Here is a 144,179-nt window from a genome sequence, read left to right as displayed (position 1 = left end):
AACTCAGCATGCATATGAATACTGCATTATAACTTCGATGTCATGTTTGCTTAGTTTACTGTTTTATGAAATGTATTGCTGTGCTGTGCCCTACTGGAATTGAATTAAATTATGAAACTCAAGCTGGCACAGAAATAATGGACTGAGGATGTATACAACATTACATTCTTCCCACTCCTCTTAATAACAAATAAACCAAAATGTCATCTGGTTTCATTTTTTTGGAGGAAGTAGAGTGGTATATGAAAGTCAGGAGGGGTGCTTTTATACTTTTTATACTTGCATGGCAAGATGATGTAAAATTCTGAAATAACTTTTGCCTGGCTGAAGGAATACTCAGAGGAAAATCCTTCAAATGTGATGAACAAGGTCTATTTTCTTATGATTTTATTTTTAGGGAAAAAAAATACTGTGGAATTGTCAATGCAGCTGTGAGTATAATTCAGGACAGAAAATGTAGGAAATATATATTTCCCTCAAAACTAAGGCTGAGTCCTTAAGATCAGTTTAGACTCATGGCACTTTTCACAACTGCTGGGTTTTAAATTTAGGGTGTCCCAGCTATTTTAAATGAGGAATGTTTTCAGCTTATACGCTGTTCTGCCTCATCTCTCCTAGATAGCATGTTCTGCTTTTCCTTTCATCAGGCTCTGCACATGAAATGGTTCTTGAACTTCTCAACCTAGTTTTGGATTCTTTCTCCAATTTAGATAAGGGAAGAAGACCTAATCGAAAACCGATTGTTTAATGTGTGACTATATGATGTTTTACAACCATTTCTGCAGTATTTAATAGTGAGTGAAGTGTTTTACTTATCTAACTGAGCTTTTGGAACCTCACTGTTTTTAATTATCTAGAGAATACCAAAAAGCAGTATTCAGGCAGGTGCTTAGTATGGCTAAATATTTTTTTCCATTTTATCTTGGAAAAAAACTGTTATAGGTTTCTTGGAATGATTTAGACTATTCTAAATGACATGAAAGATAAGCAAGGTTGCATGTCAGATTTCAACAGCTTGTATGAGTTGTCAGAAATATTTACATTACTTGTAAATAAAACATTGCTTATTAATCATTCTGTGGTTGACTAGAATGGTTTAACTTACCAATTGAGTGTGCAGCAAATTTATTAAGAAAAAAAAAAAAAAAAGCATGATAAAGCTGTAACAGATATTTTTTTCCATGATTTTTTCCAAATTAAATACAGTATGTTTAATCAAATCTATTGTGTGTTTGTTGTTGTTTATTAGTTTTGTTTTGTTTTGTTTTTTGTTTTTTCCCCCTTCAGAAACAGAATAAAACACAACAGTGAAAGAATCACAGGGAGAAGAAATGTCCTTAGCATTTTCTAATGTTTCACAGTTTCCCATTTCTCATCATTGGGATGACCTATGGAACTTAGTCTACAACCTGAGGATTGTTCCTCGGCCATGCCAAGAAAAATTGGCCATCTTCACAGAGATTTCTGTTTCAGATGAAAATGTGCATCTCGTCCACACCCCAGTTTATGTGCTACCGTACTAGCTACATTATATCCTATCATAATTTGTAAAATGGCATTGAAGAAGACTCTCTTCAGAAACCTTTGAAGCATACAAAGCAATTATATGTCACTAGAATTTGGGGCAAGAAATAGAAGACCACTTCATTCAGTATTAATGTCACAGAGATTTTGATTCTTGTGTGTGAAATATCATATATGAATGACACAAAATATGTACAGATCAGGGTTTCACTTGGATATATAATGAAGTTGATTTGTTAACATATTAAATGATCAATCATCAAGTAAAACACGGGTTAGGAATAGTAATCTGTGTCACCAGTTATTTAGATATTTTTCCTCTTGGATTTAGATTCTATCTTTATCTAAATGTAGGGAACATAATCTTTGCCAGATACTCAGTTTTCACTCATGAAGTAATTTCAAACCACCCTCATCATTTATCTAAATGGGCGTTCATTGCAAAGTAACCACACCAGAGTTGAGGACAACCTAATTTGAAGACTGTTTATATAACAGAGGTACTATTACTGTTCTTGTATGTTTGAATTAACTCACAGTATGTTTGAATTAACTCACATTCTGACTTTCCAACTATTTTTATCTCTTTTATCATTGCAAATATCTATAAGTAGGCTTGATAATAGAATGATAAAATGAACAAAACAGATTCAGAATACTTCAAGGTTCTCTCTAGCCTGTTCAGATTTTGCATCTTTTGTTCTCAGAAGGTTCTACTGAATGTAAGATGTTATTCCTTGGTTGAACTCTTAATTTATAACTTTTTTTAATTAATAGTAAGTCTACACATGAAAAAAAATTAAAATAAGGAAAAGGAAAAAATAGAAGGGAAGGGAAGGGAAGGGAAGGGAAGGGAAGGGAAGGGAAGGGAAGGGAAGGGAAGGGAAGGGAAGGGAAGGGAAGGGAAGGGAAGGGAAGGGAAGGGAAGGGAAGGGAAGGGAAGGGAAGGGAAGGGAAGGGAAGGGAAGGGAAGGGAAGGGAAGGGAAGGGAAGAAAAAACATCAATAAGAAAGGATTTTCTGAAGTTTTCCGTCTTGCTTGGTTACAAAGAAAAACAATAGATGTTAATTTTAAATATTATTGTTAAATGTCAATCAGAAAAGCACGTCAATATTTCCTTACATGTAGAAAAAGCAGTCATTGAGAAAGGAAATGAATCATCCTGTTAGAGAAAAAAAAAAAAAAAAAAAGAGAGATATGACTGATTGTGAGAGTGAATGATTTACAATGACTGGAGCAAAAGTAAAATGTTAAACTTTCAGAGCCACCACAGAAGACTGAGTATTGTCTCATGATGGTATACTAGCTGATTTTCTGTCTTATAAATTAAGCAATTCTACAGATTGGGAGAATATTCATCTTTCCTAATTTAGGTTAATAATTAGTTGTTTAAATTCAGGTTAGTCTCCCTAAGGACCATTTATAGTGAATGAAAGAAATAAACTTCATTTAATCTTAAAGTGGTTGTATTATGGTAGGCGACATGAGTTATTTTCTGAAGTACATTATTGACCACAATGGAGACCAGAACTTGGACTTCTAAAATGAGGAATCTTAGGTTAGAGAAGATGAGTCCCAGTCTGGGTATGTTGCTACAAATTAGTTGGCATTTCAGACTGCCAGCTTTGTGTCTCCATTTTGAAGGGAGGGGAAACAGATCTTTGTAACCCAGTTAAAAATAATATTATATTATTTTATATTGCATGTTTTATTTTTTATATATAACTTCAAAATCAGAATATTTTTATTTAAGACTTAAATGCTGATAAAGTATAAAAACAAGATGGCAGATATAAGAAATACAATAAATATTTCAAAGCTATATTTGAAAATTTTTATTAGTGTTTAAATAATAGCAATTACTGTTCTCTGAATACTAGAATTAAAAACACAGTCTTTTAACTTAATGCTTGACAAACTGTGCCACTGGACAGAAACGTACAAAATACCCATGGATGCTTGATAAATAGTAAGTCCTCTTCTAGTAAGTCTATACTGAGCTAATGATTGGAGATTGTTTTAAAATTTGAAAGATGTGTTTGCATGTCCCAGTTACAATTTTTGGTAGTATTAATTAGTTTGGTGCTGGGTACTCTTGTTATCATGTAGTATTTGATTCCTCTTTAGAGGATTCTTTTTGAGAATAACTGTGACAATATTCTGTCCTTCATCTAACTGAATGAAAATTCCTGTTGATAACCAGGTATAAAGTCACAGATTATTGATTAATAATAGTAATGCATTTGGTATACCGTGTTTTACTTTTTTTTTTTTTTTTTTTAATATGATTGCAGAAAGAGCTTTGACTTCCCTGAATGGGAGTCCAAATAAGTATTTTCTGTGGTATTTCCACAGATGTGAGCAATTTTATTTCTCTGTACAAAAATCCATAGCATACAAATGAGCATGAAAATTTGAAGCATCAGCACTAATTCCTTTTATATCTGTGACATTATTTAAAGACAATAAACATTGAAGAATTTGCACAAATTTAAGGAAGCTAAGTGTATTTTTTAAAAAGAGTTGGTACAGTGACAGTTTTTCCTGTTTACTCTAGATTACAGAGGAAGCAGCTGTTGCCTCCAGAGGGTGGAATATAAGGGGTATATTTTCAAAGTACTGAATAGTATTCCAATAACAGTACTCACTTTAGAATTGTTGGCAGAAATGCTTGAATAACTCTTTAAGGATAACTTTTAATTTACAGGACAGCTTTCCAGGAGACAAGATAATGTTTTAAGAAAAAAACAAACTAACAAACAAAACACAATAATGTCTTTATATGAAACTAGTTCATCTAAAAGAAAAAGATTGAAGAGTTGGGCCTTGATACTCCTACTGCAGGCAGTTAGAAATTGTGCTATTGATTCTCTGGGTGCACAATATGCTCTGCTGTGCTTTTAGGATTGTGATGAATTGAAATTGTTTGATCTTGTGCTACTAACTGTGAGTTAAGTTTTTATAAATAAACCTAGCAGTTACCTCTTTTTACTTTAAGAGCTGAATGGTAAACTTATTCTTCCCTATTCTGTATTTTTGCTTTGTGGCTCTTTCTATCAATCATTTAAATAAAAACAACTTATATTAAAACTTACAATAGTATTCCAGGCTCAAAAGTGGGCATTTTGTTTATTTTTTTCCTCTCTGTTTATCATATTCTATTTATTTTAAAATTCAAAAGCTAACCTGGTTTAATTATATGCATCCTGAATTTGATGCTCTGCCATGCATGCATGGGACATCACCATGTTCAACAAAATGACAATGGGCACATATCATGGTCACTTCTCTCACAGCAGTGAGTGGAAGAAGGGAAAAGTGCTGGTACTTCAACAAAGTTTGACAAGAAAAGCATTTCTGTGTATGGCCCAAATAAAATTCTAGTTTCTAATTTCAAAATGTGGCAATGAGTTTTAGTAAGCTGGGAATCCACATGAAGATAGAGAGATGGAGAGAGAAAGCTGCATATACTTGTCTGTACATGTATATCTCATATATATTGTTTCCAAGAGTAACTGGAAAACAGAAAGGAAATGTGATCTTTATTATTAGAGCATCCTTCAAGAGGACTAGAACACCCATCTAGTCAGGGAGGCTGTGGTAGTCTTTCAGCACTGTGAAATCTCCATACACTGACATTTGAAACCACACAGTTCTGCTCAATGATGACAGCATGATATGGACCTACTCATCAGTATAGCTGCAGACAAATTTCACAGGCTGCTGATAACTTGCAAATTTGTAGAATAATTCTGCCTTGGTTGAATCGTCCACTCCTTTCCACAGCCAAAGCAGCACGTACCCAAGGGTTGTATTTCAGAACTATACTAAAGTTTTACAAGAAATGGTGAACAAGATAAGAATAAGAGATTTTAGAATAAAAAAGAAAAACAGCAAAACAATTCAGTCAGATTTCAGTGGCCTAACAATAAGTTTATGTAAAGCCATACCCTGAGATCAGTGGGAAAGACAATTTTAAGTGAATCTTAATATTGCAGAAACTACAAGTGGGAGGGAAAAGAACTGATATTTCATATCTTTATTGACTGGGTGGCATATTAGTTTAGTTGCAAATGCATTAGTATGAACAAACACATATCCATTTATTTTCAATCACATGTATTGATTAGTTATTTCTTTAGGTTAAGGTGCCAAATCAGTTTAGATGTTTTGGTTGAATTACATTGGTCTAAACACCCATGTAAAACTGCTAGCAAATATAGAATAAGATGGTCAAAGGTAGCTGATGGATACACTGAACAAGAATTCATTTACATTGAAGAGAAAGAAAAGAAAGAAGGAAAAGAAAGAAAAGAAAGAAAGGAAATAAAGAAAAAGCAGGATAATTTTTAATGTCTTACCTATTTATCCCTTTTCTACACCTCTCACCATCCTATCATCAGGAACTGATGTCAGAGGAGAAACATTTTACAGAAAGACTTGACAACAGGTAAATAAACACTGCATAAACAATAGAATACAATGTCATTGTGTTTCCAACATTAAATAATCTGAATACTTGGATTTTTCTTATGATTTTTGTTAATGGTAGCAGTCAGTGGTTCCACTGTATCATCCAGGGTCACCAGTCCTAGGCTGTGATAGTGTTGAGCTAGGCACCATGCAGACAAAGCAGGGAAACACAAATCTCACCTCAGAGCTCACTCTTCAGTTGTAAGGAGAGGCAGCAGATGGACTGTCATACAGGGGCCACAAGGTAACTGTTGGACAATCTGCAGCCTAAACACTGTCAAGTTTCTTGTATGTACTGTGGTAGAAGAGAGTTCTTAAAGATAATTTAAAACATGAGTACATGTGCAGGTATTTATTTCAGAAGTTTTTCCTAAAACAAGTTGATTTCAGCTGCCTGCTGCTTGTGTTGTAATCAATGCAGAATGACACAGTGTGAATCTGTTTAATTTAAACAGGCTTTATAAACACGTGGGAATTATTGGTAATAGCAAGATTACTCTTTCAGGAATAAGCACCTGAACAGATAATCATACTTTGTGGTATAAATTAGAAAGAAGGAAAAAAAAAAAAAACCTGCAGTGAAAAGCAATCCTGTCAGTCTGATTCATACAAGAAGCCAAAAGTTTAGGTCTACTCATTCAAGCACTGATTGCTCTTATAATTGAGGAGCACAAAGTTGAGGCACTGTTTTCTGATACCAGAGCTCATCTGCATGTGATTTGCCGCACTACTTGAGCTGTTCCTGTATTGTTCACTCAGGTTTCTCATTTCCTTCTCTGGTAGGTTTTCAGAGAGTGAGGCAGTCCTTGAAAAAAGTAGTGAAGTTATTCTCATAGCAAATAGTGCTGGGTAGGTAATTACAGTCAGTTAGTGCTGTTTTTAGCTAACTTTATTGTTCACTTTAACATTGCCTTTACGGATGTCTCATCATTAAGTAAATTGTGAATATTTATGCACACACATATATATATATTTCCAGAAGACTGACTGACACAGTAGGTTGCAATAAGAAGACTGTTTATAACAATAAAGGAATAAACATAATGTTGGCTTAGAAGCATCAGTGAGAATCAACTGCTTTTTTTTTTTTTTTTTTCCTATTTATTTATTTATTAAAAGTAAGATGACTTATTAACAAAAAAGCAAAAGACTTCCTACCCAAGAGGTTTAAATATGCTGACTTTTCAGTATTTTGCTGAAACTAAACCTATTGGTTTAACTTCAGGTAATTTGTATCATTGTGCTACCATTAAATCACAGGTGTTATGCCACCACTGAAACTATTTTGTTTGACTAATAAAATATTGCTTTGTTGGAGTAAGCATAGCTCATTCACGCCAATATAAACGCAATTGCCCGTACACATGCTCAACCCAGCTAATGCATATTCTGCTAAATGGGGAAACCTGTGTGCCATTGGATGGTTATTTCCCTCTCCGCAGATTCACAGCCCCAACAAGGTGCCAGGGAGGGTACGCACATCACATCGCTGCTTCATTTCTGCGCACAACACCCTGCTCCGGTGGCTCCTCCTATTCCTTGAGAGGAGAGCTGCCTATCTGATTTTGGAGCTCTGGCAAAAAGCCTGAGCTCATTGATTACAGATCACTGTTAATAAAGAGCATTTGTAATGCAGCAGTGGTGATACAATCTCCACACGCCAGTTCATGATGGCCCTTCAGTCTCTACAATTAAGTCGTCCAGCAGGCATGCCCCCTGTTGCAGCTGCTCTGTCAATCTCATTTTGTAGTACAAATGATCTTAGACCCAGTGTTTGACATGGGGTTTTAACACCAAAGAAGGCAATTCTGCAACTTCAAATGAGCCTAATTGGTTGTGCGCTCAGGCGTTCACTCAAGCTGCTTCAGTCCATCAGAAAGAGATTTCCAACTAATTGAACAGCTCAGAAGAAAAAGAACCACGGAAATCACAATGCACTGGGCCGTTTGAGAGGGTTTTCTTGATAAAAACCTGCAAAATAAGATATATATATATATATATATGTGTGTGTGTGTGTGTGTGTGTGAAATCAGCCACCTGTCAATTGAGAAAGTGTTTTCATTGGTACAGAAGCTCTTAATGAGATATGGCCTAATAATCAGTGGCTATTAATTACAAAGCCTACAGGTAAATGTACATTTCTATATATATATTGAAAATGTTTATTTTGGATTGGCAAAATATATAGTCAAAAGCTTTTCTTATGGTGCATAACAATTATGTGGTAATGGACAGACAGAGGAATGCCATTCAAGATAACCTTAATGCTAAAGTGTGCAAAGTTATTCATGTGTTCAGTGGTGGGAGTGGGCTGGGTGAGATTCTGCTCACGTAGATATTTGCCTTTCTTTTTATTTTATTTATTTGTTTTTATTTTAGCACAGTGGAATTTAAATTAGCGTGTTTGTTCCAGAAAATTAGGAAGATGGTTTCTCTTTTGAATTGTACCATTTTTACCTCTTGTTTTCGCTCTATTGATTTAAATAACTTCCCTTCCAAGGTCAATTCACAGAGACTTTTGCCCTGATGTTTACATTCTGTATGTCTAATAATTCCATATCTATTCCATGAGTGATTCAAACATATAATTTATACAATATTTGTATTCGACATCCAAGGTAGTAGTTCACATCTGAGCTGATGACAGCTCAGTATCTACTTTTAAAAAAGAAAAAGGATGATAAACCAGACAAAATAATACATATTTATTATATATATTTTAATAGGAAGAAACCGAGTATTTTTGCTGCAGTAAATATGAGTACAAAACTTCATTTCAATAGGCTTGTTCTGGGGAGGGACTGATTAACCCAGTCTAATAAAGCACTTCAAGAGCTGTTTAATTTTTAGCATGTAAGTAGTCCTCTGGTTCTCTAAGTCCCTGCTGAATGATCTGTATGCTTAGTCAGGGACAGTGATTGTCCACTGAGTTTACAAAATCTATGAAATATACATATGTGTGTGTGTGTGTGTATACACATGCATACATATATAGCTATATACCCATCAAATATAAAGTAATCATTTCAGGTTGTCATAAATTCCTGAGACTGTGAGGCTTATGCCTTTACTTTTTTGGGAATATTTTATACAAAATTAGACCATAAAATAATGGTATGTCCCAATAAAATAAGACCTCAGTTGACTGCAGGGAATGCAAAACTCCATGAAGTCTATTAGTGTCTTTTGGTCAATGACCAGGTAGTTATGGCACCATTTATATATTGTTTACCGTGTTTAAGGCCCAGCAGCAGTGAAGCCAACCCAGACTACAGAAGTCTCATAAACACATATATCCTAACATTTTATGGGCATCGATAGAAGTTAACAGCGGCACTCTTATTTGACTTAAGTGAGAACAGAATCAAACACTTCATGACCACTGTTCAGCTCAGAATTTATTCTTTGAAGAATATCTGCATATTCAGAATGTACTTTTCCCAATCACTTGAGGTGTTTTATTGCTCCACTGTTGAATCATTATTCAGAATTTTAAAATTCAGGCATATGGAAGAGGACATAAACATAACACAGTTACTTAAGTAAAATATCCTTTTATTTCAGAAATACTCCCTAAATTAAATTAAAACTTCATGATGTTTATCTCTCTGAGGAAATATTTCAGCGTAAACTATACCCTAAGAATATTTTTGTGTAAAATCTGAAGGCTCACGCTATACATATGATATCAAATGCACTTGTAATCCTATAGTAAAGACAGCAATTGCTAAGTGCTTTGTAGGTCCCCTAACAGTGGGGTAGAGTTGTAGCTACAGGGATCCCTGTTGCTGAACTCAGCAAACAAGCTGTCCATGTGATTCCAGATGTTTCTGTTTTTTGGGGGCAGAGGACCTCCCAGGATCAGAATGTCAGCATGTCTGAGGTACAGAAGCCACCCTTTGACACTGGAAACTCAGTAGTCCTAACCCTGAAGCTCTGAAAGAATTGAGTTGGATCCTCAGGGGCAAATGGGCTAAACAGATTCATGTTGTCAACTTCCTTAGCTAATTGCATCTGCCAAAAATCTCGTGTTTAATTTGTGTGCACGTGTGTGCACACACACAAATGCACACACAGAGTATGTGTGTGAACCAAGTATGTGTGTAAACCAAGAGGAAAAAAATAATAAAAAGAGCTGAAAACCATACGTAGAAAAACAGCTGTACTCATTTGTGCTATAAACCAGCTGAGTCAGCCCTTAAATCGAGCTCTAATTAATTTGAGCACACGGGTGTAACCAACAAAGAATGGCAACAGACAGAAGAATGGACCGTGTTGATGGGGATTAGTCTCTAGCAGAAAAGATGCATGAGCGAGGGAGTCTGATGACAGCTAATTGCTGCCCAGAGGACCAAAATAATGGGTAGTCTGGAAGAGACAGAAAAAGGAAAGGGCTGGTGGAAGTAGTCATCAGGTGTTTGCAGTGATGAAGTTCATTGTCCACACTGTTTACTCTGGTGTTCAGCCTTAATGTCCATTTGGAACTGGCACAGTAAGGAGCCATGTTAAAATAATAAGATCTTAGTGTGCAATATATTGATGGAGTCAGAACTCCATGCAAATGCCCCTTTCACAGTGGATATTCAGTCTGAGTGGCATGTAAGGTTCAGGCACTGAGAGCCTTGGCAACAGCTGAAAAGCCTGATGTTTTCACACCGCAGCTCCTGCAGACACTTAACGTCTGTGCTTAATACAACTTTCTCCAATAATAACTGTTTAAGTGAGTGATGTCTGAAGAGATTTTTTGCCCTTTAAGATTTGCTCACTCTGTTAACATCCTAATTTTTTATCAAGGGATGTATGGTATGGTGTTACAAAACTGCTAGAAGTGTAAACATTGTTCTGCACTGTTTTGCAACTGCCTTGCTAGAGGTGGAAGTAAATGAAATACATTTCTGTGTTTACACTTGAAATCTGAACGATTGTGAGGATGAATATTTAATACTTGATAAATATGCACCAAATTAGCCAGCCCTTATGATTTCTTGTCTGAATGTGTTAATATTTAATATGAAAAGAAACGTTGCAACCCTAAAGCTCTATTCAGTGTAAATTAGCAGCAACATGACACTGAAATTCAAGCCACAGGTGTTGCCAGCTAACCACTGAAGGCTGATGGTCTGCAAAATCCTAATTCAGTTCTCATAATTTGTTCAGAATTTTGCTTTGCATATATCCATTACAGCAGGACAGAGTCAAACTTGCTGAAAATTGTAGAACAGTGCTTTCTAGGAGAACAAGTAGCAATTCCAAAAAAAAAAAATTTTCTGTGATTAGAAAGACATCCCAGTCAGAGTCATAAGAATGCCATACATAATTTATACATATTCTATTTTCTATTGTGATTTAAATAAAGTATAAAATCATTGCTTGCAAAATGATGAATATTAAAAAAATAAATAAATAAATTTCCAAGTAGGAAATAAAAAGTATGAATTTATACGTTCTTTGATAAAGAAAAAATGTAATTGACTATTTACTTTGATTTAACATCATTAGATTTTTTTTTAATGCCATAACACTTTCCCAATCAGAAAAAGAAGTGTTTGCTCTCAAACTGATATGAAGCTTTCAAAATTGCCTTTAATGTTAATTTTTCTAGAATTACATTCCAGAGAATGCAATAAAAGTGCATATTCAGAAGGAATGTGCTTCCATCAATTTTTCTCCAATCAGTCCTGATGATGTAGGACTACAAATTAGGTAGGTCATGCATACCGGATGTGTGACATTGATCTGGAATTTGGTGAAATGAAAGAGAATCCAGAGCCACAGTAGGGAAACAGCTGGTTACTAACAAGGGTTAGTACAATTCAGGGTTAGAAGAAAGCGTAACAGGCAGTATTGTTTAAAGTTCTATAATCCACCCTGAAAACAAACAAACAAAAAACAAAACTGAAAACCTACAGATATTTTAGAAAAGTCATCAGAATTATTGGAGGTCTGAAATAAGCAAAACATACTCTTAGAGGAAGAATTGAGATTGGATAGTTATTTCATCTACCAATTTTTTTTTCAATATTTCACATTACTCCAAAACCAGCAAAGATGGAAATACCTTAACATGACTTAAAATGTGGTCCTTGAAATAGTGACAAACATAGCTATACTACAACTTTACAGGTAGATCAGACATGGCCAGGACAAATCTCTGTCCCCAGCTGCAAGTAGAAGAGGACAGTTATATCTGCAAAGCTAACGTCAACTGCATCCCCTTGCCCCCAGGTACCTGTTACCTGTTGGGTGCAGACTATAGCTTTTATTTTCTTCTGAATGTGCTGTGGCATTGCTTGGATCAACGGGGCACTGACTAAATTTTGCTAAGCCTAATAACAATTAAACAAAATGGGAAAGTCCGGTCCTGGATAAGTTTACTAGGATAGAGGTAGTCCATGTAGTCACATAAAATAAGCCTTCCTTCTCCTTCATTTTTTTTTTTTTGTTCCACTTAGTATTGATTTTCCTGTAATTAGAATCCACTTCTCCTCATGGCTGACCAAGAAAAACACCAAAATGGTTAAGTACTCTGCTTTGAAATTTATCATTAACTTGATACATGGCTTTTGGCTACTGAATTAAGTTGCTTGGCCAGATTCTCCCACCTAATCCAGATGTGAGGTATGCTAGCTCTCCCTTGGATGATCCTTTTCCTGTAGTGGGTTCCTCACTGAAGGGTGTGAACTGAGGGTGGTGGGTCCAGACCTTCTTCCTTTGTTTTTTTTTTTTTTTCCATAATAAGGCCACTTTTCCTCCCTTGAGGTGATGAGAAAAATTATTCTGTTTTCCACACTTACAGAATTTCGCATGAACAAATCTTGTACAGCTGCCCATTGTTCCTTCTTTGCTATATAGTGATAGTGTGTTTTGTGGTTTTGCAGTAGGCTGATTTTGTTTTATTCAAGTTATTGTCTGATGAAATTAATATGCTTTATTAAGCATAGAGTATTCTAACATCAAGCATAGGTGCTTCAGCTGCATACTGATTGTTTCCTTCTGCAGAAATCCTGCCAAATCTGCTCCCTTCCTAAGGAATTTCTGTCTTGGCAAGTGATCTTCATTACCAGCTGCAATAGTATGCTTGTCCCCAATCACTGGGAAGCTCTCTCTACCTGGGAGACCCCTAGTCCACAGGTTATGCAGACCAATAACAGCCTCAGATATTTTCATCTACAAAGATCCAAATTGGTTTTACATCTGTCCTTCAGCTGCTTTGACTTGAATTTGGTCCCTTGGGGTATATCGAGCTAGTGGGCTTGGGCAATGAACTTCCTCTCTCCTGCCATATTGAGACAGCATCCAACAGTTTGCACAGCTCTGACTGTAAGATGGTCTTTTTTATGTGGATATAATGGATGAGGACTCAGGGGCAAATGGTTGACCATTTCATAACACAGACTCTGTGATATGCAAAGCTTCCATGGAATAAGGACTTATGCTTGATTTCAACTCTGCTCTCTCTGTCTGTTCTAATATCCTTTCAAATTGTGTGACAGGGTTGAGAGACACGGCAAGAGGCAACTGTGTTAAGAGGTTTACAATAGTTCTCTCTTTTCCAGGAGCAGCTTTAACAAGAAAAGACCATGTTCCTGGCACAGTCCTGTAGTAGACATTAATCTTAGTCCTCTGGGATGGTAAGGGAATGAGACCCTTGAAGACTCAGTGTCTTTTCTGAGAATTACTTTTAATAGTCCAGCTAAAATGGCCAAACTGACCAAATCATGGAGCAGTGCAAACCAGAAGTGTCCTATTTAAATTGTTATTTCTTGTTTTTTGTTTCTTCTATTAGAAAGAAAGAAAGAAAGAAAGAAAGAAAGAAAGAAAGAAAGAAAGAAAGAAAGAAAGAAAGAAAGAAAGAAAGAAAAGATTTTGAATATTCTATTTCTGTTTAATTGTCTTTGTATCTTTTTCTATAGTGCTCATGCAAACATTTCTGAAATACTGGATATTCTCTTTTCCAATGCAACCTAGTGGCAAGAGCTTATTGGCATTTCTCATGAGACTTTGGAGTTAAAAGCACCAAGGCTTTCAGTGGGAATACAAGCAATTACTTCTATATGTTGGTATTTTTTTCTCTGTAGACCTGGGAAGCAATGTGATAATGAAAGGTTTATTTGTGATGGCAAGATGAACAAGTTGCAGCTGAATAGAGGGCAAGCATTTTGTGGTTTTGCTGTGTTCATCAACATGCTTTTCTTTGTCTGAAGAAACTAACACTCATGTTGGTTTTGGCTACATGGCACAGTTCTCATCTCAATATATCAGATTTTCTCATTTTATTGTCTTTTGCCAATTTAATGTATCTCTTTTGGTAATTAATGCTGGGAACTCCTCTATCAATAGCTCCTCCAGCCAGGTAGCAGTGAGAATGCAAATCTCAGGGTTTTGCTACTGAACTCTGATCACAGGATTTGGAAAGGAAATAAGAGGACTTGTAGGTTCTGTTGTGTACCTCTTTTTTGGTATATGTTTATTGTACTCTACTCAGTTCTCGAAGGAAAAAATCATGTTGTCTTTTTGCTGAAAGGGTGCACAACAGAAATCAACTTACAGGAAAATGTGATTATGCAAAAATTGACAGAAAAATACATCTCTAGAATGCCAAACATGGTTCTGTTATAAGCATAGCTTCTTTATAAAGCTTTATAAGTTTTATAAGCATGAAATATGATCACCTGTCATATAAATTGTTTGTTTTTTTTTTTTCTTTTTAATGATAAAATCTGTGAATCTCTTTAATCCCACTTGTTGCAAAGTTTCAAATTGGCTATTTATTTCATTATCCAAAATGGAAGCAAGGAGAATCTCAGGTTTCATTCATTAATTACAAATATTCATATCAGTGTGTGATATGGACAAATTCAACTGTTATGCAGGTGAGCATCAATTTCATATATCAGGTAGGTAACTGTATTTGCAAGTACTTTCTGGGACATGTAAAAGCTAGTTTAAATATTAAAAAGCTATTTTTCCTCTAAGCAAGGAAAATAAATCATACAAGAGATATTAATAATTAGTTGTTAGTATTTACAGAGCTGATATTTATAGTGCTGACACCTCGTTATAAAACCAAATAATATTTTTACATATTCAGATAACTGAATGTTAATTAATTTTTAAATTGATATTGAAAGAGTTTTGGTTTGATGCTAATTTTGATTATTATGTGTTATAATACATGACAGGACTTAGATAAAAGTGCTATGTGAATATATGGTATTGTTAGTAGGAATTTCATCAATTGGTGATATGTTTGAAGGATAAAACTGACAAATGAATATCAGTTGTTGGATAGATATGAGATCCTTGCTTTTTACCCTTTCATTGTTTTAGTTTTGTTTTTATCATATATCTTTTGCTTACATGGTTTACTAACTATGTAGTTTCTATAGCAACATCCATTGACTGTTGAAATAATGAAAGCCACAGCAGCTCTCCTGCAGTGAAATCCCTCATGCTGACAAGCATAACTCCTATTTTCTTTGTCCAGTGTTGCCCATTACTTACACAACTGATTCATTTGTCAGGATACTAGAAATGTTTGATAATTACTTCTGAATTAGACTAATGTAGACAAGACATTTAACCTTTACTCTACCTGCAAACTAACACTCTAACAAAGAGTTAAAAAAAAAAAAAAAGGAATAATTTTAATGCTGATAGGAATAAAATTAATAAATTTAGGAATAAAATTAATGCTGATAATACAATTTCTTAATGGAAGAATTTCAAATATGTATTTGCAGTATTAAAAACAAAATGCTTGAATTTTGAAAAAACAAACAATTATTAGTTTCTGCAACTTATTTTTTTTTCCAAAGCTACCTCTGAACTTCTCTATTTTATGCTTCTTGAATTATATTGCAACTTAGACAGCAACAAACAGGATGAGTACTGGACCTGAAGGAAGGATATAGGAAGAGCAGTAAGTTGTGGCACTTTAGCTTTGTATTACACTGAATCAATGGTTTATCATGAAGTTAGTGGATTAGCTGTTAGCTGTTGGAGACACCACCATCCAGGTGAAGTAAAGATCTAACCACTGATGCCACCTAAACAGCTTGCAGCATTTTCTGTGTTAACTTGTGGGGCCGTGTGAGGGCTGTGATGCTAGCCCTCATGCCATTCAAGTGACTATATTTTCCAAATTCTCCAAATGGTCACACTATATAAAGCAGAAGTGACCTGTCCTGACCTCTAACTGTCACATGCAGCTCTTCTGCTACTGACATGAAGCTTCCAGAATGAGTGATATTGGCAAAATGGAGGATTGAGGCTTCATGGATAATCAAGCCCATGAGGGCTTCTGCCCTGTTCTGGCTCACCTCAACCCCCTCTAGGACGAGCAACAGTGAAATCCTTAGAGAACAACTGCTTTTGCTTTTGAACTGCTTTCCAAAACTTTACTTCCCCCTAACTTTCTGATCTATGTGGCTGTTGGAATAATGTGTGCATTGGTACAAGACAAAGAAGAGCGATGGTTATTTCTGATATAGAATGATAAGTACTTAGCTTCTTCTCCTGGAGTGGTGTGCTATTTTGCTGTGAACTATTAATTACTGTATGCACTTTAGAGCTCAATGTAGCACTTATCTATTTTTGTAAGATTTAATACTGATGAACTGATTTCAAATGCTGGTGGAATTCTTAAGTTGAACATTAATCAAAATCAAATCATGAGTTCTGGTAAATTGTAAAGGCACTTGACATTTTTCAGTGACTTTTTTCCCTTTTAAAAAAGATTGGTTTGAAATGAATCCAGACACTACAAAAATTATTTATTGTGTCCTTTTGGACTTGCCTCACAAATGTAAAATATGCCTTTCTTTGCCTTTTTTTTTTTTTTTTTTTTAATCACTTTTTGAATTAACAAAGTACAGTAAAAGATAGAGATAGGAGTAAAACCTAAAAAAAAAAGCATTAAGAATTTAAATATTCATATATAGTTCTGGCTGAACACACTTTGTGATAGATTCCACATTGCAGAACAGCAATGCAAGAAGCAGTGCAGATGAGCAATGCTGTCAGCCTGGTCAGCATAAAGCAGTATTGCTGAAAAGGACAAGTAAAGGGAAAGTAACTGAGGGAAAATAACTGAGAGGAAATTAAATTCTACAGAAGGTTAACTGCTATTTTCTCTAAAGCTACTCTAATTGATAATGCTTAATTTTTTTGTTAATCTCGCATGTCTCTGTGGAAGCGATGCAATACAAGCAGCAAAACCCATGCAGTGATATGTGAAAAGGTAATATTTGATGTGGCTATGGTTGGCTTAATAATTATCCTTGGTTCATCTTCTTGGTTCATTCCAGCTGGAATCAGGAAGCACATTGCTTGAGTTTGTTGGTTTTTAATTTTTTAAAAACATTTTTATTTTTAATTTTCAAGAGCTTTCACTGTCCAGATCCAAACTTTACAGTTTTTCACCTCAGCAGTGGACATAACTGCTAAGGAACAGAGCCAAGAGGGAAAAACCACAGATGAGTCTCCTACGTGTCTGTTAATCCACTTCTAATTACAACAAAAAGCACACAGCATTAACAAACAAACAAACAAAACCTATCAAGCAGTGCTATAGCACCACTCTTTTAGCTTAGCAGTGCTCCTTTATCATCTACTGGAACTATGCACTGAACAGCTGTGCAGTGAACAAGCACTTAATGCATTGGAAGACAAAGCTGGGAGCTGCTTCTCTAAAAGATTTAGCTTTGAGACTTTTAAACTTTTTTTAAGAGGTGTAGCATACATCCATAGCAGATACTGTCTGGCATGGGGTAGATTCTACCTTGCATGAAACATCGCAGAGCCTGGAAGAACTCAGCACTAGCTGACAGTGCTTGTGGAGCTGAGAATAGAATTATAGAACCTTTCAGGTTGGAAAAGACCTCTAAGGTCAGCACTTGTGAGGCTGAGAATGTCTGACTTAGTCTTTTTTCTTGAGGTTAGCAACTACTGGCAGCTACTGATTTGTACACATTTTATTCAGTGGTGTCCAGCAAGGTCTCTCAGCTCCTGCAAAGTCTGGGACAATAATCTTGTGCTACCCCTTAGCATTAAGCGCTGGGCGCACACAGGATTGAATCTGCCTCATAGGATACCTGTGGGCTAAATGAACATAAATACCTCATGTGTCTGGGGATGTTTCAATGCTCATTGCTCAAGCAAATTCTGACCAGCTCTAATTTTACAAGGGAAAGCACAGTTACTTTATGCAAGTAGTGGTTTTTATCATCTCATTTTATTTTTTTTTTAGTAATGGACTTGCATCCCTAAAGTTTCATGTAGATTTCAAGCACATAAATCTGAGAAGTATGCTTGAGTGTACATGAGGTCAGCTTAATACCTATGGAGATGTAAGGTTAGAAGAGGAAAGGCAAAAAACTCCTCTCTGGTTGAGAGTAAAAAATTTTGTGCTTCTTTGGAGGACCTCTGAACTGGTGTGTCCATCCCAGAATTTCACTCCATATTGTCAAGGAGAATCAACATTTTATATTTTTCTGCTCTAATATCTCAGACTTTTCTTTTAGCTTTAATAAATTTAATGACACTTCTTTTTCTACACAGGCTTACAAAAGGTGTATGCACTACCTTGATTATTGGATATCTGAAGGTCTTTATCTGAGTTCATGGAAAGCCTTGTTTTAAAAATAATTGGTCACCAATGTCTAAAACAATTTCAGATAAGCCTTTCACAATGGAAAAACGGTGTCTTCAATAAACTGCTTAGTATTGCTTTAATGCAATTGATTTTTGTGTTAGAGCTTGGTAAGCTCTTAAGAATTTAAAACCCATCAGGGTTTTAACATACAAGTGTTCAATGCTCAGCTTTGCACCAGCTTTCATCTGAAATAAACCAACAGAAGTAAGTAGGATTGCACAGGTGCAATTCACCAAAGAATGTGATCTAACTGGTTTACTTTTCCTATCACATCAAATACACTCCTTAGAGTGAGCCATTTAATCTCAAGTTTAGTAGTGAAAACTGACTACATTTATTAGTAGCATGGATTCTTTTCAAGGTTTATGCCATAGTAGCGCAAATCAGCTAAGCTATCTTCAATTTAATAACGTAGTATTTTGACAGATGATTGTTCACTTGAGTATTTTGAAAAAATAACTAAGTTACTGTAAAGAATATGTTCAGTCAATTTCATGGCTTGGATACATTGTCCTTAGCTAATGGGTATCATCTTAATTGCATGGAGATGTTCCTCTGCTTTATGGTTCTTGCCATGGTGGTATGTTGTTTTCAGTAATCATGTCTCAAGAATAGGTTGAAGCTAATTTATATATTTAAATTCATTCATAACTAGCCATAACTAGACATAACAACGGTCATAACTAACTATGACCACTTAGTAGGAAATGAAAATTGAGAATTCATTTTGATATTTTTTTCAAATGAGCTTGTCAAATCTTTTTATTATGAAGTACAATTTTATGAACATAAATTTATAGATTTATAATTTATACCTACATTGATAGATCTTTGAGCCACAAAATACAGGTTTTCGGATAGTCAGCCTTGATTCACTTGATTCACTCTGGTGAATCTTTTACTAGAGTTTAAAACAAACAAACAAACAAAAAAAAACGTGCTGTTTAGTGTATCACTGTTACATCATTTTTACTTTAATTTTTAGATCACTGTCAAAACAACAACACTAATCAAGCATCTTTGGCAATAAAAAATAAGCTGAACATTGGCTTTAAGTTTATGTCTCTCCTTTTCATAGGTTAATGTAATATATTTAACATATTTCTGCTAAACCAGGTCTGCACTGAAACTACAACAGCTCTGATGTATCTGAAAGTGTTTATAAAGTTATAGTATGTTGTCAATAAACTGAACTTCTTCAAAATTGTTCAAAATCCTTTCTTACATGATGTTTATAGTGTTCTTCTTAGCTTCTAAGGATTTGTCTCTGCCTTGTATGTGTATTTATCTTACCATGGAAAGACCTGCCTAAGAGGACGATGAACATGGAGGTAGCCCAGATAATTCATAGAGACTGGACACATAACTTCCTGGTGGATGAACCTAAGTGATATGAAGTACATGATATAAAATGAATACACAAAGAGTATGTAGTTGCTGTTGTATTTTCTGTGTAGGGGAAAGGTTTTGTTTTCTTTCAAAACTGGGAGAACATTTTCATACCACTCAAGAGTCAAGGTGACAAGAAAAAAAATAAAAAAATGAGGAAGACAGTTCTGTTGCCAAAACCCATAGCCTGAAAGCAGAGCCTCTGCATTCCATGCCTGGTTTTACCACACTCTGTAGCCAAGTCAAGTAATTTCTCTAGCATCTCTGTTTGTTTTTTGGTTTGTTGTTGTTGTTGTTTTTCCCCTGTAAAATGTGGGTAGCAATGCTACCCTGCAGTAAACCACAGATATGTAAGAGTGTATTAAGCTTCTTGTATGACAGTTCTCATGCAAGTGCTAAATATTCTGTTATGTAATATGGATGTTCTTGCATGTGGTTGCCTTTTGATGTTAAGGAAAGACTGAAACAGTTTAAATACGGCACAGATTTACGGATGGGTGATATGGAGACAAATGAAGAGGCAGTCCATCTGTTGCCCTCAATGAAAACATTTTGTGTTTCAGGGAGTTAATATTTTAACATGGATAGTTTCCACACAGTGCAAGATTTTCTGCAATTCTGTAAGACAAATTGGATCCAAAAGTCAATGGCTTGCACTTTTCGTCCATAAAATGGATTGTTTCTAGATTATGGACAAGACAACCAGTTCAATGACATTGGTAGAAGGCAAAGACGCTCTAGAGAGATTTAAGTAGTCCATTTACCAGTATTCTCTGGCTCATACCCAGCTATGAACTGGCTTCCCTCTTGTCAGATTTTTATGACAACCAATTAAATCAATATGACTGTTGAGACATATGGCAACAATAACTCCCTGAGTTTCCCTGCCCATTTACCACTCCAGCAGGAAACCAAGAACACAAAGTATTTGCTGTTGCTTATTGCAGGGATTCACTGAAGAATATCTCCTTCTTAAATAATGGATTCTCTGTGACTGTGTCAAAGACAATCAACGCTGTGGATGCTGTCTGTGGAGCTGCTAACATGTCAGTGTGCAGAAGGAGTTTGCTGTTTTTTTGCTGTAGAGCTGTGTTCAGAAAATGTTGCTGGAATCTTAATCTGCATCTGTTCTTGCCAAGACATATTTTAAAATATTAGATATTAATCTTGCTACAGAGAGCCCTTTTAGACAAGCCTGCACTAATGTGCATATCTGGGGTTTCTGTTTCATGGGTGACTAGATATTTGAGTGGTGCAGACTGTGGCAAGAATTCACTATGCACAACTTCTTTCAGTGAGTGCATTAGATCTATGATTTGTAACCTCTATCAGCCATGAATTTATTTTGGAAAATGTGCATTTTCCTCCCTGTATTTCTGGTCCTGACAGATTTTTCTTCAGATAATGCTATGTTCATAGAGCTTAACGTGGAATTTTAGTGCAAGGCAGTTTCAGTGAAAGGTTTGACACTGGAATTTCCATTTCTGCTTGTTTAAGTAAGTAAAATGGATGTAGTACAAAGTCCCTGCTTTTTTTCTGATTAGTCATTCTTAAGTAGGGTGGATGACCAATGGGACTGTTTGGAGTCATGTGTCCCTGCCCACTCCCCATGCCCTTTTTCCAGGAGTTATTTTTTTGTTTCTGTGCTGAGAGAAGAGAGATCTATTTTTTTTTTTTTTCTATAACTATGATTTATACACAGAACAAGTGTGGAAATATTTAAGAGGAAGAAAATCCATGGGGCTGCACTGCATAAGATGACCATGAAGTTGAGACATGGAAAATGTAGTGATATTAGATCCACAGAGAGTTGTAGGGTGCTGCAGTTAAATGACTGCTGGTACCTCAGTTGGCTAGCTTTTGTATCCATAGCTAAATGTTAGAATAATAGATAGATATCCAAACCAGCTTAAGAGTCTCCTGTGCCAATGACTGACAGGACCTTTCTGATGTTCCTTCTCAAGTTGTTATTAAATCTCAATCACATATAGATATAAATCTGTGCATTCAAGTGTTATTTCAACCTCCCTTACGTATTGTAATTCCAAATATTTTTAGTTTAGAACTAACTATTTTTAGTTTAAAACTACAGTATAGTAGATGTATATTATGGGCAAGGTACATGTAGAGTTATAATCTTGAAATTAATTTTTCAGATAACTTTTTAATGCAATTTAAGTCTGACATTCTTCAAGCTGGAACTCAAAATCTTCAAGACATATATCTTTATATGTTTCTCTTGAAGTGACACAACAACTTGAAATATATTTAGGCCTTGCTACTGCAATAATATGGTTCTTACACCGGAGGTGCCTATGAGTAGAAATAAGGCAGTGCTTTATAATAATTAACGGGAAAGTTTGAGACCACATTAAAGAATAATGTGCTTTTTTTTTTTTTTTTTTTTTTTTTTTTTTCAAATTAAAAAATCATTAAACTTCAACACTGAATGAATTCTAAAGTTCTGGCTTGGTTGCTTCCACTTCTGTAGGAGTTTGCCTGATTAGGAGTGAACAAAAATTTATGGATAGAGCCAACCATTCATCCTATTAATGGATGTCAGGTGTCAGTTTCCTTCAAGGCTAACTAGAAAATATAATTAATTATAAAATATTTTTCAGCAGCAAAAAAACATAACTTCAGATCAAAAACAAAAACAGCAGATTAGGATTTAAGCACACTTAAAAGGTAAAAAAGGATAAAAAAGGATAAAACTCACAAAATCACCATAGGTGCAGGCTTTGACATAATGCTGGCACCTAAACCATTGAACTGATTTAGAAAGATTATCCCCAACACTATATAGCTTGAGACATCTACAAATTTCTAGATATCTTATTGGTGGTCACAAAATTTTGAAAGATGATGTCTTAAGTTCACATTGTGTACATATGCAAAAATGCTTTGACTTGAGCAACTGGGTGACCAAATTCTCCTTCAATTTCATCATGATTCATCTGGGAAGCAAACAAACACATGAGTACCTTAGTCCTAAGAAAAGCTAGTCTCTATGGTGTTAACGCAAAGTTCATCACAAAGAGTACAAAGCCTATTTTTTGTTACAAGAGAATAACTATAATGGAAGGTTAAAATGTGGACCTGTTTTTGTGTAATGATCTACTGGTTAGAGCAACTGTCTAGGAAGGCAGAAGCTGAGCATCAGTTCCCTTCCTAGCCTGAGAACATGAAAATTTCTTACCTCCTTTATTTCACAAATACATGCTGCTCTCACTCCAGACATTGTTTCAGAGGCATTGCCTTCTTGTATGACTGACACCAGCTACAACGAATTGCAGCAGTCATGGAGTTAGAGGAAGAACAGGGTAGGACATACAAGAGTTGGAAATGTTGGTAGTGGGATGGTCAGGATATTCAGACAGATGGGAGGATATCTTAGTTCTGACTTGTGCTCTGAGCACTGTTTCTGTAGGGAACAATTATTAAAATAAAAAATTCACTTCAAATTAGTTCCATACAGCAACTATACGTTTAGATTTTGAGAGCAGAATACTTCCACACAGGTCCAGAAGCAAAGGTGAAGGAAGGCGAAATGAATTTTGAAGATGTCTTGCTCTTAAGAAGACGGTGAAAGTGATTTATATACCTTCATGCTTTTTTCAGTAACCTTTTTAGTGTCTTAAAGTTAGGCATCTAACGTGGACATTCGGGATTTCTCTGTGAGATTTCATTTGTTTTCTGAAGGTGCCCCAGTCATTCCTTTCAGTCTGCTAACTATTAATTAGAGAGTTCTGTTAGCTGATTTAAAGTGTTTGGATGATAGTTTTAAAACAGCATGTTATTCTGTAAACTGAAAATTATCTAGAATTACAAAAAAAAAATATTTAAAAATTATCTTAAGGAACAATAATGTTTTAAAAATATTCCGGATAAGAATGAATAAATTTTATACAGTTTATCTATTTCTTTCATAATATTATTGAAAGGACAGATTTTCATAGCTATTTGAATGTCTATTTTTAGCTGTTAAAGCACAGATTTATTTTTTTTTTTGGGGGGGGGGAGGTTCTTTCTTACAGGAAGTGTTTTCAAATATGCATATCAAAAGCAGCATATGCAAAACAACATTACAGTGTTTCATATTATAATTTCCTCATAACTGTAATTTTTATTTCACTCAGATCACATGGAGAAAACGCTTTGCGTTTGGAAATACTGTTGTTCTGAACCTCCTTGACATTCCAGAGATGATATATTCTCCCAAAGTATGCCTCTCATAACCCATATAGTGTCTTTGTTTCACAAGGGAACTGAGCTGATTTTGAAAATTGTGGGTTTTTTTGTTTGTTTGCTTGTTTGTGAAATGTTTGTTAAATTAAGAATATGATTAAATTTGAAAAATGATCAATTAAAGATAATGATCACATGCAGCATTCTATGTGAAACATCAGTGGCTACTCTGACCATACCAAAGATTTTTTCTTATTTAGAAAAACACTTCTCTAAATGTTTTGGGGAAATTTCATAGCTTGTTGCTACACATGCATACCTTTGCATACATTTTCATACCTTTGACCAAGCTTAACATTGTTGTGAGGTTTTCATAGGTGGATGAGAAAAATAAATATTTCTGCTTATGCTTCTAACATAATATTTATATTATTTAATGTGTCATTCCAGTCTCATTTTAGTGTCATACCATCATGAAAATGGTAATATACTGTTTTTCTTCTTTTCTGCATTATTTTACAATGCTTCACCTTGCAGTGTGTAGCCAACTAGTCGTTGTTTTCATGGAAATAAGCTATTTTATTGCCACTCTGGAACTTTGTAATGCCTTGCATCGAAGAAATGCACTGAAGAAATAACCAAGAAGGATGCAAATTTAAGTCATTATATGCTAAAATCCTATTCTAGCTACCTCAAAAATGGCTCTCCTGTTCATCAAAAAGCTTTCAGCACTTCAGAGACAGTACTGTCAGGTACTTGCCAGGAAACCAAGAAAAACCTTTCATGGATAGGCTTCATTAGAGGTATGTATTATATGAATACATATGAAAAATGTCATTATTAGATGGATCTTTATTTCTATCAATTCAGTCTTTTTCTTGGAAACTCTTATGGGAGAAGGCCTCATTTCTAGTATTTTCATCTTCTGTAATATAGCTAGTTATATATAGCGCATGACATAGTGAGATGCACCTGAAGTGCAGACCAATTTAAGCAGCCATTCACAATGGGCCAGTAGAAGACATACCCAAGCTTATCTATGTCACTCTTCCCAGTTACAAGAAAATGGTTGTAATACATGTATTTGTTTGTCAAGGCCTGTACAGTGTTCATAAAGAGATACAGTATGAAATGTAAACTTTAGACAAATTATTTCCCCAAGAGGCATGGAAGGGTTCATGAAAGCAGAAAATAATTTCCAGATTAAGTTGCTAAACATGAGTTAAAAGGTGTAATAAAATATAATGGTCAGTTCCTATTTTTGATCCTTGATTTGAAGATCTGTACAGCAGGAAAATGTGGTTAATAAGGGCAACAAATTGTTGAGATATTCTGGTGGTAGATGAGGATAGTATTTGGAAAAATAAAAATAAAAACAACAATGTAGAAAGACATCTTTATTTTCAGATGTTGAGAAAGATGTAGGGTTAGCATGTTGAAACTAGTAGTTTCCAGACTACTAAATTCCTCCCATTTCTGCCACTATTATGTAGTGTTTTCTACAATAAAAGTACAAGGAATATTGGGTCCTTTTAGCTATCTATTCAGATAGTCAGAAGGGCCTGGTTACCTCTCCAGAAGTTAACTAAAGAATAAATATGTAGTTCTGAAAATGTAAGTAGGTATTGATTTGAGAGTATATAATACAAGGACATGATGTGGTACAGAATTTGGGAATTGTGTCCTTTTTTTGAGTGTCTATTATAAAACATTTTATAAGAAGAAAAGGCTTATATTTCAAAAAAAAAAATAATAATAAATAAATTTAAAGAACCAATTAAACAACAAGACAAGCTGAGTAATACAATTATATATTAGAGAATTTTTCAATTACGTTGTAAGGTCAATGGGATATAAGCTCACATTTTGTGCCATATCTGTCTAACTTTTAGTTTCTTGTTTCTTCCAAAATCAGAATAGTTGTATAATTGGTTATGCAGGCAGCAGATCATTAAGTGATTTAACTGAAGGTAGAGTTGGAGCAGCAGATTACTGTTTGTATTACTAAATGTGATACTTTTAGGGACTTTATCAAAAAGATTTAAGTCCTCAATTTTATGGGCTATTGGGTTGACTCATTCAAGTGGTTCTTAGACATTTGTGTTGACTCATCCAAACAGTTCTTACACACTTGTGTTGAGCTCACACAACATGTATACTGCTCTGAATCTATTGATTTAGGGGAGTTTCCCTTGGTTTAAGGTTGCAAATCAGCCAGATGGTTCTGCTTGTGTAGCCAAAGGAATCCTGATGACCGAGGAGCAATCCCTTTCCTCAAAACCAAATGGTGTAATGTGTCTCCTGATTGGGCATGGCTAGGTTTTCTGGAGCAGAGTGAATAATATACAGAGCTCATGGCCTAAACTATCTTCTCAACAAGCTGTAGTGCTCCTGTAGGCTCAGATACTGTTTTTTGGGGATGTGTCTTTTTCATCAAAAATACCTTAAACAGTGCGAGGAGTGTCATGGTCACCAGAAGAGCATTCTTTGTAGTATGAAATTGCTGGTTTGGAGAAGGTGAGCTCAGCCCAGGCTGAAGGTGGAGACTGCTTGTACTCAGTTCAGTCTTTTCAGGAATGATGTCAGGGTTAAACTATCCTAGGAAGGAAGCTTGATCTTGGAGGAACTGTCTGGATCACTCCAAAAGAAAGCCTGAGAATAAGTGCAGACTGAAACAATCGAGGGGTTGAAACACAGATCTGAACCATGGAGGTAAAATATTTGTTGGCAGAGAATGATACTGTAAGACTTGGTAATGGCAAGATTTTCATGCAAATGAAAGTCCTCTTATGTAAGCTTCTCATCAGTAAAGATTAGTATATCTGGGCAAATTGCACAGAAATAGATAGTGGAATATTGCAAAATAGAGAGCCACAAGATGCACCCATTTTCATTTGACATCAAAAAAGTCTGTCAAATAAATGTGATTGTAATGCATAATTGAGACTAATTCAAAAGAAAAAATATGAAAAGATATCACTAATATTTATAGCTGAACTTTTCTCTTTTTCCCCAGGCAAATAATCAGATTGTAGTAATGGTTTTAAATTGCATGGTTACATGTTACAAATGCCTTTAAAGATTTCAAATCTGTACCTGGTTTATATTCAGATTATGTTTCTCTGCAATCTAAATCTGGTACGGTAATAAGGAAAACAGTAAGCACAATAATCAAAACAAGATCATGGAATAAAAGTGATTAAAGTGCAAATGCAACCTAGCTATATAAAATAGTGCTAATAGTAATAGCTGAAGCAAGGATATTTAAGATCTAAGGATCTCACATTCTTTTTTTATGATCTAATAGAAGCTACTATTACAGCACTATTGTTATGCTACAAGGCCTCTGACTAAATGGAAAAATGTTTTTTCCAAATAACTTTCCTCAGAGATTTAATATGCTGTTTTGGCTGAAAAGACATCTGAAAAAACTTATAAAATTCTTGTGATAAGTAAAAGTTACCTCTCCTGAAAAATCTTTTGCTCTTTCTCCATCACTATTTTCTTTCCTGAGTAACTGTAAATCCATTATGCTCACATTCACATGCTGCATGGGAACTGCAACTGGGAACTGTTATAAGTTAAAGAGGTAGTATTTGGCACTTACACATGTAACTGAAATACTATTTCTTCTTGCATAATTCGGGTGTGCTTTTCATCAGCAAGAATCTGTGTCTGTAGTGTGAAATTCCACTAGCTGATACTGGAAAAGCCTTAATGCAATGACAGCAATATGAAAAAGCTCATGTCTAATTCATTGCAGTACCTAAGGCCTCCCCCCACCCCAATGTATAAGCACGTGATCCTCCTGTAAAATAATGCTGTGTAGGCCTTCCTCCAGAATAGGGCTCTTTGGGATGAAATATGGGACTAGTTCTTTTTTTTTTTTTTGTAGACTTCAGGTACCCCTGACCTCTTGGTCTTTTGTATGTCTCTATTTTTTTGGCTTGACAGACCACATGCCAATGTGCAGCCCAGAATTCCTCACCCACATGATTTATTGTTTACAGCTGTTCTAGCATTTCAGACATGGCAGCTGCTTTTCAGATGTCTTCAAATTAGAATGAAAGTCTTAGATAGAGGTCTTAATGCAAACCTGCATGCTTGCAGAAAGAAAGGAGAAAAGTTGATGAAAAAATCATCTGAATTCTGCTCTAAAAGCTCTCAATTGATCCTAGCCTTGAGGGCAAAGGAAAATGTTTGGTTTATTTCGTAAGCTCATTAGGTGTGGGAGAGCCTATCTGGCATTTGCTATTGACTAGTCCTGAGTGAAAAGTGATCACTGGCAGGATGCTCAATAAGAGATCAATAACAAGCGTGTGATTGGATTAGCTACTTGATCAATGCTTTGTGCTAATATATTAACAAGCAAATTACCAGGCAGCCCATAAGAGCAGAGTGCTGACTATAATTGTATTACAAACTATCGTGATCTAATGACCCTTAAAGTGCAAAAGGTTATTTATACAGTCAAAAGGCCTAAAAGTGCTTTAAGTGATGCTGCATTATTTCAGAAAGAAAACCTTGCCCTCAGCTATCATTCAATTATGTGGTTAAAATTGGTGTGTCTGGCTTTTATTCTTCCCAAATTTTCAGAGCAGTTTTAGTTATCATGGTGAGTTAAAATGGGGAAAATGAGTGACAGTATTTTGGTGGTAGTTAAAGGTGGCAACACTTCCACAATAACTGGGAAAGAATGGGAGAGAAGAGTGGGGAAGGAGATGGTTCTTCGGAGGACAGAAGTGCATTAGAAGTAGCACTGAGGTCAGAGTGGGAAGATTGCCATGTAGCTGAGGGAATTGCTTAGAGGCATTCAAGCCTGCAAGACATGGCTGTGCAATTACATTTAAAACTGGAAGTTCTGCATGAAATTTAGAAGTAATTCATAAGGTATTGTAAAAAGAGAAGTCTTATGCTTTCTGAAGAGTCTATGTTGATTTGATTTTTCTACCACAAGACCAGAGTAAGGTATCTGCTGCTTGAAAGGTATTGCCTGGGTTTTCAGCCCATACGTTGTTTCTTTTGTTTCCCTAAAGAGCAGATAAGCAAGTTTAAATGCGAGATCAATGTAGGGCTTGAGATAAGGGACCAAGTCTGTCTTCTGAATTTGGTGCTTGTAGTTGACTGGAAAATAAAAACCAATTATGTTCCCTTTTTAGTTAATTCTCCTCCTTCCATTTTATAGTGTGAATATAGTGTGACTGTTTTCATTTCTGTTCTTTTTAGGCATTACCACTTACATGAGAGGAACAACCCAGCCAACTATCCAAGTGTTGTATAAAAACAAACGGTCACCAAGTCCTTGACTTCTCACTCAGCTGGGCAGACTTTATAGCTGCAGTCTCAGACTTCCAAGGCTCTGCTGCTGCCCTCCTTGCTTACCTTCATCTTCCCCCCTTCCATCTGAGGGGATGCAGCTCCATGTTATTTGGGCGTTATCCATGGCCTGCAGCCGGGCGGGCAAGCAGCAGGGTGTCCACAGCTGAGCAAACAATCGTCGGGCTGCTCCCCACGGCGTCCTGTGCGGCGGAAGAGGAAGCACTGTCAATCATGGCACACATGTGTACAGCGGGGAGCTCTCAAGGTTGTGATGGGCACACGTCAATTGTCTTGGACTGCCAGGGTGAGCAAGGGTACTTCATCCAGTGCAGAGGTGGCCAGGTGGGTTACCAGCAACATCAGAGCAGGCATACAGATGAAAGTGAGTTTGCCCATTTTACCTTATTCTGTGCCTTTTTTTAAATTTTACATAAGGAGCTTCCCGCAGATGTCTGGTGATGAAACAGGGCTCTCTGATGGTGATGGCTTTGAACCATGTGTAATTCATTTGACTTCTCCTTTCTTTTCTTTCCCTTTATAGAATTCCAAAGTGACCATCTGAAAGTGAATGTTTTCACAGCAACCAACACCTTTACAAATGACTTCAAAGTAATCTGTTTCTTTTACAAAGCCACATGTTAGGACTTGAAAAAAATATCTGCAGTCATTTACTTAAAAGCAGGTTTGGAGGAATTAAAAATTAGATAAATCTTCTTATTTCAGTTACAGGTCTTTAAAAATGCATGGGCCCCAGAAATGACAATAAAACTAATTGACTGTGACAGAACAGTTTAGTCAATGGATCTTTGAGTTGTTAATGTCACTTAACATAATTTCTACACATACATTATACTTTATGCCTCCGTGAAGAAATTACTCGAAGGAATATTTTGCTATCCATTCCTCCAACATAGCCTATCCAAAATCTTGCTTTGCAAATTTAGACCTCAATTTGAAGCTGAGGGCAGCCCAGAAGTTAAAGGGTGCAATTTCAAAACAGTGATGAGCCACTGAACCAGCTATCTTTTGTACTTTAATTGGTTATTGCCATGTGGGTCAGAGAAAGAGACACCCTCCTATCACCTGCTGTGTGAGGGACAGGAAAAGGTCACATATAACATGCCAGCTTGGCTAGTCCCCATTCATCATAAGCTTAGGCTCTACAAGTCCTTGAGATTTTAGTTTGTTTTTTGTTTGTTTTTTTGTTTGTCTTTCATGAAAAAGTAGCTATATGCCCTTTAAATGATTATCGGTGCATATGTGTCTGTATTTTCTCACAGTCATTCTGATTACTACGCTTGATAAAGTCAATTACTTCTCAGATTTTGATTTTTCCACAAATGGTTTTGTCATGTTATTATAGACTGAGAAATCTGACTGTTGGGAATGCTGTTCACATTTGTGCAGCTTGAACATATCCTAGCAGCTTAAAGTAAATACTAACTTTTTTCCCTCTTGCAGGATTTGCTAGTCTTCACAGTCTTCATGGTCAATAGGTTCCCTTCCAATAGTAACTGTGATGAGGAAAATTGTAGCTTCTAAGATAAGGTTTGCCAAGATTGAATCAAGAGCATTTTTAATGACAATTTATAAATTGTTTAATGACGATTTATAAATCATTGCCACCTGTTGTGACCAACACTGTTATGTCACAACCTGCAATATAAAACAAAGCCATAAAGTAGAGTTTATCATTACATCTTCAGTGGAGAATAATACTTCTTTACTAAACAGCAAAATCCCATTTAATTCTTAAGCTTCCGTAACTCATCCACAAGTTTATCAAAATGAGCCGTTAAAGAAAATCCTTCATCTTAGCAAAGTTCCATAAAGCTATTAGCTCTCCTTGTGAAGCTGTAAGTCAATACTGCTCTTCATTGCACACAATGTGGCTAATGATACTTCTAGGAATAACTGCTAGAGATGTTTCTTCCTAGAAGAACTGGTTGCATGGTGTGAACTCTGTCTTCTCCAGAAAGAGCTATCTGATGAATCTTTAGTGAACAGGTATTGCCCTTACTCTGTGCCTTGCAATGGTTAGTTGGTGAGTCTGAACTGGACTTAAGAGGAGTGGGTGGTTGTACATGCAGAAGAGAGGGAGAGAGAGAGAAATAAAAAATTATAATTTCTTAACTGTAGGCTGGGCTGGGAGTACTGTATGACAGGTGAGAAAGGTTACTATTATAGTGCTAGCCCATTTCAGCAATGCCACTAAATGGATAAATTAAAAGAAAAATTGAATTGTAACCTTCTGACTTGTTTATATGTTTACTTACATAGTGACAGCCTTTGAAACACAATCTATTATGCTTCAGATAACTGGGTAGATAAAACAGAAGAGTCCCAAGCACATGCTTTTCAAACTCCTAAGCCCTCTTTAGCATCATGGACTATATGTAGAGTGATAAAAACTGTGGGTCTCAGGATCGGCATATCCTCTTCTAAGAGCAGAAACACATCCAGCATGCCCTGAGGAACTATGGAAGTAGTTCTGTCCCCTTCTGATGGGAAAGAAAAAGGTTCATATCATGTTTGTCTCAGCATTGCAGGTGATTACTTTCAGAGCCTTTCTCCTTTCTCCACCTGGCATTATGTCATGCCCAATGGTATTTTCTTACTTTCTGGTCTACAATAGAAATGGGTTTTGAGAGTAAAATTGCACTGAGCTGCAACAGATTGCTTTCTTCTGATAGAGTTTCTTTTAGGGTTGCTTCAAAACCCAGACAAACATCACTACGTTGGTTATAGTTGGTTTGAATTTCAACCCTTCCTTAAAAATGTGGAGAGTGAGAAGATAAAATTTCTTTTGAAATGAAAACTGAGACTGAGACATAAGCATATGAAGCTAGGAATTTAGACTAGGCTATGCATAAAGTACCTATGCTTTAATCAGGCCTATCCCTAAGCCTGTTTTATGACCATTTTATCCTGGTTCTTTGATGAGGCCATTTCAGTGTTTCTTTCACATTAAGTCTTGATTTACACTTTGAAAAGTTAACTGTTGGCACTGAGAATCTTTAATGCCATGACTGAACAAGTATGTTTAACTTATTTACATGTGTGAGTAGCTTGCTCTCATGGTTGGCAGTTTTGCTTACTGAAAAGGGGAGAGGAAAGCCAACATTTCCACACTGTATTCTTCCCACATGAAAGCATTACAGGATTTGCTGGAGACAAGGTTTTCTGACCATCTGGCAGCATTGTAGCTCTGATAGGCATCCTCTACCTGGAACCCTTCTTTGCTCAGCAGCATGTTTCAGACAGGCAGGTTTGTAGGAACAGCTGCAGCACAGGCATCCTGTTCTCTCTGCCCAAGGGTGTGAGGTAAGGAGCAGGCACCCCACCATTTGGCTCCTTCAGTGCAGAGGAACTTCACGGAAAAGGAAGCCTGTCTGTAAGAGAAGGGGATCAAGGAAACCAGGTTGAGTGATCTGTGTGGGCAGCACAGCCCTGAGAACCAGCATTATGACAGGGTAAGTGACCCTGCTTTATTCCTTGGCCAACATTCTGACTGATTTGGAAACTGAAGAGGAAAAGGGAGATGCTTTAGGGTGAATTCAGTGACCTAGGCAAGGATTTGAGAAAAACCGTACCAAAGCTGACATCCAGTTGCCAGTGACCAGGATCAGAATTATCTGTATGCTCTGTTAGTGTTTTTGATTGTTTGTTTGCTTGCTTACTTTTAAGCAACAAACCCAAATGACTGGAATACATTTCTGTGTTATTACGAATCCTTTATGATCCCTTGTGAATCCTCTGTGCTAAGAGAGTCTTTTATTTATATTGCCTTTCCAATATTCATTATGCCTATACCTGGTATTTCTAACCAAAACTTTTTTCTCAGGAATTTATAAGCTGTCAGTAATCCTGCTCACAGGTGTGACCTGAGTATTCCACAGTTCAGGTGAGTACTCTGGGTTCTACTGCTGTTGAGGTACAATCTCTCTCAATTCATTCTCTTTAAAAAGAAGATTTCATCAGAGCAGGATCTGGAGTTTTTTTCTGTTCAGTCTCAGTTCAGCATAGGTCCTTCTGAGATCTTTTGAAAGTCTATAAGTGAAATGGTTTCCACCCTTTTCTCATATGCTACAGCATTTTTTGGATCAGGATTTCTGACTTCTAAAATAATGATGATAATGGTAGTATTGTTATATTATCCAAATAATTAATTATCAGTATACAATATTAAAAATACCTCTATAAAAATATTTCACGTATGTTCTGAGTAGGACAAAAAGAAAAATAACTGTTTGCAAAGAAAAGGTTTTACTTTCTTTCTTACTGCCTAGAAAATTGTGTGCAACTTCCAAAAATACTTGTAAAACCAATGGTATACATAACCAAATATAGAGAAACATGCATTCTTGGTGTGGCAATGTTGACCTGGCATTTTTGTCATCTTTTTCTTCCTTGCTCATCACAGAACAATTCATTGCAATATATCTGTGCCATATACCCAATTTAAGGAGTGCACATCTGCAAAAGTACTATAGCATGGGTATTAGTGAGAGAGTCAGTGGCATTTCTTACTCTTATTAGTACTTCATTAAAAAATAAATTTAATGGAATTAGTAAACATCAAAGTGTGCAGAATATCCTTACACTATATATCAAGATGCCAAACAACTTTGCAACATAGTTAACTGCAGAAAAATCATTGCAGAGCTTTACCAACTCTATGCACTTCAAAACAGCTCACTTAAAATCCCCCATTCCTTTGATCAAATACCTGGGAAACATGCCTTAACGCATTGACAGTCTGGAATAATCGTGCCTTGGTCATTCTAATGCATTGTTAATGTTCAAAATCACATACAGATTTTTGAGATAAAATAACTTCTCTCTCTTTTTCTTTTTTTTTCTCCCATTGGCACTGCATTATGCTAAGGTAAAAGTTCCGTTGTTTTGCAAATCTGTAGGAAACATTTTAACATTCAACATTCAAAAATTATTTTTCTGATGATTTGGTACTCTCCATTGTGGTCAGCATTACATCAAGGTTTCCATGTTGAACCGGGATGTACAGCGGCATATCTCAGCCTTTTGGTCAGATGTTCACTTCTTATTCTTTACATATTGTGGGGTGTCCTACAAGACCTAGTTATGATATTGTGAATTGAGAAGGAAATAGTTATTTAATAATGGGAAGCAAAGTCCTACAGTCTTTGCATACCCCCAAACTGTTTTTAATTCATAGTAATGTTACAATGTGAGTCATCATCATCCATTGTGCTTTACTGTTGCTAGTTAATTTAATTGCACTGCACATCTAAAATGTCAGCAATTATTATTACTAGCTCAATTTCTTATGTAGAAAAACAGACATCAAATATCTGTACAATTTGTTCAAAGACTTACCTCAACTAAATGGGAAAGCAATTAAGAATATCCAGATCTATTTTTAACCACATGATAATCCTGCCAGATCTAAAAAGATGTGTTGAATTCTACTTAATCACTTCTTGGAGCATGATAAAACACTCACCAATAAACTTTGATGAAACAGACACTTTCAAAGTATTAATGATTGGCCACTACCATTACTTTTAAAGTAATTAATTACTTTATAAAGACAGAAATGTCCCTCCCATTTGCTATATGGATTTCTCCATGACATATTTCTGTCATGCCTGCATTTCTATGCTAAGGCATTTCTGTGTGAATTTGATATTCTGAACACTAATTCAATATTTGATATTCTGAACACTAACCAACACTTTCTATTTTTCTGACATTTCATTCATGTTAAGCATTTTTTTAATTGAATACTAGTAGTATATGTTGGCTTCAAACTTATGGTAAATCATTGAACTATTCTTGTTATTCCCTGTAAAAGAAGTGATTCAATAATTCATTCTGAGTATATTAGTCATCCTGCAAACTTTCCAGTGGTCCTCCATGCAGCCTGCATTTGTATAAACACAAGTTTTATAGGCAAATCATTTTTATGGGTCTTTCACCAACCTGTCACTTTTGTTCAATATCAATAGAATGTGTACACATCAAACCTCATTTAGATGTGAAAATAGCTTTCATGCCCATGATGAGAGGCCATGTTTGGAAAGTGCAGGGTTGTGGGTTTTTTTCCCTTCTCTATTCAGACTTAGCTTCTGAGAACACCAAAATAGGACTATGAAGTACCTCTAGAAGTACCTCATTATTACACATTACTCTCTTTTTACTATTCTTTTTACAATATACATTTGTATTTATTTGTTTGTTTGTCCAATGATCTAATAAATATGAATGTTGTTTTGGCAGTGTTTAAAATTGTTCTTTGCATTTTTGAAAACTTAAATGTTCTTCATATTGTTATTGCCATTGTATTACCTGCATTATTTATGCATGACTGTCAATGAGCAGACGTTAGAGGTTGTAGAAGATAAGTACATTTCTGAAGACAACGATCAGAAATGTTTCATTTCAAGATTGTATTTGTAGAACATTACCCTGAGATAAGAGAATATTCACAATACTATGAGAATGGGTTTCACTGGAATGCCTTCCCTACTGAATGAGATATACATGTACATCCAGTCTGTGCTTCACAAGGTTGGTTGTTTCTGAACAGAAAATGCTACTAATACTTAGAAAATTGTGTCATATATTAGAATTTCCTGTATTTTTTTTCTCTTTAAAAATATTTAGAAACTTAAATAAAATTTATAAGAATTCTAAAGTTGCAAAGTGGAGAAATCAAGATTTGGAAGGGCCAAACTGAAAGTAATGACTATTATAACACTATCTTCTGTACATAAATAATAATACCTACTTATAAAGTCTTTATCGCTACAAAGATATATCAGGCTCTGCTCAGTTCCACAGTTTTGTCCATCTTGCAGATTCAAAAATAAAGATTAAAATTATGAAAGAATATGTCAGCTCAGAGTTCCTCTGCATCTTTCTTTCAGTGGCTGACTGGGTACAGAGGATAAACTTGGAGAGATTTTCTGAACAGAACTCTGAAAAGTTTAGTGATGTATTCCTACTTTGTCCTTCTTCTCCTTCTAGAATAGAAGGGCATGAGACAGAAATGATGTCTACTGTGCTGTGTAAATTATATCCGTCTCATTCAGTTAAAGGCTCTGGTCCTAAACTGTAGCTATACCACTATAAAACTGAAATGATAATCTGAGTGAAGACTGGCTGATAACATATATACATGTATACAGAGGGTAGACCTACATGCTTATGTCACCTTTATCTCTGGACCTTTCTGCATTTACCTTTAAAATCCTTACAATTATTTCAGTGTAGATTTTATAGAATTTTATGTAGATAGGCAGATGTAGAGGTAAATTTCACTGAGATACTTTTAGTGCCTATTCGAAGAGATTAGGAATGAAGAGCAAATAAGCAGTTTGAGGGCACTGCATTCCATTTTGGTTTGCTTCATAGATGTTTCTGAGTCTTACAGGAATTTCCACTAAGACCACGTAACGACTTTGGAATTCATCTGCAAAGCAATTTTTAAAATATTATGCAATGAGATCCTTCAAAACAGGGAAAAAAATACAACTGATACAACCCTCCAAATTGGCTAGGATATTCCATGTCCTATTTAATGCATGTAAAAGACTCCTTTGAAAAAACAGAGTCTATGGAAAAAAAAATAGAGATGTCGCATAAGCGATGAAACTATTCCTTTAAGATTCTGTATTAGAATGGGAATCAGTAATCCTGATGCTCATTATTCATTCATGCATAATTGTTCTTCATAAAATGTTCCTCATAATTGTTTTTAGCCAGTTAATGAATAAAATTTAAGTAAAGTTGAAAAAAAAAGGATCACATTATCATTTTATTATATAGCTAGGTAGTAACACAGTTAACCAGTTTTGCTACAGATGACAGCACATAGTGGTAAATTCACATCTTGTCTAATATGCACTTTTAAATGCTAAAAGAGAATACAGCTTAACTCATGGAAACACCTATTCACTGTTTTTATTTAATTGAGTTCATCAGTCACTGGCCTTTTATATTTTTATTTACTTATTTGGTTGTTTCAGAATAATTCTACATTGCATTAACCACATTAAAATCCTTCTTCAGAATAAGATTAACATCCCAGGCTAGATTTAAACCTCAGGAAAGGTAGAAGAATCTTTAATTTATGAAACTGAACAAGTAGACTTATCTAAACATCTCTAGGGCTTTAATGGGGGATATCTATAATTCTCTGAATTGTATTCCTTTCACAGTGATATTTTGTAATTCCATTCTATTACCCTTGCTTAACATTAATGAGATAAAAAGATCACATTATGGCGATTGATGTTCTTCAAATTAAATGCACGTTTCCATGTACAAAGCTGTCTGCTAATTTAAAAAACATAGCATGTAACATAGAATCATGACCATGGTCATCACTCAGCTGGGATCAGATAGCATTTTTTATCTATTCATTGGATTTAACAAGGCATGAGATGGAAGCAGAATACAAAGTGTGGATAGATTATCCCATATCCCCCCTTTTGGCCACTTCTTGGCAATCTCAGCAAGGAAACTGAGGCTTCATGTTGCCATGGAAATAAACCTCAAGGTCAAAGGGGCATATGGAAGGTCAGGCAATGACAAAGGAACATCTGAGAGGCCATCTGGATGAGTGACCTGACATAATTAGTCATTAATCCCACTCTTGGGAACAATAGAGTTAGCTGAGAATGTGTTTGGACTTTGATCGTGGTCAGGGTGATCTCATGGGGAAAAGGGAAGAACGCTCCACTTGGTAACTAAGCAGATTACCGTGGCATGCTGTTAACCACAGAAGAGTAGTCAGAAGAGGCCAGTAGGATATGCATTTTACATATGCTGTGTTCTCCCTTTAGTTACTACGGGCCTCTCTAGAGCCATGTGGCTCTAGGATTAGCTTTTGGGTAGTGATTTTTTTTTAAACAATTTTCAATGAAAACAGAGCAAGTGTCCCAAAATACTTCGCTTAAAATTCCCAGGCAACAGATGGGAAGAGAGCTGCAGAGCCAAAGGCATCAGCCAGCTTGGTTTACAGGTGTCAATATTTACTAAGCAGAGTTTGCCAGGGTGCCTTTTGAGGAAAAAAAAATAAAAAATGGAGAGAATGGTTAATCAGTAAAATGATAAAAATCACCCCTGTTGTCTGTTTTATATGGAACAGTTAGAATTATAAGATGACCAAGTATGTGGCAAAAGCTCCCCATTAGCACCCGTCTTTCCATTGCCACTCTATTCCCCCTTGCGTGTCATGTTTTCATTATTTGGACCTTGATGAAAGAATATCCCTCACATATAGCTGAGATTCTTCTACTTGAAGAGTTGCTGATATTTGGCGATTGACTGTCTACAGATTTGTGGGGTGGAAATATGATAATAGACTGCATTAAATACATGCAACCCAGGACAAGCAAAAATTTGTTTTTCCATTGGAGAAAAAATATATGTTTTGGATTGTGCCATCAAAGGAAATAATAAATATAGCAAGACTAAGGAGAATGCAGAGTAATTACAAAGGGAAATTTCAAAGTGTTTTTGTTTTGTTTGTTTGTTTGTTTTTTTAATGAAATGCAACATGTAATGTACTCATTTTCGGAATAAGTATATTGTTAAATATTTTATCTTAAAAAAAGGGAGAGGGAGAAAAGATATCTGTTCAATCATATTGTAAAATCTCTGCTTAAATGGAATGTGTTTTCCTGTGAGAAAGGCAACACAACATTTTCCTAGGCAAAAGTTAAACCAGTGATACTTAGCTATAAATACAAGTAAGCTAACTTTTCCATTCAGGAACATCCATAGAGAAGGTCAGGTATGACATTAGCAGCTACAATCCTTTTCTGTCTCTGTGTAATGAAAACTACTTTTACAAATTAGGTTCCACATTTTATGTTGTTTTTAATAACTGACTAACCCCAGGAGGAATATGTGCTGCTTCCCTATAGTTACTACTCAGTAATTGTGCATGGAGGAAACCTAATATTTTCTCTTTCATTCTTTCATTGTTGTGACTTGGAAATTGAAGGCTACTTTTGTTTGTTTGTTTGTTTGTTTGCTTGCTTGTTCTTTAATTATCAGTAGCTGCAAACCAGGACACAATATTGGTCAATGATAATCAACAAAATCCTTTGAAACTTTAGAACTCTTTTCTCTTCATAATTACCAAATGAAAAACTGACAATAGTATTGCTTTGTACTGAGAACTATATTGTTGTGGTATTATAAAAATGAAAATCCTTTACACAACTGAAAATTAATTTTACATTTTTATTTCTATTTTCTTAGGAATAAGGTGTTATTCAGAGCACAGGAAATTGCTGATGGTACTCCAAAAATGAAGGTATATTACTTCTGAGGAAAAGTTGTTATTTCTTGAAGCACAACCATTATCATAGTTGTAATTAATGAATAGTACTCTAATGAATAAGCTTTGTATGAATAAACACAAATGAAATCTTTTCAACTGCATTATCATGTAGAGGCAACTTTGGAAAAATTTTAGCATTACTCTAGAAGGAATGATTCAGTCTACATGATCAGTGGTTGTCACACAATGGCAAAACTCTGTATAGGATAATGAAGACATTTAGAAGCAACGAATAGCCTTTTAAGTTTTTGGAAAATTTTCTTCTTTTCATTGGATAGATTCAACTTTTACCCATTTTATTATTTTAGAATAAGAGTGAAAGAGAAATTATGTAACAGGTTGACCATTGTGTATGACTTCACTGCTGTTGCTCTCAGCTGGAAGAATTCAGATTTGTTTCAGTAACTGTGGTGGTATAATGATACTCAGTTCTCAAAAAGATGGAAGTCTTTTTGGTTTTAAGGTTTAGTTTATGCTGCATGAAGATTTTTGTTGTATCATCTAACAGCAAATTTTTCAGAAATATCTGGGCTAGCTTTCTGTGCACTAGATTACAAACCCCTGGCATTAAAGCTGTGCCAGACCTATGATATCCAAGGCTAACCATTTCTGCTGAGAGACAAAACTAGTGCTGTTACATGAAACACCAAGCTAATGCATCTCTGTGAATTGCAGGAACTGAACAAATACAGATAGCCCAGCTGTTTCTTACAGAACATTGCATGACATGGAATTCATGCACCAGATGTACTCCCAGGTAACAGAGGTCAGATTATTTTATTTTATTTTAATTTAATAGGAAGTCCCAAATAAAGCTAAAAAAATAGGGATGATTTACTGTCAATAAGTTTTGTGAAAAGCTCTTCCATTCCAGTGCAATGGAAGGTTTCCCAGCCATAGTTCTTTTCATCATGTACATGCAAAACTAATGATCAGAGCTTCAGTAAATTGTATAGTCATTATTTTAGTATAAATATAAAAGAATAGTCACAGAATTGGATGGACATTTGATGAGACCAAAGACAATCCCTTAGAATTGTTGTCAGACGGAATATATGGGTCCTTATGAAACATATGGTTTTTGTGTTTTGCTCCAGTATGTATATTGGAAAGCTATTTCAAAGCCTTGTTCCTCTTAATGTTTCTTCATTTTCATGTTTTATAGATATCAGTAATAACTTCTCCTAATATTCTTTTCATCAGAGAAAACATGAGTTTTACTCCTGTCTGCTAACATGCTGGCATCCTTTCTCTTCATCCCTCAGGACAGAAATTACCTTCCTGAGACATGAGAGACAAAAACCATGCCTACAACATACTACAATGTTACTGTTATGAAATCTCACTGAATGTTTTACACCATAGCCATATTTCCCAGCTCTAATGGTGATACAGTGATTTATATCAGTCTCCTGTAACTGGGTAATATGAGCAAGCCCTTTTGGCTCTGTCCTTTCCTCCTGCCCATAATATTGATCTCATGAGTGTGGTCTTGCACTTTGAATGAGCAAAATCTCACATTTCTCTTATTCCAGATCATAAGGTTGTGCAGGTCTTCCTCTACAATGTTCTAATCATCCTGCAGACATGTTGTTGGAACACAGTACCATGAAAATGCATCTCCTCTGCCATTGGTTAAAAGATACTGTTTATTGAAAGAAGAAAGAAAGGTAAAGGAAAAAGTTTTCATTTGACGCTAAAAGGTGAGATGTTATTCTTTCTTCAACATCACATTTAAATGAAAGCATTTGGCTTCATCAACAGTATTTTAGCCCTTAAAGCTAATAGGTGATAGCACAGAACTAGTTTAGGGAAGTCATTGAATTGATGGAGATGACACTGCAAATCTGTAGATTCTATCTCCTCTATAGCAAGAGTATGATATGTTCACAGGACTCTATTCAGCCTCTATTCACGTACCATGTTGTCCATTAGTGAGTCAGAACAGAAAGGCTGAATGGGGATATGAACAGACCATTGTTAATAGCATTGTTGGATTGCTTAAGAGTTGACTTGTTCAAATTGTATTTCAAAATGACTCATCCTAGTACCAGTGGTAACAAGCTGCATTTGGTTTCATTTATCAGTACTATTAAATAAAATACATTTTCTTTGTTCCCACTGTCGCCTAATACCTAAATAATACTCAAAGGACAAACCCTTTCCCCTGCTGAGTTTGATTTAACAACTGTATATCATGCAAGGATGTGTTGTTTTCATACTTACCAGTTTTATTTCTTGTCTGTGTAGAGTTTTGAAGATAACGTCTTCTTCTCCTTGTTTTAATTAACATTTGGAAAAATTTGAAAGTGTTTAATTCTTGACCTTTGTGTCATCTACCTTACACAGGATCATATTGTTCCTCTTTTGCATCAGGGAGCAAATTCTCCCCATAATGTACTGAGTATGAATGAGACTACTGTCTATTGCCAACTTTGCATAGGTTTCTTATGTCCCCTTCAGAATTACTAAAACTTTGCATGCAAGAAATCTAGGTCCTAATGTGACAATTCATTGCACATGTCAACACCTTACTGATGTCTGCCAGGCTAGGCAAGGTGGCGTTTTAGTTTAGAACCTGAGCTTGGGTTTCTGGTATCCTTGTAGCAGTTGTGGTAAAGCACTTCATCTCATGGGGTTGGGAGGATGAGAGAAAACAACTGCTGAAAACAATAAAGCATTTTTTTCTTCATCTTTCTCTCGACATCTATGCAAGGGCTCCTTCACAGAACCACAAAATGGTTTAGATTGGAAAGAACCTCTGAAGTTTACCTGGTACAATCCCCCTACTCAAGCAGGGAAAGCAGGTTGCTTTCATTTGCTCCAGTGTTCCTCCTGTTCTCACAAGTCAATGAAGCTGACAGGCAAATTAAAACAAAACAAAACAAACAAACCAAAAAAACCTTTTCTCTCAGCTTTTAGCCTCTGACTTCAGCATTGCTCTGACTCACCAAAGGAAAAGAGGTCATTGAGCAGTACTGGCTAATTCCTTGCACAAGATCACTGGGGGATTACTATCCCAGAGCTGGGGACTGCGCTGATCAGGCTTGCTTTCAGCTTGGGCACTTAATTAATTGGTGGAGAAAGCATGTGTGATTTCACATGGCAAAGTTGCAGGACTGGAGTGTTCATTTCCAGCTCCCTCTCACAACATTCCATAATCCCTGAGCTACTCTATTTATTTTCACAATCCTTGATTGAAAAATGGCTTAGAAATATTGAGAAAGTTCTGGCGATAATTGAAATATCGATTGAATACTGCTATTGATATTTCACCATGGAAGATTCATAGCACTCTGCGGTTATTTCCATCCCTGTTATTTGTTTTCACAAAATGGAAGCCAGAGGTTATTAGCAGATTTCATATGACCTCGAAACATTCCAGATATAGACAGAGAAGCTGCAATAAGAGTTCATTGCTTCTTCTGAATTTGTCATTTTGTGTAAATGACAAAAAAAAAAAAAAAAAAAAAACACACAAAAAACACACAACACCACAACCTCTGAACTCAATTTTAGTGTGCATATCTGATGATTAAAAAACTTGTATTTTTAAAAATATTTCTGAAGCAAGTCTTTCAAGTATTAACACTTTATTTAAAAATCTAAATAATGGATAATTATGAGTGAAAATAAGAATTCAAGTACTACAAATTTTTTATGAGAAAGCCTAAGAGAAATAGGATGTCTTGAGCTCATACTGATACTCTAAAAGAGGTAAAGAGGGATTGATCTTCAGTCTTCTGTATGAGCATACAGATTACTGGGCCATCTCATCTGCATGTGTAGGGAATCTGCCTCTTCCTCTATCCTTCTTTACACTATCAAGACTATCAAAGCCTCAAAACAAAATAAGACCTCGTCCCCAAATAGTTACAAGTTTTTTGACATTTCTAGTTGTTCCTTTTTGGTTAAAACTGTTTGTAAAACATTACTTAAATTCCCAAATAAGCTTGAATTTACTAAAACTAATTTTTCAGATAAGCATTGAAAATACTAAATAGACACCAATTCATTCACGCCTAAATTCAATGTATATACACAGATATAGTAGTTGGCAAAATTTCTTTGTATTTATAAAATAGTGGATTTTTTGGTAAAATCAGAGTAGGCACACTGAGAACAAATGGGCTCTTTGATTAATGTTTTTATAATAATTATAAAATTATTAATTTTATATAAAATTAATGTTTTTAAAATTAGGAAGGTAACATCTAACAGCTGTTCAGACCAAAGGCCCATCTAGAATAAGTTTTACTGTATACATTTTTTAGTAGTACACATAATAGTACAGAAAAAAAATTTCCTCAGGTGAAAATATACTTGAAGAAAGTTTAATGTATTAAGATTCATATTAATTCAATGTTAAGATTCACATAGCAAGCCTTAATTTGCTAGTGAAGAACATAAAACTTGTATTCATATTGTCATAGTTATTGCAGAATACAGGAATAGGCACTGAAAACCCTGTAGTTGACTGGTTAAACCAATTAATTAAGCACTAATATAAAAACTTTAAATCTATTTGCAAAGTTCTGAGCATGCAGTTGTTACCATAAAAGCAAGAAGTAAGAATTCGTTATATTAAAGTTAGTTTGAAAGTACAGCTGTGCTGTAACTGAAATGTTCTATTACTGATGGACTATCCTAAAATCTTCTCTAAAATAAGTATGAGTTTTTCATCATATTATTTGGGAACATTTAAACAAGGTATTATATATATTCATGTAGTAAAACTAAACATCACTGAAATAATAATTCCAATCAAGCAAATAGGAAAGACATTTTTTTAAATATTCTTGAATTGAAACTGGAGCAAAGCATATTAAAACTGTCTGATATGTATCTGTTGAGAAGACTGATATAGAAACCAAAAAGGCTTTGATATTTCCTACTTACATTCAGAAATATGTTGCAGGTCTGAAACTGAGTATTCATTTTTTGGTCATCTTAAAGGGGAAAAAAATAATTTCTCTATAAGGCAATGTCAAATTTGTCATGTATCCTTCAGACAAAATAAATGTCTATTTTATGCTTTCAGAAGTCAACTGAGTGATTTCTGTCCACCTCTTAAGGTCACTCAGTGTCACTACTACAGTTTGTTTTTAGGAGTGGGTTTGGCAAACCTGCAGTGAATGCCTTCCATCCTTAAACACCAAAGGAGAAAAGCTAGAGCTGAAAGGTATCAAAACATGCTCAGAAATAAACCACGCAGACCAAGAATCCCTCAAATAATTTTTGAAGGACTATTGACAGTCTGCATTGTCTAAATAACCACATCAGTATCCAAATGATATTCTTTTTGTTCACTGTCTTCATCACCCAAACAGAAAATGTTTCAGGACTGGAGTATAGAGGAGGGTCTGGAGGAAACATGCATGTGCTCAAGCTCTGAAATAGGGCTCAACAATTTTTACTGTGAAGTGCAAATGTGGGGACCTATATGGTGTTTTTGAAACACACATAATGGGTTGCCCTGTCTTCACCTGTTTGATTTTGCTTTCAAAGGGACTGCATGTATCCTCACAGTCTTAGCTGGAAGCCAGGATCAAGCAGCTGAGAGGTAATAGAAAACAGCTCCATAAACTACTTCTTGCTTATTCCCAAGCATATGAGTACTTCCAACCTGCTCATTTGATTTTGGCATGCAGCAAGTTCAATTTAATTTTTAGTCTTATGTTATCAGCTTGACTCTGTCTTGAAAAGTAAATGCTCACAGAGGTATTGCTGGGAAGCAGTTTAGGAAACTGCACCTTACTGCCTCTCAGCTGTAAGTTAATGGCTTCCAGCTGAACTCACTGCATTAATGCTTCTCCACCAGCCCGTCCCCTGCAAACAACTGTTGGAGGTGGACACAAATCCTCTAAGATATCTTAGGTATCAGAGCTGGGTGCCACTGTTTCTTAACAGTAACTTTCCTGCCTGTTTCTGAGTGAATTCTTGTCTTCAGCTTTGCTCCTTCAGTGGTTTCTAGTGAAGCAGCATTAGCACTTGCATAGTCAGTGTCTGTGCTTCAGCTGGGAGCCATTAACTGACAGCTTGTGAAATAGTAAGGAACAATTTCCTAATTGCCTGTCAGCTGTAGCTGACTGAGGAACTCTTCCAGCATGTGCAACAGGAAAGCCAAGCAGGTTATTTTGGTTATTTCAAACAGCCCTCAGCAGAGATTTGGGCTACTTTGGTTTTACTTTTGTGGTAGGATCTTTTAGGAGCACTCATGAAGTTGTGTGTTGGAGGAAGACATACATCCCTAAAAACTCCCTTTTTTAGTGACTTGTTCTTCACTCAGGCACAGATATCCATGATCATACAGTTGATGTATATTAGGCACAGGTTCAGGAAGCCCTCTCACCTGCTTGAAGTTGAGATTTTATATGCACATAAACCATGAAGGCTTGCCAGAAACCCAGAGTATGCCCTGGACAGAAACAATAGTATCACCACCTGGTGTGCAACTTGTGTACTGTTTTCTTGGAAAGCTGGTGAAAAGAAGTTAGTGCCTGCCTTTTGCATGACAGCTTATTGATGGAAGGAGTCATGCAGGAGAAGAGCCACTCAGCCTCAGTGGCTTTGAAGCTACATGTCACATAAGGCTGTTTTACCTAATTTGTGAAAGAACATGATTTCCCTCAGTAGGTCTGCATTTAAGAAACGTACACAAGACCTGCACATTAAAAAAGAAAAGCAGCCTTTCTAACTGTTCTGAGACTGTGAAAGCCCAATTTTTATTTCAGAAACCTCTGTTTCAGAAATTTTTTATGCTGAATGAGTGTGGAGATTGTCTGCCAATTTGTTCAGTACAGAATCAGGTCCTTGCTTAAGAGTTCAACAGGTCTCCAAGATGGTACACAAGTAGACCAGAAGTGGTCTACTTCTGGCAAACCTATTTTAGAAAGGTAGCTGTTTGGTTTCATGCATGAAATTACAAGACAGATAGCTTATAAACCGTTAGTATCTATGGAAATGACAGCTTTTAAGCTATGCCTCCAAACCCAACTCCCTAATGCGTAGCTCTCAACAGTAGTCTTAAAACAGTCCAAAGACTGAACCTCACAAACCCAAGCAGATATGTTATACTGCCAACTATAAATTGAAACCCCAGATGGCTTTGGACTTCATACTGTGAAAAGATCTCTCTGATACATTAGCATGACATAAGTGACCAAATCAGCAAATAAAACCAGCTGTACTGGGTACTGAAAATGTGCCTCATTCAGTGAGCAAACCACCCATAGATTTCTGAAGTTCCAGAGTTATGGTGTTCTGTCATTAAAAATCTTGACTAGGGAATACAGAGCATTCCTAAATGCTTGATCTCAAGCAAAAGGGTTTATGTATTTTGACAGTGTGTTTGCTTGAGCAAGATCTAGTTCTGCTGGAAAAGGAAAATAGCAGAGGCTGCTCACATGACTGCTCTGATTGTCACAAACTAATTAAATGCTTTCAGCTGTGTCTATACTGTGCCATTGTTTACTTGGCTTGTTCACACTCAGCTGTAGGTAGTTCTTCCAAACATTGCTGTATGTATTACTTTTGTGTTGGTTATTGCCAAAACCACAATGTGGTTTTTGAGAAGGCATAATATTGACAAATATATCAAACTTAACTTTCACACCTTCCCTTGTAAATATAAGGCTAGAAAACATGCTTATGGGTACTATAAGAGAATTTTTAGGTAGAAGGTAAAGGTTGATGCTTGGGAGGAATAGTCATCCTTGAAACTCCAAATCTGTAGCTGCTTTCAATGCAGATTGTGTGACTAGCTTCTTTCAGGACTGGGGTGTAGTTTGAAAGATGAAGTGCCTGTATTGTTTAGAATGTTGTAGCTATATACATAATATTCTTGTGGCAATAAAACTCTAATTACAAAAGATATATTGTGTTTCTATGTTCAGGTGCCTGTGGTGAAATTCTTAAAAGTTTCATTTGGGAACTGAACTTTTGCTTGCTTTATTAAATGTGTAATACAATTCTACCTATTCTAGACTTCTGAAGCTGACGGCAATCCAGTGTTTAACTCATTTCCAGTTATATTATGCCTATATATAAGTCAAGTATCCTTTTAAAAATATCTAAGCTTGTTTGAAGTGGCTAGTGAATACTGTCAGCTAATTTTGATTTATCAGCTTCAAGTTACTAACTAGACATTGTAAATTAGAAATGATTGACACATCCTCACAAAGTTTGGCTTACTGGAAAATAGCTCAGTTTTGTCTGGGAAAAAAAAAAAAAAAAGCATGGAATAGTAAGAAGGTATTTGCCTTTTCTTTTTAAACTGTTTCCCAATCATGAGATAGCAGAGAAAGAAACATGGAGATTGCTCAGCACTGTCATCCGAACTGATCCACTTCTTTCCTGCTGTTTCGTTTTTCAGATCTACATTACAGAAAAAATAATGAAGTACCTTTAGTGGTTGGACTGGATGACCTCTGGAGGTCCCGTCTAACCTAAATTAGTTTACTTTTCAGAAGATAACTAGTAGATACAGAAGGTACAAAACCAGAGTAGTAATTTTTCTACACCTGTTTTCCTCGGCACACTACATAGTTATAATTTTCTTTCAAGTTATCTTAGCGTGAATGAGTCATAGTTACATCAGTGGAACTGTATTCACTTTTAGGAGAAGCTACTTCTGGGAGCAAATCTAAGGGATCTTAGCAGGGCCTGACTCTTTCCTTCTGAACAGTGTGAGGTCTTGTCACTCCTTCTTGGTTTGTAAGGGCAGAACTAGTTGGAAGGGACCATACATAGATCTAATAGTGTTTGAAAGAATGTGTGTTCTCACCACAAATTTGGGTGAATAGACTAAAGGTATACTTTACAGTACTACTGCTACAGTATACTGCTCCTGGCATGTGCACTGTGAGTAGTGTAGGAATAGGCTCATAGGAGTAGAAGAGTTCTGTACAAAATGGCTATGGTAAGGTCAAACCCTGACAAAGAACATAAAATAATGCTGCAGTGAAGACTTAGAGACCACAGATACAACGGAGTCAGCTCTGTTTTATGTATCCTATGTGCTGTTGGTAGAATGAGCACCACAACTCAAAGGTTTGCACAAGCTAATTTACCCTGCTTCCCATTTAACAGTAACCCTCGTGTTACTGCAGCCTATTGAGCTAAGATATACCCTCAGACTGTTAGTGGGATGGGGTGGGGGGGGGAAATTAAATAAAAGCTTAATGGGATGACAGTTCCCATTGTTCTCAAATTGCACCCAGATACAGTGGAAGCATTCCGTTGCTGCAGCATGTGTTCAGTGGTTACAGTCATGGGCAACAGTAGAAAATCCTATGACAAATAGATGTTGATCACTTTTGAAAATCTCATCCCCCGTTTTTACTGAACACTTCTATACGGAGCTTCCTTTATGCTCTGTAGGGCTATATTCAAAGCAGGAATGTAATAGGAATGCAGTGTGTATAACATTTATATATCATTATCGTCATCATCATTATCATGATGTGTTATCTGTCTAGCAATCTGCTTGCAATACGAATAACAATTCTTCATATTGGTCATGTTTTTCCATGAAGCAGATAATTATTGCTGGCAGAGAAAGGCAGCTTGGATTTAAGAAGGCACCAGATGTTGTTAAAACTGCTTTTAACTCCTCTTTGTTGCTTCCTGGAGCTTGCAGCATAAAGAGAAGTTGCAGTAAAGAACTGCTTCACCAAAACTGGTAGCCTAATCTCTTCAGCTGTTTCTGTTACTCTCAGCACCAGTGTCTGTGTTTACAAGCAAGCTAGTAAATCTAGTCCAGGTCCTCAGTATGGTCCACTGGCATCAGTCAAATATATTGATGACAGCTAATATCTTCCTTGTTGACAAAAACCATGACTAGAATCCATACCAAAAGACATCTTAGCTTGAGGTGAAGAAGCATATATGTTTTCTTGAAAACCAAATGTCTTTTATTTTAGCAAAATATTTTACACTGAGTTTTGGCATCAGAGGGCCAGGATTTGACACTGAATATCAGTTTCAGTATGAGTTATTGTGAATATATATATTTGAAACTGGTCGCCAGCTCCAGTTTCCTGCTTAAGAAACATTTTCCCTTGGCCCAAGACCTGCATTTTGTATGGGTTTGTCCACAAACCCATACATGTGGACCACCACGAGGTCCACAGTACATAACTGTAGTTACAACTTGAAAGCTCCTGAAGAGAAGTATTATCAAACATAGTTTTATCATAGGTCAACATAAAAAAGTTGGGGAGGGATGTTGGGAAGGAAATTGACTGGACCGAACCTTTTGTGTGAGTATATTATTTATGGCAAGAACCATTATCAGTACTATTACTTAATAATTTATGGATGTCAAGTAGTATACCTCTTCGGTTATTTTTCTAGCTTTAAAATGTTTTGTTTTCTTTTTTGTTTGTTAGCTTTCCAACTTCTTTAAAAAATGAATGACAGTATTTTTTGTCTTTTGCAAATGGTAATCTTCAGTTAGCTAAAGGATTTTTTGTTGTTTTAAAGAGAATTACAAATTGCCTAATATTACAGTAAGTTTCTTTTAAAGATAATTTGTCTCTGACACCCTTTACAGACAATAAATTACATGGGTGATTACTTCTGTGATATTTCAGTGGAAATCCCAGTCTACTGCTGTAAGACAACAAGGAATCAAGTATCTCATGTAGATTTCAAATTCTCCAAATTACGCAGGGATAAAGTACAAAAATGTCCAGAAGGTAATCATCCTGGGGAAAAATAAAATAAAATAAAAAGTAATAAGGTGAATTTTAACCTCATCAAACAACAAAAAAGTCCTTCAAAGAAATCACTGTAGACATTCATTTGCATTGATAAAATATGTAGCTATCCAACTGAAAAAAAATGTTTTTGATTATAGATACCTACTTGTGTCCCAGTTTTATTTGTGAGCCAGATCCTCAGCCAAGATATGTCATGTCGTTATCTATCAATTGAACATTTTACTATCTGTAAGAGGAGAAAAGTTTAGTGCAAAGCATAGCTGGAATGATAAAACTATTAACATTTCATTATTTTTCATAATTAAAATGTCACATAAAATGTCTCATATCTAGATCCAATGATCTCCTTTTCTGAAATGCTATGCCTAGAAGAAAAAGTTAGAGGTTAAAATTAAATACAATTATGTGCCCCAGGAATAAAATGGCTATACATTAAAAGTATAGTTAGGCTGTAAATTCATTTATGCTTTGAAAAATTACAAAGGAATATATAAAATGCAAATTAAGGGAGGAAATCTTATTTATCTTCCCTGTTTGTATGATAATTGGCTGCCTTTAATGAATTAATCTCATGCACAGACTCCTGCTAAATTAGACTATGTATAATGTACTGTCTTCAAGTAACTTCACATTCTCATTACGGCCTCCCTAATTTCTAAAGTAAAATTAATATAATTAGGGAGTGAATCAATACGTATTGATCTTGAGTTACTTTAACAGAACAAAAGAATAACAGATTAAAAGGAAGTGATTTTTTTTAGCATTGATTTTGTTAGCATGCTGAAACAACACTGATAAAGAATTAGATCTTAAAATATATATCTTTCCTAAATAATATTCTCTAGTCATTTTATATTCTCTGAGAAACAAATATTTTTGCATTTTAAAGTTCGAAAGATAAAAGCAAACAAAAACATCTTTGCACCCCTGTATTTGGGCAACTATAGCATTGTTTTCTTATGGCAAAATATATTGACTATATTTTCTTTTCATGAGATCAATTTCAGGCTGCAAATTATTTCATCAGACTTTGTTTCTTTTTCTTAGTGTAAATTAAAGGTGGATGCATGCTGGCAAACACTACCTGAATAAATCACTGGTAGTATACTTGGATATAATCAAGAATATGCAGTAAGGAATTTGAGGTTCATAATGAGAAATAATGGAAGCATTCACAGAAATCAAAGCAGCGATGCTTTTCTATATAACCACCAACTTATTTCATGTTGAAGAAAATGACATTTCCGAGCAGAAGAGAGTAAGTTCTTCCTATTGTATTCAGGAAGACATATTGCACTCTAATGGCTTTAAACTGATATTTATTAGTAAAGTGTGAAGGGAAAATAATAATGTGCTACCTCAACAGCTGATGTCTGTATCCTAAAAGTTGCACCTGGGGATGGAAACGTCTCCGGTGGTTCCAGACTGAGGCTTGCATTGCTCTGCATTCCTCTGGAGTGTCCATAGGGCACCAGGCTTCTGCTGCAGGTAGACTTTATCCAAACTCATAAGAGCATGTTGATTGAAGTCAGGCACAGTTAATTTGCTTTTCACATCTTAAAGTCTCTGCAGAGCGTAAACCCTTTTTCCTAGCTCATATTTCATTTCTGTATTTCACAGAAGCTTTATGATATGTGAACAAATTCCCTTGCTGCATGTGATAAATCTAAATTGCTTTGTTTAAAAAGGTAATTAATTTAGAGTTTTTCTTTCAATTTTCACACCATATGAACATGAATAAAAGCTTTTCATGGTGGATAAATTTATGTACAGTGATTACCTAAATGAATGGCAGAAACAGCTGTACCTTAAATCTTTACACCGAATATTCTGATTTACTTGAAGCTAAATTGCAGGTTCAGGTTGCATCAGGCATTCATTTAAATGTAATTTTAGAGAACCAATAGTAGTACATATAAGAAGTGTTATAAATATTGGAGGAAGAAGAGCTTTTATGTTTTATTTGCAAATTTACACAACTTTTTGCACTGTATAACTTTGATTACCTAAAATGTGGTTTTGATGGAGGAAATGTTATTTCACTATTTAACGATATTCCACGTTAAGTTTTTTGTCGATATAATTCTAATTCAATGTATTTTGTAACAATATGAAAGTAAGATATACACAGCTTTCTATATGATTAGCTGTTGCCTAATATTAAATTTTGCCCTCGATAAAACAAGAATACTTTTAACACAAAATCTTAGTGAAGACAAAGTAGATGTAATGTAAGGACTACCATCAGTAAACATAATGTGTTGCTTGTGTGTGTGTTTTTCTAGTAAGTCACAGACTCATTCTAAACAGGCAAAGCTACTAGTGACATCTTAATGTTTTTTATTGATAATTTTGGGGAGAAAATTCCTGTTACAGATAAAACAGCTACAGTTGTATAATATGACATTTCCAGGAAAACTGAACTTTTTATCTTCCTACATAATCATATTTAAGCTATTCTCTTCAGTTATTGATTACTCTCTTTCCACGTTAAGAGAGAGGAGTATACCTTATTGAATAATCATCTTCAAATATTCTTAATATTTGAATATTGGACCCTATTTGAATAGTTTAAGATACAATGATATTTTTTTTTTTTTTTTACCAGAAGCAAATCTGTGCATCTGTGCTGAAGCAAAAATAATCGCATTCAGTCCTACTGGATAATTATTTTCATTTCAGTTTCATAGGGAACCTCAGGAAAAATTAGTATCAAGAGAAAGACACCTCTTTCAGGAACAAACTGATCCTGGAGCTTGATGAATAACTGACACTTTTTGTTGGTGTTCAAGAAAAATAAGTTGAATCTGGGGGATATCCCCTGAACTGGGATATTCCAGGTCAAGATATTCTATCCTATTCTATTTCTGATTATTTTTTCAGGATAATTCTGGGTCTCATATGATGGTTGGTGGTTGTACAGAAAAGCACCGCTGCTTTGATTGTGTCACTGTGAATGTGTCCATTATCTCATGATAATTTTGGATTCATGTTCTCTCATACTGAAGTAAATGACACAGAGCAGTACATATCTCTGAGCTCTCTGACTAGTAAGAATCATTAAAGGGAAGTGAAGATTTTTGCATTTGAGTCCTTTTAGGAGAAATATTTTATAAATTCTTTATGGCAAATGAGAGAGACAGGGAGGGAGAGAGGTAAAGAGAGAGAGAGATCATGGGAAACCTCCTCTGGCAGAACAGTCTTCTTGACATAAGTATTCCTACACTGAGACCTGAAAAGAGGAAACAGATCTTCCTGTGAGAAGTGGAGAACTGTTCTTTATGGGCAGAGTTAACATCCAAGGTAAATGTCTAATAAGTAAAAGAGGTACAGATACTAGAGAAGCAATAGATTCATCAAAACAAACAAGCAGACTAAAAACAAACAAACAACAGCAAAATAAAAATAAAAATAAAAATAGAGTTTTCTCCAGAGCCATAAACTGAAGGAGAACTGGACTTGGTTCCTTGGATCTCACTGGTGAAGCTAAGATTGTTCAAAGCTGCTGGCTCCAGGAGTTCATCCATATTAATGCTAGGCTCAAATTAACCTTTAAAGTGCAAGACCTAGTAGTGACTAATTTCCCTTTTGTGACCAAAAGATTAACACCTAATTCAAAATAAATTTATTTTAATTTTCACTGGAAGAGACCAGCCAAATTCATGGTTAGCTAAGGAAAATAGAAAATAGGGCAGTATCAATGAAATGAAGAAAAATGTTTCTTCTGGTGGTCATTCCTGTTCCTGATTCTAAGTCCTAACAAATGTAGGTGGGTAGAGAAACAGGCAAAATAAGCAGTAGCTAGGATCATAAGAATTAATGATAATTCCCTCACAGCTTACATGCAGCTTGGAGGTGGAAGGAAGGAAGCTGCTAATCAAAAGAAAAGAAATAGAAAAAAAATGCAGATTTCAAAAAATTGGAAAATTATAAAGTGAAATTTTAAAGCCACAACAAATATTTTTTGATGAATGTTTAAAAAAAAAAAAAAGAGAGAGAGAACTGGACAAAAAAAATAAAACAATGAATTACAGAATACACACACACACACACACCAAAAAAAAAAAAAAAAAAAAAAAAAAAGAGAGAAAAGCTAGATCTCAGGAGAAATAAGATGGAAGAAAAGCCTTTTAACATACAGAAGTAAACAGGGAAGTGTAAATGGAGAAGCAGAAATGAGGTAAAAGGACCAAATAATGGGAGACAATTGGTGTCCTCCTGGTGCCACAGAAACAGAGGGGTGTGTGTTTTGAACTCACAGGCACATGTGTATCCATTCTGTGAGTGTAAGTATGGAAAATCACTGGAAAGACTTCACTGAGCAGATTTGCTGGCAGCAACATATGTGAATAGTCATACAGCAGGATAGAAATCAGCAAAGCCAGAGTACTATGAGATCTTCTGGGGGGAAACTTCTGTGGATATATTCTTTTCTCCTCTGTTAGAAGGAGGTAATCTTGGTCACAGATTTCCTGAAGAAGAAGGATTTATGAAACAGACTTGACATTTTAGGGAAAGGTTATCATCCTCATTTCCTTATGCATACCTGGATATATTTCCATTCAAGAGAACTGTTGAGAAGATGATATTGATCAGTAAGTTAATTTTAGTTTAAACATAACACTTATATTTACTTTGGTACTTCAATAGTTTTTTTAGTTTACTTATAACATCCCTCACAGGATCCAGCAAGATATTTTTTTTTAGTCATTGTTGTGAGCATTACTAGTCCTTTGAAACAAAACAAAACAAAATGTAATGGCCATCACCTCTTAGACTGGAAGAGAAAAGATACACTTTAAAAATGTTGAATGAGATAAGGGGAAAGGGAATGCTCCTGACTATGGTGAGAATTGAATTAGGGAATCTAAAATGTATCTCAGACATGAAGCGCTGTACAAAATGGATTGTGTTCAGTGGATTTAAAGAAGTTTATTACTACCTCTCATGCAGAGTATATTATTTCAAAATCAGAATCTCAAATGAGAGTTGTTCAGAACTGTACTGCTACTTCAGGTAAGAAATAATTCAGATTTTCAAAACTTCACCTGTCCTAAGAGACATCAATATTTTTGACAGGAATGCTTCCATTCCTGCCAAAAAAGCATGGACAAAAGTGTACCAGCAAAGGTAGTTAGAGACAGTCAAAGACCTTCACAGCTATAACAGTGAGGACTGTTAGGGATATTTCATGCTTAAACATTGGTGGGATTCTCACAAACAGAGTTCTCTGGTGTGTCTCAGCATGGCCTGGTGTAATAATTAGCAATTACCTTACCATTACAAAAATACCTTTGGAACAGTGCCAGCCATACTCTGTACAATTTTGCCAACATAACCTTAATACCCAATAAATATGAGTTGGAAAGGACAGGAGTTGACATAGAGAAAGTAGGGGTATACCATAAAATGAGCTTACAGTTAACTTCAGAAAGCTATGCTTTCTGAAGTTCATTTATACTGTAAATGAATTTCACTCTTACAAAAGAGATGGGCTGATAGCCAAGGTTTCATAAGAACATCTGTTTATGCATCATATGTGAAGTTCCTCACACAAGCCTGTCCAGCATTCCTCATTATTTCCCACAGGGCAATTTGGAGCCCTGGGTATTTGTTGGCTCAAATTATTCATCACCTTGATTGCACGTGACAAAGTTCCCCTTGGTTGCCATAATAGCATCTGAGTATGACACTAAGGTATTTAATGAAGGTATTAATTATTTCTTCTGCAATGCCTGAATGTTCTTATAACTATCACAGCAATATAATAATCTATCAAAAGTATTACTATATCCAAATAATAAATTCTGAGGAATGGTAATATTTCATGTGTGTTAATTGTAAAGCTAAGTTAAAGTTGAAATTACTGTTCAAAACTGCTATTATGAAGAAATTTAAAACTTAGATTAAAAATTAAAGCTTAATGGAGAATCAGAGTGTCCCTAGGGAAAATGTGCACTTGGCCAAAACTGTGACTTTTATTGCAAAAGTATCCTTCCTACCAACTCTGCTGTGTGGCTTTGGAAAGAGCTCTCTCATTACAGTTACCAAGGATCTTATATTGCATTTCCAATTGTTTTGTAGAGTGCATCCAAATTTTCAGCTAGATTGTATGACAAAAAAACTGTATAATTTAAAATTTCTTTAGTAACAAATTTCTTTAGTAAGAAGATTTACAGTCACTGTGGTTAAAATGCAAACATTCTTTTATTGGTTTGTTTTCTAGTCCACATAAACTGTTTTAGTAGGACAAGAACAGACCAGTGTGAAAGTGCTTTTTTTTTTTTTTTTTGGGGTGGGGGGTCTTTCCTTCTGTCCTTCTTTAATGGTATGGGAAATTAAAAATTGCATTTGACAAGAAAAAGCAATAAACCACTTGGAGCAGGCAGTTTTCTCTTCCCATCTTCCCCAAAATCTTCAAAGTTATAGCAAATTTTAATACAGAACATCAAGTCTACATAGCCAAAGTCAAGAAAAGTCAAGAAATCCACAAAGTTTTCAACAACTACTGATTGTATTCTATAAATACTCCATTTGTAATCCTGTTTTCTTGTTAAATGTGAAGCTTAATAGATTATTGATTATGCTGTAAAATCTATACCATAAAATATACAAGATATGCGCAGTGGTAACATTGAGGTTGCTCTTGCAGCATTAAGTTTTATGTTTCCTGACTCTGTGGATTTTCACTACAACCTTAAACATTGCATTTTTATACTGATATTTCATGTAGCTCTTACTAAAATAAATTACACCTACCTTTAGCATTTACCGACAGACATATTTTCCTCTAGAAAAGTATGACAATGGTCTTTTCATTCAAAATTTGTTGTGACAGTCATGACAAACATATGGATAGTAACAGTCTTACCAGCAGGATGCTTATGTGTTTTACTAGTTCAGAAAGGTCTGATTGATGTGAAAGACCAAGGTCTCTCTAAAGATAATTTAGCCATTTCCATACAGTTTACGCTTGTGTTAGCTGTATCCTGCAAGGGGACTCCCAGGGGGATTTTCTCTGACCTTCCTTCTAAAAGGTAACACATAAGAGATTCCTAAAGGAACCATCATCTAACAAGACTAATGATAGCTTCCATGCTTATTATCATTCAGTGAGAGTGAAAGAGACTTTAAAAATGCAGTACCACATTCCTCCCTTGATGTTTCTCATGATCTATTAAGGTATTAGATGCCAGATAAATTAATCATTAAAAACTTACAGTTAAGTCTTTACAAATAATAACCAGGTGTACTTTGATTATTTTTTTATCTCACTTTATATATTTATATATTTATGTCATTAAGCACTAACCATAAAAGACAATTTGTGTTTTAATGAATAATGGCTAGCTAAAGTTCACAAAGGCCTGTATTCTTCAGCATTTTAGTGTGCTAGAAAGTCAGGAGGATTATAGAAAACCATGCATCCTTTATTTCTGAAACAGCTCATGATTTGTCACTCAGCTATTCTTTCAAGCTATTTTGGTGAGTGTGAGCTATTATGATGACTGTTTATAGCATATAACCTAACATTTGATTTATTTTTTCCTAATTAGTAATACATTGCTTAAAAGTTCCTCCAGTTCAGAGTTACTGCAGAGAGTTTTCTTGGGAACTAATTTTTATTGAAGTTTTTCTTCCTTATCTTGTCAGCTTTTATATAATAAAAGACACAATCTCCATTTCTATTTAACCACTTGCCACCAAAATACTATTATATACATTTTCCAAAGTAATCCAGTTTATGTTTTTAATAAAGAAAAATAAAAAGCTTTCAGAAATGTGATTACTTGTTGAATTTCACTGCTGTCATAAAGCTCTATTTATTTCCTTCAGGATTTGTATTGAGTTAGTCCTATGGGGACCATGTGCCCACATCTCTCTGGTGACTACATTGCTTTTAACAGATTTTAGGCCTTCACATTTTCAAACAGAAAATGATTGACCTGCATGGCTGTAGCTTAAGTTTCCTGAAGTAGTTCAGCTCCATTTCTAGATTCCTAGGTAGGCATTCATTTGCACTGAGTGTGGAAAATTCTTGATGTTTCTCCACTGGAATATAACAAGTATAGGTGTATTCAACAAAGTAATTACAAACACGATTTTAAATGATGAAACAGTATACCAAGAAAGATATACTTCTTCTGTCTTTATCCATATTCAGACAGATTGACAGATGCTTTGCTATGGAAAGCCTGCATCAGCCAACATACCTTGCATGCCATGATGCACACTGGTCTGTGCACCAAAGCTCTCCACTCTTTCTCTCTAAATGGTGCAAAATGATACTATCCTAAATGGTAGTGGCAAAGCTCCTACTGATGTTGGTAGAGACAGTACTGAATACACATTATAGTCAGAGTATCTACATCTATGGTGTGACATGACATCTAATAGTAGTTTCTCTTTCTGAGAAGAGTGTTAATAAGGAGGCAGTCTGGCAAAACTTTAAAAGAAAACGGAGAAATCAAAGATGATTAGTGAAATGACCAATAATTAAATAATTGTAGCTTTTTTCCCCCCATTATTTGAACAAGGTTGTGACTTTCATATATTCTTTGACAAGGTTAACGTTGTGTCTGGATTTAAGCCATACTCTGTCAAAAAACTAGTAGCAATATCTTAGTATATTTTTGATATATGAAATCTGAAAATAGTTAATGATGAAAAGTTAAAGTGATGGGCAATCCTATTAGGGTAGGGTCCTGATCTATTCTCATTAAGATAACTTAATGCTTCACATTTCCCCCGATTCTTTGATATCTTTTGCTATTTGTTTCTAAGGCCTATAGCTTGCATCCTGTAATAGGGTTCCAGTACCTTTCTCAGTGTTACAGCAATGAAACAAATAGCTTACTAAAAATCCCTTTCCTAGAGAACATTCCCACCACTACAGTTAATTTGTTATACTAATAACGTAAAATATGGGAAAAATGAATGAAAACAAACAAAAAAAAAGTTCTGTTAGTTAGAAAACCTCCTCCTAATGTATGCAAGACAATGCAGAAATGTTTGACTCAAAATTTTGTGTGCTGACTAACACAGAATATACCTGAATGTTAACAATTGTTTTAGGTAAATCAGTTTTCACAGTAGCTTTCTAAGAATTTTCTAAGAATTCTAAGAATCTATGGGAGTAGCCATGTAAATATTTGAAAATATATTTGCACAAAATATTATGAGTCATTTAGCCATCTCTTTTATTGACACTTGAACAAAGAAAATGAGATGTGAAATCGCTTCATAGGAGAGCTGTCCTCAAGACTCTCACTTAGTGGAAGAGATAAGACTCCAACAATTGTTAGACATTCTTCTCCTTTCTTCTAATACATTAATTTAGACATCAAGATGAAGTGCCTTTTTTGCCACTGAAAATGTGTGTTATACAATGCAAACTGTTAATAATGACACTTACACACACATTAGTAGAATTCAAGTACTTGTATGACATAGATTCCTTAAAGTTCGGACACCTATTCTAGTATTGGTCAGTAATAGGACCAAGGTATTTTTATATTTTTATATTGTTAAATGATATAACAAAAACTAGGAATTGTACAGTCATTTTATCAAAACAGTCCTCACCTGGCAAATCTATGAGACAAGAAAGACGACACGGTGAAAGACAAAATTGCACCTAAAATTTTAAGAGTCCCCATAAAAAAAAAAATAATAATGAAATAAAGTAATAATAGCCAAAACCATGGGAAACCACAAATAATGCCATCCTCTCTTGTCTTTTGATGGATTTTTCCAAAGCCAAAACACAGCTTTGTCCCATCTCTGCATGTTTGCCTCATTAGGATTTTGGTCTATGGGCACCAATGAAGATCATCAAGGAGAGGTCAGATGTTAGGCAGGATAAATCACTCTTTGACAGTTCCTTTTCTTCTGTCCAGTGGTGGAAAGTTATAAAAACAGAAGCCTTAATTTGATCAGAATTTTTCTGACCAAGAAAGAAAAATTCTGTTCAGTGGAAAAGAATACCCATAGAGTATTGTTCTCCTAATTTCCTTCAAGCTGAATTAAGCTGGTGAGCACCAGTCTGGCTTGACCATTATTCTGGTAGATGAAATAAAACTTTTGGCTGTGTTTTCCTTCATAGGGAAGGATGGACTGTAGTTCTAAATGTATCAGAGATTATCATTTAGAGTTCACAGAATCACAGAATCACAGAATTTTCTAGGTTGGAAGAGACCTCAAGGTCATCGAGTCCAACCTCCAACCTAACGCTAACAGCCCTCCACTAAACCATATCCCTAAGCTCTACATCTAAACGTCTTTTGAAGACTTCCAAGGATGGTGACTCCACCACTTCCCTGGGCAGCCTGTTCCAGTGCCTCACAACCCTTTCAGTGAAGAAGTTCTTCCTAACATCTAGCCTAAAACTCCCCTGGCTCAACTTAAACCCATTCCCCCTCGTCCTGTCACCAGGCACGTGGGAGAACAGGCCAACCCCCACCTCGCTACAGCCTCCCTTGAGGTACCTAAAAAGAGCGATAAGGTCGCCCCTGAGCCTCCTCTTCTCCAGGCTGAACAAGCCCAGCTCCCTCAGCCGCTCCTTGTAGGACTTGTTCTCCAGGCCCCTCACCAGCTTCGTCGCCCTTCTCTGCACCCGCTCAAGCACCTCGATGTCCTTCTTGTAGCGAGGGGCCCAAAACTGAACACAGTACTCGAGGTGCGGCCTCACCAGAGCTGAGTACAGGGGGACGATCACCTCCCTAGCCCTGCTGGTCACGCTGTTCCTAATACAAGCCAGGATGCCGTTGGCCTTCTTGGCCACCTGAGCACACTGCTGGCTCATATTCAGCCAACTGTCCACCATCACTCCCAGGTCCTTCTCTGCCTGGCAGCTTTCCAACCATTCCTCTCCCAGCCTGTAGCTCTGCTTGGGGTTATTGCGCCCCAGGTGCAGGACCCGGCACTTGGCCTTGTTAAACTTCATGCAGTTGACCTCAGCCCATCGGTGCAGCCTATCCAGATCCTCCTGCAGAGCTTTCCTACCCTCAAGCAGATCGACACACGCACCTAACTTGGTGTCATCTGCGAACTTACTGAGGGTGCACTCGATGCCCTCGTCCAGATCATCGATGAAGATATTAAAGAGGACCGGCCCCAGCAGTTCTTACACATTGTCTCTTCAGGCTGGGTACAGTAGTGAGATGGCCCTAGAAACAGTCATGCAGTACAGTTAGTAGAGACGGAAATAAGCTGTGGGGTATTTCATGTATGTAAAAGCTAAGTGTTATTCTTTAACCAGAGTTTGATGAGGAGGAGAGCACTGCATATCCAACAGTTTTCATGTTATTTCTACATAATTATTCTGTGCATTGAGTAATTATTATTATTATTATTATTATTATTTGTAATCATTTTTCCCTTTCAAACATTTCTCATTTAATTCCTAAGTATCCTGTTGAAGGTTATAAATGCTATAAATGTAGAAATGAATGATCGCCTATAGACTAACAGAGCAAATAAAGTAAAGCAATAAAGACTCCAACATGGCTTACTGGTATAAGGCAAATGTTTTATTACGGGAATTAAAAAGGTGTAGTGTAGCAGAGATATGGAATCTGGAGTGTGGAAATGATAGTGGTATGCAACACTGTCATAGGAAAAGAATGTTATACAAATAAAGGAGAGCAAGGAAGTGATGGAAAAGAACATCAGAGAACCATTCTCTTGCTCTGTGGCCTGGCTGTTTCTAAGCATAATAAAAATGAGAGATACGAGGGTAATAAAATTCATGCTAGACACATCTCTAAAAAGGGAACCGACCAAAGAATAAAAAAAAAAAGAAGCACTTTCCTCACATATGTTTTAAATTTCCCAGAGTGTATTCACCTCCAGTAGCAAAGTACAAAGGTACCAGTGGCCCCTGCCTAATTTAAGATATAGGAAGCTCTGATGAAGAGCCACATATGCATGGAGCAAAAACTTTAGTATTGTTCTGAGGGATATTTTTTTCTCCCCTGTTCATTTTACAAATGCCTGCATTATCACAAAATACTGTGAAGAGTTGAGGAAGGGATTCATTCTTCATGTCTGCAGCAACAGTAATCTCAAGACTTGTGGATATCATTCTTAGCTTCATCAAAGGCTTTATATCAGGTAACTGTGCCATGATTTCTTCGTTTTCTAAAAAGTCTATCCTCATGTAGTTGCTATGAAGCATTATGCTTTGACTTCAGTCTCAACAATACTGAAAATCACTGAGTGGCAAATGTTACTACTCAGCAGAAAATAAAGCTATTTTTCCCCAAAATCTACATGTGATCTCTGATGTACCGTACCGAAGCTTGATACTCATTGACAAGAAAAATAAATGTGAATTAACTGTTTTTTGAGTGTCCTTTTTGAAGAGTTTGTATGTGTGTAAGAGGAGGTGTATGGGGAAGAGTCCCTAGTGTGGAAGGAGCAGCCCCTCAGCCTCAGGAAGTTATGCAGCATCTCTTCCACATGTCAATGATGGAAGGATGCTGAGCCTCAACCTCAAATTTCAGCCTCAAATTTCAGGTCTCAACGATGCCTTGCCCACACCTCCTGTCCCTGCTTTACTTCTCCAAGAAAACTTTACAACACAACCCAGTAATGGGAGGAATGCTAGAGATCAAAGGAGTACTAAGGAGTACTGAAAATGTATGGCAATAGCAAGAGAATTACCATGGATAATCAAAAAAAAAAAAAAAAAAAAAAAAAAAGAGAGAGAGCAAGAGAGAGAAAAAAAGGACAGACAACCTGGAATGTATTAACTAAATCATCTAAATCATCACTGGAATTAGCAAACTGAAAATATAGCAGTTTCATAAAGGTCTTGCTGCAGATAATAGTACCTACGACCCAGTTTTTCCTATGGAATAGAGTCTCAGTCCAAGGCCAAGGATCTTCCCACATTAGGGTGTAGTTTTATAATAACTTGGCAGCAAAACTGAAGAGTAACTTCCCCCGTCTGGCTGCTTGTTTCTGTGTCTGTGTTGCAGCTTGCCACCCACTCAGCTATGCAGACTTGCTTTTTAACCCTGTTTCTGTACAGCCACTAGGACAACTACAGAGGAACAGATGAGCATTAGGAAATGACAGCAGAGGAATGGGAATGAACAGTTATGGGAGAGTGGGAAGGCAGGATGGGAGGGGGGAAGCAAGTCTGCTGCTAAATCTGATAGATCTTCTACAAGCTCTTCTGGTGAGGGAAATGTACCTCTAGTCTTAGTTACAACTGCAGAAGGCTTATTCATGAAGAGTTCAGTCTTAAACTGAATTTTGTTATATTTCTCACATCTATTTCTTGAGGAGATGGGAACCCATACGAAAGGCCTCTCCAAGGCTGTGAGAATAATGATTAGAAAGCTGCAGTTAACCTTCAAAAATGAACATACAAAAATGGGAATCCTGGTAGGTTATCAGAGCACTCCCTCTTGGCCAGCATTTCCCAGAGGAAATCTAGAAAGCATCAAAGTAGATTTCCTTTGTCCTGAAACTGAAAATTTTTGTTATAGTCCTGTAGTTTAATTTTGAAAACAGCATATTTGGATTCAGAAATATTGTAGCATTCCATGGAACTTACACTACAGTTGCCTTGTGCATAAGTTTTCCTATATTCCCTGTTGAGAATCACACACTATGATATCCATAAGTCACTATGTATGCCTTAAAAATATTTGTCACAGTGAGAGAGAACAGAGAATAAAATCTGTCTACAAGAGAGGAGAGCAGCATTTGGCACCCAGCACTGAAATCACATGAGGAACTGGACAAGAGTTCAGTAAAAAGGAGTCTTTTTTTTTTTTCTTTTTCCAGAAAGAACATGCTTTTCGAGAAAAAAAAAAAATCCATCAAAAATCTATTTTCCCTTAAAAGAAAATTTTGACTGAAAACTTTTCAGCCAGCTGTAGCAGTCTCTTAGGAAGGCTGCCACTATTGCTTAGAGAAAACTGTTCTTTATATATTTTATTTGTTTAAAAGATTTTCAGTGTCCTTTCTGAGGCACTTCCAGCTATTTTCTGAATAGGTAGGGTCTTGCTGCTACAGTAATTAAAGCCAAAAGTAGTGCTCCAGTCAGAAGACTTCAGGGCATTGTTTGTTCCTGAGTACAAACTGCAAGTAGGACCTGTATTTACACAAGTTCCTTTGACTCTTCATGCTAAGAGTAGCAGAAAAAAAAAAACACAGACATGCACACTCAGATACACATCCACACACTCTATTGAAGGTATGAAGGTTTGGTTCAAGGTAACCATTTTAAGGATACATCCCAGGAAAAATAAAGGGATGTACATTTTTGTCCAGAATTGTACACCACTAACATGTTAACTTAGCAGGCATGAAGTTTAAAAGAGACCTTAAAAGTTGTTAGACATTTAAAAAATATATATTTCCATGAAGTTAGGTGTCTGAATAATTTTGAGAATGGGGATGGAGTGCTGCTATCTCTTCTGTGGCTTTCTACTGCTGTTGAACTGAGAGGTGGTGGTGGGAAGAGTTACTGACAAAATAATTTAAAATTATGTGTTCTGACACCCATCATTTGTATGGGTTCAATGAGAGACTAGATGTGTATGCACAAGTTCCTCATTTGTCCTTCCTTCCGTCCTTCCATCCTTCCGTCCTTCCTTCCTTCCTTCCTTCCTTCCTTCCTTCCTTCCTTCCTCCCTCCCTTTTCTCTCACTGTTTTTTTCCCTCAGAGCTACAAATAATTTCCAGGAAACAATCAAATCTTGTTCACACTGAAGTCAGAGGCAAAAAAAAATAAAAATTTTCTGATGCCAGCAAAATAAATCAGAAAGAAGTCATTTTGGAACTATCTGTAAGAATGCAATTAATAACAACTAATTTAGAAATCCTTTCCTCAAATAAAAAAAAAAAAAAAAAAAAAAAAAAAAAAAACAAGTGCATTTGACCATCTGGATAGCTTGAGGCAACTAACATGTAGCTCTTAAACCAGAAACATCAGACAAAAGTTAAAGGTCTCAAATGAAATGGTTTTGTAGAGACTGTTAACTCAAAAACATTTCCAGCTTTGGAAGAAATATTTCTCTATGCCCTCGGTAAAAATGCAGGAGTTTTGAAAAACAACAACAAATATTTTCAAAACCAAGTACTGATTTTTGGTGCTGAAGTTCCTGCATATCCAACATGAAACTTATTAATGTCTGCTGAGCACATAATTGTACAGAACAATATGCAACAAACAGACCTCCAAGTATGCCTATTTGGGCACATGAAAACAAGAGTAGTAAAAAATCACAAGTTTGTTAAAGAAAAAAAATGGTAAAAGAGGCTTTTAAGTCAAAGTTAACAGAATTGTCAGCAACTGTAGCTCTTAACAGTTTAATCTATCAGGAAGAAGCTCTTGAGTTCCTTTATTGAATAAAGAGCTTATTAAGAGGGACAAGTACCAAAATAAGCTCCTCCAGTTATGCAGCCCTGAGTCATTTCACCCGCAGGGTGGGAACTAGTCACATTGAAATAGATGTCTCTGTGTGTAGTGGGTTTATGTGGCAAGGTTTTGGTAGCAGGGGGCCATAGGGGTGGTTTCTCTGAGAAGGATCTAGAAGCTGCCCCATGTTTGGTAAGGCCCCATTGTTTTCCAGAGCTGAGCCAGTAAGCGATGTTGTTTTGCGCCTCTGTGAGAGCATATTTAAGACAGGGAAAAAAAACGCTGCGCCACACAGCAGCTGGGAGAGCAAGAGGAGTGAGGAATGGCCTTGCAGGCGCCAAGGTCAGTGTAGAAGGAGGGGGAGAGGTGCTCCAGGTGCCGGAGCAGAAGTCCCCTGTGGCCTGTGATGAGGACCATGGTGAAGCAGAATGTCCCCCTGCAGCCCATGGAGTACCACGGTGGAGCAGGGTTCCACGCTGCAGCCCGTGGAGGAGACCACGGTGGAGCAGGTGGCCGTGCACTGACGGAGGCTGCCGCCTGTGGAAGACCCCTGCCAGAGCAGATTCCTGGCCAGACCTGTAGCCCGTGGAGAGGAGACCACGCAGGAGCAGGTGACCTGGCAGGAGCTGCTGCCCGTGGGGGACCCAGGTTGGAGCAGTTTTCTCCTGAGGGATGGACCCCGTGGTACAGACCCATATCTGGAGCAGTTCTGGAAGAGCTGCTGCCTGTGGGAAGCCCACGTCAGATCAGTTCATCAAGGACTGTATCCCGTGGGTGGGACCCCACAGCACAGGGGACGAGAGTGACTGAGGAGTGGCAGAGAAGAAGTGCTGTAGACTGACCATAACCCCCATTCCCCTGTTCCCCTGCGCCGCTTGGGGGGAGGAGGTAGAAAAGGGTGGATGGGGAAGGAAGGTGCTTTTGGTTTCTTTCCTTTGTATCTCACTTCTCTAGCTTGTTAGTAATAAGCAATAAATCTTACTATCTTCTTATGCTGAGTCTGTTTTGCCCGTTACAATAATTACTGCGTGATTTTCTCATTCTTATCTCAACCTTTGAGCCCTTTTCACATATTTTCTCCCCATTCCTCTTTGAGGAGGGGGAGTGAGAGAGCGGCTGTGATGGAGCTCAGCTGCCCACTCGAGCGGAACCACGACACTGTGCATACAAGAAAGAAGCAGGGGAAATGCTATGGAAGTAGGAAGAGCAGTGGAGACATGCAGTTACTAAAGCACAGCCTCTGTGGCACTAAGGAAAGCTTATGGGCTAAGTGCTGGCTTGAAAGGAGCCCAAAACTGCAAACACAGAAAATGGTTCTTGCTGTCTTGAGGGAAATAGCACTGTGTTCCTTTGGAAACAAACAGGATGACATCCTGTTTGACTGCTGACTCAGTTTTTCCTCCCAGCGAGCACAACCCACAGGATCCTGAGTTTTGGATAAAGACTAGGTAGAGCTATTTAAATTAACTAATATTAATGTTCTTTGATGTTTATTGTAGATTTCCATTCCCATAGTGTCCCATTCAACTGCCTGTTTATATGAGACTTCTTCCTCAAGCTCAGTGAAACATATCACCACAATAATATTTATTTAAGTCTTTCTGTTGCTTTTTCTTACATGTCAGTATGTCCCAAATAAGATGTTATGATGCTTCTTCTTCATGGCTCAAGATGAAAAGGGATTGAATATCAATTCATACATCTTAAGATACGATGTTTTTGTTGCATTTATAACAGTAGATAGCAGTGGTGTGCCAGCATGTGTTAACAATTATCAGATGATTCATTTTAACAGCAGCTTCCCTGTAAAGGCTTCAATATTTCTGAGCACAAGGACTGTGTCATTTGGCTAATCTGCTTATTTTATTGTCCAAACCAATGCTGCCTGTTCTTTGAATTTCATGTTTGCATTCAGAATACTTTTGACTGCAGGTTTGGGAAGTACCAAATGCTTGCCCATCTGGGAAGGACAGTTTAATCCCCCAAATAGACTTGCTGACATGAAAACAATATATTTCAAATCATTGTCAGCTATGGGTTGGTCCTTTGCACATGGCACTTCAGGCATGGGGCATAGGAAATAGACTTTTATTATCCATATGCCCTATTTGTAGAAATGAAAGTAGTTAGTAAAGCCTACTACTCACATTTTGTCTATGTATTGTTATTTTACTTTTGCTTTTCACACAGTAACTTTCTACTGGCCAACAGGATCCTTAAGTAGCTGTTTGCCATCACAGCTGCTGATATTAAGCTACATACTGCAATGCTGAATCCAGCCTGTCCTGAAGGGAGTGATATATAGGCTCATATCCGACAACTGAAAGTAAATACAGGGCTGTATAACCACACAGAGCAGGAGGTTGCCTCAGGCAGCAAAATATAATGGGCTGCAAAACTTTAAGAGACTGTTTACACACTGGCAACCTTTTGTGCTGCCCCAGTACAGACCATTTCACCCAGATAAAATTACACTGAAGTACGTAGTCATATACATGTATAGCTGTAGGGAGTATGTGAGATGTCCTTCAGCTGCATGCCCTGCTTTCCTTAATGCATTTAACTGCTTCTGCAACTTCTCCTAAGAGGTAATGCTTTCCAATTGCCTTGGGTAGAGGTAATCACATATTTTTTCCAGGTGGGGGCTATGCTGGTTCTTTGCTGCAAGCAGAAAGACCACATATAGACTGTTTAGAATGGAGTAAATTACAGCTGCCCCTAACTAATACGAGAACTTGTGTTATAAATCCACATTCCCACCTCAGCTTGATCCAAGCAAGTATACTAGAACCAACACATCAGATCCAAACAAGTCTGCTAAAACCAACACATCATATGGGATCTTACTGGAGTGGTCTTATGCACCAGTATGCCCTCAGTTGTAACTAGCCCTTGTGGCCAGAAGAAGCTTTAGGACCTAGAAAATCTGACGCTATTGATATAAATGAACAGCGTTAAGTCTGAGATCAGATAATTGCTTAATGCCAGCTGTGTAGAATGAACAGGAGCTAGAACAGGAGCTGTCCTAATCTAAAAGTCTTAATAAAATTGTGTTCATTTGATTTGGAGATGGATGCCTTCATCTTCAATGTCTATAATATGCCTTGCTATCTGTACATTTTCATCAGTACTTTCAACAATGTATCTTGTAGAGTTGTTTGACTATTGCAGTCAGTGTGTCTAAAATCTAACAAATGAAGAAAATAACTTCATAAAGCTTAATTTATAGAGCAATAAATCTCTAGAATTACTAATTATAGCATCTTATCTCATAGTCTTTATTTTGGAGTAAAGAAGTACATTTAAATCTACAGTTATCTGATTAATAGTAATTTTAACCTTCCCATTCTTTCCTTTCCCTCTTTCCCATGCTCTTTCTGTAGAAGGATCCTTAATTTGCAATTAGTTCAGCCTTTCCATTCAAATTTGCTTTACCTCAAAGGGTGAACAGGTGAAAGGTAAGGTTGACTTTGAAAAGGACCACTTATCTAACACATAGTCAAGATTTTAATTTCCAGTGCACAGAAACCTTGCAGTTTTCTGAATAAAATGAAAAGGCATTTCTACAAGAACAAAATTAAAGAGAGCTTTATGAATGAGACAAAACTTTTCCATTGGTATTTGGTTAAAGTTTACGTGATTTTATCCAGCTTTGATTGTGCATTTTTATTGTGTGTGCTGATTTTCTGCAAACATTAGAGAAATTCAATTTGAACGATATAAATATACAACCAATTTCAAAAAGATATGTATAATTACAGACAGAAACAAACCTCTACATTCACATACAGCAATAGTTTGTGCTGGAAACTCTAGGGGTCTCGTTCAATCAGTGAAAAAAAATTGTTCTATTCCAAGTAACCAAGAGTACTTAAGTTTTGAACACTTGCATGCATATGTATTGACACAGAATGTGTGAGTGGAAATTTACCTATGTAAACACACTATATTAATGTAAAACATAACTGGACTTTAATATTTATTCTGCAACTGAAAAAAAAACATTCATAATTACTTTAAAGGCATGGATTCTTACAGCATCGAATTGACACTAGAAAGGTTAGGTGTGAGGAAAAGAAAAACGAAAACAAAACAATGCCTGAATCAACTTACATACAGAGGAGATGAGCACAGACATAAAATAGATGTGAAAAAGCCTCTCCTTACTTCAAGTCATCAGCTTGCTGCAGTGGTCTAGGCCTATACAACCACATCCTTCACTTTATATTTAGTGATGCTATAATTTTGATTATTTTCTGTCTTTGTCATTTCTTAAACTCTTCAAGGCAGTTCTTATAAAAATTCACGTTTTGCATGCTCCTAGATTCTTAAGATTCAGAAAATCTTTGAAATGCTTCACTGCCTGAGATCTGCAAGGCATCATGGAAGACATCAGATTAAGGAAGAGAATCAAGGAAGAAAAAAAAAAAAAAGTGAAAAGAAACAGGATTGAAAAAATCTCCACCAGCTATTAACAGAGTATAATTTTTAAATCATGTAATGTACATGTTTTATCTATTTCAGCATGATATAATATAAAAGGTGTGATTTATCTTCAAATATATGGAAGCATATAAGTAAAATTAATCAAAAAGTAAAATTTAACAACTTGTAGGTTATTAAATACATTTCGATTATTTGTGTACTACTTTTCAAAGGTTTTCAAGAATCTGGAGAGAAAGATTAAAAAAAATAATAATAAGGGATACAAGTTTTAATTAGAAAGCATTAATCAGTATGCAATTATTTGATATGTTAACTCAGTATATTTCTACATTATTCTGTTTTTCAGTTTCATGCAGATGTCCCAAACCTTTGAACAAGGGACATCAAAAGAAACTAATAAATGTTTCTTCTGATAATTCTGATAAAAATATAAACTGACTCATAACTGAAAAAACAGAGAAGAATGTGATGCTCCTTGAAAGGAATCTTGAATCAAATACTTTAACTGAACAAAATGTAGATAACAGAAGAATTAGCACCAAGTAAGAAGTTATCTTGGGAAAGATAATATGAATTTAAATGTTTCCTTTTTTTTTTTATATATAGCTTTAAGTTTTTGCAGCACAAGTAACACAATGTAATAATGGCGTACTTTGAGTAAGTAAAGACATATTATTAACAAGCACCTTTTTTGCCTGGTAATTTTAATGCATTAAGTGTATATATGTAAAATTGCAGAGCATTGTAAAAACTTATGCCACTCTCAGAAAAGTAACTGAGCACACCATCCAACTCCAACTCAGCTCAGCCTTTTATAAAGGCTCTCCCAACAGACATCATCAAATGATTCCACCTGTCTTCATTTTTGTAGTAATAGCAACAAATGCTACTGGGACAAATCAGCATTCATTGACATCATTGATCTGACATGCTGAATTATAACTTAAGTTACAGTTAAATTCCCTGCACGTGGTAAAATGGAAATCCCATTGCAGGGATTAACATCTCAGTATTACTGAGCAGAATAAAAATGATAGGCAACAGGTACATATAAACTTCCGTAATGTTTCTCAGTTCTTAAATCCAAAGAGTTTAACTGTAAAATCATATATTGGCTCCTACTTAGCCTCTTCTCTCTCAGCTAGACTATTTTATTTATTCTTCAATGTTATGCTGATAACTCCTCATGTAGTTTCTTCTTATGAGTCTTGAACAAATTGCATAAGGGCTTTTCTCCCCCTTCCTATCAGACTTTTCCCCTGGTATTTGAAGTACAATTTCACTTGCTATCTGCTCTCATATTTCATTAGAAGTTACATTTGAACTAAGAATTTTCTGTGTTGATTCACAAGATTAAAAAAAAAAAAAAAAAAGAAAGAGAGAGAAAGAAGGACACAGAGAGAGAACTTTTGCATAATCTTTTGCATTTAATAAGAAATGAAATGCATGCATGATTTCACTTAACTTTGGCCTTAACTCAGTGCAACTGCTTAATGTTGGGTATTTGCCAACCATGATAAGAGTGAGGGAGCCTCAGTCTGAGTGGCATCAGGGATGAACCTGAGCACAACTGCTCTAAATTCAATGAACTCTCTCCAAGTTAGATTTCACGGGTTGCAGGTAACCCCTAAGTAAAATGCTCAAGCCATACTGGAATGATATTTTCAGATTATTTCTTATTTTCTAAAGTTACAAAGAAAAAAATTAATGAGGAAAACTGAATAACTAATGGGAAAATTAGACTCTCCAGGGGCAACATGTATTTTATTTTGCTTTTCTTTTATTTAAAAATAGAGATTTCCCTGAACTTCTTAAAGGTAAAATTTTAGTGAGTAGATTTCTACTTCGTGTGCCTTCCTAATCCTGCCTAGTTTAGAAACTTACACAGACAAGCATATATCCATATAAACATAAACACATCTAACAATGAAAGCTCTTAAATTTTCCTGTTATATGACTCCAGTTCTCTGTTTTCAGAGAGAATTTCCCCTCAGACAGCTTTGGGATAAATAAACAGTGTTAAAGATGCTCTGATTCTACTCATTCCAATATAATAAAAATAATATCTCATTATTTTCTTTAGAGTTTGGTAACTGGATCCAGATCATAGGCTCTGTAAGTCTTAGGCTCTGTAAGTCTTTCCCTTTGGTGACCTCTTGCATTTTTATTTTTATTTTATTTTATTTTATTTTATTTTATTTTATTTTATTTTATTTTATTTTATTTTATTTTATTTTATTTTATTATTTTATTTTATTTTATTTTATTTTTTACTTATATTAGCTTATGTTTTTTTTCTCTCTTTCCATTTGTTTTACCTTTTCTTTCCCTCCTTTCATTCAATTTGCAATGGGAAAAGAGCACACATCAGCAAAGCCATCATATTACCTTTTCAAATTCTTTCCAACAAAGCCCTCCAATTATTTTTTTTTTGCCCTTTGGATATATATTACAGTTTCAAAACTAATTTCTTTCTGGATATCAATGTTTAAAATGCCTAAACTGATACCACATTAATTATTAAATTCATGTACTAAGTTATGGTGGAAAAATTTTACCCAAAATTAATTTTACAGTTAATTAGTTTACAAAAATGTATATAAAATCAATAGTGTGTCACAATATGCCTATGTAATACTCTCTTTAGAATTTTATTTTAATCACAGCAGGATGAGTATAATCCCTAAGAAATAAATAAAAATAAATAAATATTAAGAAAAGAAGTATCTTAGAGAAAATCAGCAGGCATGACAAACCTAGAGACAAAAAAAAAAAAGTGAACCATTATGAAATACAGACCATAGGGTGAATTACAACAACATGAAAAACAATTTCTCCTATTACAGACACCTATATCAAGATGTAGTGAACTTGTATTTCCATATGTTGTTTTTTCCTTACATCACATTCAGTGCCCAAGCTTTAAATGGCTAAAGGTAAAGGAAAAAAAAAAAACAGTCTAACAGTTTTTTTTTAAAGAAAATGAGTATGTTCCCACTTCTACAATTATTACAGAATACATTTAAATGATTCAAGTATAGTTCTTGTTCTTGTTTTTTGTTTGTTTGTTTTATAGGAACCAGATGATCTTAGCACTTTCAATTCCCAATAAAGCAAATGAGAGAATTTAGTCTTGTGTGTGAAATATATGGCTACCTTTTAACATATTTATAGTTTTGCACAAGTCAAAAAAGTGTTTCTGTAGTGGGGAGAGTGGGAGCAAGACATTGTAGAATCAAAAATCTGGAAAATCAGAATAAATGATATGGTCAATGTTGTACTCAAACACAACAGAAAAATACATCAATGCAACAATCTACCTTTACAAGGCAGCATAGAAAAAGGAATTTGTAAACAAAACTTAAAACTGACACAGTAAAAAATATAGTTCAAGCAAACGAATTCAGAAGTGGAGGATAGTGGTGATTCATTTGCATAAAGTTAAATCTAAATAAGAAGCATTAATGAGCCTCAAAACATCAACATTTATTAAAACAAAAAAACAAAAAAACAAAAACAAAAAAAAAAACAAGTATTTATACTGTAAATGTAGAAGAAAAGAAAAATACACATAATAATAAGAAAAGAGTGCTCATTGTTCTGTACCTTACCTTATTAACAGAACAATTTAAATTTAGAGACATCCAGTTTGAAAAAATTAAAGCTTATCTTTGTAGAGTTAAACAGTCAAGGAACACAGGAGGAAATCCTGGTAACATCCATACAGTATTTGTATACAAATGAAAAAGTATACTATTAAGGCAGAAAGAGTCAATGAAAGGCCAAATGTAAATTGAGAAGCTGAGGACTGTAATCTAAACCCCCTGGAGATGTCTTCACAACAGATTCTGCATGGAAGATGAAGGGATAGCCTCAAACTATATCAACATATTGTATTTTAATTGGCTGCCATGTGTGGCAAAATCTTTTTATATTAATCCCATAGCAGATGTTGGTGAATATTCAGTGTAAAATAGAGAAGTCCATGTTAGCATTCCTAGAGCTGTGATTATAGCCCATAGAATCATGGCTATAAATGGCCTCTTGGGATGATCTGTGTATAAAAGAAAAACTCCAGATTGAGAAAATAAATCATGATCAAATATTATATAATTTACACCGTTTGCTAACTAAGAGAGAGCGTTAGTCCATTAGTCCATGTAAATAGAAGAACAAATGAATGAAAATGATAGCCAGGGGCATTTGAGCATTCAGCTTAGTTTTGTATTTGATGTGATCAATACTATGCAAAAAATTCTTCTTGTCTTTTGTCTTTGGGTCCTTGTATCAAATAAAGATGGTATGAAGGCAGAAAACAGCACTGCACCATAATATTAGTGATTTATCAGCTACCCTAGACCAGCTACAAAGCTATGCCCCTACCTCTGCTCCAGCAAACTGAGCAGCTGCCATTCCCACAGCCAACACAAATAACTGCTGCTACAACAGGCAACAAAAACAATGCTGTGGCACCTGCTACCCTGACCAGACATGGCAATGGTAGGCTATCATTCAAGCCAGTGGCAATAGGGCCACATAAACCCAAACACGTTCCCTTGCGAGCTCAGCTGCTGTCCTATCTGAGCACAAGCACAAGCCTGCCAACCAGGTTTCCTCACTCAGTTGCAGCTCTCAGGCAGTATCAGTCTGGTATCTTCCTACTGGAAAGGAGAAAGAAAGAGCAAACAGGGTTGCTTACCCATGTGACAGAGAGCAACTCCCAGGACTTTAGCGGGACTCTGTCAAATTACACTGGCTGAGCTCCTTGTTTTCAGGTCATACCATGCTGTCATGAAATAAGCCTCTGTCAGGCTTTTCAGGTCTGTAAGGACATCACATTTACAACTGTTCAGCCTATCGTTCCTTAGCCAGTTTAATGTCTCTCCTTATTATTTCTTATGGAAAAAAGAGAGTATGACTACAGACAATTTACCCTAGATTCTGAAATATTATTGATTTCTCAGCATCAGAGGACACTCAGTGCAACTCTCTGGAGAACAATTAACTCTGTCCTGAGTCCAAATTTAGTCCTAGGAATTACAAAAGTCCTATATAATGAAGACAACTACATTCTTTCTGTTCTTACTGGTATGTGGAAATAGCACAAAAATAATTTTACATCAAATAAAACAACGTCTAACTCATCTTGATTTTCCAAAAGGCACGACAATCTCCAAAAGAAAGTTCAGAATTTAAACTTCCCACTTAAAATCTTCAGATTGATTCACCCACTTTTCCTCAAACATAACATGGCTTTAGGTCTCTGGAGGACCTACAGAGGGAATTCATTTAAAAGAAAACTGATAAGATGATAATATTTTTATTGTTGAATCTTGTGCATTGTAAATCAGAGTGATTAGCATTACTGTATTTTGAATGTGGCAAAAAGATTCAGGACTTCAGAAGAATAAAATCTAAGAATAAGCAAAATCTTGACTTTCATGAAGTTTGTCTATCAAAACCTTTAAAGAACTAAAAAGGAACTTGAAAGCACTTGAAATATAAACTTACTAAACCAATTGCTTTGTCACAGATTGCTTTGTCAACATTTTATTTATTTATTTATTTATTTTAAGAAGAAAAAACTGACAAGCTGAATACGGATTCCCGCTGAGATGGGCTTGAACTCCTGCCATCTTACCTGGCATATGAACAGAGGGGTCTGGTATTTCTGGCTCCCTGTCACAAAGCCAAGCATGAGGGTACCTGAGGATCCTGGTTACCACACTGCGAAGCCAAGTCTTTATTGTACTGGAATCTCTAACTGAGAAACTCTAACTGAGAAAAAAAATTCAAAACAAAGTATTTTGGTTGTGCAAATACCAATCTTGTTTTGATTTTCTTCTCCATGGTAAATTTCTAAGTAGAATTTATTTCTAAACTTAGGTGAAAGGGTTTTTGGTTTTTGTTTTTTTCTTTTTCCCTCAAGAATCTTCAATCAAATACAATCTTTGTCTTTTGACCAAGACTTTTAAGAGCTGGTTCCAGAACATATCATGGAAAAGGAGAATTCTAAGCTGTTGAAAAGGTTGATACACTCTAGGAGGTGGATTTTGTGGATGCCGAACTGTTCTCTTGAAAGTGCTTAAGATTTGTAGTAATCTTTATGCTACAGATTACTGTTGTCTTCATGCTAGATTTTCCAGCAGCTGAGAGCTTGATTCTAATGTTCAGGTCTGCAGAACTCAGTTGAGATATTTTGACACCTGCAAAATGTACTCACTTAAAATAGGTGAGGCAGAAGATGCCATGAAGAGAAAATACAGCAACTAAGCCCATTTATAATTCAAATAGATTTATGCAGAACCCTACCTTGCTTAGCACTCCAAGCCTCTCCACCTTCCACTCTGGAGTATTTTGTGTGCAGTGCTATTCATGTGACACTATGCTATTTTCACAGCTAAACTCACATCTTATTTTTTGTTCTCTAAGTGTAGCTTGATTTTCTTTTCATGTTTCATTTTCTGACCATATTTTTTGTAGCCCTTCTCAATTCCTCTTTTCATTCTTATAAATGCATAGTGAACATTCCATATTAAAACGTAAACATTTACAATGACATGGTATAAATACAGTCTTGTATACATACAGTCTAAATTTAGGAAATACTGTGGTAAAGGCAATGCCACAGAAGATTGTTTGTTTACCTTTCTGAGGCACCCCAGTTATTTGAGTATAATTAAGTTAGACTCTTTTTTTTTTTTTTTAATGGATTTTTGTCCATCACTGAAAAGTATTATTAGCACTAACAAAATTAACAACAAAATCCTCATATTTTTCACTGCATTTTAGAAATAAGTTTTCACCCACATTTAGAAATAACATGACACATTGCTATCATATTTTAGCTTGGTTGGATTTTTTTTCCCAGCTATAAAAAGGGAAATTGTAAGAAATATGGGTAATAAGACTATAGTAAAAATAAAAATAATTAGATGAATAAAAATTCATTACTAAAATTTATTCTTATGGAAAAATAATATTCTGACTTTTAATTTGATATGCACTTTAAAAATATTATTTGAACATCAAAATTTTCAAAGGATATTATTAATTGGAGAACTGAGGCTGGTTGAATTATCTGCTTAGCAACTTTTGGCTAGCAAATAAATTCCATACCAGCCACACTCTCTGGAAATTATTCTTTTTCTTAAGTAATTACACAAATAATTTCTTTCAATATTTACAGATTTTTTTTTCAATTTATTTCCATAGTGCTAAATTCCTTGTGAGTCATATATAACTGATCACTTCAGGCTTTTTCAAAGTATCAAGTATTCTCACATATTTCTGGTATGAGTTTTTGGTCAAATTAAATATTTGTGTGAAACTGAGCTTTATGATTTGGACCATTTCATCCTAGATGTCCATGTACCACTAGTTCATCTGGAAGGAAATAACAGTAATGCAATTTATGTCAAAAGCATAATACCAATAATAAGTTTATAATCACAACTACACTTTTCAAAGAAGTTTATCGGTTGAATCATCAGTTGACATTCTTGTTTCTATGATTTCTTTCATCTTTTAACTTGAAAACAGTGATTTCTGTTGAGTTAGAAGAAAAAAACTTACCATGCTTTTCAATTAAATACATAAAAATATTAGCTGTTTTTATATTTTCCTAATTTGGTTTTGCTTTAAAAAGACTATAAAATAACTTATTTATATTTCAAAGTTTAAAATGCAAAATATTGCTTTTTATGTCAAACATTTTCTTTACTTCCAGCAAACACTGTGTAGCAGAACCTGTTAAAAATTTCCTTACTTTTGTAGCTGATACAACCATAATCTGTTTCTGCTTAAAGAAGAAAGTTGTATTGTAGTGTTTACAGAAGACACTAAAGATATACCTGTTTTGGCTAAGGCACATTCATGTCTGAATCCATACTCTGCCTGGTGTGGATCCAAATCTGGAACAGTTTTCCAGTACACAAGAGACTGAGTTAGTCATTGGACTAATAAATGTTTTGCAGGCTATATATTAACTGCAGAAACTAATTTATTGTGTGAAAACAAGCATTGATTAGAATATCTAAGAACATAAGAATGAACATGACAGGTTAGGGCAGAAGCCTGTCTAGCTCTGTGACTGTAACCAGCAGGGAACAGTAAGCGTACAACATGGTCTTTCTCTCACTTACTCTCCTAGTTCCTCTTCCTGCAGTTTGGAGATATCTGGAGCCAGAAGTGCATCAGAATCATGCAATTTAATAACCCTTGAACGACTTTTACTTTCTGAATTTGTCTAATATCTTTTTGATGTCATTTATAACTTTTTGCATTTAATTTTTACTTAAGCAAAAGAACTTACTTTAGTTTCCTTTATACGTGATCATATGTATATCTGATCATTTCATTTGGTGTCTTCCACATCCTGAGCTATGTAAAACATCAAATAATTGTTTCCCATTCATCTTCTTTCTGTTATTCAGGATATTATATTCTTCTTTTATATATATGCCTGTTCAGCTGAGTCATGTCCAGGCTGAACTGTTCTAGTCTGTTTAAATTTTTCTTATCTTGTCATCCTTTTCATCCTTCTCTGCACTGGTTTTATTGTATCCTGTTTGACATGTTGTAACCATAATTCCAAGAAGTGTTAAAGATCTCTTTTGTTTAGTTGTCTATTCTTTCTTTTAATAATAAGCCTTAGCACCCTGCTTGCTTTCTGACCACTGAGGACTAATGAGCTGATAACTTCAGAAAACAGTATACGGAGACTCCAAGATGCTCTTCATGATTGAAAATACCTCATTTATAGTCCATTGTCTGGTCTATAGCTGAATGCTTACAGGTTTTTTGTTTTGTTTTGTTTTGTTTTCCATTAATGCATTATTTTGCATGCATTGATGTTGAATTTAATAATGGTATTTCATCACCTACTCACTTAATATTTTCCATCAGACACGGCAACACACTGATATTCTCACAGCAGTGCATCTCCTCTTTTTCAGCCCATATATGACTGAAGAGAAGATCCCTGGGAGAACTCAATGGCAAATTCCCAGTTATAAATGCTGACCATTTATTGAATGTTGTTCATCAAAAAAATAATAATATATATATAATACATATAATATATATATATATATATTATATATATATATATAATACATAGTTGGTAGTTAGTGTGCTGATCCAAGCAAAACAGGTTCAAAGCTCTGAGCAATATATATTTCTTTATAAATAATAAGCTACATCATTCAGGTGTATCTTTCTGGTGTGCCCTTATGTAACTAATAATCTGGTGGCAGGAACACTCTCTCGACAAATGAGATATCTTGGTTCAAATTTGACGTGTGAAGACAGATCAACAGTCCTTGAGTTTAGCTAATCTCCAAACTACTGGGCATTCCCTAAGGGTACTCAGTGTCATAGGTCTTATAGTTTTTGTTTGTTTGCTTGTTTTGTTTGTTTGTTTGTTTGTTTGTTTTTCTATTATTTGTTTCTTGGGTTTGGGGAAGGATTTTTTTGTGAAAGGGTGACCTGATGCCAAACTCCAAATGAGTGTTCAGGACAGAGAACCTCAATTTTCCCTAGAAATCTCAGTCAAAACCTCTATTATGTCTGGAGGAAAGTACCTGAAGGTGTTTGAAAGAACACCTTGCCAGTGCCTTTGTGTATATTTATATCATTATTTCTAGCTGGGTACAATTTCAGGCATCTCCCTTCCTAGTTTTCTGGCCCCTGTTTCTCTTGGGCATCAGATTTTCTTCAATCACTGTGGTGAAAGGGGCTTAAGACCCTAAATTACAACTCTGGAAAGGAAAGCAGAACTTGCTGTGAATGTAGACCTTTGGTCTTTTCTAGAAAGTATGTTGACAGGAACCACAACATTATTTGTCTGTAGCTCCCACCTATCCTGACCAGTTTAATTCTGTTTTGATCCCATGTTAATGACACATCTGTCATAATCTTAATTACCAACAAGGTAATAGCAAATGTAATTTTATTTTCTTTTTTAATAGTTGTAGGAAAATAATTGAAAAATATGACCTTGTATCTGATTGAAACATGTCATTGACCCCCATGGACATATGTAACCCCCTCGGGGGAACTAGGGTGAGACTGAAGATGAAGGAACAAACTGGTGGATAATTTCCAAGGTTATTGAAGACTCTCACATGAGAGTCTGTGATATTTTTGAATTACAAAAATATTTTTGAATTACAAAAAACAGTGATATTTTTGAATTACATTATGTTTGCATAGTACCTTGAAATGTAAAAGTTATATATGAAGGTTATATACATTGTTATAATAATTATTATTGGATATTCTAATGACAAATAAAATTAGACTTATATGTATATATATATATACATATATATATAAAATTACTTAACCTTAAGGAATTTGTTAAGTTAGATAGCTTACTTTTCCACTTCCATGTTCAGAAGTAAAAAATGAATTATCTGTTGAAACTAACAACGAAAACACCTTCCTTTTAACTGGGCTGACTGTGAAAGGATTTATAACAAATTGTTGTCAGAGCATTGTGACCAGCATTGAAATAAGTATGCCTGCTTGAGATTTGTGTGTGTGTCTGTAATCTTGATGCTAAGATTGAACAGCTGCTGTGTACCTGTTGGTAGTGGTTGTTTGCTGGGGTAAAGCAATCTTTCCCTTCTTGCGCTTTCCTCTGTTGGAATGAAGCCAACCAAGTTCTGTAGCATAGAAAGGAGAAGGAAAGAGAATATGTAAATCAACATCTAGTAATGGGTTATATTATGTCAGTAAGCTACCGACATCCTTTTCTATCATTGTTCTCTCTCTGTATTGCTAAAAACAAGCATGGGGTGGTCAATTTTTTTTTTCTTTCAGTGGGAACTCTACATTGTCCTGACTAAGCCTGAGGTATCAATCAATTGTTCAGTCTTTGGACAGCAGTCCAAATACTTTGGGAGGCAGTCCCTAAGTTCTGGAAAAATATTTCAGACATTTACAGGGAACAATCAAGAGTCTAATAGTTACAGAGTTACAGACCAAGGAGAGAAAAAGTTAAACAGCTTCACTGCTGGTGGCAAGGCAGTGTACAGCAGCATTACTGAAGTGGATCATCTGTCCATCTGTCCATTAATGAAGTACAACTAGCATATGTCTGTTCCCTCTGTGTAGAAGTTTTGAAAATGAGGGATAAGTTGCCATCTTTTTTCAAGCAAACAAACTATGTGTATTGGGGAAAAAGAAAAAAAAAGAAAAAATAATAAAAAACTAGTATGGAAGCACCTCCAAGTAATCTAACTGAAGCAGTTCAGAGCTCCACCACATGTTTAAAAAAGCTTTATAAAGAGAAATGAACAGCATCCACAAGCCTGAGTGACAGGAATCCACCTTGCAATTCTATCCAGTTAGAGCACACAGCTGGGAGGTCAGACACTGCCATTCAAATGCCTGTCCCTACTCAGAAAGGGGGGATATGAACTACTGTTTTCTCCACCCAGCTGAGTGACTTAACCACTATAGGCTATATGATATTCTAAGGTTGCCCTTTTGTTGGACCCTTTATACAAAATGCTAAACACAATGATTGGAATGCTTAGCATTACAATGTGAGTTCTAATCCCTTCAGGAAAAAATGGAAATGCTTACAGTGTTTGCAACTGGGACAGAGATCAATGGCACAAATTAAATCTCTCCTTTCCTCAACTTTTGGCACTCATGTTTTGATTGAATATATATTCTTCCTTTTCACTCAATTACACAATTAAATTGACTTAAATTTATGGACAAGTTTCTAATGATTTAAAATATTTTTAACATATTGACTTTTTGCAAAAATGTGTATTTTTTAGCTCTACTTATCAGCGTATTTGGCCAAGAAATCAACAGTGCAAATTAAAGTAACAACATCTTATCTAATGAAATGTAAATATGAGCAGAAACTGCAAGAGTTGAATGGGATATGACATTGTCCGTCAGTCAGTACAGATGATAATACAGCCTGATACCAAAGGGAATGCATCACTAGGAACTGTGAGGTTAAAAGATGACTAACATGAAAAAAAAAAAAAAAAAAAAAAAAAAAAGAGAGAGAGAGAAAAGTAGGTGCTTCATGCCTTTCATCTGTAGTATTTTGATTAGATCTCTGTTGGGAAAGGTAAAACAACAGGTCAAGCACTTATCTACACGTAGATCATTTCAGTTTGTTTGCTTGTTTGTTTAATTCCGAATAAACAGTTATGGGATTGTGAGTCTGGGGAATGTGGACCAGAACCCAGGACCTACTGTCTACACATTAAAAAATGTGGACCCACTCCCCATTCTGAGGAGCTAAACATTGAAGGAAATATTTAAGGCCACTATCTGGAGGTAGAACTAGAGCAAACCCTCTTCCCTGTCTGGCTATCTCTTAAAAAGGGACAGGCAGAGATGAATTTCAATAAAATGTTCACGTGCAAATGACATGTTTAGCATGCTATAGATATCTGGTATAGACTTCTGGTGTTCATACTTTAAGGAGTATTGGAAAATTTACATAGAAGAATGATGGCAATATACCCAATGGAGAAGGAAAATACAGTTTCTACTGTCTGTAAAGCAGCCTATTAGTAATATTAAAAAGAAAGTTGAATAGTAACTTGATAACAATGCAGAAATACTTTTTTTTTTTTTTTTTTTTAGGGCGGTGGGGGCAGGGAAGGGAAATATGATATGCTAAAATATTCTTTAAGCCAGGGAAAAACAGTGTTAAAAAAAAAAAAAGCAGTGAGTGAAGCTGTAGCCCAGCAGTGTTTTAGCAATTATATTCTTAATTATGGTGGATAACTATGTAACTATGAAGTTGTGACATCTCTCCTAACCTTGAATCTTGGACACATGCTATAGCCAAAACTATATCAAGCACAGGTGTGCACACTACATGTCTGGCTATGTTCAGAGCTGAACCAATAGCTTTCAGGGTAAGTATTAGGCAGTAAAGATATTTTGTCTGTGAGTTACAGTTTAAAAACACTGAAAGCTTTTACTTGCATTCACAGTAACACAGGCTTGGTAGCCATAGAAAGTTTTGGGGGAAATGACATTGAGACCCCAGGTAGGATTTGTAGCACTGCTTTCTCTGCCTTGATACATTAGTGTTCTCCATATATTGTGTTTTAGATGCTGAAGTGATATTTCAAAACCTTCTGTGAAAACTAAGTAACATCTGAACAGGTTTTTTGGGGTATTTAATTTTGGAGATGTGAGAGTCCAGATCTTGGGAGCAGAAATGGCAGACTACCATTCTTTTACTATGTCTATTATTTTACACTTTTATAGCAAACCAATATAAGTTCTTTTTGACTCCTAGTAAGAGAAATTGATTGTGTATGCTAACCCAAAAAAAAGGAAATCCTCAAAACAATTATCATTGAAACAGGTATTCAAACTTTAGTTTTCCCAAACTCCAGTGATTCTCTAAATTTCTAGTTGAACCATTACTAGCTTCTACTTATTAATATTTTGAGCAAATTCCACTGCTCTGGAGCAGTGCATCATGTTGCAAAAAATGGACCCATATCCAACATGGAGCCAGGCTGTATGTGCTCAAAGAAGCTGGGTAGCTGGTAAATCTCCTGCTGTAGGATATAGGCCTTATCACTCCGCATCATCCCTGTCAGACAATTTGTGCACCGGCATGTAGCAGCAGTTAAATGAAAAAGCCTGTAGGCAATCCTCCAGAGCTGAAGGTGAAGCGCCTGCTGCACAGGAGGCAAAATTGAGAAATAAAAAATAAAAATGTCACTACAGAACAAGTAGGACAAATCCGTAATTATTTCTTCTTTAAGAAGTGTTACAGGATAATCCTGCAGAGGGAATAAACAGGATGCAATTTCAGCAGAAGCTGGGGGAATGTTCCTTATATTCCTGAATAAGAAATGTCTTTATTTTTTGACAAAATGATAATTTCTTTAAAAAAAAAATGTTGCATTTTTAATACATGAAACATTATCTACATGAATCTGAAAGCCCCCTGTTTATGCCTGGCATGGGTTGTTTTGTCCCTTGAGGTATGGTGTGGTATGTATGTAGAGAGGCATGGAAACCATGCCCAGGAGAGAAGAACAGTGGGCACAATGGAACAAGCAGATGCACGCACTTGTGGGAAGAGTGAGACTTGCACTACATTTCTAATGCACATCACATTAGTATTTAGGAATTTTCAGCCAAACGGTCTGAGGTTTAAAAAATGCCATTTTCCATGTAGAGAAAAAAAGAGAAAAAAAAGGGTGGGGGGTGAGGGGGAGAGAGAAAAAGGATTTTATAGGTATCTAGGTATTGGAACTTGGTTTTGTTGCACATCAGAATGAAAATAAGGTGTTCTAATGTAACAATTTAATAAAAGAAAGTCTACTAGTTCAGTGACAGGTCACTTATCTAAAATGTGGGAAACGTATACTCAAGTGCCCCTTTTAGGTTGACTTAATTTCTCATATATGAGCCCCTTAGGTTCATAGTTTGAATGAAGTAATGTTTCCAGTCAGGCAAGTACTTTCCCCAACATTTTCTGTTCATTCATGACTATGCCAAGACAAGCGGACTGACTAAATTGTGCAAAAGGAATTTCCAGGCAAACAGGTGTTTTTCAGATGTTTATGTTGTAGTCATCCTTGACAGCTGAAATAGTCAACACTGAATAAAAAGTTAGAATGGCTCTGAGGCAGCATTTCGGGCTCAGAACCAGGGTGGCACAAAGCTACATCTGCTACATCTGCTTCCACTTTGGTTCTTGCCTCACCTAAGTCTGATGCTCTGCACATATTAATATTTTTGACTTGTATGGTGTGAAATGCTGTACTCTAGCTCCTGTAACAAATCGAAGCTTTGGACTGGTTGCAGACATTAGCACACTGCATAGAGTCAGCAAGGATTGCAAAATTAAAATAGGTACAATGTTCTGGTTTATGTTAACTTCATCTGTTTGTATTTGGGTCACATCTTCAGTAGCTGTCTGGTAGACTTACTCCTGAACCAGTCTTCCACAGCTTCTATCCAACCTGTACAAGCCCCTTTCATATCCCCAAAAGATGGAATAATATTGTGTGATGCTAAAATTAATAGGCTGTGCTCCACACCCTAATAGCTAATGTTAAGAATATCTCTAATTGCATTAACACTGCCTATACTCTTCATTAGTGCAGGAAAATTATTTATCCTTTTCTTATAAGCAAAGATATGACCTCACATAATAGGAAATACAAAAGCATTTAGTGTGGTTTTCAGAACACCTCTTAGTGAGTTAGGGACAAGAAAGAGAAATTTGAAAATCACACCCATAATGAATGAGTAGCAGAATAATTATCTCTAGCATAAACAACTTTAGAAATGCATAAATCAAACAGCATGCAGTACCAATATTTTACTCATGTTTGCATAACATAACATGGGACAATAAAACTGTAGAAACCTGGCACTTCTGCAGGTTAACATATCAGAATATGTATTCTGCAGAATAACATAGCATGTTATTCTGAGAGTAATAGGTGGAAGAGAAATACATCATATCTGCTCCTTAGTGCAAAGCAGATCAGGGATTTGTTTTTAAAAATGCCTGCAGTATACAGGTTCCTTTTCAAAAGCAGTTTTGGTCGTTGGCCCAATCTGAAGATTTATGTAACTAGGTCTCATTGACCTCCACAAAACAATACCCCACAGAATGGCCTGCTAGGGTCATTGCACCTTTTCAGATCACCTCCTCACCACCTCAAAGCTGTTCTCATTCTTCATTAGAACAAGAAGGAATGAAGTGTAAACACACTGTAATACTAACGTCTTCTCCAAGAAGTAAATAACCAGGTATATTCATGTCCAGGTATGTAAACACCTGTGGTCATTACCATGCATTACCAGCATTTGAGGACCCTTGCAACTTATGAAACACAGGTAAAAGCTTGGAACTTGAAGAGGCTGGTGTCTCACCACATCACTTGGTCTTTCTATAAAGAGAAAAATATAAAAAAATATAATGCAGAAACTTGTAAACCAGAAAAAATGGGGAGTGATATTTGCAGAGATGGGATTGTAGCAGGGGATTTTTACAGGTTGCATCCATTATTTATTTGTTTGTTTGTTTGTTTTTAGTTTTGTATGATTGCAAAACAGGTTGCACATCATGTTTAACATTTAATCTTCTATATATTGTAATATGTTAAGAAATTTAGAGAGAAAGAAATCATAAATACATAACCAAGTGAAGCAAGTTTTTAGCAGTTTTTCAAATTATTTCCTTTTTAATTTTCTTAACACTTTTTTTCCTATTTTTTTTTTTTAAACTAGTCTTTATTTTAGCCATATGAGAGACTGCCAAATGTGTCTCAGAAACTAAACCGTATATTAACATCTACTGATTTCTCCTTATCTACCATGTTAGTAATGTCTTCAAACATGAGATCTCTTGCCTGATTTTATGCTTCCCATCTTTAATCAAGCTGTGTCTTCCCAGCTGTTGTCCATCTTTAAGACAGTTTCTAGAGATGAGTTCAGTTAAAATACTCACAGCTTCTAAGGTAGTGAGGGAGGCTGGCTTTGAATTTTCATTTGTATCTACTTTGCAAATAATAATCCTCATCAAAGTCAGTAGGAGGGAAAATGTTAAAAAGTTACTACTTTTGTGGGAAATTTAAGGTTTTCCAACTGAACATTTACTGGCAAAATCTATCTGCTACTTTCAAGCCTTTCTGAAATTGAATCCTCTTTAAAAATGATTAATTTAAAATTTAATGAATGAATTTCAATCTTCATTTATTTAAAAGCATATGAAGAGAAGAAACATAGATGATGCTTTCCTGAAAACAACTGGACCAAACAGGTTCTCAGAATAGATTATTAACAGGAAGTATTAAAAATAAACAAATAAATAAAATTGTTTAAATTATATGTCTGTTCTTCAGTGTTTTAAACAAACCAATAAACCAATTTGCTCAATAATGATCTTTGACATTAGTGTTAAGGTAACCAAATATGCAACTTTATTCTTGTTAGTGAAAGTAAAACATCCAAGAGGATATAAATCATAACATTATTTTTAGAATATGCATCACTTCTAAATTTGTAACTTTTCAGATTAAGATCAGAATTATTTAGGTAGAACAGTGGATGATTTGAATATAAAAGGATATATCATTAAAGTAAAACAATGGAAGCTTCCAGCTGCTTTCCTCATTGTTGGTGCCTGCACACACTGCAGGTAGTTTTTCTTATTTACAAATGATGTCACATTAGTGATAATAAAAAACATTCATGAGCAAATGCTCTCTTGCAACACTCAAAGCAATTTGTTGGATTAGTTCTATACAACAGAGTGCAGGTTATTGCACACTTTCAGTCCCTGCATTCATTATGGCTAAAAGTGAATTAGCTAGGATTATATTTAAATAATATTAAGTGTAACAGACAGTTTAGATAAGTGAAGAGCTAGTGTATAAGACGGGTTTATAAAACAACATGGAGTGTTGCAAGGTTTTATGTCTGACACAATGGTGTTTCTGTCGCGCCCTGCTAACCAGACCATTTGTCTGAGGTACGAGGAGTAGCAGGAACTATGAACACAACCACACAAGTGTACGATTGAGTAACGAGATCCATATTTAGGAGGGTCTAAAAGATAATCTTAGGTACATATGCCTAGCTATTGTACAAAGTCTGTAAAACCCATTTTTCTTGTGCATGGGTAGAACAAGCACGTGTTACTTTGGTTACTTTGGTCCTATTTTTAAGCATTTCTTTAAGGATGTCCGAAGACACTGTTGCTTTCAAAGCTGACAATTTGCAGGACAAAAGGAAGACAAGGGGGTTGATTAAGGTGTACGTACTACCAGTGGGTATAAACTAGTTTAAAAGAAGGTTCACTTTAGCAACACACTGTTTTCAGGTACTTTTATGCTTTGGTCAGGTACTTCAGTGGGGTGTGAGCTTAAAACTAAGACTGTGCTGCCACCTTGAGGATTTTTTTGAAGCATGTTAGAAGCAGAAGGGAAAATTAGGTGTACGCACTAATTTCATTTTGTATGAAAGTAGTGTATGAAAGTATACAAACAAGTTTGTATACTTGCTTGTATATGCATATTAAATATACCCTATATATTAAAATTTTGATAATCATATATATTCTATAGACAATGCACTGGAAAATATATTAATGCTGTGACAAGTTTCTGCAAACATAACCTCTGAAAAATTATAAAGGAGTTGTTTTATAAGCAGATTTTAAAATAGCTTGACTTTTTATTATGCACAGATCAAGACTGGATAATTTTCTCAACAATACTAGGTCATTCATATAGGTGCCAGATTTGTATGTGAAATCCAGGCAGACATGAGTAACAAGGCAATTTGGCATGGGTACAAGATTGAGGTCATTTACTTGACCTGGGATTTAAAGGAATTAACTTTAGTTATGGATTATCTGTGATTTAGGACATTTAGTCAGATAACTTTTGTTTGTGCCTAGCTGAGATGGGAGCTAAGTCCTGCAAAAGGTTCTTTCAGGCTACAGCCCTGCATCAGAAACCAATGTCAGTCACTGCTGCAGATACACAGTTCAGTGGATTAATGGGGGTGCATCCATCCAATTGAAGGAATTAATTTGTTGTGTGTTTTTTGTTTGCTTGTTTGTTTTGTTCATTTGTTTGTTATTTGTTTTCCCCAGGACTTTGGTACTACCATTCTGATTCTCACCAAATCTAATGATTCTCTGTTCATCAGGAAACATCTGTGGGCTGATTTTAAGTGCCTAAGGTAAGAGAAAACTGGATGAATTCTAGAACACAAAGTATCATGGGTGAGATAAATACACATGCTGTTACTGACAAGAGGAATGCTGTCCTCAAAAGCTGAGTCTCCTGAGGAAGACTGAAATTCACAGTCTGGAACCTCTCCTTTTTTTAGGCATCTGCACCTGACATTTAGAGAACAGAAAGATGATTTGATCTTTTTGGATACAGAGAATGATGGGTTTGGCACTAACCTCTACATACTGTTGCCTAGTGAATGAATACAGCAGTCACTTAGGAAATAAAAAGAATTTTAGTTCTTCCTCATCCTGAGTTATATCTCCTAATATTCAGTTGTCTTGTATTTTGCTACAAGGATTTTTGCCTGACTGAGTACTAGAGAATAATTCCTCTTGTACCTCTCTTTTTTATGGCTTTATGAAATGGGAGACGTTACCTGGCAGTTTCAGCAGCAGGGATGAACAGTGGTCCTTCCTACCATATGATTAAGGTCCATTGTGTTAATGGATGACAAAGATTTGAGCTAGAATAGAGAATAAAACTGAGGTTTCTTCTTTTTTTTGGGAGGGGGGGGAAGGGGGGTGGAGGGAGGGAGGAGTGTTATTTTGTAAGAGCACAGCATCAATGCCACCTAGTTCAGTGATGTGTGAAAAAGAAGATGCCATGTTTTGCACTAATTTCTTTGTTTTGTTTGAATGGTTGAACAGCACTGATTAAGCCAGACTTAGTGAAAAAAGTTTAAGGAATGCTTTAGTTTATGTCTGTGGTTAGCTGTCTCACATATCTTTAGGCAGGGAGCTGCTCTGTCCCCCAGTGGCAGCAGTTTAGAATATGCACATAAAGGCATTTCTGAAAAAGTGGAAATTTCATTGATGAAACTTTGTTACCACAGGCTCCTGGACTTGAAGAGGCTTAGTGGATCTGGAGCATCACAACTTTCAACTTTCATGTTCAAATTCTGCCTAACTCCCACTTCAGTGCCTAAACCTCTTAATAGATTAACTATATATACTGAATTAATTAGTATTTTGTGTTATCAAGGGTAGTGAATTTCATCACACGAGAGACATTTCATTAATAAGCATTATAATTAGCTTAAATTCATTTATTTTGGCTCAAAAATTGTAATTCTTTATTGTTAGACAACAACAATGGATCTACAGGATATTATATATCATGCTAATAGGTAACCGAGCAGATAAACACTCGTCTGCCAGGTGATGAGTACTGTGAGGCATTCTGAGTGGTTTGCTGATAAGTAAAGGTATTACATACTTGCTTGCACTTCATATAGAGGACTGTATGCCTAAAGAAGAGAACAGAGCTTTAAAGAAACCTGATACCAGAAATCTACCTTTGTGACACAGGAAAAGATTTGGTGAAGGAAAAGGATAATGCTCCTTAAACTCCTGTTGAACTTCATTTCTCCATGCATCTCAAGGCATAAATATGTTCCAAGCAAATTTAAAAAGCTTTCAGTTGCAATCAGCAGATGAAGTTACATCTGCTTTGCATCCATCCAGTTTACATCACTGCAGAATTTGGCACCACTACTCTACCAAGCTCTTGCAGGGAAAACATTTCATTACTGGTATGCTTTTATTTATTTGTTTTGCTTAAGATAACACAATGATGAAACAACTGGATTTTATTCGATTACTTAAATGCATTTCTTGGTCTACTCATTAAACAATCATGTTAAAATAACAGGGAGAACCATCTGGCTTTTTGAAGTTTTTTTCAATACATTACCAAACCACATAGAATATTTTACCAGGAAATAATGTCTTCCTGGACAGTCTGGATTCTTTTCCACATGTATGGAGGGAAATTGTCTATGTTTCTATCCATTTCTCACTTCAAAATAACTGTCTATCATGTGGAGAGGAATGCAGAATTATAGGACAGAATTTTGTATGTGAGCATCTATGGGGAAAATTGTGTGTGTGTCTGTGTACAATTGCATTACACGCATATTTTAAGCTAACTCTGCTTTAGACTGTTTCCCTTGCCTCTGTATGATTTGGCCACTGGAGTTATCAAAAAGAAAAGTTGAAGGATGAGGAGAACTTCTGGGTTGAATGAGTCATAATAAGACCTCTCATGATGGGTTACAGAACTTTGTAGAGTTCCATTTTAGTAGCTCGACATGAAAAATTGGTGTATAGTTTCTGATTTTCATTCTTGAAGGTGTAGACAAAAACCTTGAACTCAATGCTTTAAATGTTCATGTTTTCATGTCATGCTTTAAGTGTTTTGAAGGGACTACCAGCTAAGACAAAGTAGAGCTTCAACTGAGAACTATCTAAACTGCAGACTTGTACTTCTCACGTATCTTTCTTCTGCCAGAGGATGTGAGTGAAGGAAGAAAAGCATCCAATAAAATCTGGAGTTTCAGTCCAAAAAGAGCTTATAAAAACACATGAGATTTACAGCAAAATGAGAGAGGTTAATAAAATCTTCTGGTTCAATACCAGATCATCATCACACCAGTTTGTTTTAGTTCAGATTTAGTTCAGATTTAGTTCAGGAATACATAGATCCACCCACCACCACCACCTACATTCTCACCAGACTTTCACTTTTTCAACAATTTGTTTCTCCTCAGTGATTCCATGTGAGCCGGCTTTAAAAACTTGTACTGCACTACAGCTTCATTGAGAGGACATAAAAAGGGTATTAGGTTTATTTCAATGTTTTCCTACCAGACTGGAGGGTTATTGCAGATAACCACTCAAATGCAAATCATCAATGCTCCGTGTTGTGAAAAAGACAAACATCATGCTAATGTGTAGAGGGTGTCATGTGCAAGCCGTACACTTTCTGCTACTACTGCTTCTTTGGCTACCTGGACTGGAATATCTCATCTACCCTAAGGGTTTACATTTTAAGAAATATGTGGACCAGTTGAAGAAAAAGTCGACAGGAACAGAAAATATCAAAGATCTGAAAAGCACTCTGTGAGGAGCTGATGGTGGTGGACCAGGAGTAGTTTATTTCAGAAAACAGAGAAGACCAAGAGGAAGTTCCAGAAAATCTTCAGATACATAAACTAGATGCATGGAACATAATAGCCAGGTGCAAACATGAAAGATCTTAACTGTTTCCTCTGCCCATGAGAACCATATGAGCACTAAAGCCCTGAGGGAGTTGCAACACCACACTTCAATGGTGTTTTTAGGAACAATTAGAACAAATATCTATCTGGATATGTAGTTGACTTTGCTTTTAAGTCATGAGGGTGGAGTAGACTAACCTCTGAGATATTTTCTTAATCTATTTTCCTATTACATTAATTGAAAAAGCAACATCAGTATTTTCCAGGCTCAGAGAATCAAACCTGTAGTAAAGTAGAATGATCACTGTACTAGTAATCAAATGCTCCTCTGAATGGACATGACTGGAAAAGGTCACTAACGCCACAGGAACCATTGCCAACAAACAAGCAAAGTATATCTAGGTCTCTTAGAGCCATCTCCTGCCAAAATTCCTATTTCCTCCTATTTTCATGGTGAAAAAATGGAAAGAAAGGTCTTTTCCACCTCTATACTTCAAGGTTATTGTTTAAAGAGGCAGTGATGGATGGTCAACTCGCCCTTGGTGGAGTTGACTTAGTGGAATTTCAGTATTCAGGTGTTCTCTTTGCGGTATTTTTGAACAAGCTTTGAAATCATCAAACACATATCATTCTGAGGTTTCCTAAATTCTGGTCATCATTTGAGCCAACTACAAAATTGTTTTGTTGCAGCAGAATATAAAAGAGTTCAGTTTAAAGATCTCACTCTCTGCAATTTTGCCTGCTGCATACTGTTGGATGATGTAATTTGGCCTAAGGGAAAATACTATTCTTTCAATAAGTGCGTATAGCATTTCATTTTCCTTCTTATTTTGCTCTGTAAAGTTGTTGGTATTTTAATAACATACTATCTTCATTCCTTCCAAAAATGTAATCTAACATCTGGGGGGGGGATAATTACTTATATAAATATTCAAAGAATGGGCAAAACTTGGAAGGTTCAAAATTAATATAGAATACAAATGTGTAGCTGTCTGGTCTTTTTATAGAACTTTTAAACTAGTAAATAATTTTAATTTATAAATTCTATGTACATATATATATACATGCATATGTTCTCCCCATATACCTGCAGCTCTCTTTATTATTGAAAGTTACTATGTGTTTCTACATGGTTTAAGATGTGCATATTATGTATACATGAATATATATGTATATTATGTTTCTCATTTCAGTTCAGTGCTGGTTATCTACTTTGAGATTAACGCAATTGTGTTTAATCTTATACGTCTATAAATAGTGTGCATGTAAGTGCTCTTTGTGCTCATAAATTTTTGGAAGGCAAAGGACAAGGTAAACACAGATTTTTTTTTCTTCTATATTTTGAGTTAATGATTTTTTTAGAAGAACATCTTTGTCCTAAATCAAAACCACACAGCCTGTCAATGGCTTTTGGTGATTTAGAAAACAACTGTGGATCATATGGCACACAAAGGAAGAATGAGTTCACTGAAACTACCACCAAACAACATTTTAGGTGCAGAAATAGAACTGGGTAGGAAGTGGTTTTCCTGTCCCGCGAAAGTTTTCGAGATCTCGTTTTTCCCGTTATGCATCAGAATGTACACAAGGTCCACTAAAGATGAGACTGAGAGAAAGATAGTAAACCTAACATCTGTCAAAACAAGTGAGATCTTCCACATTTATGTAGCTGGTAGGGCATTTTCCTGGGACAAAGAAAACCATGGTGGAGGCTACTGTACTGGCCCCATCCTAGGTCCCAACAGTGTTCAGCTCTGTGTTAAACACAGGCACTAGACTTGCAAAATCAGTTACTAGACTGTCAATTATTTTGATGCAGATATATTGTTTGTCCATCTTTATTAAAATTTTGGTGTTGATAAACTACTGTTTCCAACAAAACAATTTCTATTGCTGGGAAATCTCTGCCCTTCATTAGTTCCCACAGAAATAATTTTTACTCACAATGTCCAACCCAGGGGATGCAAAATTTCCTGTCAGTGTTCTAACAGCTGTCTATGAAATAGAGATAAAATCTTGGTCCCAAATCCTTCAAGGCATTTAGACACCTAACCATGGAGACACAAAGACCAGACCAAAGAGATAGAGAGAAAGAGATTTGGGTATCACCGCTATGAGCTTGCAAACATCTGGGGCCTGCAATAGAATCCAGATGGATGATTTCTGACTTAGTCCCTGAAGCATAGGTACACATTAAGACACTGGACCAACTTTAGCAATTGAGTTTCAGTGATATGCTGTGCCCCCAGAGAGCAGTCATGTGCTGGGGATGTTGGAGAACCAACCTGTCCTGAAGAAGCGTTTCAGAACTTTTTGCAATTTTGTGCTGTACAACAGTGATGGACTACAGTAGCTGGCCCAAACCTGCTCCCGCTGCCACATCTGCACTACTATTAATATCTCGAGACACTGAAGCTGATATGTATTTATTTCTACTCAAAGCCAGTTCAGACCTTTAACTGCAACCTAAGCATACTTGGTGCAAAGAAGCACACACACAGTTCCTTTGCTAACTCTTCAGGTTTGATAGGAGAATAGGCAGAACAGGGGAGACTCTGGTCCCAGAGCTGAAAGTGCAGACTTTAGCTTCCGGTGCGATATTCCTTGTTACAGTACAGATGTATTCAAAATCAAATGTTACGCTGGACCTGTTTTAGCTGCATTTCCTCTATCCCCTCCACATCAGAGCCCTCAACATCCATTTCTGTTGCAAAGGTGAAGGGAAGCCCATATATTAATAGCAAGTCTGCCTCTAGTTGATAAGCTAGATATCTGATGCTGGTTTTCTGGTGACATCATTGTTTCATTTCTCTAGATTTCTCCTGATATGAAATACTCAAAATATTGCTCCAGCAAAGAGTGCTTGCCTCAAGGCATAGTTCAGCACAATGCTAATGTTACAGGTAAATGGGGTGATTTCTGAAGAAGTAAAGTAAAACCTGTTTGCCCTCTCTGTTGCTCATTGATATAATTTCACTCCCAAATCACTTGATGGCAAAAGATGACTGGATACTTTAAACAACATCGTTCTCACACAGTAGAAAGAGAACAAGTGGTCTGTTGCACAGCTGTGTGCAACCCATCCACTACACACAGAGTGTAGTACAGCCTTACTCTCTTATGAGGGCAATAAGTGTGCACATAGAATGAAATTAAGAACCCTTCCAAGTTCCGGGCCAGGTGCTGGGCAGATGTACGGTGAGGGGGTGGAGGGACTGTGGGGAAGCATTGAGAAGAAATCTTCTCTTGTAGGCCACAGGGCAGCTGCAGAACCCCTTAAGGAAGGCTCGTCCCGTTCAATGGATTACTTGGGCATCCACAACAGAAAAGAATGAGAGAGTTTTCTTGGCAGATTTGGCCTTGTCATGCACCTCTCCATGCAATAGCAATTTGTTGCCCCTTCCATGAATGCAGCAGTGACACAGGACTGTACAGCTGAACATCTTCCTCCAAGTCAGGCACTGACACCTACATGCAAGACAGCTCTCAGAAGTGAGCAAAGGACTGTGTTTGTCTCCTTTTTTTTAGTACTGTATTTTGAGACAACTGAGTGAAAAAACTATGTGAAATCTGCATGCTGTTGCTAGCATTCAGTATATAGACTTTTATAAGTGAGATTTAATGTCATGTAAAAACTGATGAAGACTGCACCTAATAAAATAATCTGTTTATACACATTCACTCTATGATCCAGGTTGTCCCTTTCAGTTAACTAGCTACACTGAAATTTGCAGTGACAGATGAACTACCAAAGAGACAAGTAATTAGGCTGCAGTTACGGAATATCCGTGAAGCTCATTTGGCTTTATGGAATGCAGTAGTATTAACACAGTCTACAATTTTATGTAAATATATTCTAATGTTGCATAAAATGAAAATAAATATGGAAAAAAAAAAAAAAAAGAAAAAAAAAAAAAACAGAAAAGATTTATTCTACAGTCCCAGTCTTTGAACTAATTTCTACATTTTTTTTATACTTTAAAAGAACAACAATGACATCCAGTGGCTGTAGAACTCTCTAACATTTCTTTCTTCCATATTTGACACCACACCTAGTGTAAATAATAGATTTATTCTCATTAAAATTGTAAACTGAGATACAAATTGTAAATATTTTATTTTTTTATAAATGCTGAATATAAGTGAAAAGCCTTAGCACAAAGCTAGACCTTGAGACATTTCACAGTAGACCTTTTTTAGAATACATGCATGCATTTTCACATTTTTGGTAACAGTAAAGTATGAGGAATTTTCCCTAAACTCAGAATCCAATTCAAGTCAAAATAAAATTAACACCTGTTTTTTAAACAGCTTTATGTTCATAAGTACTCACTAGTATGAAACATTTCTTTCATTACCTTCTCTGCCCATTTGATAAGATTAGAAAACAGGAGCACCTGCTAGCTTTTCTAAGTTCTTCTTTCTGAGCAAGAAGCTCCCTCTCAGCTTGCAAGTAATATGATGAAGGAACTTTTTTCATTTCCCCCAAGAGACAGAAAAGCCTTGGTGAGTCTTCTGAATCCACATGGATCTCATGCAATCAAGAACTACTTCCCCAGCAAGATATATTCAAGTTACAAACATCCCAAACTGCTTTATACAGAAAACATTTTCCATAGTGATATGTACTATACCACAATTTGAGGTGGGGATGGTAAGAATGAATAGGGCCTCATCATTCCTTCACTAAAGAAAAGTGAAATAAAGATTCCCATAAATGAAACAAAGCAAAGAAAGCAAGAAAGAAACAGCAAGAAAGCAAGAAACAAGAAAGCAAGAAAGCAAGCAAGAAAAAGTGGTAAAGTCTGCATTATTTTTCAAGGTCCATTGAACCAGGATTGAAATGAGGGGGGAATTCCCCAGCCTGAAGTACAATCAACTAATACAATTTGATTTTCACTACTGGTATAGGTTAAAAATTTATTAATTAAAATTATTCAGGAATTCATTTGAATAAATTCTCTTTCCCCCCCTCCCCCCCCTTCTTTTTTAATTATTATTAGCAGGTAAACCAGCAGAGGACTCTAGGAAATGTACCAATCCATCATTTAGCCCTTTTTATTTCTACAGACACCTTTTCATCTCGCATCTCTGAATACCAGGATTGTCTACTTTGCAGAACCTACCTCAGTGGGAGTTTTCTAATATCTTCATCTGGGGTAACCCAGACATTATCTCAGGCCTGAGGGAGCCCTGTGCAAGGCTAGCTACCAATAACATTCCCTGTCTAATCTCTGGCTCACACATCTTATAACACCTGAAATCCCTCTCCTGGGCTCAGACAGGACTCCCAAGCTTCCATCCTGTAGCAGGTAAACCACTTGGCTTCAGGAACTGGACACAACCTAGAGACTTCCTAAGGAGCCAGAAAAACCTGGAACTGTAGCAGGGAATACATGGATTTCAGTTTATTTTAAATGACTTTCAATGACATTTTAAATGAAGATAGATTTATGTGGAGGAAAAGGGATTAATCTGTCTCTTCTGTGGCCATTTGGATTTAATGATATAGCTCTTGCTGTGGAGATTTCTTTCTCAGTCCAGCAAGGATAAGTTCATAGGCAGGCTACTGTTTTTTGTTTGTTTGTTTGTTTAGCTTTTCCCTTTTCCTTTAGCTTGAAGTGATACATGCCAATGTATTGGAAAACACTAAAAATGGTGTGAGAAAATTGACCTGTTCTTTAAAGCAGAAAAAACTTTTGAAAGAACAGTGCTGTGTTTTTGTTCTTCGAGGAGTAAGTCTGCATTTTGTGGTGTAATATTTTGTGGTGTGAAAATCTGAGAGCTGCTGTAACTACAGTACACTTTACTTCCATTCATCTATCTATATTTGGCAGAAGTACAGACATGCTATACAGTTTGAGAACTGTGCATAGACTGACATATCATCTGCACTAGAGAATGAAGGAAGATACTGAGTCTGTTCTCCTTGCTAGTGGTACCTGAAAGATTTTTTCAACTGTAGTTGAAAAACTTTTACGTGGGTTTACGTGGCAAGGTTTTGGTAGCAGGGGGCCATAGGGGTGGTTTCTCTGAGAAGGACTTAGAAGCTGCCCCATGTTTGATAAGGGCCCCATTGCTGACCAGAGCCGAGCCAATAACCAATGTTGTTTTGCACCTCTGTGAGAGCATATTTAAGACAGGGAAAAAAACGCTGCGCCACACAGCAGCTAGGAGAGTGAGAGGAGTGAGGAACAGCCTTGCAGGCACCAAGGTCAGTGAAGAAGGATGGGGAGAGGTGCTCCAGGCGCCGGAGCAGAAGTCCCCTGCGGCCTGTGGTGAGGACCATGGTGAAGCAGAATGTCCCCCTGCAGCCCATGGAGTACCACGGTGGAGCAGGGTTCCACGCTGCAGCCTGTGGAGGAGACCACGGTGGAGCAGGTGGCCCTGCACCGACGGAGGCTGCCGCCTGTGGAAGACCCCTGCCGGAGCAGATTCCTGGCCGGACCTGTAGCCCGTGGAGAGGAGACCACGCAGGAGCAGGTGACCTGGCAGGAGCTGCTGCCCGTGGGGGACCCAGGTTGGAGCAGTTTTCTCCTGAGGGATGGACCGTGTGGTATGGACCCATATCTGGAGCAGCTCTGGAAGAGTTGCTGCCTGTGGGAAGCCCACGTCGGATCAATTCATCAAGGACTGTATCCCGTGGGTGGGACCCCGCAGCACAGGGGACGAGAGTGACTGAGGAGTGGCAGAGAAGAAGTGCTGTAGACTGACCATAACCCCCATTCCCCCGTTCCTCTGCGCCGCTTGGGGGGAGGAGGTGGAAGAGGATGGATGGGGTGGGGGGAAGGTGCTTTTGGTTTCTTTCCTTTGTATCTCACTTCTCTAGCTTGTTAGTAATAAGCAATAAATCTTACTATCTCCCTATGCCCAGTTTGTTTTGCCCGTTACAATAATTACTGCGTGATCTTCTTGTCCTTATCTCAATCTTTGAGCCCTTTTCATCGTATTTGCTCCCCATTCCTCTTTGAGGAGGGGGAGTGAGAGAGCGGCTGTGGTGGAGCTCAGCTGCCCACTGGAGCGGAACCATGACATCATCCCAGCATTACTTGGAAGCATTTTCTAACTTTGATAATATATTTTGTTCTGTGAACCTCTGAATGCATTGAAAATATTCACAGTCAAAACCTCAATCCATTACAATTAATTCTAAGAAACGTAGATTATATAAGACTGTAAGAGATATATTTTTTTCCCTGAAAGGATTTTCATGACTTCCCGTGAAGCAAGGAAATGTATTTGCTATTTCCCCACCTACTGCACAGATTGGAGATGAAGTGATGTTCCCCTTGGTGTATCTCTTGGCAAAATATACTTGTAACTGATAGGAGAGAAAGTTGGCCTTTGATTTCTTCTTAACATGGTACACATGGTTAGTATTGTTTCCTTCCAACCACATTTGGGCTACTAGTCTACATAGGAAACACACACACTCCTGCCAAGAAGCATATATGGCTTCATGCATTTGAAAGTATAGTTACTGAGGAAAAATATAGGGTGAGAAAGAAAAAAGGCTTGTCAATGAGCAATGCAGTCTTCTTCCTTTTTTCTAGTGACCGTTCACTTCATGATCAATAGTGAAAAGCAAAAGCAAACATAGCATAAAGGTGTTCTAATTATCAATATACATGTATGTTATAAGGAAACCTTCATTTTGTACTTACAAAGACATTAAGTTTGTGCAAATGTAGTATAAAATATATAATATGGATATATTTATATTGAAATGTAGAGGAATTCATACTGTAATTGAAAGAGTGCAACATCTCCAACACTGCATAGATCTTGAAGGGGAAGAAAAATCTTCCCTAGTTAAATGTAGCACAAGACCTTTATTGTTCAGCATTATCCCTTATTTGTGGCAGCTGACAAGAGAAATGGACGACTAATGGCATCATTTTGTTGACTTTATTTGGGTGAAATCAGTTTACTGTTGTGAAAAATCCGCCTATGTCATCTTTAGGGCATCTGTGCCCTCTTACCTTCTCCACCACCCAGCCCAACCTGGAGGTCACCTCCTTTCTTCCCCACCCCTCTGCTCTCTGACTGGTCCCCAGGGCCTTCAGCCTGGTGTTTCTGCCCACTAGAGCACAAGTTGGTACCACCACTCCCACACCACCTCTGTGCCCACAGAGAGCACAGGTTTGTGACATAACACATGATGGAAATCGATAATTCAGTGTTTTCAATGCAGAAAAAAAGCACTCCACCACCCCACCTGGCCATGGAATTATTTTTTTTTTCCCCACAGAAGTGGGAATTGCAGGTTACTTTCCAGGCAGAGCAAAAGAATAACTATTTTGTGAAAGAAAGAAAAAAAAAAAAAAATTAGTTGACTTCACTTGCTGAAATATATGCTCTCCCGCAGAAAGAAAAGAAGGATCCATGGACAATTGCAGACACACAGCAGCTGCATTTCACTTTTTATTATTGTCATTAATACTTTAAATACCTTTGTGTTTAGGTAAGCAACAACACTGTTTTTGATAGTCTCAGTCAAGATGAAGGAACAGAAACGTGCAACCACAGAATAGAAGCCATGCCCCAATCCCAACCAGATCACAATTTAGATGCAGCAGATGGACCCAGACAGATGGCAGAGTTTGTGGGCACTGTGAGACAGGAGTGATCTCAGAGAAGCTTCCTGTCTGATATTGCTGACCTTGGGTTGGACTAATGGCCAGGTTTTCATGGTATCTGAAGACAGAGGTGGCATTGACAGCTGAAACTTGAGGCTGCTTGGAATAAAAATACTTGATAATTTAAAGGTAAAAATAATATAAATAAATAAAAGTGCATGTCAATCCTTTTATCTTAGATTTTAATGTCATGTGAAATACATGCAGCATTAGGTGAAGTTATGAAGTCCTAAGCTCACTTCCTGCATAAGAATATGTATTGCTTTTGGCTCCCACTAGAATTTACTTTTTTTAATTAACTTGCCAAACTTAAGCAGTTTTCTCTGTCAATTCCCAGTTTAGTTGTTTTTATGGCATGGAGGGTAAATGGATATATTAGCTTTCTTCAGTCTATATTCTTTATAGTATTTTCATTTTTAAAAGCAAGTTATTTTATTATAAAAGGTATGTTTTATTTTACCTAGGACCCCAACTGTTAAAAATAATCAAATATAAAACTAAAACCTTTTGAAAGCTATTACTTTCAAAAGGTTTATTACTTTATTTTTTATTATTTATCTTGAACACCAAAATCAACCAAAGGAGGAAGGAATGTCAGTGTAACATAATAAAGTTGCTCAGGGGGTTGTATTTTCAAACGTAAGATGTTTTGTACTTGCTGTGTCATAAACCAAGGAAAACTGGTGAAGTCATTTTAGTAGCACCTCAAACCATACACTGTGTAACAGTAACAGCTCCCAGCAAGCAAGTATATTTTAGGTAGGCCAAAATCGTAAAGTTTGAAAGTGTCAAGAGTACAGTAGTTACACTTGTAAAACAGACTTTTCCAGCCTAATTGACAGGGCAAAGTTGTTTCAGAGCCCATGGCTGCCATGGTCTCTGTAGTCCAATTTTTATTAAAGACTTTATTAAAGTCCAATTTTTTATTAAAGATGGTTTATCTGCTTATGGGCTATTGTTCTTGCAAGTTCCTATGTAATTCTGAATTCCATTTCTTCTTGGATGTCCAAATAGCAGTAGAATATTAAGGTACAAAGTCTAGTTTATTTCTCAGTCCAATTATCCTGACTTGATTTTATGGAGGTACAGTTCATAATGCATACAGCCTTTCTCTTTTCTGTCCTTTTTTTTTTTTTGTGCAGGACAAAATGGAACACATTTCTCTCTGTTCCTTGATGTTTTATGATTGTATTTTATTATTATTAATGTCATGTACTGAATATTCACACCTGTTGCTATTTCATACTTGTCCAGACTGGTACATTGAAACATCTCAGATGGCTCCATCCTTTCTGTCCTATCTTTTATTACACTTTCAGACTTGAGTCTCACCTTACCCCCTTTTTATATTCTTATATAGGATTTCTAGACTTCTGTACCTTTACTCACAAACATGAAATCTCAGCTGGTGTGATCTTGAGCATAGTTGCTAATATGGGTGACTGGCCCGCCTTCTTAAATCAGAGACCTGCTTACCCTTAGCAAGAGTGATATAGCCTAAGAGAAAGGGCTCTGAAGTCACCAAAAGGATAAACACAAACACATTTAACTCGCCCTAAATTCTCTGATAATGGATACAGACATCTTGCTTCCTAAAATACACCAGTAAGTTTTATTTTTGGCCAATCTGTTCTCTGTAAGCAGTCCTGTTCTCACTCTTAATACTGTTCAGTTATATAACAACACTCTGACTTTCTGGTTCAACATGTTGGCAAACAGGAGCTTTGTAGCTAGCAGCTGGATTTTCCCAGATAACAGCAAAGTCACGGTCTCTTAGTGAGACCCTTGGCTGCAGGGAGCTTTCTCAACTCAGAAGTTGCAGCCACAGCATGTAAATGAGGGTTGACCAGTTTATCCTTCACAGAGCAGTTCTGTTGCTGGCAGCTGGGATATTGCCCAGCCAGAAACCTAGGATGGCAGCAGCTCCATAATCTGTATTTGTGTCTCTGAATGCCCAAACCATGTGACATTGTCCACTTCTGGCTCAGCACATACCCTTTCTCTTACACTCTTTACCCCCTCTAGTGCTCTAGTTAAAAGTGAGGTCACCTGTGTGTAACTGTTTTTAAAAATACCTGTATGTTTCCCTATATATTGGCTGGAGAACTGGAGCCACTAATGGATGTAATGGTTTGCTTCCTCCATAGCAGATTCATTGTGTCAATTGAACAAAGTTCCTTTGTACCCTATAAATAATGGAGAAGACATTGTAGGTGGAATAGGTGCAAGCTGAGGTAGTGAAGAACTAAATGTCTTCTCTGTTTTACACAGCAGCTGTTAAGAACATATCAGAGATATTTCAGCAGTATGGGATCTGTAACACTCCATTCATGTAGCAGGTGTTGAACCTTGACCCTAAGATAAGGCTGAAGAGCTTTTCTCCACTGGAGATTCCAACACACGGCAAGTGTATCACCTGGCCATTTCCAGGTGAGCTGGTCTAAGTCTAGAAGAAATAAGTGGAAAATACTCTGATTCTGTTCTTTTTCTATTGCAAAAAATGCCATATATTTTTATTTCTTCACCATTAGCAAAATAAATAATAAGGTACCAACAGACTGTGAAACACACTTTTTTTCCTATTTTCAGATTTTATTTTAAGTTGATGCACATGCAGATGAATGTTAATACAATATTTACTACAGATGCGCAGCTACCATTTAAAAGAAAAGATGTTAAAGAAAACCATTCCAGATATGGAATGCATTACAAAGTATTGACAGATATCACAAAGTTTTAATATTTTCCATGGATGTCAACTTTCGGAGTAGAAGAATGGGTTAATAAATCCAATTTTCTGTAATAACAGGCAAAGCTTTTTCTGCCAGGAATTTTAAAGAAGAGCAGTCACTAAAAGTAAGATTATGATTTAAATCCCATTTAGAAATATAAATTTGCATGTTTTTATGAAGTCACACAGTGACTCCAAAAAAATAGCAACGGAAGTTAAATATTAATTGGAAGTCCATTAACTTGCTTGCAGGCTGTACACAGCTTTCTATTTTATAATCTGCTAGGAGCTAAACTACAAATCTTCAAAGGATGTATAACATCCTTATGAAGGAATACCATCACATGCTCAAGTGTCATTTAAGCTGCCACAGTTTAGCAAGGTTGTTAATAAAAAAAGTTCATTTGTGTATAAAAATGTTTATTTATGAATATAAACAAATCTCTTCAAAACAAGTTTCTTAGTCATCAACATTTCCTGTGAAATCCACATAGCTTATTTTTGGTGTTCACTTATTCTCAAACAAACTAAAAATTGTTTTCAGTTAACAGCAATCAGCCTGGTTAGTCTCACCTTCTTAGGCAGATTCCTAGAACAGAGACCTCAAGGTGAATATGTTAACAGCCTCCTACTAGGTAAAATACATTATTATTATTATTATTTTGATTTCTGTATGGGCTGCTCTAAGATTTATAAATTTATTTATTTGTTAATTCTGCAAATCCCAAACCTAAAATTGTGATTTCCCTGGTGACAAAAAAAGAAACGCATTTTTATTTCAAGACTGCTGACTGGTCTTGTTTCTTTCAATTTAAAAGCCAACAATAGACAATGAACAGGCAGTCATCATCCTGCAGAATGCATTTAAGACCAGCCTGATTCCTCCTCTCTGAAGTTCATCTCAGTTACCATGTAGATATAGATACTGAGCATCTGAACTTGAATTTTACATCAGGACAACTACTTAAAATTTTCATTAAAATGCAGCCACAAAATATTGTTGTTTTTATATTCTATGATCCTTTGAGTGTACTTCATTTGTAATGAACTGAAGAATACATCTGAATCTGTCTTTAAACAAAAACTTAGGTTTATGCTCTGTAACTCAGTACTACAGCCATGATTTTCTGAATGGATCTTGAGCCAATCAGGTGAGAGAAGAGAAGGTGAAATGAGAAAGACTTGGAAAGGAGGAACACCAAGGAAAAGAGGCCAGTGGCAGGTCCTACAGCCATTGTTCTGCCTCAGCACAAAAATCTCCATTGGAACTGGGATCTGCAGTGGTTTAATATGCACAATTCTGGGGTCCCTAGCAGAGTGGGAAGGCCAAGCCAGTCTTTTTTAAAGCCTGGTCCCAGGCAGCTACAATTCAGTTTTATTGAAGAGGAATGTTTCTTTTCTTTTCTTTTCTTTTCTTTTCTTTTCTTTTCTTTTCTTTTCTTTTCTTTTCTTTTCTTTTCTTTTCTTTTCTTTTCTTTTCTTTTCTTTTCTTTTCTTTTCTTTTCTTTTCTTTTCTTTTCTTTTCTTTTCTTTTCTTTTTTTCTTTTCTTTTCTTCAAAGCCCTGGGGGAATTGTAACCCCCAGCCTCTCTACTTTGTCTTACCCTAGCTGCAGACTGAGAGCTAGTATGATCTATTGCTAATATTTGAATGGATTTCTAGTTGGGATGGGATACCAAACGTAGAGTTGGTGAGCCACACAAAATAAATAATGGACAGGAAAGCTTGTTTTACAGGCTTACAGGGTTAGTGAAGGAGGGGCTGGAAAGGTAGTTGGTTAAGATTTATTAGGCAGACATGTACAACTATCCTGTTTGAATTGTATTTGAATTAATTAACTTCATCTGTGTAAACTGGATCAGTATCCTGTAATTTCCTAAGGGTATGACTGTGTCAGGAAACTGAGTAGTCAGCAGAGCTGGATGAATAGTTAAAATAACTGATTTACAAATATTTCCAGGAATAAAACCACCGAGTTTTGTTTCTTATGATTTATAGGGCAATATAGGAAAATTTATCTTACCTGAAAAATGTCCTTTCTGTAAGAGGGGAAGTCCACAGCTCCTTGGTTTTTGCTCTCATACTTTCTGCTCTCTGGAGGCAGAACCAGGCTGGTCAAATGAGGCCATACATCAGCAAGTCCCACAGGTTTCCAGTGCAGCTTCATAGAATGGAATCATTTACAGCTTAATCCACAGCTAAACTTATAGAGAAAAAAGAGAGAGGGAAAGAGAGATCCACACAAACAACTTCTGCTGCAGAACTCTTTAAACTTCTTTGGCAACTGCTCTTATACTCCATAGCGTCTCTCAAATATATGTATAGATGGGAGAGACAGAGAGAGCATTCACAATGAATACCTAAGGCAGCATGCAGCTATATGCCTGACTCTGAACTCCACTTTTTGTGCCAGGTGGGCAGAGGAGGTCTTCAAGTTTCCTTGCCAGAGATTAAATGAGCATAAGCTTCTTTCCAGGAAAGACCACGCATTTACTACAATGCAATGCACATTAGATGTCAGGGAGCATAAGAAAATAAGTAATGAATGAAGTATATCTCATTGCCTTTCCTTAAAGGAAGAATATATGTATCATTTTGAAAACATGCCTACTATGTTGCTTGCTGCAGATAATGACAGGCCAACAAGGTTTGCCTGTATAATTTTGAGATTTTAAGAAAAGAATAATAAAAATCTTCTGTATTTTGGACAAAAGCTGCCAAGCTTGAAGGTTTCAATAAATAATAAGGAATAACCACAAATATTTGAAAAAGATTACTGTAGCTTTTTAAATCTCCTTGGCAAAGTATTCACCTAGCCATTTAATAACTGAAGCCTTACTAATAGTATGCTATTTCAATTATTAATTTAATTAATAAATAATGAATTATTGATAATTAATAGTTAATGGTTATGAGTACAGATTATCATGATGAAAGACTTTTAAATATTTCATTTCCTTGTTTGTTTGTGTATTTGTTTTTATTGACATTTTGACATCATATGTTTCTCAAGTATTTATAGAGGCGGTGTTTGTTTTTTTTCAAATTTTTGTAGGTTTTGTGTTCATATGTGTCTAAAGAGTTTTGGGTTGGCAGTTTCTTTTTTTTTTTTTTTAATATATATATATATTTTCTGACTTCTTTCAAACACCATTGTTTGAAAGAAGGTTAGACTGCAACCTTAAAGCACATTCATTAGCGATGGGACTGTAAAGCCAACATCCTTCAAAAATGAAAACATGAGAATCAGTCTGCACTTCTGAAAAGAAGAGAAGAGAAGAGAAGAGAAGAGAAGAGAAGAGAAGAGAAGAGAAGAGAAGAGAAGAGAAGAGAAGAGAAGAGAAGAGAAGAGAAGAGAAGAGAAGAGAAGAGAAGAGAAGAGAAGAGAAGAGAAGAGAAGAGAAGAGAAGAGAAGAGAAGAGAAGAGAAGAGGAGAGAAGAGAAGAGGAGAGGAGAGGAGAGGAGAGGAGAGGAGAGGAGAGGAGAGGAGAGGAGAGGAGAGGAGAGGAGAGGAGAGGAGAGGAGAGGAGAGGAGAGGAGAGGAGAGGAGAGGAGAGGAGAGGAGAGGAGAGGAGAGGAGAGGAGAGGAGAGGAGAGGAGAGGAGAGGAGAGGAGAGGAGAGGAGAGGAGAGGAGAGGAGAGGAGAGGAGAGGAGAGGAGAGGAGAGGAGAGGAGAGGAGAGGAGAGGAGAGGAGAGGAGAGGAGAGGAGAGGAGAGGAGAAGGAGAAGAGAAGAAAAGAAAAGAAAAGAAAAGAAAAGAAAAGAAAAGAAAAGAAAAGAAAAGAAAAGAAAAGAAAAGAAAAGAAAAGAAAAGAAAAGAAAAGAAAAGAAAAGAAAAGAAAAGAAAAGAAAAGAAAAGAAAAAGAAAAGAAAAGAAAAGAAAAGAAAAGAAAAGAAAAGAAAAGAAAAGAAAAGAAAAGAAAAGAAAAGAAAAGAAAAGAAAAGAAAAGAAAAGAAAAGAAAAGAAAAGAAAAGAAAAGAAAAGAAAAGAAAAGAAAAGAAAAGAAAAAAGGAAAGATAAAAATATGCATAGTCAATGAATTTAATTTCCAGATAGGAATTGTTTTCATTAAGACAAGTCTCAGAAATTTTGTATCTGGTTGTGAGAACTGCTCTGCAGCTTTACAAAGCCTATAGTGTTCTAGGAAATGAGCTCATTTATTGCCCATGGTAAATAAAAAGTTTTTTTTATTTCTGAATTTATCTGCATTGCTAGATAAAAGAGAGAGAGAGTCTGTTTGCTGGGTATTTTCTCAAGGTTGCAAAAAGTATGGTGAACCCATCTGGATAGCCTGCTTTATTTCTTCCTCTCATATCATCTTAATTTTTTTCTGGCTAAGAGTAAAATTTTGTAGATTACAAAACCAAGAAGAAATTTTGTGTGAATCTTGCGTCTCAAAGGAGTTACAATATGTAATGAGTATTTTCCTTCATCTTACGCCATCTTACTTTCTTCACAGACTCCAAATACAAGGACTAAATGAAGGGCCTTGAAAATTAATTTTGAAGATGAATGACCAGAAGTTTCACTAGTTTTTTTTCCAGCAAATCAAAGCTATATCAACAACAAGCTCTATGGCCTTGCAGATTGCAGATGCAGGCACAGATGTAGAGGTCTCTGAACTACTTCTGAAATTGGAAGCAGCCCAGTCACATCAACATGACATCCTATCATAATTAACTAATGGCAATATGGCTGCCACAACCCAATCTAATATTTTGCATTGCTTTATGTGCTGTAGATGGATCATATTTTGCTAAGCTTTTTGGCTATCTCTACTTGTCTCTGCAGTACCAATGACAATAAAGTTGAACAGACGTGCATGAAAAGAATTTGTAAAAACACACAAAATTAAAAACATGCAGAACAAATCTTGAATGAGAATATGAATTTGTTTTAATATGTTCCCCTAAGATACATTTCTCCAATATATTTCACTACAGGTTCTCAGGACCAGTAGTGTTATAAATAGGGCATTGACATTTAGTTGAGTAAGAATTCATAGTTAAATTTTCGGACTTAAGCCTTAACTCACTTCCTATCTCTTTTTTTTTCCTATGTTCTGTGATATTTAAGGATTAAGAACCAGTACAAAAAAAAACATCTCTATAACAAGTCAACAATAACCTGTATGCATTTCTATTGATTTCAATGAGATTACTATCAGGTTTAAAGATACTTTCTTGTGTTGGCCATATTAAGACATAACACTGTGTTTTAAGCAATAGTGAAAATAATGTTAGAAATTAATTAATAAACCTGTCTGAGATACTTGTGGTTTGCAATAGGAGTAGAAAGGATCTTAGAAAATTTCCAATTATGAAGTTGTAGAGCTTAGTTTAAACAACGAAGAGTTTTGGTTCTCTAAATAATAAAACAAGGAATCTTTTTAATGTGTTAGCTTTTTGGTCCAAAGTAGAGTTGAATTATAAGACTTGTATTTTGATACAAGTGTATCAAAATTTTGACTTGTTAGATTTAAGCTGTGCTAGCAGCAGAGATGTAGATATCATATTTATACAATAGCTGTGAACTTAATGATGCTGACCAATAAAATAGAATATATGTGCATGTTGATTTAAGTTAATAGAATAAGAGGCACCAAAAGCATTGTGAATATGTGATTCTAATAGTAGGAACATATAAGTATGTACTCGTCCCCAGAAGGGAGGTATAAATGGAGGATTTAAGAGAAAGATTTCTTTGGAGCACCTTTGATAATTGCTCACCACTTTATTCTACCAGACCAAGAAGGTGTAGTTTAAAAGTAGTTTTTAATGTTGTCTATAAGAATGCCTCTTTAATCTTGCTGTGAAAAATGTCAGTGCTGCCTTCTTCTTACCTAACACCATCTTATTTGAAATAACTGCAGAGGAATAACTGTTTCTTTTAATTTTAGTTGTTGTGTGATATCCTTGTTCACAAACTGATGGGAAACAAGAAAACATGAATATTAGTAAAAGTGCACGTTACTATTTTGTGCTTTGTAATGTTGTACTGCAGTTTTATTGAATATACAAAAAGAAAGAAAGAGAAAATATCCTTTCAGTCCAAACCTAGGATACTGTTTACAGTTGCATTAAATGGGACTTGTATATACAATGTCAACAAATTCATTAGAGAAAGAAAGAAAGAAAGAAAGAAAGAAAGAAAGAAAGAAAGAAAGAAAGAAAGAAAGAAAGAAAGAAAGAAAGAAAGAAAGAAAGAAAGAAAAGAAAGAAAGAAAGAAAGACGACAACAACAAAAAATCAGTGCTTCCAAATCCTGGGTCCATATTAGCTACTAATTAGCCTGCTCACCTTACATCCTACAGGTTCTTCTGTGCTGCAGAGGGCCATTCAAATAGATATTGTGGCCATAAATACCATATTTTAATAGGCAGTCTTTGTTACTAAAAGTTAAAAATTATTTTGGTTTCTGGGATCCCACTGTGCTTATTTAGGAGCATTTGAGTTCCAGAACAGCCTGCACTATTTGTTCTAACGATTTACACATTTCCAGCTTTTAAGCTTCTTTTCTGTACAGTAGGGTAAAACAGATCAGACAGCCCACTTCCACTTTGATTTCCAAAGAAAAGCAAAGGAGTTTTTCTTTGTTAACCTGTTCTGTGTTCCTTAGGCATTTCTTAATGAGGGAAAGAAATGCTTTGCAAGTCAGTTTGCTGAACTGACTGAAGTATGCACAAAGATTTAAGCACACAAGCAGAGTTACTGAAGACATGAAGACTTGTTTCTAAGCTTCATGGTTGATTCTACTGAAAAGCTATTCCCTGCAAATATTTCATGTATGTTCTAGCAAACTATTTTTCTTCCCACCAAGTACATACAAGAAAATTAAGCGCTCTATATCAAATACATATTCTATGTATAGAATTCTATGCATATTCTATTGTATACAAAATCTATTTATGGAAAGTAATTATAAATTTTCTTAATTTTGTTTTATCCATAGCTTAAGGTATTTTCCATGTCCTGCTGGGGAATTGGTGGGCATCCTGTCTTTTAAATATTCTGTGGTCTTTCCACAATTAATGTGCAGCTCTCCTTGTACATTCCCTATTTTTCATTTTATCACAACCCCTCCAAATAAGAGCAAGTGTGAAAGTAACAGAATAAAAATAGCAGCAGGAAAAAGTGAGCGAAGACAGAAGCAGTATGTATTCAGAGAAGAGGCATTCCAAAATAGATATTTTTAAATAATTAAAATTTATATAAGTTTAAATAAATTTAAATGTATGTGAAATAATAAGCTAGGCAAAGGAGAAACCATCAGTCTTAAATAACTTCAGAAATAGAAAAATAACTACAGAATAAAAGCAGGAAGAGGAAATGTGAAGCAAAATACTTAGTAGAGTAGAGAAAATGTAAAAGGAAGAGGTGACAATAAGAAACAGGACATCATCAAAGATGAATATTTAATGCTATTGCAGAGGTGATATTTAAAGCTAATATACTCTCTAATCCTCTCTAATTCAGTTAATGTAGCCTACTACACCCCACAAGGTCTCTGAGGGAATGTTTCATCTCCCAGCAGTGAGAAATATCTCTGGAGTGGAGATTCCTGAGCAGAGTAGGAATGGCTGCTGTTTGACAGATGCCATAATCTCCTCCAGGTCTGGTTTGTGTGATGGGAAGTAACAGCCTCTACTTGAGCAGCTCCATGCAGAGGGCAGATCTGAAGCCTGGGCTTGGGCAGTCTGTGGCAGTCCAGAAAGCACACACCGGACTGCCATGCTAATGCTGGTGTAACAGAGAAAGGAAGATTCATAAGAGAAGTAAAACATGGCACTTTAAGGATGAAGCAAGCTCAGACACAGATGTGTGGGAAGAATTGATGAGGTCCTGGCTCTGGATGCTTTTGTTCATGAGTTAGTGTTGCCTAGTACACATCTGCACCAAGAATTGTTCTAGGGATTCTCCCACGTGCCCAATGATAGGAGAATGGGGAATGGGCTAAAGTTGCTCCAGGGGAGGTTTAGGTTGGATATTAGGAAAATCTTTACCAAAAGGATTGTTAGGCATTGGAATGGGCTGCCCAGGGAAGTGGTGGAGTCACTCCCTCTGGAGGTCTTTAAAAGGTGCTTAGATGTAGAGCTTAGTGATATGGTTTAGTGGAGGACCTGTTAGTATTAGGTCAGAGGTTGGACTAAGTGATCTTGGACGTCTCTTCCAACCTAGATGATTCTGTAATTCTGTGATTAAATGAGACTGCTTGGGGCTGTGTAAAATAGCAGGAGGAACACTTACTAAAACGTATCGAGAACCTTATTTGTTAGTTTGTCCTCATGCAAGGCAGTGGCACAGTGGTTTCCTATGGATGAGGTAAGGTAGAAGAAGTAAATCATGAGCAACAGTACCCAAACCATTAGACTAAAGAAAAAATTTTGTTCTACTTGAGATCATGGCATCCAAATGTAGGTTTCTCCATATATTTGTATTTATGTGTTCATTGATAAATTGAGATCTTTATAATTTGCTGGAAGGCAGAAAGCTTTGAGGATTTTTTCAGTCACTGTGATTTAATATTTGACAATCTCTTTGATTATACAGTCAGGATGTTTGGAACAGTGCATTTCTGAAGAACAAACCTCATGTTGTTTATCCTTCATGTGAATATCCTCATGTGAATATCCTTCTATTTGCCAGTGACTCTGTGTACCTCAGTTTCTTTAAGCCTGCTTCTAAAACAATGGCTAATGACAAAATGATCTACATTTATAATTGACTGACAAGCCATTAAATAACTTTGTAAACTGGCACCCAGAAGAAGAATTAATGGCAGAAAATTGGAGCTGTAGAGTAACAATTTACTTGCCAATTCTGACCTGCTCAGCACTTTAGCTACAAATTCACGTCTGGATTGTACTTCTTTGTTTAAATCTTTTAAAGACTCTGTTCATTCATAAATTCCTTTGTAAATCAGATATTTATGGTTTCCCAAAAGTCATTTTATCAAAAGGGGCTATTGAAATCATGTCTCTACTATGTTACCCTGAGATGGCTACAGCTGTATAATTAATAGCTCTAATATAGTTGAACAACATATTGAATAAGCACTAATTCCTGTTTACGTGAAGTTTGGCCTTAAAATCTGCAACTTCTTTTTAACCATAGTCTTTCTGACACTTTATTTTTTGACTCTAGAATGTTATTCATGGGGATTTTTTTTTTCAGACCCAACAGCTGGAAGGTGTTTTTTCTCAGAAGAGGTCTTTTGGTTTCTGACGAGCTGACCCAGTTTCCAAGTGGGTTTCCTAAGGAGGGGACTTGGTATATGAGCAACCAGACAGCTCTGATAGTGCTGTTTGCTAATGAACTCTAGATATTTGAGATACATATCTGAAACCTTTTCTAATAGAAGGACAGTAAATAAACTCCTAGACTATTCATAGTCCATGTTTTTGTTCCTGATTTTGGAAATCTTGAAGAACAAGCTGAACATGCAAATCAAGAATGACAAGTGCGGATGTTCTTGTCACAGGTCAGGAAAGGATTAGATAGTGATATCAAGAACTTTCCAACACTTTTTCTGTGACTTATTTGCTACAAAAATAAGCTCTTCATTAATCTTCCAATTAACAAATAAGAAAAACAAGTTAAAATTTATTAAATATTGGCAGATTTACGGATCAATGTAATATAAAATCTTGTTTTAATGAGATTTTATTCCAAAATTAATATTTATGAAATAGCCCAGGTAAACTCTTTAAAGAGCAGTGGAAGGAAGGAAGGAAGGAAGGAAGGAAGGAAGGAAGGAAGGAAGGAAGGAAGGAAGGAAGGAAGGAAGGAAGGAAGGAAGGAAAGAGACGAAAGAAAGAAAGAAAGAAAGAAAGAAAGAAAGAAAGAAAGAAAGAAAGAAAGAAAGAAAGAAAGAAAGAAAGAAAGAAAGAAAGAAAGAAAGAAAGAGAAAGAAAAAGAAAGAAAGAAAGAAAGAAAGAAAGAAAAAGAAAGAAAGAAAGAAAGAAAGAAAGAAAGAAAGAAAGAAAGAAAGAAAGAAAGAAAGAAAGAAAGAAAACTGCTTGCATTTTAACATCCATGTGGTTAGATTGTTCATTTAAAATAATGATGATAACTTTGAGTTAATGGCCTTTGTAAACCTCATTTTATTTGCAGCTGTTTTGTTTTTTGTTTTTTGATATCCACATTGAGTCTTTCAAGAAAGCAAATACAGTTAAGTTACAACTTTCTGTATCAGTTCCTTCCTTTTATTTTAAGTAAATCCTCTGCTTTTTTTTCCTTTTAGGTTGTGCCACTCAGACCACACAGCATAGTGACTAATCCAAATATAATGTCATCCTGCTGACAGAACTTGATAACCCTTCAGCATGTGTTTGGGTACAGAACAATTTCCTATGAACTTAGAAGTTATCATTCAGCTAACTTTTGTGAAAAATAATTAAAAAAAAAAAAAAAAAAAAAAAACTTTAAAGGATATAAAGAACTCTAAAAGTGTGTGCTTATTTCTGGTGGAAACTGATGAGACCATGAGAAACAGAGCAGTGCTTGAATTCAATATCTGAACTTCTCCAGGAAATTATATTTACCTAAGATAGTTATGGGTTCCAGCAATACTTGTGCTCACCAAATGAGCACTAAGCCCATGATTTTAGTGAAATAGAAAAATATGTCCAGAGCAGTGGTAGCCAAAGAAAAATTGTAATGTTGCTACAGAGACAGAAACTTGAAGAAATCAGGACCATCCATTAATACGTTCAGGCGAACACTATTAAGACTGCTCAAACAATGTCATAGCTCTCCATCTACCCCAAGCTTTCTTTTGACAACTGTATATCTATGTTTTACATTAAGCCTCACTATATGCAGTGTAAAACCATAGGTAACAGCTTTGAATATGTCTTTTGTAATGTGTATTTTTACTGAAGTCACAACAAAAACAAACTAAAATTGTCCTTCATCGCAGTAGATTATGCACAGACTGTAGTATTTGGGAACAAAAAAGTTGTAGGCTTTTTTGAGTTCTTCATTGCCTGCCTTTGTGAAAAGTATCTAGCCTACTTTTATTTCTTCTTTTCCTCTTCTTCATCTTCAGCATCTAAAAAATAAAAATCTAGTCATTGAGAGAGGTCAGTGCATGCATAAACACTTGTTGGCTGAGCTTTATTCTGCATGAGAAAGATGAAAAGATGGCTGGAAGGGAAATTAACCAATGTATATGGTAAGGAAATTATTCTCAATTCAAGGAACAGATGTGGTTTTGTTCTTTTCTGTTATAGTTTAAATGGTGAGATTTGGTTTGATACCTGAATTGCAGCTATATAATGATTTTTTTCTGACTATTTTTATATCACCCATATTCTCTAAAAATTCAAGCATCTTTGTGACTGTACCCATCATCTGTAGACTCTGCTTATTCAAGGTTAGATTACTCTAACAACCTCTGCATGATTTAAATCCATCTGGAAACTAAAGATAGTGTAAAATCTGGCTGCCTCAAACCTGGCTGCTCTTCTAAGAAAGTGTTGTGCCTTTATGAAGTTTACTAGAATTCTGACATATGATCTCCATTGCCTACCAGTAGATCTTTGGGTGTTTTGACCTTTTAAGCCCTACACAACTGTGTACCCAAAGACTAGCCTACTCTTATGTTATTCCTGAGCCAGCTGCAGGCAACAGGCATGCTGGCTTCCTTTTCATCTGCCAAAGAGTATCTTGGCAAAGCATGGGGTGTGATAGCTCCTTCAAATTGCAAGTGTGGTTGCCTATTTGGCCCTAACTTGTTTAGTGTCCTGAAATCTTTACTGTTTGGGCCTTAATCTTCAAAAGATTGTGGTATTAAGCAGAAGAAAAAAAGAAAAAAAAGATGATTAATGATAAGAAAGGAGAGTCTGTCTTAATCTTTTCTTTGATGGTTTTGTAATTGGGGACCAGATGGAATTGCTAAAGATTAAATGGTGTATCTATTCTTAAGCAGAAAGACATGATGCAAATGTGCAGCTCTCTTAATCTATATTTGGGCTTCTTCCATCCATGTTGCCTAAAATCCATGGGTATTATATGTTTTTTCTCCAAACCCCTGATTCCTTGTCCACCTCCCATTTCCCTGTCTACATCAGGTATTGGTTTAAGAAATGTGTCTTGAAGGAGCATGATACAGCATAAAGCTGGAGTACCTCTTCAACAGCTGAAATTGGCATGAGGAGGCTTCAGATAAGGCAAAAATATCCTCCAGCTGCTATACACAAAGTATAGAGGTAACTCACAGAATCACAGAATCACAGAATTTCTAGGTTGGAAGAGACCTCAAGATCATCGAGTCCAACCTCTGACCTAACGCTAACAGTCCCCACTAAACCATTTCCCTAAGCTCTACATCTAAACATCTTTTGAAGACTTCCAGGGATGGTGACTCCACCACTTCCCTGGGCAGCCTGTTCCAATGCCTCACAACCCTTTCAGTGAAGAAGTTCTTCCTAACATCTAACCTAAAACTCCCCTGGCTCAACTTAAGCCCATTCCCCCTCGTCCTGTCACCAGTCACGTGGGAGAACAGGCCAACCCCCACCTCACTACAGCCTCCCTTGAGGTACCTATAGAGAGTGATAAGGTCGCCCCTGAGCCTCCTCTTCTCCAGGCTGAACAAGCCCAGCTCCCTCAGCCGCTCCTCGTAGGACTTGTTCTCCAGGCCCCTCACCAGCTTCGTCGCCCTTCTCTGGACCCGCTCAAGCACCTCGATGTCCTTCTTGTAGCGAGGGGCCCAAAACTGGACACCGTACTCGAGGTGCGGCCTCACCAGAGCTGAGTACAGGGGGACGATCACCTCCCTAGCCCTGCTGGTCACGCTGTTCCTGATACAAGCCAGGATGCCGTTGGCCTTCTTGGCCACCTGAGCACACTGCTGGCTCATATTCAGCCAACTATCCACCATCACTCCCAGGTCCTTCTCTGCCTGGCAGCTCTCCAACCATTCCTCTCCCAGCCTGTAGCTCTGCTTGGGGTTATTGCGCCCCAGGTGCAGGACCCGGCACTTGGCCTTGTTGAACTTCATGCAGTTGACCTCAGCCCATCGGTGCAGCCTATCCAGATCCTCCTGCAGAGCTTTCCTACCCTCAAGCAGATCGACACACGCACCTAACTTGGTGTCATCTGCGAACTTACTGAGGGTGCACTCGATGCCCTCGTCCAGATCATCGATGAAGATATTAAAGAGGACCGGCCCCAGCACCGAGCCCTGGGGGACACCACTAGTGACTGGCCTCCAACTGGACTTGGCTCCATTCACCACGACTCTTTGGGCCCAGCTATCCAGCCAGTTTCTAGCCCAACGAAGCATGCACCAGTCCAAGCCAAGAGCAGCCAGTTTCTTGAGGAGAATGCTGTGTGAGACGGTGTCAAAAGCCTTGCTGAAGTCAAGTCAACTGCTGTGGTGAGGCTGCTAAACTTCAGACTGATGATGTCTGTCTCTCATATGGAGAATCAGTCAGTAACGCCAAGGTGAACAAGTTGCCCACTCTAGTCACTGATTCAGCTGGGACAAGATAAGATCAGAAAACTGCAGCTGGTGTCTTTCTTTTCTTTTCTTTTCTTTTCTTTTCTTTTCTTTTCTTTTCTTTTCTTTTCTTTTCTTTTCTTTTCTTTTCTTTTCTTTTCTTTTCTTTTCTTTTCTTTTCTTTTCTTTTCTTTTCTTTTCTTTTCTTTTCTCTTCTCTTCTCTTCTCTTCTCTTCTCTTCTCTTCTCTTCTCTTCTCTTCTCTTCTCTTCTCTTCTCTTCTCTTCTCTTCTCTTCTCTTCTCTTCTCTTCTCTTCTCTTCTCTTCTCTTCTCTTCTCTTCTCTTCTCTTCTCTTCTCTTCCCTTCCCTTCCCTTCCCTTCCCTTCCCTTCCCTTCCCTTCCCTCTTCCCTTCCCTTCCCTTCCCTCTTCCCTTCCCTTCCCTTCCCTCTTCCCTTCCCTTCCCTTCCCTTCCCTTCCCTTCCCTTCCCTTCCCTTCCCTTCCCTTCCCTTCCCTTCCCTTCCCTTCCCTTCCCTTCCCTTCCCTTCCCTTCCCTTCCCTTCCCTTCCCTTCCCTTCCCTTCCCTTCCCTTCCCTTCCCTTCCCTTCCCTTCCCTTCCCTTCCCTTCCCTTCCCTTCCCTTCCCTTCCCTTCCCTTCCCTTCCCTTCCCTTCCCTTCCCTTCCCTTCCCTTCCCTTCCCTTCCCTTCCCTTCCCTTCCCTTCCCTTCCCTTCCCTTCCCTTCCCTTCCCTTCCCTTCCCTTCCCTTCCCTTCCCTTCCCTTCCCTTCCCTTCCCTTCCCTTCCCTTCCCTTCCCTTCCCTTCCCTTCCCTTCCCTTCCCTTCCCTTCCCTTCCCTTCCCTTCCCTTCCCTTCCCTTCCCTTCCCTTCCCTTCCCTTCCCTTCCCTTCCCTTCCCTTCCCTTCCCTTCCCTTCCCTTCCCTTCCCTTCCCTTCCCTTCCCTTCCCTTCCCTCCTCTCCTCTCCTCTCCTCTCCTCTCCTCTCCTCTCCTCTCCTCTCCTCTCCTCTCCTCTCCTCTCCTCTCCTCTCCTCTCCTCTCCTCTCCTCTCCTCTCCTCTCCTCTCCTCTCCTCTCCTCTCCTCTCATTTTTTTTTCTTTTTTTTTATTTTTTTCCCTTTCTGTTTCCAGAATAAGAAAGGTATAGTACACACTCTGATTCTAAAACACAAGTGGATTTAAAAAACAAAAACAAAACAAAACAAAAAACATAATAGGTAAGATAGCAAACATGATAAACACCAAATGCTAACTAGAAAAGTGATGCACATTGAGAAATAATTGCACGGGAATGTGTAAAGTCAAAAGGAAGGTTCAGAAAGAGGTAAGAGACCAGCTCTAAGGTTCTTCTAGTCACTAGAGTGCGCCTGGTCTTGAAATCAAAAGGTGAAATTAATTATTTGGCAGATTAGCTATAAAAAGGACAACAGACAACAGACAACTCTTGACATTTCACTAGATATGTTAAAAGTTTAAGCTGTTCTTTTCACTTGCTTAAGAAACATAACTGTTTTTTGCCAAAATATTGGAGACAGGCTCAATTCTGTCTTTATCATGTAAAATATCATCATTCACGTTTGTTTTGGTTTTGCATTTGCATAGCAACAGGACACCATTATCCAGCAATAGGAGACCATTATCCTGTAACAGTACTGTGAGTCCTCCAAGGCATATGGCAGATCAGACTACTCCAGCTGATTCAGTTACTTTTGCTGCATCTATCTGTACAGAGTAATTGCCAGCAGAAATAACTCACACAAATTCCATGCATGCAGGAGAAAGGACATAATGTCTCCTGATAGCATACAGGAGAATGACATTTGACCTCTTTCACATTGAATCACAGGAAAGAATAAAAATATGGGAAACAATCAAAATATCAGAGCAGTAAGCTGTGCAACCACAGGATATTAGCTAGTGCCAGGGACCGCATTTTGCTATCACAAAAAAAAAAATAAATAAATAAATGATGTTTTCAACACCAAATATAAAAGCTACTGGAGCTGAGGCATTTGCCAATAGACTTTTGCAAATAACATTGCTAAACCATTCTAAATTCAGTCATGAATTAGAAGTTAATAAAGGAGAAAAACACAGGAACTGTGGGAGTACATAGCAGGACTGAGAGCCACTTCTTTCTTCCTGCTGTGTTTACTGACAAGGCAGCACTGGAATATGAAGTCAGGAAGTATTGTGGTGGGCACACACTCCCTCATCTCAGATTAATGTGCCTAATACAAGTCAAGCCAAATTCAGTGAACAGTTTATAACTATTTGCAATGGACATGGGATCATTCTTTAGTATCTTTCATCTCTTCTCAGGGAGGAGCAAACATGATGCAAGTGCCCATAATAAAAGAGACACGTCCCCCCATTCCATGAAATTTCCTATCAAATGTCTTGGCTCTTCTAATGGATGAACCAAGGTGACATAGCATGACAGCAAAGCTTAAAAGCCCTAAGAGATCACTATGCTTGGAACACAGTGCCAGCATGGATTTTTAGCAGGAAATGTAAAGGACAAAGCTTTTAACTTTCTCCATCTTGGTATTCCTGCCTAGCACTTGTTGGTGCTGCATATGCTTGCACCATACAATGCAGCTGTGCAGCTAGCCACACAACCCGTTGCCATAGCCTCCTCTGAGCATAGCTTTCCTTTCTTTACTCTACTTACAATTTAGATAGACAAAGCAATGGCTGAGAGGAGAAATGGAGACATGGAGCTGTGAAATGTCCTACCAAAGTCTCCTAACCTTTGTACTTCTTTTGCCTAACTTATTTCTTCTAGCATTTTGTGGTTCTTTACAGACAGAAAAAATGTCCGCAGATAGCCTTGTGCCACAGCAGTTCTCTGTGCCATGTTGTCAGGTTGAGAAGTGACATATACTTATGGTTTATAGGGAAGGAACATGCTCAACATGATTTGAATGCAAATACAAGTGCACACACAATATACACAATTAATGAAATTAGGCTAAGAAGAACAAACACAGAGAATATACACAAATCAAATGCAATCCAACTGCTACCTAGTTTGAAAATCTGTGGTGTGTTGGGGAAGCAGAAGACAAGAAGAATGGGGAAAAAATGAGGGACAAATGGCTGAGAAATGCTCAGACTCCTGTCTTCATTAACTACATGCAGTCTTGTAATGGTGCAGGAAAAGTGTTAGAAAGCAAAGTTACACAACATGGGAGCTGGGAATGGGTAGAATGACTGGAGAATGTGGGTTGGGAAATGATAACGTGAAGAAAAAAATGGTCAGAAAAAGTACTGAAAAATACATAAAATACAGAAAAAAAAATAGTGGAGGTATCATTAAACACATATTATGCCTTTTCTCTTAAACTACTTGTAGAATTCTACTGCCAGATGGAAACTTGCACCTCTTGATACCAAGTGCCTAAAATAAATAAAAGCTAGAAAACAGTTCTAGTCTTCATACCAAAGCCATCTGTCGATTTTTTGTTTTGATACCATTTCATATTGTGTATATTTTAAAGTTTCCTGCCAGTCTACTTCTATTTACACCATTCTGTTTGGTTTTAAGGATTTGTTTTTTATAGTCTTTTTTTCCAAATAAGTTATTAATTCCAACCTCAACAAAACAGTGAACCATTTTAAGAGGGAATTGAGGCTGGGTTTAGGTATGGTATTATGCTAAAAGCTAAACCTTCAAACAGCTAAAAATTGGAAGGATTCAGTCTTATCCCAGTGTAATTTAGAACAGCTGCTGAACAGTTCTAAACCAGCCTGTCCTGCCATTTCCCAGCAAGGAAATTCCTGGGTATGACTAATGTTGGTATACATGGGAATAATCAATACAGCATAGAAATAAAATCAATTATTTTTCCAAGTAACTATCTGTCTGACCATAATGTACTTTGTTCCAAGACAGAAATATAAGAAATATGTTCTTCTTAAAAAAAAAAAAAAAAAAAAAAGAGGGAAATAAGGAAAGAAAGTGTTCCAAACAAAGACTTTCTCTTGAAAATCCTACATGCTATGCAAGATCTTCTGAAAAGAAGTCTTCAAGTATCTTAGAGACACTAAGAAAGAAAGACAGAAAAACAGAAAGACAGAAAGACAAGAGCTTATCAGCCCCTAACTGACAAAATTGCATGTCAGGACATCTGCAAGACTTGTTCATTGGGAGGACAGAAAATGCAGGCAACTCAAGGGTCAGTGCATAATGGTAGAGAAGCAGAACAAAGGAGGTTGGTGAGTGTCATGTGAATGTCATTATCATACAGCTCTGAAACCCTCTCCCACAGTTTGGGAAGCTTCAGAAACCCCAGCCCCATTGCTCAACATTTAATGCCATGAAATACATTAAGCATAATTTTTAATCTGCAAATCTGGTAACCCACACTGGGACAGGGACTCTCCCAAGGGACTGCAGCCCGTTGAGGAATTCATGTCAGAGAAGATGACCAAGAAGGCAGTAGGAAGCGACCAGACACCCAGCCTCCTGCACTGCCAGTTACCTCAGAATAGGGCCTGAATGTAACTGGTGGCACAAACAAGGGGAGTGGAGATTCAGAAGGGGGAAAGACTGAAGTTGAGCCTGGGGAAAATGGAAAAGAAGTATTTTCCCTATTTGTTTAACTGTCTGTCTTCTTTGTTTCTCAGTGCCCAGAGCAGTAATTAAACATCACTCTTAAATGGCAATTAATAAAATTAAGTGGAATTCTGAGTCAACAGTTTTGCCTGCATGACTCTAGTGACAAAAAGTTTTACTGTTGTTTCTGTTATTTCATTATTTCAGAGGTAGCACCAGGAGTTAAATATGGTAAGTATTTTCACCTTATACTTGAATTGAATTGACAGAAATGCATCCAAAAAAACAGCCAGTTATGAGAAGTGACACTGAACCTCGCAGCCATTGGACCTATTCTAATCTTTTTTACAATTTCAGTCTGAATTTGAGCAGTTTAATTTACATCTCAGTGGCTGTGCTTTCTTCCTCAGCTTCTTGAATTTTCCACTTAAAAGAATACATCTTGGGTGGTTTAACCAGGTCACATAACCTGTATATTGTATTTCTTACATCAGAACCATAATCTGATTTTGGCCTGCTAGATACTACTGTAATGTAAAAGTAAAAATAAACTAACTAATAAAACTAATAAAAAAATAACCTAACTAATAAAAAAAAGACATATGCATGTGAGAATTTTCTCTTAGGTCATGACAAAAGACAACAAATCTTTTACTGTAGTAACATGAGCTTACAAGAGAAAGAGGAATAAGAATATTGACTTGGTCATGACTTGTTTGCTTCTTCTTGAAAGATTGAGATGTATTCATTTAGGATTATTCTACAATTTCCCATTCAGTCAGGCAGAGCAAAGATGGCAATACAAGAGAAGAAAATGTCTGTTCTTTAGAATTCCGGTTGCACAAATTGATGCCAGGTTCTTATTGCTCACATCTACAGCACATCACGTAAAGGTACTCAAACAAAAGATCATTTCCAAAAATCCTCCAGGAAAGTAAAGTGAAATCTAAGTAAACAGTAGTACCTCAGCCGAAATTATGATCCTGAAAAATCTAAGGCTGGTCCTAAAGCCAGCTAAAGTCTATACATTTTTAGAGTTGCAATATTTCATTTTGACAGGAAAGATCTCTTCTTCCAGAAGACTGTTAGCTATAAGTGCAACTCACATTCTTTATGTGAGTTGGATGCTCTTACATTAACTATTTCTAGGAAGAAAAGAAAGGTAAAAGCTTTGTCACATTTGCTCTTCTGATAGCCAAGAAAAATCTACCATCACTGGAAGTGGCAACCATATTAGTTCCAGTATAGCTTCTGATAACTTTGGTTGTCAGATGAATATGGATTCAGGTGGAATTTTTCCATCAAAATCTTTGGTTCAGATCAAAGTCCTTTTTAAGTAATTGATTCATATTCAGTTTTGGGGGATTATACATTCATATCCAGATTTGTTTGAATGGAATTTAATTCAATATACTATTTAAATCTGTCATTATATTCAAAACATAATTTTTCAGAAAATCCTTCTGAACAAAACAAAAACACACAAGTATTTGATCAGTTACAGAATTCCTTAAAGACACTTGTCTGAGCTGCTAAACAAGAATCATATATAATGGAGTGCCAAACCCAAGTCAATAATTAAAAGCGTGTTTATTATCCAAGTAAAAAAAAAAAAAAAAAAAAAAAAAAAAAAATCTGTTTCTAAAGTTAGTATACAAAGCTAGTTTCTTAATTTGAGCATGTAGACAATGACTAGAGTCAAAGAAAATAGCAAGACAAAATTTTTGGTAAGTGATATTATTTAAGCACTTTCTCAAGAATTAGCCATATATTTGAATCCAGGTGCTGGTGCTTTGTCTACTCATTGTTTTCTGAACAAATTTCCTGATGCAGAAGGACATTAAAGAATATTTTAAAAACACAGAAAAAATATCTAAGAAAGGTACTGCTTAAAACAAGCATCACATACACACAGAAGAATTTATGTGAAATATGTGTGGAAGCATTCTGTCCACTGAAACATTTTCCATATTGCCCATTTTCTGTCTTCAGTTTCAAAGCCTTAGAAATTCCATCTTCTTTTAGGGTAATGATTGCTTCACTGGAAGGGTTTTCTTTTCCTAATGATGCAATAGTCAGCAGTTTATAAATGCAGTCTCTGCTCTTCTGGAACACTTAGCCTTCATGTTGCTTCCAGTCACTTTGAGCTCCAAAAGAAAAGTAATTCAGAAGGAACCAAACAGATAATGTGCAGCTTACCTGATCATCCAGTGCACACAGGAAATAAAGTATGTTTTATTCAGACAGCATGTAATGCAAAGCCATCAAACAATTTCAACCTCAAATCTTTTATAAGACAGAGGTATGACTGAGCAGCAGTGTTGTAAAACCCCATTTTCAGAGGCTTAGTACTATCAGATGAAAAATACCATTTGGATGCGATTTCCAATGGTTATTGTTAGCCCAAAGAAGACTTGAATTATGTGTTTGTGAAAATAGTTGTTAAAATCTATTCATTTATCCTAAGACAAACCATTTTTCAGCTGCTTTTCATCTCCTGCCTTCAATATTCCTCCCCCCAGTGAAATTACGTAGAGCATCTGTCCAAGAAAATGCCAAATACATCTTGATAGATTAAGTAGAAATAAGAGGAGGAGCTCACCCAGCACAAGGAGGTAGCTGGAAGCATGAGAGAATTGCTTATCCAAGCTGCAAAGAGGAGGTGAAAGAAGTGATTTTGGTATGTTTAAAGTAAAATGGTCACAAAACAAAGTAATAAGTACTTGAAATTTAATCCATATGCACAGTATTAATTTTCCTGAGAAGTGTTTAGTAACATACACACTCCTGCCAGTTCTTATGATAGATATGGTATGTACGTTTTACCATTAAGTATAAGTTTATAGAGTTATACAAAAATAAATAAATAAATAAATCCCAGTTTGCTTCTTTTTGCTGTTGGCAATGGTGGTTTCTATGCTTGCAGCTAGAGAAACTTAAACCCTAGCACATCAAAAGCAAGACAAAAAATAGATTTTTTTCAATGCAGTTTCATGGTTTTCAAATTCTGAATGATAACTTTGCAAATCTTGTCAGTTGTAGGTACTACATAGTATATGTCCCTGTCAATACTAACAGAAAAGTTACTCATTTTATGCTAACTCCATTTGGCTCACCTCCTGCAACATGAGAAACAAAAGCAATGTCTTCTGCTCAAAGGAGGGTAGGTACAAGATAACTGACTACTAATGTGATCATTCCAGTCTGCAGTTAGGCACTGTGACTTTGGCTTGCCAGACATTATCAAGACTGTCATTATCCTGATGGTTTGTCTCCGTTGGAGTGAAGATGAGATGGCAGAAAAAAAGAATATTGAGACATGAGAAATTGTAGTCAGATATCTTATCTAACTAGGTTCAGCTATAGCTACAGTCAGGGAGACACTTAGAGGAGAGACACTTAGATGAGGGGAGAGTATCCCTGTAAAGTAATCCATTTCATCATGAAGACAGTATCTAAGATATGCAGCTCCAGAGAAATTTCTTGTGGATAACCAGCTTAGAACCATAGAACCATAGAATGGTACAGGTTGGAAGGGACCTTAAAGACCATCAAGTTCCAACCCCCCTGCCATGGGTAGGGACACCTTCCACTAGACGAGGTTGCTCAAAGCCCCATCCAGCCTGGTCTTGAACACTTCTAGGAATGGAGTTTCTCTGGGAAACCTATTCTAGTGCCTTACCTCCCACATATTAAAGAATTTCTTTCTAGAACTTGAAGGAGACACCTATTTTCACATGGCAAGAATTGGACAAAGTGAGAGCTAGTCAGCCTGGACAAATTTTCAGTGTAATTTACCTCAGCTGGTGTATGTTGAAGTCTCTAAACTGCCATGACACAGTGTTATCTGGTGTGGTTAAATTTTGTTCAGGTATGCATACACATGTTGCTGTTGTGTAATTGCAGCATCATTCTATCCAACACAGACCCCACAGAAATACATTTCACCAATCTTATGAAAGAGACCATTCCAGTAACCTGACTGGACTGGCATTGAATTTAAAAGGAAACTGGTACTTGAGAAATAAGAATAGCACCTAGTGATTGTGAGACTCTTTCATAAATGGTTACCCTAACTAAACAAGATCTGTGTTGATTTGAGTGGACTGAGAATATAGCTGTTCCTACAAGCCCAAAAAAAAACACTTAGCCAAGACTTTTGGAGGTACTAAAAATGGACTTCTGAGCAGTTAAGATATAATTAAGCATTAAAGATCATTTATACTAGAAAGTAAATGAAGGTACACTGGAAACCTGGAAAGTGGCCAGCAAATCTTTACTATTCCCATGAGATATTAAGAATCACTTTTAGATTCGTAAGGCACATACTTAAGCCAGTGAAAAAACAACAGGTAAAAAAATTGTTGGTGACTTCTAAACAATATTCAAATGTCCATAAGAAACCATGGTTAAATCAGTGAAGTTTCTGTTGTCTCTTTCATGTTTTCCAGAAAATGATATTCAAAAGATGTAGCTTTCTATGTCTTCTACCTACAGAGCTGAAAGTGGTTGTTAACTGACTCTGCACTCCAAGTTAGAAAAAACCTTGCGGCAGAATGGAAAGAAATCTTCCAAAAGCCTTAAAAATTTGCCCTTAAAGCTGTGGAGAAAGTGAAAACAAATGTTTTTCTTTTCCTTGTAGGACTTTTCAAACATCTTTGCCAGTCTCTGTCATGCACTCAACAGTGCTGCATGTTCATTATCAGTGAGAAAATGTTAATAAATTACAAGTTAGTAAATATTACTAAATTGTCACATTAATAGTAAATGAGTATTCTATATGAGCAATTGCTTATTATAAAACAGTTCTCTCCTCATTTTCTAAGTTGTAGCATTGGCCAGTTTTGGATATGTGAATAAACTTCAGGTAGAATACTTTGTTACTGATTGCTGTATTTTTCTCCAACTTTGTAGAAATCTAATGAGCTTATGACAGGACTGTTGTTTCTCTCCTGACTCCCAATGCAATTGGAGTATTTTAATATTCAGTTTCTTTTTGTAATTTAGACTGATACCATTACATCAAGGGCATGTATGGGTCAGTAGAGCATCTGAAGCTAATTTATAGCCCCAGGAAATGACTGACTCCTAAGGTTTCATACTAGTGCCAAATTTCTGTAACACTTTCTTTTTCCAGCCACCTTCATTTATAAGGATTTTATAATATGTTGTAGAAGGTCATTAATTTTAACCATTGTGTCTATTCAGCAGGTCCAATTATTGGTTGTGGCAAGTTTAAACTGGTATTTTACCAGGAGAAAATAAATCCTTATCCCTTGACACTTACAGCATTATGATCTTACAGACACAGAACAGTAAATTCTCACATGACTCCAATCCTGCTCTCCATATAGGCATATCCTAGAATTCAGTTATAGAAAGAGTCCAACTTGTGAGGTAGCATCTTGGCTCCATTAAAATCAATGGAAGAATTCACACTGGCTTCTGTAGTGATTTTACTAATACATTTCTTTATCATTGTGGTAGCTCTTTATGTGCTGCAAGACCTTGTCCTTCAACAGTCCTAGACCACACACTGTTTTAAGAATATTAGACTGCCTTTCCCAGATTAAAAAAACATTGCATATTTGTTCTTTTTAACATTTTTTTCCTATCTCTATCAGCCTACTGTAGCAGCATCTGTGCTCATAGAATCATAGAACCAAATTGTAGAATGGTTTGGGTTGGAAAGGACCTTAAAGACCATCAAGTTCCAACCCCCCTGCCATGGGCAGGGACACCTTCCACCAGACCAGGTTGCTCAAAGCCAATCCAACCTGGCCTTAAACACTTCCAGGGATAAGGCATCCACAGCTTCTCTGGGCAACCTGTTCCAGGGACTCACCACCTTCATAATAAAAAATTATTTCCTAATATCTAATCTAAATCTACCCTCTTCTAGTTTAAAACCATTTCTCTTCATCCCATCACTCCACTCCCTGACAGAGTCCCTCCTCAGCTTTCCTTTTTGTCTCCTTTAGGTACTGGAAAGCCACTACAAGATCTCCTCAGAGCCTTCTCCAGGCTGAACAGCCCCAGCTCCCTCAGCCTCTTGTAGGAAATGTGCTCCAGCCCTTTTGTCATCCTTGTGGCCCTCCTTTGGACTCATTCTAATACATTCATGTCCTTCTTATACTGGAAGCTCCAGAGCTGAATGCAGTACTCCAGGTAGGGTGTCATGAGAGCAGAGTAGAGGGGGAGAATCACCTCCCCCAACCTGATTTTGGTGCAGCCCAGGACACAGTTGGCTTTCTGGGCTACAAGAACAAATTGTTGGCTCATGTAGAGCTTCTCATCAGCCAGCACACCCAGGTCCTCTCCAGCAGCCTCCTCAGGGCTGCTCTCAATCAATTCCTCGCCCAGCCTATATTTGTGCCTGGGATTGCCCCATTCCAGATGTTGGACCTTGCACTTGGCCTTGTTGAACTTCATGAGGTTTGCACAAGCCCACCTCTCAAGCCTGTCCAGGTCTCTCTGGATGGCATCCCTTCCCTGCAGCATGCCAACTGCACCACACAGCTTGGTGTCATCAGTAAACTTGCTGAGGATGCACTCAATCTGTCTGCCTGGGATGTTAAAGAGCAACAGTCCTAACACCAATCTCTGAGGGACACAAATCATTACTGATCTCCACTTGGACTTTGAATGAAGATCGAAGGAAGTGGATCATCTTAGAAGGTATAAATAAAAGGCAGGGAAACACAAAGGATGACAGTAGGACCACAGAACACAGCTAAGCCATGGCACACCTGGTTGACTCATAGGTTCCTGCTGCCTATTACATCATAATCAACTTTGCACTTTGGCCAAAGGGCACTATACTTTCTTTTTTTTCACCACAGTACAAGCCTAAACTTTTGTAATGCTTTTTCAGCTCCTATCTGCAGTATGTGATTTAGTTTTTAGTTTGTCTCAGATCATATGTACACTTTGAGAGTCCATTATCATAAATATTTCATTAGATGAAATAACCAGGAGCCTATACTGCACATTTCTGATGAGTTAAAGTAGTAGCTATTTGAAGAGAAAAAGAAAGAACTTACTGAGATGCACCTTTCTGCACATATGGAAATATTTAGTTACTCGTTGCCACATAGGTGTTTTCTACAGATTTGGCATAATACACACTAGTAGAGTTGCGACATTTCATAAAACCTGTAAGCAAGTAGTTTAAAATATTTACAGGATATACTTTTAAAGCTCCCAGGAGCAGGTAGGCCTGATCTCAATATATCATTTGCAGGTTTCTTTTTTTGTTTGTTTCTTTGGGCGTTTGTGTTTGTTTGTTTTGTTATTTTTGGTTTGTTTGTTTTTTGATATTTATTTTTTTTTGTAATTATGATTTTTTAAGCAAAGTATAAATTTGAGACGAACTGATGTCATAAAGATGGCCAAGTAAAGAATTAATTTATATAAACTTACATACCACATATCTAGCATCTGGCTCTTGCTGTAAAATGCATAAAAAGCACCTAAAAACAGTACTTATGTGGGACACTAGAGATTCAGTTATCAAGCTCTACAATGATTGCTGTCACTTTATTTTTAGCTGCTCTTTATTATATATTCTCCACTGAGTACTTTTTCCCCAGGTAGCTGGAATTCCAAGATTTTTGGTCATCAATCAAATCTTAAAGAATGATAGAAAATAAAGAAAGACTCTTTAGGCAGCTAACATATATCTCATTTCCTGCAGTTCTCACATAAAATTTCTTTAAACAGATAAACGGATTTAAGCAAGGGAAATGGAAGTGAAGAGTTACAGCTTTGGTCCTACAATGACGTTTCTCTGTGTGAGATCTTGGCAAGAGTGGAGCCTAGCTCATAAAATATTTGGAACAAAAGGATACAGAATTGTCAGTAAAGTTAGGGCAATGAGGTAAACTCTGTAAAGCTGAGTATTCATTTAATAATGCTCATATTTTAAAACGTGCATTCTGAATATTCTCTAGAGATTTAAATAGTTGCCAGGATGTACATCATGATAAAATCCTCCTCCAAGCCACCCCCCTCCCCCCACCACACACACAATTTTGTAACTGAAACAGAGTAATTCATTTGTTTATGTATTTTTTCTAATAATTATAAATGTAGGTAAAATGTAATTTGCTACAAAGCCTTAATTTTTGTTGATTATACCAAGTAGTTATATTATTCTAACTTTGTCTTCTATTATTTTATGTATGCTGCACCTACAGGGTCAACTTCAACCAGTATGGCCCAGTATAATATTGCTTCTTCATGCAAGTATTCCTTTATATAGTAATTCTTTTCAGAATTGTGGTGCCAAAACAAATAAATTGTTTTAAGAACTCATTACTTCCTAACACAAAATTTTAAAACTAAAAAAATAAAAATCTTATGAGAATATATGTTTGAATTTTAAACGTGTAAATGTCTAATATGACAAATCATTGTCATATTGCCCAGGCAGGGTACGTAGTTATGTTTTTTTAGTGATTTACATTCTGTTGTACATTCTACTTCTGTTATTTTTGTCCAGACTGTGATCCTCAAAATCAATGAGCTGACTACCCCTTAAACATGGGAATTCCAAAATACCTGGATTTTTCAACTTCTACCACTGAAAGCTTAGAGATAACTTATTTCTAGACATCTCTACATGCTCAATTGTACTCCATTCCTGCCCCCCCAAAATTCACTATTTTTGATTCTCTGTAGTCCAGAATCATGATTTATAGTCTGGGAATTGTCCAGTGACCCCAACCGAAACTTCTCTCTTTGTCAAAAAAACACTGCAAATAGAAAAGTTTTCCATCAACCACTCTGTTGAATTGCAAATGAAAACTAATTCCATTTAAAATATGGAAAGTTTAGCGTTCCTTAATTGGCATTTCCCCTCTCTCCCCCACAAAGCAACAACATAAAATCATATTGTCAAATATGTCCCCTAACAGTGTTATCATTTCTTTGGGGCGAAATGAAGTAGGAAGAAAGTAGATACTACCCTAGTACTGACTGACCTCAGCTCTGACTGACTATAGACTCATGGTCTTTGCACAAAGTAGGCACAATCCAATATGATACACAGCATTTCTTCAAAGGATCATCCATTTTAAATATGTTTCAATCTATCTCATCTGCATTAATCTTCAGCTGCTGTGGCCATTTATAAGGGGAGTCTTCAGATGGTGATTAGATTGCAGGGAATCTTCAGATGATTGCTTACCTGACAACAGGCCAGAAGTTTTTGAGGTCATGCACCTAGATTTTCTTAGTCCAGCCCAACCTGGCTGTATTCTTCATTAATCCATCTTTTCTACTACATCCAACTACCACTGTATCATTGAAATGGAATCCCTAAGGTAGGGAGGAGACGGTTGGACAACCTTTCTGAAAACAGCCAAAAGAAGCATGAGAGATTATGCATTTGTTCTGCTTTAGTGACCAAGACTCAGAATTTAAAATAACAGGCACATTACCTTGTGTCTGAGCAGGCTTTGTAGGTGCATAACTGCATGGTGATCCAATGGGTCACTGTATTTGGAGTACTAGTACAGAAAGTTCCCAAAAGAGTTTGTCAACTTCTAGTTGTAGCTTATACTGGCCTGGTTAATAAAAGTGTTGCCATGTCTTAGAGGATATCCCATTCTCTCACACTGTCTAGGTTTTTCACTCAAATTTGGAAGCTGTTTCTTCCTTTTGTATATGGCTGCTTGATCATCCTCATCTCCAAGAGGTTTGTTGCCATCCGTACTAACCAACCTATGCCTCAGCCTACCAGTGTGTATACATGGATGAACCCATATCCATTTTTTAGTAACAGCATGAATCATGGCTTGAAGAAGAGTTCTATTTCCAGATGGACTTTCTACCTAGAAAGTTTATTTTTCTCCCTTTTCAGCTTTTTTTATTATTATTATTCTTTTTGTTCCCTGTCCACTGTCAGGTATTGTATAGGGGTAACAACAATAGTCTTTAAAAAACAACAACAACAACAACAAAAAAAACCTACCAAGACACAACTTTAAAAAGAAAATGAGAAAATGCAGATTATAGTGGCTCACAAGCTGCACAAGCTAAACATATGCTTACAATGTTATGCTGCTGATGCTGAAAAAATTAGTAAATAAATCCATAGATCATGTTGAAATATATAAGCAGGAGGGTGGCTTGCAAAAAGCATATGTAGTAAGGCAAATAGAGACAGAATACCTCAAAAGAGCTTCCTTTACTGAAGAGCAATCTTAAAGAAAACTTACTCCATATGTCTGTTCTCAAAACAGAAGCTCCTACTGGTCTACTGCTGCTTTTTCTGGGAATAGTCTTGGGAGACATCAAGCTAAAATTGCCTATAGTTTCAGCAGATCTTGTTAACCATTCTCTGAGTATACTTGATTTTTAATTCTTGAAATGCAGTTCTTCCTTTTGCCAGTTTCTGTGACTGATGAATTCTTACTGTATTTGTCATCACTCTTGTCCAAACTGCTCTCACCTTTTGATTCTCAGCCACTTCTAACTGACTTAAATCTTCTGCAGATGTAATCTGTCAATATTCTGTACCTCAGATGAAGTGTTTGAACCCTTGATAGTTCCTTTTCTCCCACCTGTCATCCTGAACAAGCTATACTTTTTATATGAAACAGCCACTCATCAGAATTATCTCACCACGTCTTTGCTATGCCAATTCAGTTGCAGTTCTGGCCATGTATTAAGCATCCCAATGCCTTTTGCTTATTTCTCATATTTCTTGCATTACTATTCAGGCATTTAAGTTTGGTGTGTAAACTGAGCAGGAGAAAGAAGACGGAAACAAAAACAATGATGACAACAACAGCAACAAACCAAAAGTAAAACCAAATGAAAACCAAATAAAAACAAAAACAAAAAGGACAGTAGCTCGATCTCCCCTAGTTTTAGACCTTTTGCCCTTCATGCTGCTGTATGAACTTTCAGCTGTTATTTTCTGCTCTTAAAATAACTCACTAGATTATCAGACAGCAAGCCAAGTTGTTTTTCTCTTTTCTCATGGGGCAGAATACACCCTCGGCTACACACTAGCACACGTTCAAGAAAGACAAAAGCTTATTGGTGACACCATGTTGCAGCATTTATTTCCAGAGCTCATTTTTCATCAATATCACCTGTGAGGAGCAAAGTGAATATCTCCCATGGTCTCAACCTTTTTCCTAGAGTCTGGTAACAAAATTCAGTGACTCCTGAAAATATGCAACTGGTTAATGTGCAACTGGGAAAAACAAAACAAAACAAAACAAAAACATAACATACATATTTATAATGCATGTATCATGAAATAAGTGCATAAGGTATATTCAATAATATAAGCCTATTCAAAACATACACAGTGTCCTTTATGTTGTATATGCATAGCTTGTTCTGCCATTTCCTACTTTGGAAAATGTAAAAATGCAAAGGTAATAAACATGTTTAGTATGGTAATGTGCAATGGTACATCTTGTTAAAATAATGTATTTTCAAAGACAATTTCAGATCTTTCTACAAAAATAAAAATAAATGTGCAATATTATGCTGACAGTCGAAAGACTCTTTTATATGGAGGTATTCTCATTCATCTAAAAATTTTATATATTCTGTGTGCAGTTTATACTAACAGAAGTGATAGCATAGTGGAAGTTGGCCAGTCTAATACCACAGACTTACTGTAACACCTTTGTATTGAAAGTCCTTTATTCTGTAAGGGCAATTTTGCAAATGTGCTCTGTAGCAACATTTGCAGATTTAGATACTTCTGTTTATAAGACAGGAAAGTTAAACAAATAACTTGTTAATGAAAGTTAATGTATTGGTTGAATGGATATATACACAAGATATATACAAAAGGTATATTCAAGGGAGAAGTTAGTAAATATTGAAATTTTGGTCCTTAATGTTGTGAAAAACAAGATAGTAATGGGTTTGTCAGGGTGTTAGAAGGGGACTATAGTACCATTTGTATCTCTGATTTGGATCCATTCTGGAATGGCCAGAAGGTCTTCATAAAATTTAACAACATATTACAAAGGGCATCAAAAAGAAATCAGAAATTTCAAGGCCCAAAGTATTGGTTTAGATGTGCATTTTTTAACTTAATAACAAGGATCAATAACGGATACAAAAGAGAGATTCAAGTATCATTTTCATTCAATATAAATGAACCAATGTTAGTTTAGTTTAAGATAGTGCCCTGCCAGAAACGCTCCCTGCAAAGATACAGTGGATGAGTAACCAGCTGTATAAAGTCACATGCTAGGCTAACAGAATTGCAGGAATTTATCCATGTTGGCATTTAACTATGCAGATTCCCAGCCTCCACTTATGATGACTCTTGCTCACTTTAACAGTGCATGCTTCTAACCCATTAAAGCTAACAGTCGCAGATGGTTTTGCAGAAGTTTTTCTGTTATACTGGCTACAAAAGCTGGTTTGGATTGGAATCAAGCTGTTTATTGCCGAGTATGATATAACACACTGATGGTGGTGAATCAATTAGGTGTTTCTGCAATAGCCTCCACAGCAAAAATAGCATTTACTGCCAAGCAGTAAAATGATTAACTAGAAAATCTGGAATTTATTTTTTTCAGGTGACTAGAGAGAACATTACATCTTAAAATCATCTGGAGTTCCCAGAAAGCAATTCAAATTTATGGCAATGTAGGTGGGGGACTCATCAGCTGATGGGGTTTAATGGATGAATTATGTGCTAGTTCTAGTAAATCTGGATGTATTGTCATATTCTACACTCCAGTGACCAGATTGTCACATACTGTTTGCATACCTTTCCTCTTCCTCAGGCACAGGCATGCTTTATCTTGAGCACATAGCTGATGCAACAACAGCATGTGCTTCTCTCTGAGCTAGGCTACTTCACTCTTTTTCTGTGGAGAGCAATCCAAAACCCAGTGAAGTTAGAAAGATTTTCTTAGAGCTGCAGTACACACTCTTGATATTTTTTTCTACCGTGTACACTCAGTAAATTTTATCTATATAATTTAATGGTTTTGTGACAAAATAATTATTTGTTTAGTTCTTTATTTTTCATTACTTCAGAACAGAATGAATTCAGTCCAGATTCTATCAGTGTAATTCAGTGTTCGGCTGAGTATTGGGTTCAAAACTTAGTGATATTAAGAATATTTGCATATTATAGAAATTATAACCCTGAAGCCTTTGTTACCAGAAGAAGAAGAGAGAGAGAGAGAGAACAGTGACCCTTCCTTATGCCATTGTTATACTTGTTATATAGATTCTACTAGTAGGATACAAAATTCAAGCCCACTCCATTTAAATATTTTAAAATATTTCAGAAACCATTAAAATGCTATCTTACACGTTTATAATAATTCCATATGAGACTCAGTAGGTTCTAAGGCATGGATAAAAGTTGTCACTCTTTATGTCCTTTGTACTGCTGAAGAATTTAATGGAGTTAATTAGAAAGTAAATAAACAAATGATCAATCAAAATTGATTTCTTAGATATAACCAGCATGTAAAAAGAAAGCCAATTAAGAGCCCTAGATGGCTAGCAAAATGAGAATGCATAAAGAAAATCTCTTAACATATGTCCACTTATCCAAATGGGATCTCCATGATCTCATGATTTAATGTAAGCATATTGATTAAGCTTAATGATATAAACGTACGCCTATTACTTCTTTTAAAGATCACAGAGCACTTTCTCAATGAAGATGTGATATAGAGATTGATTTTTTTTTTTCCAGTTTGGTCAAATTTGTGGAAGAGATCAAAGGGAAAAAAAAAAAAAAACAATGCCATTTGCTGCATACATATTCTCTCCAAGCACATCTACCACATTTCCCTCTCCTGAGCCCACTATGTACTTGCAGTCTATATACTCTATTCTTTTCGTATGCTGGCTATTTGACAGAAAAATTCCCTTGGCACAAAGTCTTAGTGCAGCAGCCAGATATACTAGTGAGTACTAATCTGCATCAAACATTACTTAGATTTAAATAAAATTCAACTAAACAAGCTTAGGTTCCAAATTCCCTTCCTCCTACTCATTAGTGGCCTGATTCCAAACATGTTGATGGAAAAACCCTCAAGAGCTTTAGTAGTCTTTGGACTGAGCTGTCAAATAACCACATTATAAATTCTATTCTTTTTTTACAGTCTCTTTCCTCTTGACCCAGCAGTAGAAAATCAGGCTATTCAAAACGTTTACCACACACAGCATACATTCTGTGGTGAGAGTGAATCTACATTTCAGATACAGAATCCCAGGGTAAAAAGAAGGGATAGAATTCATAGTCCTTTTTGAATAGGTGAACCAGGTCTTAGTTATACCTTCCCCCATTAGAGAAGATGCAGTCTTTCTGGGTCGACTCAACTCCCTTAGCCAATGTATTTAGGGAACTCAAGGGCCTCTGGAAGATGATCCAGACTACCTAAGGTAAGTATCCACCTTTTTCCCTTGGCGGTATATGAAATCTACTGGAATGTTTGTAGTGACTGTATCTACATGGGATCCAAGCTATCCTATCTAGTGGTACTAATCCATTCTAAAATTACATCTAAGGTTTACATGGTTAACTCTTTCAGTAACACAAAATGATTAAGACTTTCTCAATAGTTTTGCAATTAGTAGACTTAGAGAAATAGACCACAGCTGTAGGACCTCCACTTGTGGGTAGTCATGTCAAGCCAATGTCTCCAACATCCTAGTATCCATGGCATTCAGATAGGAGCAATCCCTTTGCTGTGTACTGTTCACTTTTGGACTCATGTGTGTTGTAGTATCTCCTGAAACTGCTCTTTGTGCATTTAGTGTGGAAGAGTTATAGAGCCTAACTTTCACACAAAATCAGGCAGAATTGGACACCCACACAGCATTTGTTGGAAAGTTCATTCATTGAAAGGCTGATGGAATAAAAGTTAAAAAACCTACTAGGAGCAGGACAAAAATTAAGAATTTCATCTACCTCATCTAACAACCCTGAAGAAAAGAAAAAATATGGGTGTTCCCTTTCCCGCATCCCTGATCTATGATTCTTATATTCCTGGTAACACAGACTAGCCCATCAGATGCTCCATGTATCCTCGCATCAGTGACTAGCACAATTTCCTGGCAATGTGAATACCTTCTAAGCTTGAGATATACTTAGATTTCCTCTTCCCAGACAAGTGCTTCATTTAATGTCATTGTATAAAGTGTGAAATATCCCATCACTATTAACTGAGATGCTTATGCAGTACAGAAGCACCGGAAAATATGTGAAAAGTATCCTGTGTCTGCATCTGGTCTATTAAGAGCAGATTCAGCCCTGAGCTGACTGGGGAGGCTGCACACCTTTAAAGGAGTGTCTACGACCATGGCAGAGAAAAACTGTTCCCCTCAACATGCTCCCCTTCTCCCGTGTTTTGCAGAAGCCTAGACTAAAAGGTCACAGTGTCCCTTCTTAGTTTCTAGATATGAAGTTCTTATGTGAGCATGCTGTACTCTTGTCATTTCTGTTATTGACATCTGTGCTTATATGAGAATTTTTCGTGGAACATGTAAAGCCATGATAAGTTATACAATACATCAAATTAATGTGAGACAAAACATCAGGTGTCACACATTCTCTAAATGAAAAGTACACATGATGTTGTTCAAAGTCAGGTCTTTTGTATTTGGTTTTGTGTTTTTGTTTAGTTTTGTTTTAAGAGAATTTAAAAACTGCCACACTGTTTTCTGTATTTATCTCGTTATTTTGTCTGTCTATCTTAATATTTAACCTAAAATGGTATGTACACATCTTGAAGGTGTACATACATTTAATGCCAAGGCTGCAATTAATTTATTGTCATTTCTGCTGCCATGATTATGTTAAGCTTTGAAACTGAAATTAGGATATGCCAATTAAAAGCTTGATCAAGTTATAATGTATCAAATTGTAGGTCTATAATAAATTATCTTCCTTTTTTGTAACTATGTTTAGTGGTTCATAAACTACAGGGCTTATTGTAATTCCTAATTATGAAAAGGTTACAAAGTTTGGCTTAATCAGCCAGTGTCACAGAATAAAATTTACTGCAGTAAGTTATGTCCAGGCTGTATTAGTCTGCATATAAATATATTTCAGTATTCCATGAGAAAATGTTGTGGTTTTGAAAAGTGTCTGTTGTATAACAATTTATTTCTCCATTATTCTTAATCTCAGTGGCCTTCCCCGTGTTGTTGAAGAACATATTATTAACATTAAATTTGGCTATGATATTCCATTTGAAGAAAACACACCAGTGGCCACCGTGTACATTTTGAACTAAGCAAGGAAGTAAAAATTTGGAGCTTTGCTCATCTGAAGTTATGGGAAAAACAAAGTTTTCTCTGCTATCCCTAGATTGTAAGAGATGATCAGACTCATACTTCAGCTCATTCAGTGACCACTGGAGAGATTCCCTTGTTTACCTTCAGCACTGAACAAATGATTATCTTTACAGAGGAGGAGTATTACAGCTTTCAAAATGCCGTCCTTTCCTAAACCATTACTAAACTCAGGACACTGGATTAAATTATCAAATGCTTACACTTTTTGATACCTTTATTCTCATGTTTGTTTTTTTGTTTTGTTTTGGTTTGGTTTTGTTTGTTTTTTTTTTGTTTGTTTGTTTTGTTTTACATTACTGATACATACGTCTAAGGGACAGGTTTGGAGAATGAAATTCAGAGTACTACTAGAATGTAGACTACTGAAACTAAAACCAGTTTCCTGAAAGCCCTCTCTCATAACTGCTTTTGAAATTTGAAATTGAATTTCTGAAACTTCTTTGTTTGTGACTGAATATACCCAGAAGCTACTCAGTTTTGGCATGTCTTAGAACTAATAGCCAAGCTCAAAAATGTCTTAAGCTCCAAAAAGCTACCTAATCCTCTGACTAATGTTTTGGAGATACTTCATCTTGTAATTATTTACTGAAGATAATACACTGAGAGGCTCAATATCCCTAAAAAAAAATGTGCCAATAGTCTCATTTTTCTTTTAAATCAGAACCAGAAATAAAACCACACTCTATGGAAGTCACCCACAAAATGCAGAAGATGCTTTTGCAGGGATTTAGGTACATGTCTTCTGTGCCTATGAGAGCATTCAGAGCCTTCACTAGTGATTATCCTGACATATGAGGGACAAGGGAGGAAGAAACGGAGGATAGTTTCACTATGAACTGTATTGTGGGATAAGAACTCCCTTATCTTGAAGAAGATCACAAAAGCAAGTTTAACTCTAAGTTGTCTGTGCTTGTTGTATTACAGCCAACCATTTTCAATAGCATGTGCAGACAAACAGCCAAACAAAGCTCTAGAACACATACTAGATCCTCCTGAGGGCATAACGTCTTTGGATTGATGGAAGAATTGGTTTAGTTTACCACTATCCTAACATGTAAAGGAGGATGCCTATGGTAAAAACAACAGCAGCAAAGCCTGCTCTGTTTCAAAAGATCAAACCTCGCTGTGTCTTTTGCAAGAAAGTACCTCTAGGACTGGATGCTAAAGAGGGTGTTCCCCTAAAATAACCCACCATTCTCTTTCTCCTTCATTAATTATGAAAAGCTACATGTAGGCTTTACCCTGGCATGATGACTACTGCAACCTAAGGTGCCTACTTCTGCCCATGCAGTATACACAAAGGTTTACTTGGGCTTTTCTGATGGTTCTGGATTCAGCCTCTCTAGCACACCAAGGCTTGAGACCAGACTCAGACATGATTCTCAACAGAAACTGCTCTGCATAAAGAGTTTGTAAAAAGCATTGATATATATGTCCTGCCAGACTTAAAAGTTCTTCAAGGAAGCAACTGAATTATAGAATTTGCCAGTGGCTCGTGATTAGTAATGAAGTTGTTTAATCATTAAGAATACAGAAATGTATGAAATTCTCTCATATGAGGCTCTTTTCAACTGAACGGAATTACATGGGTCATAGGACAAACCCTTTGGTATGAAGCAAGCCTCATTCTAGTTCTAGTGCCCTACCCAGTAACACCAGTTACCAAACAAACTTGTGGATCTCCAAAGGAGACAGTCCAAGGATTATTTCTACCCAAATAGTCCTTGGTTTCTTACATTCTTTACTGACAAACAGAAGACAGTCATTTGACATCACACATCACAATAGAAAAATCTTGTCCAAATAGGACACTGTTTATAATTAACTGTTTCTAATAAACTTAATGTATAGATTGGCCTTTGTGTTTTATAAGCGGACCTCATTCAATTTAGTATAATTCACTTTGTTTTTGTTTTTTTTTTATTTTTTTTTTTTTTGTTAGAGTAGAATATTTACACCTCACTTAATAGACAGCACTGGAAAGTTTAATTTTAAAATATAGAAATCTAGTTTATTTTGAACTATTTCAGAAGTGTGTAGAATAATAACATCATTGATTGCTTTAGAGGTGAAATAATCCCTCTAGGATTGTTCCAAACAGAATATTTTTTACAGTGTACTTTTCCTGTTCCCAGTAGCTCCCCCCTTTCTATTCCATTCTGCACCATTAAGAGGACAGCACACATTGGGCAGGAGGGGGATCCACAGAGGGCAGTTCAGCATACAGCAGCAAGCATGAGACAAGTTTGAAAAACATGGCCAACAAGTGAAAGAACCAAATTAGTGAAACCAATGAAAGAGAGTATACTTCATACAGTTCTTCAGATATGTGAAAGGTTTCTGAATAGGCTTATTTCCCCCAGTAGGCAGATATTGCAGTATATAAGGAAAAATCACCATTATAGAAAGTAGGTGACAGTGCTGGAAAATTAATTTGCTTTTCAGTAAGATTTTAAATCTATGGTACAAATGTTCTACATTCAAATGTTTCTAAGGCTTAACAGGCTACTGTAAGGCTAGTAAGGATAGCATCTTAGTGCTGATAGTGCTGATCCTTCAGCATTTGTCATATTCTTCTAAAACAGCTACATAGTTTAACAACCATATTTGTTCATATTTGCTTGTCCTACTTTATTCCATTTTAATGCAGTAGGAGTTATAAGAATATTTTTAGTTGCATAGAAAAATTAAAACTAATTTAAAACTAAGTTCAATATTCTATATAAGTAACTATTGCAATCTAAGCTGCCAATATATTTGAAAGGAACTTGAGATATCATAACTTTAAATTCATATTTTAACATTACAGTATGAAAAAGTTATGTTTTATCTGACCTGCTATAAAGAAATTGGGATGTTAACATTTCTTTGAACTTTAAACTTTCTAGAAGGAGTTTGAAAAGCTGTGAGAAGTACATATTCTGAATATTTCACAGTGTCATTTCTTCAAAATAATTCTGATTTCCAAAGGTTTGTGCCTAGTCTAAAGAAGAAAAAATAAAAATGCCCCTGAACAGAAATAAATTACCTTCTTCTAGAAGTGATATGAATTATCATTACTAGATTTATATATAATCTGAATTTCTTATTAAGGAAGTTAATACCCATCAGCAAAGTTAAATGACTGCAGAGCTATACAAGCATGTACTACTTGTTAGAAGTTTTTTTACTGTTCTTAAAATAAATTTTCACCACAGGCTTGAAGAAATTCAGAGAACTCAAAAGAAATACTTTCCAGTTTCCTGTAGATAAAAAACTAAAAACTTATTAACTGCTAAGACTTATGGATTTCACATCAAGATGGAGTTTGAAATGCAATTATGATTATGATTGCATTTTATCTTTGATGGCAGTTGCCAGAAACTACACAAATGGAGATTTTCTAGTGAAGTACTTTTCCTGTTCTCATTATTCAGAAGATGCTTTCAATGTTTTTCCTTAGGACCGAAGATCATACTGCAAGTGCTTAAAAATATCTACCAGTACCTAATAACCAGTACCTGATTATTTCTTCTGACTAAAGAGATCATATGAATGTTGACATGATAACATAATGATATGCTATCATTAACTTCTCTTAAAAAAAAAAAAAAAAGGAATACAGTCTGCCTACAATTTCAGTGAAGAAAACAATATGGCACATTGTGTCCAGCTAATTCAAACTCTATATATCTTTGTGTATATAACTTTACCTTTTCCTACCATGGTATAATATACCATACCATGTGGTATACTGTTGTATTTTAGGGACATGGTTTACCGGGTAATGTTGGTGGTTGGGGGATGGTTGGACTAGGTGGTCTTAGAGGTCTTTTCCAACCTTAATGATTCTATGATTCTGTTCTATAAGAAAACAAAGCACATGGTCTATTAACTTCTGAGTGACACCTACCTCATTTTGAGTTAGCCTTTTATCCTTGTCCTATTTGCACACATGGAGAACTCTGATTCTTGCTTTATTCTTTTGCTTGAGAAGAGCTGGCTGTCATAAACCAAAGCTACAGAGTATTAGCTCTCAGTCCTCCAGGCCCCTCTGCTACCAGAAGTGAAAATGTGTAGACCCCTTGTCCAGGAAGAAATATTCATATCCCTCAGATCTTTCAAGGTGATCTTTTAAGAAATAATTAAGGAAACACTTATAAATTCAAAGGAGAAAGAGATTCATAAAACAAACATGCAGGACAATTAGAAGGACACATTTGCTTAACAGGTTCTACGGTCAGATATCAAGCATACATGCTAGAATGAGGACCTAGAGGTACATTGGAATTTATTGCTTCAGCCACTCAAGTGAAGATGAAAAAGATTAAATTGGCATAACTTTATAGTCTTTCTCTTGGCTCAGATAGAAATCTTTCCCTTCATGAATTTGTAATCTCTACTACTTCTTTCATTGTCATTGGTGCTTGTTACATCAGTCACTGGAAAAAGAATGTACCTGCAGCATAGTCAGGACAATGGTGTGACCACAAAGAACAAAGCATTGTTCCCTTATAATGTGGCCAAGGACATACCCAAAGGATTTGATTGGAAATATATATATATATGATATAGATATATAAAAATATATAGTATAGTATACATATTAAAATATATATAATACTATATATACTGAAAAGACTCAACTACATGTATATCTTGCTTAGCAAAGCAACTGAACCCATGAATACACATTTGACCTTGTTCACATGCATAAAATACTTGTCATACTGGTTTCTATCAAAAAAGGTTGCCTGAGTAGAGTGTCTGAAACCTGTTCCACGAATGTTCTGATGCTGTGAAAGGTTAAAATTAAGAGGCCAAATCATAGATTTGGTCATAAAGATTTTGCTCACCTGCACTGACACTGGCACTGTGGTTCATTGGATTTTCTCATCACTAGTACAATATTGTCATGGTGAAGATGTGGATTCATTAAACTTGTGAAGAGGTTGAACATGCTTGTGCACTGTGATTTTTGGTGTAACCTGAAGATGTTAGCTTGCTGACACAATCTGGAGCCAACTGGTCAGATAGAGATTGTGCCCCAAAGCTGATCTCATTTTCATAAAACAGTGTGAGTAGTAGGAGAGATGGCTAAATAAAATGGATTCCAACTCCAGGTACTTTTCTTAGAAGCTGTAGACCTGTTTCTCCATGACCCTCTTAATTTCCAGGTATGCTCTGATTTGTCTAGCAAGAAGTGCTGCCTATTTCTGTAAGAATCAATATTAAAATGAAATAAGTGAAATAAATAAATAACTTCTCTGAAGGAATGTCTGTGAAACTCCCAGACAGAGACATAATGAATGAAAAAATAAAAAATTAAATTAAATTAAAAGAGAGAGAGAGAGAGCTGGCAAAGGGGAGGAGATGGTTTTCAGACACAGCACCAGAGTGCTTGGCTCTGAAGTTATATTTTATATATATATATATATATATATATATATATATATATATATATATATAATATATATATATATTATTTATATATATTATTTATATATATATATATAAATATATATATATATTTATATATATATATATATAAAATATATATATATAATACGTATATATTTGCTGTTGTGCAGGAAAGTATGTAAATAAATGCTGAGGATATTTCTTTGACTCCGTGTCAGCAAAGAAAACAGCTTCATCAAGTCTCAAATCATGCCTTTCCTTGCACATTCCTACAAGTCCATTGGCTGTAAGATCATAAATGATCTGAGGCATAAATGAGTCAACTTGAAGGAAGAAAAAAAAAAAAAAAAAAGAGGAAATAAATACCTAAATGACATTTTATATTTCTCTCAAAATGTTATGGATAATACAAAAATGTTTCTTTTAATGTCTGAAACCTTTGCTCTTAGAAAAGATCACTAGAAAACAATTTATTTTTTACATAATGCACTCTTGCTTCTAACCAACGGTAAGATGAAAAACTCACATTCAAGCAATAAACAACTGCTTACTGTAAAGAATATTACCTCAGGGAATCTACAAATGAGCCAGGATGTTTTGAAGTACCAATTTATTAGCTAAAAATTGTAAGGGCACAGAGGAATTTGTTAACATTTGGTACTGTAATTTCCATAAATATTTCTCATCCTGTATGCTACTGGTGTACACTTCAGAACTAATAATAGCTCTCTCCAATTAGATATTTTGCAGACATAAAGTACCTGGGGAGCAAAACAGATTTATTGTGTAACACCAGGATTATATTGCTTTTGTAGTCTTAGGCACATTGGAACAACAGGCATATCGAAAGAAATCAAGCAAGAACGT

At 36.3% G+C, this 144,179-nt stretch overlaps 2 long non-coding RNA genes across 2 annotated transcripts; one reads left to right on the top strand and one right to left on the bottom strand.

Moving 5' to 3' along the window:
• The first annotated feature begins 32,215 nt into the window (after positions 1 to 32,215).
• LOC311434375 lies at positions 32,216 to 90,135 on the top strand. Its single transcript, XR_014691439.1, has 6 exons — positions 32,216 to 33,452; positions 39,806 to 39,860; positions 40,563 to 40,653; positions 41,423 to 41,590; positions 89,068 to 89,156; positions 90,045 to 90,135. It is a non-coding gene; the product is annotated as an uncharacterized lncRNA (long non-coding RNA).
• Positions 49,852 to 52,139, bottom strand: LOC311434408. The gene is made up of 3 exons (XR_014691460.1): positions 51,970 to 52,139; positions 50,757 to 50,837; positions 49,852 to 50,596 (listed from the first exon to the last, which is right to left on the bottom strand). It is a non-coding gene; the product is annotated as an uncharacterized lncRNA (long non-coding RNA).
• Positions 90,136 to 144,179: the final 54,044 nt, after the last annotated feature.

This window comes from Aythya ferina (assembly GCF_964211825.1).
Source record: "Aythya ferina genome assembly, chromosome: 3".
In the NCBI taxonomy this organism is placed as follows: domain Eukaryota; kingdom Metazoa; phylum Chordata; class Aves; order Anseriformes; family Anatidae; genus Aythya; species Aythya ferina.
Note: the sequence above shows the minus strand (reverse complement) of the source record. Positions and strands in the feature narration are given on the sequence as shown.